Source organism: Brienomyrus brachyistius, chromosome 12, assembly GCF_023856365.1.
Source record: "Brienomyrus brachyistius isolate T26 chromosome 12, BBRACH_0.4, whole genome shotgun sequence".
NCBI classification, from domain to species: Eukaryota; Metazoa; Chordata; class Actinopteri; order Osteoglossiformes; family Mormyridae; genus Brienomyrus; species Brienomyrus brachyistius.
The window spans coordinates 13657767-13801945 of record NC_064544.1 but is presented as its reverse complement, the minus strand read 5'-3'; the positions used below and the strand labels follow the sequence as shown (position 1 = coordinate 13801945).

Below are 144179 nucleotides of genomic sequence, written 5' to 3'. Positions count from 1 at the left end.
AACAGATCTTGAGCTTCAGATCATGGATTGGTGACTGCACATTCTCCTTCAGTACTTTCTGGCTAAATCCATGTGTCCCTCAGTTTGTAGGCAAGTCATCCAGGCCCTGAAGCAGCAAAGGACACCATCACACTGCCACATCTGATGTTCTTTCTTTGGAAAGCAGTGGTAGTTTTACACCAGATGTAGCAGGACCCAGGTCTTCCTAATAGCCACACTTTTAACTCATCAGTCAACACAGAGCATTCTCCCAAAAGTGATGGGGGTAATCAAAGCGTTTTTTTTTTGGCAAATGTTAGATGGCCCTTCATCTTCTTCTTATTTATCTGTGGTGCCAACCCGTGTTTTAAACGTTTGTCTGGGGCTGGGGTTTGCTATTACTTCCCTGATGAGTCTTCCATACACTCTTGGACTAATTCTGCTAGGCTACCCACTCCTGGGCAGGTTTACCACTGTTCCAAGTCTTTTCCAGTTTTGAGATGATGGAAGTCTCAGGGTTGTAGAGAGTGCTTTGTATGCCTTTTATGGGCACAATAACTTTCTTTCTCTGGTCTTCAGGAATTTATTTTGACTGTAGGCCATGTTGTGCTGCGTCACATTGCATGAATGGCTCTATGTAAGTGATGTGTAAATTCAACAGGGCTGGCAGCAATCAAGCTTGGATGTGTCTAGTTTAATTTAACTCATTATCATTTGAATTTGGTTCATCGGTTGCTTGAGTGACTAAGGTGGCAATTACTTTGTCACATGGGGTGATGTTGATACTTAATAATGTACCTTACTAACATCTGTTAATGGGTGTTGGATATTTTTTCTTTCTTCAACGAATGAAATGGTCATTTAATAACTGTGTAGTGTGGTTACTCGGCCTGTCCTTTGTATTATCCTAAATCCGTTTAGAGAACAGAAACAATGGTGAATTATAAATAAGAAAAAAAATACAGGGAATCAGAGCACTGTACAAATGCTGCATCGATTTCATAAATATGTAAGACATACTTTTTTTTAAATTTTAATTGTGTTTAAAATGCCAATTGAAATTGTTTCCATGTCCAAGAATAATAATGCAGAAATAGGTGCAGAAAAACAACAGATGTTCTTCTAAACCATATGCTATCTCTCATTATCCATATTTTGATATGAAACTGTCTCCGCACACAGCAAGTCAGCGAGTTAAGGAGTGAAACTTTTCTTTGTAGTTATTCCTGATGCAGGCACTCTGAAGTATGAAGCTCATGTGGCTATAATCCTGTCACACTTTAATGGCTTGGAATACTAGTGTATTTTGCACTGTACTCCCTATTCTGCAATAAATTTATAGATGGGCTCATAAAATGTGAAAACAATGATAGTGAAACCTGCCTCCAGCTAACATTTTGAAAAATATTTGTCATTAAAGAGATGCTTTCATCAATGGCGCATCGTTTATTGGGCTTTTATTGCTATGTGTAGTATATTATGATCCATCATAAAGTTTATTTTTATCTGTTTCAATATTTTTATTTTAAAATTTCATGCTTCTGTATGAATTCTATGCGCCCCAAAATGCAATTAACAATTAAAACGTCTATTCAAAACCAGCCGCTTTGCCTTTAACATGCAACGCATCTCCATTTGTATTTTTACAGTAATTATTAATTACTAGCAGTAACATTAATGGCATTTCAAAAACCTAATTTTCAGAGATAGCTGCAGCCAGTATCTCCTCTGCCTATATAATAGAGACATTCCCACAGACTGTGTGTCATTCATTCGGCAGATGAAGCAATTCGTTCTGCAAAACCCTTATTAAATTGCATGACCGCATTATTACAATACATTGATGTATTGAGTCAATTAAAGTAATTCTGTAGTGGGGTAAATCAAACCTTTGTCTGGTTTCTGCAGTATAAATCAGCGAATCAGGTACTTCATATGCTGAGAATATACTCAGCCTAGTAACTCACATTCCTCTGCGGTTGGAAGGAAAAACAAGTCAATATATGAAGCGAGAGAAACACAGAACATTACATCGTATACAATGTGCTCATATCTGCACAGTAATTCATTCAATATCTCTACTGAAAGTAATTTACGATTCATTTATTTTTGTAGAAGTACTGTATTTGCTGTCTTGTGATTTAAGGTATCAGGAGGTCAACGGAACCACCAACTAAAAATGCCTTAAACATGCTATTTTTATTAATGATTTAGTTACATTACAATGTGCTCATTTTGTAACGTTAAGTGATTTTCTTTTTTACTTAACGTGTGTGCAGTTGGTTGGAGCATCAACCTGTCAAATACAGTACACATACATTTTCGTTTTGACTTTGTATATGTATAAGTAACGAAATCGCTAAAGGATCCTAATGAAAATGCAACAGTTTAGTTTCGAAATCCAAATATCATCCCAAAACTCATTAGATAAACCACCCACAGAATTTCTCAGGTCAGGCAAGGGTAACAGGAAGAAAAACACCAAATCCAAAATGCCAGGCGAGGAGAAAAACTAGTGACTCAGACAAGAGTCGCGCACGAGAGCAGAATACCATAGTAACACAGGCTCAGAACAATGGAACACACAATACCTCTCGAAGAGGTGATTCAAAACAAAATCCCTAATATTCTCAACTAGCAATGGTGCATAGTTCAAGTCCATAAAGAAAAAATCCAGACCAAGATTTGGTTTCAACCTTTCAACTGAGTGATATATGACTTGGTTGAAATAAAATCTTGGTCTTGATTTTAACCTCCTAGGTAAATGAGCTCACAAGCATGAGTGATCGGAGAACTGGCTGTTTGCAGGTGTAACAATATAACACATTCCGTTAATGTCCACTGAACAAATTGTAATTCTGCATTACTCAGAAAAACCCAAAATGCCCGAGTACAACATGTCACAGATGAAATCCAGCTGGCCTTGCGTTGAACCCTGTTTTTGCCCAGCGCACTGAATTAGTGACATTTTATATCTATGTATAGTATTTATCACAGTAAGGTAATCAGTAGTAAATCAATAACAAAGCCAATGCACCGGAGAAACGCACACACGCAAGAACTGTACCTTTGAATTTGTTCATGTTGCTAGCCGGCTGTTGACTTCAGTCATTATCAAACAGAAGGCTGGCAGTTTTACAGGCCTTTGCTATATATCCCATCCTCTGGGCTGAACATTTTCCCTTAGATTCGAATTCCCTTTGGGTTTTATCCCAGCCAAGGGGACTAAACAAGCTTTCAGACAGTGCTCTGTGCAACACTGACACACTAAATTGCCAGTCCCTTTGCAGCACACATGGAGCTCCCATCACCAAATCGGTGATTGCCAGTAAATTAATTAAAAGACACCAATAAGATAAAGAACATATTTTATCGTCAGAAAGTACAGAAAGGCAGAAAAGTGATTTCAAGCTACGTGACCATTACACCAAGACTATTGTTTTGGATCGTCCACAGTAATACCTCACTTTGTCTTGTGTGCCTCATACAGTATGTTCACTTACTTGGACTTACCTGGGTTTTATCTTTAGCTTTTCAAAAACATAACCGCTGTCCTTCTCACTGAGTATTCACGCATATCCTCGGGCTGGTCCACGGCCCTGTAATCACTGGCAATGAAACATCAGCATAGTAACCTTCTAAATTTATATTAATAAGTATGTAGTTATTATACATATACATAGCTAGTCATTTAACAATGTTCTGAATGTTATCAATCAAGTACATATTTTCAAATAGCTGAAGATGCGTGTTGTCACTCCAATAGGAATCCGACTCGTGGCAGCAGGGAGCAATCAGCAGCACGTGGGCTGACAGTAATCATCCATCCATCCATCCATCCATTTTCCAAGCCGCTTATCCTTCTGGGTCGCGGGGAGTCCGGAGCCTATCCCAGAAGCTACAGGCACAAGGGACAGTAATCATAGTAATCGTTTCCTTACATATGGCCACAAAGAGTGTGAACGAGATGTGACTAGCAGCCAACAATAATTGTCCCAGCCAGGGGGCAGGAGAGTCATCCCCAGCAAGGCTTGAAGTCCACGCTGGGAAGGAGGTGAGAGAGAAAGGGAAGGGCAACCCGACTGTGCATGCTCTCTCTTCCCCATGAGCAGACAGCTTGGAGGATGAGCTCCATGGAGGGACTGTCGCCTCCTGCCTGACCCCATCTGTGCTGAAGGACCCACGGCTGTTTGGGGGATGCAGCGTTTCTCCCCCGAGCTGGTGCCCACGGCCCCTTCACCCCCATCAGCCCCTTCCCTAAATAACTGTCGAGGGATATTTACCTGCACCCTGCCTGCCACAATCTGTAATGTGAATAAATATTAATTTGACAAATACAGAAACATAAAAATCTATTTTCATAACTGCCTTTTATAAACTGTAATTTTAACATCTCAAAGAAAACATCTGAACAAATAACACACATTGTGAGAATCCTTTTATATTCAGCTTTTATCCTTCAAAGAAAGGTTTTGCTTTTTTTTCTGATTATTTTTCGCTTTTTTGCTGGATGCTTTGTTTGAGGCTAATTGAGACTGGTTGTAAAACCAAATGTCTATAACCTTAAACTTTTAACCAAAATATAAAGCATCCATTAACCGTTTTAATAGCAAGCTCAAAATACGGCTTATATCAAACCCACAACTACCAGTTGAACTGCTGTGTAATGCAGTGCGGATGGCAGTTTTTACTGCTAGAAGGGTAGTGGTTCATGGAAACCTTACTATGGTAATCTTAACCTTACCTGTTCCATCCATCCATCCATCCATCACCGTAACTGCTTAATCTCAACTGGGGTCGTAGGGGGGGTCCGGAGCCTATCCCAGGAACAATGGGCGCAGGCGAGAACCAACACTGGGAATGCGCCAACACACCACAGGGCGCACACACTCACACACACACACAATTACAGGGCCAACTTGGAGTCGCCAATTATCCTATCCTGCACACTTTTGGACCGTGGGAGGAAACCGGAGCCCCCGGCAGAAACCCACGCGAACACGGGGAGAGGGTGCGAAGTCCACACAGAAAGGACCCGGGACCGAACCCAGGACCTACTTGCTGTGAGGCAGTTACCTATTCCAATGAAATAATAAATAATTACTTATATATACTTAACATTTACTAGGAAATACAGGATAATGCAGCATTTTACAGTAACTAAATCACCAAGTGGCTCAGAGTGTAAAACAGTTTACAAATGCTATATAGGTTCTAAAATGTTGCATATAAAAACAACAGATTTCATCATTATGCTCCATTCCCCTGTGTAACAGCTCTTCTCCTCTGAAAATACGGAAACTTCTGTATTAGTTTGTGAGCTAGACTCTTCGCAAATGGCTGTGGGTATTTATTGATTTTTGGTTGTGTTCATATTGAGGATCTACTAAATTGTTAATTTTCTTAATTTTTTTTAATTCCTCTGCCCAAATCTTCTTTCCGCAAACAAACCCCTCTGGTAGAAATGCTTAGTTATGTCCACTATCAGTAATCCGTTCAACCGTACTCATATTCTGACCTTAACAAGATGACTGTCAGCTGACCGCGAACCAATACGGCAGATAGAGAATCAATTGGGGCACTTTGTAAAGTAAAGTTTCAGTAAGACTTACGTGTGGATTGCACCTTTCCTGAAATATTGCGATGCATGTTACTCCATTCGAAAAAGCAAATTCCAGGCAGCGGGTTACGGCCAGATCTCAGTACAAGATCACATGTGTGTTTGTCTGTTTGAATTTCTATTCATCTGGATTCGGTTTGACTCTATTCTCTAGTTTCCCTAAACTTACTAGAGCACCCCTGGAGGGTTCCTCTAAAAAAAACGTATTTTTCAGTCTTAGAAAACAATGTCAATTTGCTGTAAAACAATGCGGGCCTTTGCCATCGATGTCAATTTGTTCTGAAACAACAAGAACTTTAGCCTTTGTAAGAAATGTCAGCTTACTCTAATAAAAAAAATCAATTTAAAAAAAAAAATCTGAATCCACATGTCAGGCACAGCGTGGCGCAGGCAGAGAAAAGGTGAAGATCCTCTGAACGGCTGCAAGGCAGCAAGTGTTTATTAAAGAACTGAACAGAAACTCAAACAGAAAATAAGGGGACCGCGAGGGGGTCAGAACTAAACATGAGAAAAAAACATCAGAAAAAGAAAGATAAAGTAACACAGTAATGGAACCAAGCGACGGAAACAGGGAAACAGGCAGCAACAAATGCACAATGATATAAACACGATGACTGACTAAGGAACAGAGGGCAGGCACTTAAATACACAAAGAAAAGCAGAGCAGAGAACAGGTGTAAATCATAATGAAAGTAACCAGTCATTGAGGGAGCAAGACAGCAAGCAACAGGTGGAACAAATAGCAAGCACAGAACTATGGATTTTAAGAAACCCCCACCGCACTCAGGGAATTATTACACTAAGAAAGAATAAGAACCCCCCCACGGGACCTCATGGGCCCCCCTATGAGTGCATATCTCAAATATGCATATACAATATGCATATACAAAACATTCATTATGATTAAACCATTTATGTCATGCATGTTGCATATACACTTGTGACATGATACTTTTATATCTCTTATTTTTCTCTATACAATCTTATTAGAATGGATACCACAAAAAATGGTACCATACTTAAAACTATTTTAAAATGTAATAGTAATTATATTTTACAATCAAACTATGTTGTCGAGGTGTGTATTTAATGAAAAAAACGCATTTGTGGAATTTGCTGATTACTGCAGTGCATGATGGGTATGATATTTGGTGGCTGCTTAAATTTCCTCATCTGCAGCTGCTTTGACTGGCTTGGACAGGCCATTGGTGTAAATTCGGGAAGGGGGGGGGCATGGTCCATTTTTGCCCCAGGGCCCAGTGTATAGTTGTTCGGCTGAACTGAACAGGGCACAAGCGGGGCAAACCAAAGCAGGGAAGCAAAGATATCTAATAACAAATGCAAGGGGAAACAGAAAGCCAGAAAAACAACCACAACAGGTGATGCTGGTCTCAAGCAGAGAGTTTTAGCCTCTGAGCCACTGCTATGCAGCAGTCCAGGGAACAATGAAAACACACTAGGGCTGAAGGGCTACAATACAGAGAAGGGAAAACAGGATGACCAGCAACACCTGCTGGCCAAACGGGGAAGAGACACAAAGACAGGCGCTGACCCTGACAGCACATTACATTTACGTCCATAAAAGGAAAACTAAATAACGATTTCTCATGCTTAAGTGTCAGTTTGAAGTTGTGCACAGTATGTGCGAGAATGCACTGTTTCAAGACAAGAGCAGAAAACCTCAGACGGGCTGCGGCAAAAACAAATATTTTTGAAGACCTACACTCTGTTTCAGCATCTTCAGCAATATCCATTCATAATTATTACCAGGTTACTTTTGCAAATATATGTGTTCACTTCTCTTTTGTTTTCAGTTATCTACATCAGTCATTATTTAATAATCTATGTATTCCATTTGGCAATTGTCCAGTCATTGCCATTGTTATGGCAACTCTCCTGCCACCAGTTACATCGAATTTAAAATGTAAGAAAATTAAGCTAAACAGTATATAAAGACAAGAAGCAAGCAAAAAGCAACAATGGAGTCACAACGAACAAAAGCCACAAACGGTGGCTTAAGAGAAATACTTTGTTTATAAAGGTTCTATATTTTGACAATTGTGTTATGGGTAATACACGCAGTGATAAATTACTCCATTAAATTAAACACAGTTTAAATCAGTTTCTGCTTATCAGCGCATCATTATTCTTTTGCCTTACTTTTCATTACCTTCCAATACGATAGAAAACATAATAATTACATTCGCAATATGACTCCTCTACTTTATCTTTTAACGGACTATAAATGATCGGAGATAAAATTGTATCATCCAACCTTTGATCTTTAACGGCATGTTCGGAACACAAAGCTGTTTTGGTTGATGAGTTTTCTGAAATCTACTTTTAAATCCTCATACTGTTTTCATTTGATGCATCGCTTCTCTTCTAGACTGTGGTCAACAAGGGTATCATCAAATACTACATCGATGTTTGTGACTCCCAGAAGATACCTGAAACCAACAAAGAATGACAATTACACAAAAAAAATGCAAAAAGAGGATTGGATGGAACTTGAGATAGTAACCATGTTAAACATTGGCTGGCATTAGTATTTCCCAAGTGGGAAACCTTATGCTGAAAACGGTTCAATATCCTTATTGCTTTTCATTAATTATCATTTGTGGTCACTTGGATGCATGTTTTATTAGGCCTATTAGGGCGATTTTCCACCGCGCCCTTAGGAAATAATAACTCTTTACCAGTATGAGTATAGGTACATAGACGTTTGTCTCTTTGCTTTCCCCATCCTGCTCGTTGTGGCATGGGGGTCATGATGCAAGGTCAACCAGCATGCAGCAGCCATGGAGCCCATGGACATGCGGCTGTTCTGTCCAGGTCAGGGCCTGAACTACCAAACTCCCCCCCCCCCCATATTGTAAAATTTTGCAACACAGTCTGTTAATAACTTAGCAGTAACTCATTTACTCAAGAACAAATCATGAACAAATATGTGCCCTTGAGAGGTAAAGTGGGCTATCCCACATTTTTGACCCCTACCCCCTTTTTATTGACTATTTTCAATTGGATAAGTTGTTATTATCTAAGTCATGCCTCTGTGCTACCTATGATATATATCAATTGTAGGGTATACTGTAGGCAGACTGATTTTTTTGGAAAAAATTTCAACTTTGGAGCTCATTTTCTTACAACTTTGTTTTTGTGGGATAGCCCACTGTACCTCTCAAGGGCACGTATAGTACCTACAGTACGTGGCACGTATAGTACCTACGTGACATGAAGGATGCATAATGAAAAACATAAGATCAGTATTTCACTTTTGTGTTATTCCTTTCATAGTTCTCAAAGGTTTATAGAACTAACAGATAGTAATTACTTGAAATAGATGATCCATCCCAATTCATTAATGGTGGTGAGTGGCTCAGCATGGTATGTCTGTGCCTGTGACCAGAGAACTCCCTGTTCTGTCCCTGGCTGAACACTGTCATGCCTGGGGGCCCTTGAACAAGGATGTTAACCATCAGCTCCAGGGACCCCACATGTAGACTGACCCTGCACTGCAACCCCCAAGCTGAGGAACGCAAGGTGAGGTCGGTGAAGAAAAGAATTTCCAATTGTGTAAATAAAAGATTTATATTTGAACAACAATTCATCAAACATGGATGTGTTTGGACTGTGGGCTGAAATCTAAGTGGGAGAACAAGCAACCATTCTGTGCTTGTTTTTATATCAGGTTAATCCATCTTTTCGGAACACATGCAATGTTAAATTAACTGGGGGATATCTTTCCATTGGGGTTGATCTTTACAAATTTAATTTAGTTATTATTGTTAATTAACCACTTCCTGTAAGTCCACAGTTGTTCGGGGCGGCATGGTGCTGCTGTGGTTCGCATTGTTGTCTCCCACATGTGAGATTAGGGTTCAAGACTCCACCTTGGTTCCATGTGTGTGAAGTTGGTATGTTCTTCCTGTGTCATTGGCATGTCCCCTGTCTGCCCGAAATTCTGAGGTTAATTGGAGCTGCCGAATTGCCCATAGGTGTGAGTGTGCCTTGTGATGGGTTGGCACCCTACCCTGGGTTGTTCTCTGTCTTGTACCTATAGTATCTAGGATAAGCTCCAGACCCCCCCCCCCACAACCCTGAACAGGACATGCAGTTACAGAAAATAGATGGATGGTCATTAATAATGAGACCTACTACTGCACTAATTGCTATATCTATAAATGAACCGTTTTGATCTACTGAGGGAACAAAAAGCGAAATACTGATCTCACGTTTGTTTATCATTAAGCAATAATAATACATCTTTTACTTTAAGTAACTACTACATTTCTTCATGAAATACTAATTTCTCGTTTGTTAATCATTAATAAATCATACAACATCTTTTATCTCAAATAGCTGCTACATTTGTTCATGATTTTTAAATGACTTACTGCTAAGTTACTAAGGAACCATATCGTACAACCAAAAACTGTTATTTTGAACACGAATAATGCTGTATGATGAGGTTCTCTGGTGTTGCATCAATTGTGGGATGGAGCACAAAACGGAGTATAGTAAAGAATGAAGATATAAAGATTAAACAACAAACGAAACATCTATTAAATGTGAAATATTTCAGTCAGATAGCCAAAGGTTAGCGTTATATAGGCATATCGAGCAGCTAAGCCTGCAAAAGCTAAAACTGTACAACTGAATCTGAATGGATAAAATTGTATGGGTTTGACCCAAACAGGGTAAAGGACGGTGAAAATGTTTAATAAGCATCAGTCTTGTTCTTAGCGCCTCTGCTTATATCTTTGAAATAAGACCGGATCAGATACTAATATTGGCCAGATCCTTGCACGCAGCAAATGATTCCTTCCTGCTGCCACGAGAGCAAGTACACAGCTGCTCTTAGGTGATAATGGGGCTCACCTGCGCCTCCCCAGCCCTCATGCAGCTGCTCCGGGTGATGATGGTGCTGAATTCAGTGTAAGCCCTCCGACTTCATCACACTGCTCGGATGTCTGATGCCTCACTCAGTGCCACCGAACAAAAGAACTGGGTCTTTTCAACAAATGGATTCTCCCTGTTGGGCACTAGAGACATTGTGTTTACAGACCCACACAGGCAGACAGTCTTCCCGGTAGCGCCATTAGATTTAGATATCGCCGAACGGATGTCATATTACTGAAACTCAGCAAAGCTACTTTCCCTATAACTCCCTTATTTTTGTAATTATCGCTACGTTTTATTAAAGGGTGTCACTGGTCTTAAAACACTTCTTCCCTTTTTTCCAGATCACCATCAGCATTTCTCTTGGACCTTTGACCATACATTTCTAAGGTACTTGAGGGTATCTGGACTTATTTTTTTTTAAATAATAAACTAACTAAACATTTTGATAAGTTGTTAGGTACACAACTGTCACAATGACCAACTTCTAATATATTTTAATAGCTTTCATGTTTTCTGAACTTATATACAGCGGAACGTGGAAATCATCTTTCATTAGCCTGTTATTGCATGAGGGGGCAGATTTGAGGGGGCAGACCGTGTATGTGACCTCCATTATGCTTGGCTTTGCTGTAAAAGTCAAATTGCCATCCCTTTATTGTTCTTCCATTACAGCGGGGCCTGTCTCCGGTCATAGTCGATAAGCCATCTGCCAGTGTCATGTTTATGGAACAAGGGTAAGGTCTCCTGTATCACGCCGGTCATGTTCTATTGCGCCCAAAGCACAAGTGCACTGTTACGCTTGATGTTTGGCTCTTGAGCATTTATTTTAAAATAATATGATTTAGATGGGCTTTTGATAACAGCTATCCTCTGTGCAAAGGGCAAACTTATTATGAAAGCGAAGCAGGAGCTGAATTAAAGACGAATGATTCATTACAGTCTGACTGGCAAATTGAATCCAGTCAAACTTCTAATTTTGAGCAATTAGAAAGTGTGTTTTTTTTTTCTTTTATTAATAAGCTTATCGCTGTCTGTTATCTGTTCTGTTATCTGAGCTGTTATCTGAGTTGTTTCATATTTATTTCACTAAATTGGTTGAAAAGTAACTATATATATATAGACTCACACTCCAGCCATCTATACACACGTTATACAACACGTTATATTGATAGAGATTATACTATATACAATATTAAGGACTAAGTTTAATTGTAAAAGACCTCACAGCTACATTACCTGATAATTATGGACAGCACCAGGCCATATCATATTGGGCCCCCCAGTAATCGTCCTAACTTACCCCCCTTACAGCACCCCTGGACTGCACAGTATGCTCTGCCCTGCATGTCTACCTCTCACTCCGTGAATTACTGTTAACAAGCAGCTGACAGTAGAGTATATAAAACGGATTAGAAACAAGAGTCCAGTCACTGGGAAAATTTGAGTCTCAAGCACTCCTGTGGAAATATTTTTTGGAGTCAGATAAACACCGAGTACAGACTGGCAAATCTGAAAGCAAACAGGCATCTTTGCTGATATCCTAACCGGGTAAACCTTTGACTTTATATAATATACAGTACAATTATCGACTCTGTAACAATTCCAACTACTCCATACAAATAACTAATAACTTTTTTTTTTATCATTGAACCACAGTAACAGACGTCCAACCAATTAATAAATAAAAGTAAAGTCAAAGTATTAACTTTAAAGAAAGGGAAATTGATAAATATTTTTTTACTGTCTTTAAAGAGGTGCCATCGCTTATAATAAACATATAAACACATCCCTCAGTTGAATAAGAGTTTTTGTGTTTCACATAACTTTCGAAATACTTTTCAGATGTTTTAATTAAAATCGATCTTGAATTTGAGATACTGATGCACCAATAAATACATTCTTATTATATCTGTCATCACTCGAGTAACCTAGCTTAGGGAGACTAAGGAGTGGGACTCCCCTCCCTTTTAAAAAAAAAACCTTTTAACCACAGAAGAAAATGTACGCAGGTACCCTGTGCTATGTAGAGATTGCCACTTCAGCTGCATATATCGAAGGTTTTCCATAGGAAGTATCTTCCCTGTTTTCTACCATATGTTGGCATACCAGGGGCGGCATGGTGGTGCAGTGGTTAGCACTGTTGCCTCACACCTCTGGGACCCGGGTTCAAGTCTCCACCTGGATTACATGTGTGTGGAGTTTGCATGTTCTCCCCATGTCGTCGTGGGGTTTCCTCCGGGTACTCCGGTTTCCCCCCACAGTCCAAAAACATGCTGAGGCTAATTGGAGTTGCTAAATTGCCCGTAGGTGTGAATGTGTGAGTCAATGGTGTGTGAGTGTGCCTTGCGATGGGCTGGCCCCCCATCCTGGGTTGTTCCCTGCCTCGTGCCCATTGATTCCGGGATAGGCTCCGGACCCCCCGTCACCCAGTAGGATAAGCGGTTTGGAAAATGGATGGATGTTGGCATACCCACCACATTAAGGAGTTCCCTCCACGGCGTGACAGTTACCCAGCACCGGCCGAAGACCCTAGGCAAGCGTCCCTGCCAGGAATCCCTGTCTGGGACGACGTGAATTTGGCTGCCAGTTATGCACCCCCTCAGAAATTCGCTTCCTAGGCACCCGCCTATAGTATGTCGTCTGTAGGATTGACCGCCGTTGCAATTAACCCATAGTCGATCAACGCTTCTGCACTCCCACTGAACAAGACCCCGTTCAAACTGACCCCTTTCTGAAGTCATGAACAGCTTTCATCTAAGAAGAAATTCTTCCCAGGCATGCCCTTCCAGGTGCCACCATTTTCCCCTTCTTGTGCATTGACGTCTCCCTGTAGAACCAAAGAGTCTTTAGGAGCTTCTCCTCCCATCTCTTCACCCGTTTATCCTAAGAAAACCGGGGACTCTATACTGCTGCCCACACACACAAACAACACTTTTCCTCTCTGCAGTTGCGCAGCTCGCAGCCTGGAACTGGCGAGTAGCCCTGTGGCTATCTGAGGCCTTTCACCACGGTGCCGAAGCCCACACTATCTGGCTGACATCTCTTCATCTCCAGCACTACCTCCAGCTCCTTCCCCAACAGAGCGGTGACATTACAGTACATTTCCAGAAAGCCAGTGTTCAGTTTACAATATCTGATCCAACTGGGTCCTTCCTGCTTGGGCTTGCCATCCAAATGGCACTGTATTTCATCCCCCCCCCCCCCCCAAACACACACACACACACACTTTGCGGATGGTGAGGCAAGAAGACGGTGATGATTGAGTCCTTTAGGTAAATCTTCATGGATAAGCGAGATTCAGTAATCATTAAGTAATAGAAATAATGAACAGCGTATTGCTCCAAGCGCGGCACAAATCCAAGTGGGTTAATGGTGCAAGTAGATCAACTGTGCTGCAGGGAATCGCGTTTGATTGACAGTCTGATAAGCATCAACATCATGGCAGCGCTGTTACACTGAGTACTGCTTTCCAAGAGATTGTCCTCATGTCGTGTCATTGGAAGTGAGGTGGACTTACTGGTATTTCACTTAGCAAATCCCTGATCAAATGTCCTTCAGCCCAGTGCTTCCCTAGTAAGCTTCAAACAGAAGCAAATTTTATCATTTCGGGCACTTGTGAGATGACTGTAAATGTTTCACTGTTCCATGCAGTTTCTCTCTGTCGACGGGCCTGTTTTAATCTATGTCACTTAAAAAAAAAATTGCTCATTCAAAGAGAAAAATACTGCTTAGCTACATGCCAATTAAATTCTTTCATCGTGGCTGCCGTTATTTAATCAAGCTAATGCAGCCTTGGCTATCAAAGTACTCAATACATTTTTCCTTCTTTATTATCTAAAACCATGCAATAAAATTTGCTTTGAAATAAAAATTATAGTACTAAATAGCTATAATTCTTTATGTTCTTTCAAAATAACATATTCCATAAATCACTTTGTAATGAGTGAATACTTGTAATTGTATGATAAAAGAGTGATATATACATAGACAGTAGGCAGTACTATCAATGAACGAGAGGAGATGAGCGAATCCGGCTTCTCCCATTGATTTTCCACCTGGCATTGAAAGTAAGAGTAAAATCTTTCTCTTGGCACAATGTAAACTATGAATTACGGCACATAACCTTCCTGTCAACAGCCTCCTCCCCCCAACATGGTGTCGACAGGAAGTGAGTGGTTGGTCCCTGTGTGTGGGCTGTGATTGACAAGATCTTCATTGTTCATTTAATTACTTTCCAACCATGGTGCCAAGAATAATTAATGTCCCAGGTAAATTAAAAATGCAACTTTTGAGGGAGAGGGAGCAGGCTGTGTACTTTTGAGGAATTCAACCTGTTGTTTCTCAAAACACGCTTTCAGGGAACAAACACAAAGTTAGAAAACCAATCAGCTTTCTTAGGGATTTCTGTTCTTAGAAACACCTGTTTTTAAGGATGCTTGAAATGGAAGACTTTCAACGATGACTGTAATACTGTGCTGTCTTTATGCCCAAATTCCAAGACCTAAAGGTATAATGTGTTACAAGAGTTTAAGGCGCTTGGGTAAGTGTATAAAAAGCATATTAATAGTATTTCTTTCAGATACTAGTATATGAAAATATTTTGTGCATAGTGTAGTAATCAGAAAAAAATCTGAAAATACCACACATTATAACTCTATCAGGATTATAATAGTAGTTTTCCTGTGTATCCTTGGAAATTTCATATATATCCTTTGCGAAGGATTTCTAAAATGAATGGATGAAACTAGTCCTTATGATGCTTCTGACAAATGGTACCAAATTCTATAACATGTTCTATTAATATGTTATTCATACATCGTTAAAAATGATGAGTGTGAACGTTGCCTAATTGAAATGATTTTTTGTTAGCCGGCGGCCTTGAAGGATGTAGCTTTCAAATGTTTGCCAGAGATCTGAGTGGATTTGGTGCGAGGGCGTGGCATCATGCAGGCAGGGAATAGAGGCGGACGACCCACTCGTGGCTCACAGGACAGAACAGAAAGAGAAAACACTAGGAACACCACAAAAACAAAAAGGACCATGAGGTGTCAGAAGCAAAAGGGGATATGGGCTAATTACAAATGGGTCAAGGTACACCAGTAAGCAGAACATACATCTAACAATCACAACAAACCACTGGGGAACTAAACAGAGGCAGGGACTTAAATACTGAGGGGTAACTAGATTAACAAGGGGCAGCTGAGATCAGTCAACGAGGGTTGGGAAAACAGGTCACAGGTGAAACTAATAATTAACTCAAAGGAACTAAACAGGGAAACTAAGAACTAACCAAGAAACAGGAATCTAACATTGGGGAATAAGAAAGACAGATAAAACACAAACAAGGCACAAAGCAAGAAACCAAAACAGAAAACAAACCACAAAATCACAGGAACTAGGAGAAACTGATTAAACAAAGAGAGAGGAGGTGTGATTTGAACACACAACAGAGAGGGCATCTCATGGGCATTTCATTTAGCCATGCGGCCAACAGGGAGCTAAGGAAACACTACAGACTAACAATAGAGGAAGAGAGGAAAGACTGGGATAGACAGGTGCTGACCCTGATTATGTTATAGTAAAGGTGCTGTTTGGGAACAACCTGCTGAATTATCAGTCACCCCAGATAAACTACATATCACCTGTATGTATCTGATTGTATTATGTATGTTTAGTTTTAAAAACACATGAAAATGTCTTTTTATAAATCTGTTTTAATTCAGACTGTTACTCACATAGACAAACTCTTTTTGCTTTTCCTTCTTTTTCATTAATCAAGAGGAAATATTTGCTCTAGTGATGAATGACTACAAAATAGCCATAAATATTCTTCACATAAATATTCTTCATGGTGACTTTTTCTTGGAACCAGTCTGTGGCTTTCCGGATGTATTAGATGTGAAGAGAATTGCTCAAACACTGCATGCTTCAGTTTTCTTGACTTCTGAATTCCCATAAACGTAAGTCCATGATTTTTGGCCAAGAATGAAAACTATATAGTCACTTTGCTGTGTACTGCATAATACTTGCTTTAAGTTCTAATTCTTTACTCAATTTCTTGGAAAAAGAAGGAACAGAAAAATTCTCATAGGACATGCATTTATGATGAATGCTTCAAAAATGTTACTCTGAATTCTTAAAACATCTTTACAATTTATTATTCTTTTTTTATTTCCTGATTATTTACAAAATAACATTGAAAAGCAAGGTATGTTTTAGAGTTTTATATTTTCAATCTTTCCATTCATCCTTTGCTTACCCTTCCTATCCCAGGCAGCACAGATCAAAGGGCTACAATGTACAATATTCACACATTAATCTCTGCTAAAGAATTGCAGTTTCATTTGAATTTGGAGGGACTCAAAATCGTGGCAGTTATTTGTTTTCTATGTTTACTGTGTTTTATTATAGTTCGTTTTGGGACTGAGATGATAATGTTTGCCCCAAACAACCCATAATGTAGATAAATGATGTCAATTGAAATGACTGATCCAAAAGGGTTTTAATGACAAGGAAAATGTAAGGATTTAAGCATCACTTTAATTAAATAAGGAGAATGTCAATGATAAGTCAACAAGTGGAATGAATTACTATTCATAAATCTTTCTTTGGGATTGTTTTAATAAGATATTGCTATTGAATGGATTAAAAGAATTAGATACATTCTAATTTTATTAAGATAGTGATCATAGTTTTCTCTTGTATCTTTGGGAATTTCATATGTATTCTTCATATATGAAGATCAAGGTCTATTACTTTATAGTTTATATAATGCAAAAATGGAGTGATCAAACTGTTTACGAGATATTTATGAGAATTTAGGTGGTTTTGTTTACATCTTCCATAAAAATGATACTGTAAAAGATTCACATAACCTAGTAGCCTTACCACTAATAACAAATAGAAAAGAAAATGTTATACTCCATTTAAAAGAATCAGATCATAAAACTGTAAATATTCTGTATGCTATCCTGCTTGAATTCTAAACCATATGTCCAAAGATGTTTTACTTCCGGTTGGAATCGTTTTTATCTCATGTTATTTCACACACAATAAAATTCTTATACCATATGAAACCAATCTACTGAATAAGGAACAACCCTATAAAGTCCTGCACAGCTGTAGTAAAGTACAGGTCAACCATATACAATCCAGTACACCTGGAATAAAGTGCAAGTCAACATTACACAGCCCTGTGTGGCTTCAATAAAGTGCAGGACAACTCTAAACAGCACTGTGCATCTGTGCTAAAGTGCAGGTCAACCATACACAACACTGTGCATCTGTGCTAAAGTGCAGGTGAATCCCACACAACATTGTGCATCTGTGCTAAAGTGCAGGTGAATCCCACACAACATTGTGCATCTGTGCTAAAGTGCAGGTCAACCGTACACAGCACTGTGCATCTATGATAAAGTGCAGGTCAACCATACACAACACTGTGCATCTGTGCTAAAGTGCAGGTGAATCCCACACAACATTGTGCATCTGTGCTATAGTGCAGGTCAACTGTATACAGCACTGTGCATCTGTGCTAAAGTGCAGGTCAACCGTACACAACACTGTGCATCTATGATAAAGTGCAGGTGAATCCCACTCAACATTGTGCATCTCTGCTATAGTACAGGTCAACTGTATACAGCACTGTGCATCTGTGCTAAAGTGCAGGTCAACCGTACACAACACTGTGCATCTATGATAAAGTGCAGGTCAACCATACACAACACTGTGCATCTGTGCTAAAGTGCAGGTGAATCCCACACAACATTGTGCATCTGTGCTAAAGTGCAGGTCAACCGTACACAGCACTGTGCATCTATGATAAAGTGCAGGTGAATCCCACTCAACATTGTGCATCTCTGCTATAGTGCAGGTCAACTGTATACAGCACTGTGCATCTGTGCTAAAGTGCAGGTCAACCGTACACAACACTGTGCATCTATGATAAAGTGCAGGTCAACCGTACACAACACTGTGCATCTGTGCTGAAGTACAGGTCAACCGTACACAACACTATACATCTGTGCTAAAGTGCATGTCAACTGTACACAACACTATACATCTGTGCTAAAGTGCATGTCAACTGTACACAACACTATACATCTGTGCTAAAGTGTATGTCAACTGTACACAACACTGTGCATCTGTGCTAAAGTGCATATCATCTGTACAAAACACTGTGCATCTGTGCTAAAGTGCATGTAAACTGTACACAACACTGTGCATCTGTGCTAAAGTGCATGTCAACTGTACACAACACTGTGCATCTGTGCTAAAGTGCAGCTCAACCGTACACAACACTGTGCATCTGTGCTAAAGTGCAGGTCAACTGTACACAACACTGTGTATCTGTGCTAAAGTGCATGTCAACTGTACACAACACTGTGCATCTGTGCTAAAGTGCAGCTCAACCGTACACAACACTGTGCATCTGTGCTAAAGTGCAGGTCAACTGTACACAACACTGTGTATCTGTGCTAAAGTGCAAGTCAACTGTACACAACACTGTGTATCTGTGCTAAAGTGCAAGTCAACCGTACACAACATTGTGCATCTGTGCTAAAGTGCAGGTCAACCGTACACAACACCGTGAATCTGTGCTAAAGTGCAGGTCAACCGTACACAACACCGTGAATCTGTGCTAAAGTGCAGGTCAACCGTACACAACACCGTGAATCTGTGCTAAAGTGCAGGTCAACCGTACACAACACCGTGAATCTGTGCTAAAGTGCAGGTCAACCGTACACAACACCGTGAATCTGTGCTAAAGTGCAGGTCAACCGTACACAACACCGTGAATCTGTGCTAAAATGCAGGTCAACTGTACACAGCACTGTGCATCTGCATACATTTTCCCAGGAATACATTTTCTTTCACATACATGTCTGGCCACAATCTCTGTCCTGGTGGCCAATTCAATGCTCACACATCATGCTGTTCAGATTATATAAATCACTCAATATAATACAACTTTAAATAGATCAACGTATAGGGATATGAATGACGCAGTAAAATATAGGCTTTCATTTATATAAAGTCATTATAATTGTGTTCTGGCTTCTAAAGTGAATGCATTTGCTAAGAGATTTCCTTCTCATGCGTTTCCCACTGATCAATGATGCAGTCTTACCATGCCTCATGTGTTTCTACTATGTTCGTCATTGTTTTGTCTCAGATGCACAAGTATCACATTTAATACAGAACTGTAGTGATATTGTGCAGTCTATCAGATTCAGCACCAAACGACTGAAGTTATTAGTATGACTATTTGCAAAATGACAGTCTTTGCCACCAGAGGGCAGTATCCTTTACCTTAGAAGTGGGATTTGGCATGTGGCATCTACAGAATGTTCTGACGCAGACCTGTTTAAATGTATTGGCAGTGAATTAACTGAAGATCATTTAAATTCATTAAGTTCACGTATATTTCCTAATGAACTTGTAAATGGATTGAAGCTAAGTGTTTCTGAAAGGATATAGATTTTGTCCTCACTATTATTTTTCATTATTTCACTTTAATTAACCTATTAACTTTACATCAGTATTAACATAATAAGGAAGTCAATTAACATCAGAATTACAAACAGCATGACTCATTTATTTTAATTCACATATTTAATGAAGACCTTAAATCATTACTGTTGATCAAGCATGATGTCACATTGCTTGAAATGCATGAAGCTACTGTAGAAATGCCAAATGTTAAAGAATGCATCATTAAAGTAACAGATTAAAAAGAATTGCTACTTGAAAAGGTTTCTTTTACGTTTACTGCTAATAAAAAGCCAAATCCTGGAGATTAATATGTACTCGTGGATGATTAAGTAAGATGTAGACATATCAGTCTCAGAGACGAGTGGTTGTTGGGTGAATAAAGTACGTTCAGTATACAATAAGTAACCAAACTTCAACAAACAGGAAATATCTTCTGGGAAATGCCTTCAGATGTGTATGCTTATATGTTTGTTGTTATTCAGTGAATAACAAGGATTTTTCTTTGTGTAACATAAAAGAAGATTGGTGCTGTCAAAGGCTTTCAATTATAAAAAGATAAAATGCAAAGGAGAAAGAAAACTTTTACAATGACTTTTCTCTTTCTAATTGGTGTTTCTGTTTAGCCAGTCTCCTAATATGGACCCAAAGGGTTTTTTTTTATCACATTATGCAACTGAACTGATACAATGTCACAGTCTATGATATAACCAACTGATTAACACCCAGCAAAAAGTATCTACTGGAACCAAACCTTTACGTTAAATCAGCTGGAGTAAATAAGCCTCCTTTTTAACTGGTGTCTTGATCATTCGGTTGTGATTTATATGAAAACTGAATCAACAGAGAGATATATGACTTAATGTACCTTGGAATCTTGCACATTAATCACTTTGACTTGAAGTGTGATTAAAATTAAAGGCCTGCTCTTCTCCATAAAACCCTTCCCCCTGCCTGTAGCCCCTCCTTCTCCCCGTCACATGCGTTAGTGGGAGAGACGTCATGTCTGTGTGGTCTGCGCTGGTGGTCATAGTGTTCACAATGAGACCTTCTAGAATCAAGGTAAATAATCAGAATCAGAACTGGCTTTATTGCCAGTATGTGTGAACACACCAGAACTGTTTGTGGTTCAGTGCCAAGCAAGAAGGAGACCCTACAGAACAAAATTAGATAAACAGGGGAGCACAAAAAATACGGAAGACACAGTGCAAGACGTCTTAAGACAATAAATTAAACATAGAACTAGTGCAAGAACCATTTTCGTGCAAGTTAAAAGACCTACATACTGAAAATGGTTCCTGGACAATGGACATGAACAATAGCAGCATGACTATGGAGAACGTGGAGGGTGTGTCACTGTATCAGTCAAGGTCTTTAGAAGTCGAGAGACAGACCTAACGCAGTCGGAGCTGATGGTCATTAGGGGTGTGCGATTTGACGATATTAGGCCATAAATAATTAGAATATCTCCACAATCTGCCTTTAGGGGGAGATTGTTACTATCATTCTACAGGCACATTCTGTCAGTTGCAGTACAACATCCCCTACACTCATCTAAGGTTGTTTGTAAGCCAAATCTCTTTTGCGGTACTGCAAGGGTGTCACTCTGGGTTGAGATCTCCACCCATTTAAGGGGGTCCAAAGGGCTGTATTGGCTGGTTTTGTTTATTGGGGTGGGGGGGGGTGGTGGTTACAAACCACATGCCCCCATAATTTACACCTATGGGGTAGTGCTTTGAATTTCTTTCTCTCTCCCTTTCATTTCCCCCTTCCCAACATGCATTGCGCAACATGCAACATATTCCCAATGCAGTGGCATGGACAGTGTGCAGGAGTTGGTGCCAAAAATGAATTGACATTGGTAATATGGGACTTGCTTGGATTTTCCAAAACCGACGCTGAGCAAATAACAGTTATTTGCATCCTTTGCAAAGATAAGGTTCACGCACTGGATGGCAACATGATGAACCCTTTTCATCACCTCAGAAGAAAGCAGCCGAAAATACCGAATACTGAATTTTTGCAAGGAATTTCTTTTGATACAGGTGGTGTCATGACACATCACTATGTATTCTGAGCATGTTTTGTTTCTTTAGGTTTTATTACTTTCTTTACGGGGCTATTTTTATAGGGAAATTATTTCGACTGAACTGCTAAGATTCTTGCAAAATAGTATTAAAACAAACATGAAAAAGAATTGTGATAAGATCGTGGATGTGATCTTGTCTGAAAAAAATAGTGATATTTTTTACCATATTGCACATCCCTAATGCACATCACCATGTTTGTTCACCAGACATGAAAACTGAGAGCCACTGGAGCCTGAAAATGAAAGGAGGTCCGTGTTTATAGATCACGGAATACTCACTGTATCACAGCTCATGCCTAGAAAGCAGCCTTTGTGTCCTGATTTACAGCAGCCAAAATTGTCTTTAATAAAGTCTACTGTTATAAGCTTGTTGGGTGAAACACAAATCATACTCAAGAGGTTTTTTTTTTTTTTTTACAGCTGTCTTACTTGTAATGAAGCTTTAATATCTGCTTGTCAAAACCTATTAATATGGAAATTATGTTTTGCCTTCAGAATGTACTGGAGAACATGATAAGGGTTTTATTATTGAGCTGAAGCATACCTGACACACTCCATTAAAGCAGCATTTTGTTTTTGTAACAATTGCATTTCGTCGGTTTGTGTAGGCCTACATGAATACACTGGCTACCTGTCGCAAATTCGGTTACACACACACACACACACACACACACACACACAAAATGAATTCAGGCATATTAAGCAAAACATTTTATTTGATAAGAAGGACACACTGGGAACATAAAACACCTCAAACATAACACATCAGACCCCCTCATGTACAGAGTCTGCATGGAGTTGCACAGTTCTTACTTATAATTTTCACCGCAGTGGAAACCCGCACTACTCAATTTATTTATAGAATTGAGCCAGATTCCAGCGTGAGTTAGCCCAGAAGGCTGTCTGACACAACATTCATTAGAAACAGTTTTAACCTCTGACAACATGTTCATTCTGAGCGGGTGGACCCAGCACGGGGCTAAAAGCGACCTCATTCCCCCCGCCTGGGGCCATGAAGTCTTTTCATCACAGAGCTCATCTCATTAGCTGCTAGGCAAGGGGCTTTAATAGCATCAATAACCTAAGACAGCCAATGCACAGCTTTATCGATAATAGACGTTTTAATGCATACCTGCATAATAATAATAATAATAATAATAATAATAATAATAATAATAATGTGTTATGAAGCGCCAGTCGGTTTATCCCATTTTTTTTGTATCGATTCCCTTTTGCAAAATTTGTTCACTAAGCCTGATTCTTAATATTTATTTACATACGTGTCATTTTTCTATGGCCTACTGAACCTGTGCTGGCTCTCATTAGTGTGAGAGCAAAATGTACTATTTCTTCCAGCTTTCAGTATAATTACGTAACTTCAGAAGTCGATATGCTGTTTCTAAATTACTTCATATAATCACTTTGTCTTATGCGCTTTTGTGTAAAACGGCTGGTGATTAAGCGCGACGGATTGAAAGGCAGTTGAATACAACTGATTTTGACCACCTAAAGCTTTCAAATTGCATCTCCCAGAAGGAAGTCAGCTTGGTTTTTATTACATGAAGACGGTGCGGGTTTCCCAGACAATCAAGGTCTTACAGCTCGTAATACGAGGCAATCGGGTTAACGCCACGTCAGTCAGCCGTCAGCTATAGTTCTTTATTATCGTAATGTGTCGCACTGGGTTCGCTTTTGGCTTTAGGACCCCGGGGAATCGCTGGGAGGGGGGAGACAATTTCCAAAATGCGCGATGGAAAAAAAAAAAAAAAACGTACTCGATCTAGGAGAGAGTCCGACCTGAGAGAGCGCAGTCACCTGCTGGTGAAGGACAGTAAGGCAAGGAACAGAGACGTTCTCGCACTGCCTTAAAAATCATCCGCTTTTCTCCTTCAGCTCAACATTTTCTTTATGTCAAGGAGACACTCCTGCCCACTTGAGAGACGCAATAAATTACATTGGAATGAACGGAATGAATGAGCGCAGAGTTAATTGCTTTATCTTGGACTCACTGTGATTTGGATGTTCTGACAGAACTGAGCGGTGTTGTCTGGGGGGCGAGATGGTTTCGTCTTCACTTTTCATACTGGGCACATTTCTCAAATCTGCCGCATAAAGGTGTTCAAAGGAAGAGTGTTTCTGAGGATGCAGCGATTTGCCAGCCGCCAGCTCATCGCGGGGCACAGGGAGCTTCTGCGATTTATGGGATTCCTCTAGTTTTTAATTGGGTTGGCGTGCTGTCTCCATCACTGAGAGATCACCTCCCTGTCCCTTACCGAGTTTCATGACTGGATCGCTCTTTGTTATAATCGTTTTATTTTTGAACCAGCGGAGGCGTGATCTGTGGGAATGAGACTGGAAAAAGAATCGGAAGACAAGTGGACCGGGCTGAGGTTAGGTCTGGAACTACAAGTCTAGGTTTCTCAACTTGATACACTTTAAATCAAGTTCCTACATGGAGCGCTCAAGTTCACTGGGTATCGAGGCACTGAAGGTAAGTAACGATCGGACTTATGTTTTGTTATCGTTTTTAAAGCAGTCCACTAGCTTTTGTCGCCCCGTATCTGTAAATAATGGTTCCCGATTGCTACTTGTTACCAAACACCATAATGAAGAATAACAAATTCTACTGGCAAGCCTTTGCCATGTTTAATAATGTGGGTATCGGAATCATCTGGGACCCTTTGATAGCTATTACTTCCGATTATTTTAACAATTACGGGGGGGTTTGTACAATTTATAACGTCCTTTTTCAAGTTAATTGCAACATTGTTAGATAGCACTGAACGCGAGCGTGACGGAGGGCGCAGATATATTGACGCTGAGACCGATCGCCACGGTTTTATTTTTAAGTTTATTTTCCAGCCGGCGTCTCTTAATTTTCTGTCGTTCAAGAATAATGTGCAAATACGGTTCAAATGAATGGTAAATAAACACCAATATGCAATTCTCTCAGTCCATTGTCTATGATAATTAGTCGGAATTGCTTTGCTGTAAATCAGGCAATGAAAATTTGGGCTTTGCTTTTGCTATTCTGTGCATGTAGACCTTTTGAAAGATCGGCGCTTCGCCGGGTTGTTCACTGGCTTGTAAAGATCTGACAGTCCTTTGATTGCGCTACGAAACACACATTGCATGCAGAATGTACGAAACAGCGGTTTACTGTCGAATAAACGTTGCATTTCTTCAACTTTGTATTAGTGCTTTGGATGTTTTTTTTTTTCAGACGTGACTTCATAAATCATGCATGTAAACGACGTCTTAATTTGTGCATAGTGAATTTCTGCTGCAGTCGAAGAAATGAGAAAATGATCATTTTTTATATAATATAATTTCTTGTCACATTTGTCACGTGTCTCTCTCTTTTCCCTGAAGTTGTTTGTAAGAAGGGGCATCGGATCTAAACCCACAGCACGCCGTTCTTTTCTAATGCATTTTGTTTTGCATGTTGTGAGTAATCGGCATGCAAAGTTGTATTTTTAATTGCCGCCGAACCGTAAAGCATTTATGAAATGTGTGACGGTATTTCAGGACTGAAGCAGCGCCTGAGTTTGGATGTTTCGCCGCTTCAGCGGTTCGGGTTTTATTACGTATTAATTTGTGGTCACGTGGTAATTAGTCGCTTATGAAGTTTAATGATTTTGATTTATGTTTTGTCGTTTCAATCCCCCGGCTCCTCCTTAAACGGACCAAGTTATGGATTCTAGACGTTTGCAGCATTTCAAACAGTGGACCGTTATTGTGGAAGCTGAAAGTGCTTGGTAATCGCTGCCTGGACCACAGGTTTTAACGGATGTGTAAATACAGAAATACTAAATGTGTATGTTAATAAATTAGTTTTATTGGTCCTTCTAGTATTCATCACTGCCTGTTTTGTACATTACTTGCATATGGGAAGAATGCGTACCCTAACTATTCTTAAATTTGATGTTCGTGAACTTAGCAGGTTAAGGATCTTTATTTGTGTCTAGGAGGTTGTACTGTAGGTTGAAATCTGATGACCAGCAGAGCATTTATCATCATTGGGTCCTTGAGGAAAGCCCTTAACCCCAATTATTACAGGGATGCTGGCTGATCCCACTCTATGTTCCTAACGTATGTTGGACGTAACTTTTTGATAAATAAATACATGTAAATGGATTGCAAGTAACTAAGAGTAATTGGAATAAAAAAAACTTGTGTATTTCCCATTAGAAACTGAGTATGACATAAATGATCTTAGCTCCCTGTAGGTATGAACAGCTGTTTCTGTTTAAACGGTCATATTAGATGCTTGTCTCTTTGATTTATTGGTCTATCAAATTATCTCATCTATCATTGTTAAATAAACCCATAATTGACATTGTGAGGTATGAAATACATCAGTCGAGCTTTTTGTTTCCCCGCCCTTTGCGAGTCACATTCACTGCTTTTCATTGTTCTAGTGAGCTTTGATTGTAAGCATTAATGCCGAAGCTGTCAGCCACTCTGTAAAAATCTGAGCTGTCAGTGAAGATCGGCTCCCCCCAAATCCACCTCCCAAACATCTTATTATGCCAAGAGAATGGAACTGATGAGTCATGAGTGGCAGTGGGAGCATAGTGCTTAGAGACACGAACTTTTAACCTGATGCTTGCTAGATGAAGTCTATAAATGTGCCCTGCTCTAGTACCCGTGATAAAAGTACTTCACTAGTAAAACATGCATTTTTTTCCCCTCATCCATCTCCAGATCTGTAAGTTGCTTTGGACAAAAGTGTCAGCTGTGAAACTAAATATAGTTAGGCTTATATAATGAGAACAAAGGAATCCCCATCTAAATTTCCCCCCAGTCAATTCCTGGAAGGTTCTTTTCATAGACTTTAAAGTTTCAGTCTATGCTCTGTCCTGGGGTTCCCTCATTATCTTGCCTTGATTTGCGTCAGTTTTTGCATGTGTTGAATTTATAATCAATGGAGTTAAAAAAAAAAACAAGCTTGCGATGCATGCATTATTTTGACCTTTTGTGGATTGAGCTTAATCTATAAGGTTTATTTTCAAAGTGGTGATGAGCAACTATGCGGGTGTGGTGGGGCAAGGGAAGGCCGTAGACATCCATCCCGGTCCCTGCCTTACTTCTCTGTTTCATTTCACCCTTAATTAACTCACCCAGCCCCTAGGGCACATAGATTAGCATGCTCCAACACTACGCTGATTAATACATGTTTGCGGTAGGACTCTCCTGTACAGCGTTTCTCCAGATCGCCCGGGGCATATCTCTAAAATGAGGAAATGGCAGCGTTGTACTTGTTCTGGGAGACTTAACCTTTCTGCAAAGCTTTGTTTAACTTCCCTTGCAATTCCCATGCCTGACATGAAATCTCTGCCCAGTGGTCTATGAAGGGAATGAAATGAGCATTTGCAACGTGCGGAACCCTGAAGACCTCGGACTCCGTCCTGATAACCATCCAAATGACTGTCAGCTGGGGATTCAGTGTCAGTGTTTAAGGCTGCGTCGCTTTCCGCCGCGCCGTCATCCGAGTGGTGCCAGGTCAAAGCGGAATAAATTTGCCTGAATAATTCAGAATAATGCTTATTTGCCGTGACCTGCACTGCTCAGGTGCGTTTGTGGTGTTTTTGTAGGTACATATGGCATGATTTTCATGCCATATTTCTGTTAACTTTCTAGCACTGCCTGCGACGTTAACACCGTCACTGGGAATCTATTCCACGTCTTGCCTTTTTTATTCCACGTCATCCGTCGCTTCCATCTCTATATCAAGCTACTTAGATCCCAGTGACACTAATTGTGATGCATCCCCACAGATGTCTAGCGAGAGGGTCGTGTCCCAAGTCGCCGCCGTGTGGGTAAAAGTCACCACTCCTGCCTTGATGTTGAGCCATTCGCAGGATTTTGTTCATGCTGACAAGTTAATCCCAGTCAAATATGGCGAAGGAGTGGCGGTGGGGGCCGACGCTCGCACAGGGCCGGGCTGCCGATGCCGTGGAGACGAGGCGCAGTAGTCTGAGCCCATGTGCGGCGTACGTGGGGCTGGGTGATGTGAGGAGGAGAGATAGACAGGAGAGTGAGTGGAGTGAAGCGTACTCCCATTGACAGTAACTGCTGGTTAAGCTCGCATTCCCCCCCACCAATCCAGACCTTAAGACATTTCACACAACAGTCGTGGGACTCTTCCTGACAGCTCAAGTACACAGCCGTCACCAGCAATGAATGAAGTCAAGTTTGGATCCTGTCTCTCATCCTTGATGTCCTAAGTCATTTACATAGATCTGGGTTATTCAAATCACGGTCCTCAAGGTCTGAGAGCTCCAGGTTTTCCAGCCTTCTTTTACCTGCAATTCTGGTGTGAAACCCCTGCCCAATCAGAATCAGTAATTACTAAGCTAACTACTAATTATTAGGCTACCTGGGAGAACTGTAAACAAGGCCCGGATTTGGAATCGAGGTCCAGATTTCAAGAGCGCTGATATAAATTCTACGAGGAAAATATAAAAATGGAGATTAATTCAACTGCAAACCAGTTCAGTGCAAATAAAAAAAAAATGGCAGTTTAGGCAAGGAAGGGGGGGGGCGTATTAACCTTGGGGGGGAGGCATAAAACATCAAAAAACAGAGGCTGTTAGTTTATTGCACTGCACAAACATGCACATGGGCATCCTCATTACGCTGTTCACTCTGAAAATATACTTACACAAAGCCATGCTGCAGTGCAAGAACAGGGAGGGACAGGGATCAGGCACACGAGAGACCATGGTGTCCATCATGACAGGCTCCCTTAATGATGGGCAATGCGGCATCCTGGTAATGGATGGCTCTGTAGGTCCGGCTCTGTATGTCCAGCTCTGAGGTGGCAGAGCATTCTGGGAGGCTTGCAGAAGTGGAACATCAGTACCCTCTGCTTCTTGCCTGAGAGAATTCACCCCTTACAGGAATTATAATTATACATCTTCCGTCTTCAGCACCTATCAGATCCTCTTAGTTTACTAGATGTTTGTCAGGACAAAATGCATTGATTTGAATTCTCTATATTCTTTAAGTGTTGTTTTGTGGGTGTGTTCTGTAATTTGTTTCATATGTATGGTAGGATGCTGATATCGCCTTTACTTGGTTACTGTATCTTGAGCTCAGTGTTAACAACAGAATGCAAAAGTACAATTCAAATATGAACGTGCTAATGTATCCTACTTTACCGTTTTTTTTCTGTTTGACTTATGCCAATCATATTTCGTTTAACGACTCACGACCTCTTCCAAACAACACTTTTATGTCGTATAATTCCAAGTCACCCATGCAATAATCCAGGTTCAGTGGTCAGTGGAATAATACAAATTGGATACAAATAGTGCTACGTCCCAGTGGATTGGAAACATTCAAATAAGCATTAGGATAATGTATAAGTATTTCAGAAGGTTACACAGGTACCGTCTGACAGAGAAGCGATGTAATAGTGCTGAGGTTGTTGCATTGCTCCTGGGGTGTTTGCAACACCGCTGTTTGTGAGCTGTTTGTGCTATTTATAACCGTGGTAGGTTTTCAGATTATATAATTTGGCAGCAGGTGGCATGGTGATTAAGGATGCAGAACTGTTTCCCGAAGGTTGTTTGCTCAAGTACTAAGGGAAAGGCTGTAGTGGTAGCCTTGAGTGTAAAGGGCACAGATAACGTTGCCCCCCCCCCCCCGAGTTTGATAGCGGTGGGCTGTTTATAACTCGAGTCGAGTCGTGGGAGGCAGGATTTCCCGCTTCTTATGTTCTGTCAGGTGTGGGTCGGTGTTCAGTCAGTCATCTTTCAGCAAGGGAGTCCCCCGTCTTATTGACGGCCCCAGAAGCTGAGGTCACTGGCTAACTATCCACACGGAGGAAGGGGCCCGGCGTTATATACACTGTGTGGGCTCTTTTTTTTTTAATGATCAACTTATCATTCAGACACGGAAGGCATGCTCAGCAAGTACATGACCTCTCGGGGTCTGTTTGTCGTTCACAAACCTGCAGAAAATATGCAGCATCCGGAGAAAAAGAGGAAAAAAACCTGGCAAGGCTATCTTGGGATGGAGAACAGCACCCGGATCCGGCCTTTGTCAAAAGCAGGTTCCTGGCCTTCATTTTTAGGAATGTAGCACGACGTTAGGCCTGTATGTTGACATGTAAAATGATGGTGATCTCTGAGTTGGCCAGGTCTGATTGTTGGAAGCGTTTCGAGGTCCAGGTGGATTGTGCCTCTGCACCTCACTGACACTTGAACGGAGATCTTCCTTGTGAAAGTACCACCTGAACTGTCCTGTAAACTCTGCCACACCCGGTAAGCGTTACGCATCCCTCTGTGTCGGTGTACAGTATGTAATAGAGGCCACTGGGAGATTAGGAGGCACTAAGTTCCGCGTGTCTGTAGCCTGATACGTCCGGTTCTGGAGATTCACGATGCTGTGCTCATGTGGCATTTCATGGTGTGCTTCTACGACGAGGGGAGAAAAGCAGAAAAAGTAAGAGAAAAAAATAATTCTACTTGTAAAGGCTGTTTTAATAGAGAGAGCCATAAATAGAAAAATAAACTTTAGGACATTTTGAGACCTAGTTTTTGATGAGGTTTTTAAAATATTCTGGTTAATGTACGGCTCTATAAATTGCACAAGACCGAGATACAATAATAAATGTATATCTATAATTGGTTTATGGTTAAAAATGATGTGCTTTTACTGATTACTTAGTTGGAAAGCGGTATTAAATTAAGGTTTTTTTTTCTTTCTTTTAATTTTGTCGAAGGACTTGAAACGGACACATTTATGTAAGGGCATTAGTATGCACAGTCTCACTTAGCAACGTCTATCACTTAGCAACATCCAACTTTGCCAGTCGTTGGATTAAAAAGATCCAGTAGGACATGCTTAGCTTGTTCATTCTTACAAAAAAAAACAACAAAAAAAACGATGATATAGCGGTTTTGATAGATGGCTAAATCTTATGATTAATGTCTGATGCTGAAAACTTTGTCTTTATTTGGATGGTACAGGTATCGTCCTTGTACTCTACGTCTAGGCTCTATATAACACAGTCTCCGCTAATAGTTTGGATGGCTGGCGGTGTGTGGGGGGGTGGTCCGGTTTCAGTAAAAGCACTAAGACGTCAAAAGAAGGATACGGTCTTGGCTTAAAGCGCTTTGACTACTCGCTGACGATTACTCGCAAGACTATTGATGTGCACTGTATGTGATGCATTGGAATCAGACGCTTTTGGTGTGAGCTAATTTATTATTTATTATCAAAGTTTCATTTTTTAACTTAATAAAGCATTTTCCATAACACGTGCCACTGACCTTCAAATGCTGCTCTTTTTTATCCATTTAAAAGATGTAACTGTAACATGTGCCGGGAAGCATCAGGGTATATCTGATATTGAAGAAACTTTGGTGTTAACTTTAAATTAGCAGAGAATTCAAAGATTTGCCCGAGGCCCTCTTCTACGTTCCAGTGCCACGGTGTCAGTCCCACAAGATGGCTTCTAGCATGTTCGGTGATGTCATTCGCTTTATTGCTGTTCCGGGCTGTAAAGCACACCTGTCCTTTCTTCACCTCCCTTCTTCTGTGACTCCTGCTCCCTTCGTCTGTGTTCTGGATCAAAAGATCCTTCAAGTTTGCCTTTTACCATCGGTGAGGCATGCAGAGCTTGGAGCGGTGCTGGTTTTAGTGCAGCAGCGGTGATGTCACCACACTCACGGCCTCCCTGATTGGTGTTTGGGCAGGAGTGACAGCTGAACTGCTGCTGTTAGTCCCGCCCATCTTCGCTGGATTCCAGAAGGGAAGATTCAACCTTAGTGACACATCTGCCAACAGCTGGTAGCACAGACAATGAAGATGGGTATCTTTATCCAGAATGTAATAGAAGAAAACCGTATTGATCGCCTTTGTGAAACGGTGATGTTTTTTACGTATCCAGCAACAAAGATCCGACACCGAAAGATCTCATGACATATCAGTTGTATGTAGCTGGTGACCAGCGTGGTGTCAAGTCCCACATAATGGATTCAGATGCTATAAAGCTCTCTTAACTGTAAAAAGTGACAGGTTTTTCTGGGTACCGATCAAAGTGCATTAGATTGCTCAACTGATAGTACAGCACATTACACACAGCATTAAAGCAGGAGCAATGAGATCCTGCGCTTGCAGATCCGTCAGTCGCCCAGTCTGCTGACGTTGATCAGGGTATTTTCACGAGCGGCTTTGCCTTTGGAATGCTACAAATATCAGCTATTCACTCCTCAATTTCTCATCAATAAGTTAGCCTCTGATGAAAAGGAAAAATAGATGATTATGTCCTTAAGTATTGGAAAGATCATCTTCTTTATGAATTTCAAACAAAATGGGATGTTGCAGATGTTTGTCAAGCCAGCCCTTTCTTATCTATCAATAACCGAAACGGAGTTCGAACAAAGGCTTGATTTTCTTGCTCCTGTAGAATAATTGCCAGTGAGTTCTGTTGTTTTTTTCTCCCACAATAGACCCAAAGAAGCAGTTTTGGATTATTGACGTAGCATTACTGGTTATTTATATAATTGTCTCTGAAAAACTGAACATGACCAAGGGTATGTCGCTAATAAGAAGTTTTTGTTCGGCATCTTTTATTAACGATGAAGGTCATGACACTTATAGAAGGTTTTAGACTGACGATTAGCAACCTTACTGCTTATAATAGGATCCCACGGGCGGCTCGAGTGGTAGCACTGTGAAATGTTTTGGTGGTTAATCCCAAGACATTTTTCCCCCCTAAATCTGCATGTCTGTCTGATCTTTTTAATAAGAAACTAATGGAACTGCTGCATGTTCATAAAGCGCTTACATGAGGTTCCCTCAGTGTTGCGCTAAAACATAGGTGGTCCTTGTCCTTACGCTAATTGCAGCTGAAAGGGCTGATTCAGTGGAAGACCTGCTTGCATGTGCTGATTTGTCCACTGGAGAAAATGGAAGACTTCAGCTGCACTCTGCACAAGTTTTTTTTTTCTTTTTCTTTTTTTTTTTTTTAAAGATGAAGTTAAAAATAGATTCTAGTGGGTAGGAGCTTTCAAAGAAGCAAAAGCCAGGACTTTGGGGGATTTGGGGCTTCATTTGCATATAGTGTCATAGGCAATATTTCCTCTAGAGTTTTATTAGCCGAGCGCTTATGTGTGTAAATATATACACGTCGAAGCCTTTTGGGATCCGTTAAAGTCAACAGTTAATGTGGGCATGATGGAAATGGGTTATAAAGAGCCGAAGTGGCTTTTAAACGTAAAATGTGCAACACACGGAATGTATAGTAGAGTATCACCTTTAAGCGCTGTACAACTTCAGTTCCTCACGGTCATCATTTTGTTTGTGTGTTTGGGTGTGTGCCTATCGCAGTCAGCATATGCTGAGTTTTTATTCCATTTAATAAAAAAGGGGGGTAATTTGTTACTCTTCAGTGTTTTCGCAAACATTAAGACCTAACCGAGCTGTAAAAGCCAGCTGACTGGAGTTACCCTAATTGGGTGCTTGCAGAAGGGAATGTGCACCTCTTCCCCTGCCCGGATAATTGCACAAACAAACCACGGTGCTAAATCCGTGAGAGTTTGGAAATGTCAGCTCTTCCTTGGTTATGCTATCTAATGACCAAGGGCTCAGCTATTCTGTATAGAGATGCTGATCTGTCATGGGCGGCGTGGATTCCTAGTGGCATGTTTTACTAACCTGTCTTTTCTGGGTACAGTTGTACCCGGATTCTCGGCCAGGTTCTCTTGCTGCCACAGCAGGTTACGTTGTTTATTTCGGGCGTCTGTGTCGCGCCCCTGGTGAGGCTCCTGCCTGTCCACGGTGTGAACGAACCAAAACTGGCGCAATGCCAGGAGGTGAAAGCATCTCTGGACCCTCATTTTCAGCTCTGGACTGGGAGATAATCACTGGAGCTGCCTTACCAGTAATCTGCAGTGGAGCCGTTAGTGGTGACAGCTTCCCGCTCGCCGTCAAGGAGGACCATCCGTCAACGCTGACCCCGCGGATCATTCTGGAAGACGGCGGGACTTTCGTCAACTTAACGCCACAACAGCCTGGATCGCTCTCCTGCCAGCTTAACACCCCGCCAAGCTCCGGAATCGCAGACGGGAGGCATGGCGTGTCTCCGTGACGTTCTTCCGTTTTGGGTCCGCTGCTCTCTTCTCGTGCGAAATCAAAGCACGCCTTGCCAGAAACGCGCACGCCCGCCTCACTGCCATGCACCCGCTCGCAGACATTCCGGAAAATTTAAATCGACGTGAAATATCGTTGGTGAGCAGCGCCGGTCAGGAATGCAGGCGGTTGCTGCTGAGGCAGGAAGCAGGATACAGTGTTGTGTAAATCTGGGATGAACTTTTTAAATGCCGCAGTAGGATACTGATGTGCTTGGGCATCCAGAGCCTCTGGAATATGAGCAGGTGAGCGCTGGCTTGTCCTGCCTGTCGCCGGGCAGAGGGGCGGGCGGAGTTCTAGGCCGGACGGAATCATCTAGGTAACCAGTGGGGTGTCTCCGCTGTGCTGTGGTGAATCCTCTTTTGCTAAAATTGGATTTCATTTGATCATTACTGCTGCATCTTCATTGACTTAATTCATTGCCTACCTCTGTCCAGTTTTTCTCTCCTTATTTGTATTGCTTTTTAATAGGTTTATTAAACAATCCTCAAGTCAGATATTTTTATGCTGCTCTTTGCCAGTATGTTGGGAAACGGAAAATTATTCCTTGACCGCTCATAAGATGGTTCTTGTTTAATCGAAGGCCATAAACATAACTGTAAATGCCTAAACTTCCTCTTGATTAGTATTTTTTTCGTATGATTTTGACAGGAGTACAGTATAGTATACTGAATTACTGACACGTTCGGGTTCTAGTAGGCCAATATGCTCTTACTTTTGCTTTTTGTATCAGATGGAGACTCTTTGTTGATATAGCTAAAGAGATAAATAGCAGTGTTTATAATGTACCCGTGAAGAACAGAGGGCATCGATCAGATTTTCCACACCTTGTTTGAGAACCTTAATACACGTTCCTACGATCTGCTATATGTGGTGGTTTGTAGTTCAATGTAAACAGTGGGTCGCAAAAACAATGACAGACAGACTAGTATAGAATGTCAATTTCCTGACTGTTTGGCAATGGAAGAAACACACTAAAAACATATCAGTAAGATTGTTGTCATTGTACTGTCAGTGTATTTAATTACGCTATTAGCAATAACATGGAAGCCGTCTGGATTCAGCTTAATCTGTGTTAATGACTTTAGTCTTATTAATGCTTTATGTGATTTGCTGCAAATGAAATTCCCTGATTCCCATACTGAAGTGCTTGTTTTCTTTATGAACAGATTTGGAGGGTTCAGAAATCTGTGTGTTCGATAAGGGAAATTGTGTTGCTGGCATAGTACTGCTAATTAACAAATTGCTTCTTTTATATTATCACCAAAGGCGGAGTATAGAGTAAGAGGAGCAGTGCTACCAGCACAGAGCCCTGTGTGACTCCCCAGTGGAGTATTTTGAAACCATTCTAAAGGTACATTGATGCCATCATGATTAGACTTTTTCTGTGAGGATTAATTCCAGGTGACATAAGAATTAGAAGCCTACAGTAAAGATTTAGAACATAGTGTTTAGTAGTAATATTGGTAACACTTTACGTGACGGAGCACAAATAATATACAGTCAGTGACAAAAAAAGTCCAGAAGTAATGGTATGATTTGGATGTAATTTGGTGCATGTGCAGACCAGCGATGGGTATGTAAATGACTCAGTTTGCAAAGAGCTGGCACCTCTGATTACCAGTCACAGAGGACACCTCGTAGATGCATTGGACAGTATTTCCAGCACTTGACGGAGTTTCAAAGGGGTCGCACTGTTGGTTTGCATGAGGCTGGGGGGTCATATAGTGCAGTTGCCCGGCATGTGGGGAATGCAGATGTTACAGTCACCAGTGGGCACGTGAGGGCACCCACACACGTCGTGAAGGTTCCAGTTGCCCAAGAGAGACCACACCATGCGAGGATCGTCATATTATGCACCAAGCATTTCAGAACCCCATGACATCTGCGGACTCTTTACAACACCACGAGTCATCCCGCACTGTGTCTTGACGATTGGCATCAGCCGGACTACTGGTTCACTGTCCCGTATGTAGGCTGCCGTTAACACCAGTGCAGAGATGTCTGCGTTTGTAGTGGTGCCGTAGCCGAGAGGCATGAACTGAGTGGCGTCATTCCATGATCAGCAATGAATTTCGGTCTTGCATTACCACACTGTCGTGTGCACGTATGGCAGCGCCGAGGAGTGAGGACCAATCCTCCCGCTGTCGTGGGGAGACATACAGAAGAAACTCCTGGCATCATGGTGTGGAGAACCATAGGGTATGACATCATGGTGTGGGGAGCCGTAGGGTATGACATCATGATGTGGGGAGCTGTACAGTATGACATCATGGTGTGGGGAGCCATAGGGTATGACGTCATGGTGTGGGGAGCCGTAGGGTATGACTTCAGGTCTGGTAGTGATTCGGGGGACCCTGACGGCACAGCGCTACATCAGTGACATCCTGCATCCGCATGTCTTACCCCTCCTGAGACACCACCCTGGTACAGTCTTTCAACAAGACAACGCCCAAGCACACATGGACTGCCTGCGTCATGTTGAGGTCCTCCAGTGGCCAGCCAGGTCCCCCGATCTTTTCCCAATCAAACATGTGTGCCAATCTGCAGGATCTGTGAGCCGACTTGCCACAGGAGAGGATACAATGGCTGTACGACTCCCTTCCGCACCATATTGCCGCATGTATCCAGGCTTTGGGGAGGGGGGGGGGCGTATTAACACCCTACTGATATGGAACCAGCAGCGTGCCCATACTGCTAGCTCTGCAATTCATTTGATCTGATATTATAATCATTGAAATAATGTCACATGACCTTTCACCACACGCAGATTCATTTAATTTCCACCACTCCATCTGGGTGCTTAACTTTTTTTTGTTACTGAATACTACTTATATACCACAGTCTTGGTTAAATATTGATCTCATGTCAATTCATCATTAATGAATGAAATCAGTTACTATATTGTTACTATATCTGTTAATTCTATAAACTTTTGTGAACAAACTGCTGAAGGAACAGTCATAAATTTACCACAGATTAAATACTGATCTCATGTTTGTTCATGGGGGTGGCGCAGTAGTTAGCACTGTTGCCTCACATGTCTGGGACCCGGGTTTGAGTCTCTGTCTGGGTTACATGTGTGTGGAGTTTGCATGTTCTCCCCATGTCATTGTGGGGTTTCCTCCAGGTACTCCGGTTTCCCCCCACAGTCCAAAGACATGCTGAGGCTAACTGAAGTTGCTAAATTGCCTGTAGGAGTGCGTGTGTGAGTGTTCCCTGTGATGGCCTGGCCCTCCATCCTGGGTTGTTCCCCATCTCGTGCCCATATCATCCGGGATAGGCTCTGGACCCCCCGTGACCCAGAAGGATAAGCAGTTTGGACAATGGATGGATGGATGTTTGTTCATCATTAATGAATCATGATGCATCTTTTACCCCAAGTAGCAAATATATTAGTTCATGCTGTTGTTCCCAATTTGCACTTCAGTAGTAACTGAGTTATTACTAAGCATTTGTGTCCCATCAAGTACAGTGTTACCGTTGCCTTGTTCTTTCTGAGATAAACGCCAGGTTCACTGTAACCCTGTACTAGACAAGTCATTACTGATGATGGATAGATGATGAATTAATAATGATTGCTAAATAATGTAATTCATCGTGTGTTTGATTGTAGCTCTGACCAATGTACGTGTTCTGTATACGCCTCTGAAACCTCCACTTATCAGGCTTTAACCTTGCAGGCTGATTCTGCAAGACAGGGGTGGAACCTGATATGTTTCTTGGCTCCTGCAGTCTGTCAGAGAGCACTCTCCAGTTCCATAAAAAAATAAACACACTCCGCTATCTAAAAATCATCCATCCATTTTCCATAAACACGTTTTTAATGCCGGATTGCGATGAGCCCTGAGCCCATTTGAGGAAGTGCAAGGCAGGGGACATCCAGAATGCAATACTAGTCCATTGCAGATGGCGGTTGTAAGTATATGCATTCTAGTGCTGGGGAAAAATGTTGTCCCTTTTTGGCGCTGTGGATCAGTGTGTGTGTGCTTGCATGCTTTTCAATGAAAGTCTGTCAAACTGCCATAATCCTTGTCTGTCCAGCATGGGGTTATGAGGGATGGTGTAGCCTCTCTGGAGAATATCTAGATCTAGGTAAATATGTCCTTCTGTGATGACAGTTACAGTCAGTCAGGCAGTGGTTCAGTGCCATGCTGGAGCATATGGTGAAAGGGAATCTACATCAGAGTAACTTTGTCTCACTGTCAAAGGAAACCAAGGTTACTAATGAACTGTGATTGGTCTGAACAAGTAATTTCAACACTCTACAAAGTGTCTAATGTTTGATCTCATTTAATAAATGATGATTTAATTAATAAAGTGGCTAACATTTAATAAATAATGATTTAATTAATATAGTGGCTAAGATACTTCTTGCCTTGACTGCTTTTACTTTTAATCTGTTCTCCAGTAATCCTTGACCTGGAAGATGTAAATTCTACCCATTTACAGTATAGTGCTGGAAGCACATTGAAGCAGATTAGCTGGAGTACATTGCTGAAGCAGCGTGCCCTGACCTTTCAAAAACCTGCAGCCCTTTTTAGTTCGTAACCATGCTATCAAAACCTGGATGTACCCAGCATTGTTACTGAGCCCCCCCTGGGGTGGCACAGTGGTGCAGTAGTTAGCACTGTTGCCCCACACCTCTGGGACCAGGGTTCAAGTTCCCACCATGGCTCCATTTGTGTGGAGTTTGCATGTTCTCCCTGAGTGGGGTTTCCTCCAGGTACTCGCATTTCCCCCTGCAGTCCAAAAAACATGCTGAGGTTAATTGTTGTTACCAAACTGCCCATATGTGTGAGTGTGCCCTGCAATGGGTTGGCACCCTACCCTGGGTTCTGTCCTGCCCTAAACCCATTGCTTCTGGATCCCCCCACAACCCTGAATAGGAAAGAAAAATGGATTGCATCCATCCATCACAGAAAATGTTTGGATGGATGACCCCCTGGGGTAATTTGTTAAAGCTAAGGCCCTAATGAGATTTGAACTCGCAACCTCTGCCTTCCAAGCCCAGTACTTTAGCCCACAAGCTGCTTAGCCATGATCTATGTGAAGCTTGAACTAACATTGCAACTTCAAAATATATGTCAAGGTGAACTAAAGTTATGGAATTACTGACATCTCACAAGTCAGAGCCAACACTGCTCTTCTCTACAGGATCGACTTAATGTGTTTGTTCTCCATTTACAGCTAATCCACGAAAATCCTTGTACATAGCACATCCTATCACTGTGCTTAAAAATCAACTGCATTCAAGTTCAGAACAAGACAATATCGGTGTCTTTTGTTGTATAGTCCTTGCATCCAGCCAGCCATGGCCACCCTCCCCTGAATACTCGATATACCCGAAACTCATCAACCTGTGGCCTGTACTACGAAGCGGGGTTACTGGCTTCTCAGGGTAACTTGTCAGATTTAAGGTAGTCTGGGCAAAAATGTAAGTGAGCGAATATGAAGTCCATTTAAACTGTGCTACCTTAAATCCAACAAGTTTCCCCAAAAAGCCAGTAACCCCGCTTCTTAGTACAGGCCCCTGATCAACTGACGCAGAGTAAAAACACCCATTTTCGTTGCAGTCCTAGTGTGGTCCACAATCAGCTTTCTGTGTATGACTCTCGCTTGCTTTTTTTTTTCATCCAGTGTTTTGGATTTGCTTATCTATATTCCCTGTACCGACTTCCGGTTGTGTTTGGACTGTGGATTTTGAGCACGGTTTGAATTCGTTAGCCTTTGTTTCGCTTCTACCTGGTTTTCGACCCTCTGTCTGCCCTTCGATTACGAGGCTGGAAATGAACCTGAAGCTCCTGCACTTGGATTTGCTCCCAGTCCAGTCATTACATATAACTGGTACATTACCATTCCCCCTCCCCCCCAACCCCCCATTTTAGGGTCAACAGTTTTGAAACTACTTTGCCCTTAAAATGGCCAGATGACGGCCACCTTTTTCAATATTTAGATATGAAGTATTTATTAAAAAGTGGCATGCAATGGTAGCCAGGAAAAAACACACCCAAACAAATAAAAAAAAAAGTAGAACCAATAAAAAATGCACTATCCAATATAAAACGGCAAACTAAAGGTGTAGAGGTGTTTTTAAATAAATTCTGCATGCCTGAGACATGTGCCCGTTTTAGCTATAATCTCAGAGGTGTCCATTGTAAACACTTCATCTTCAGCTTTGTCCCTGTGCCAGTTTTGCTTTGGTGGGCTCCCTCCCTGAGCCCAAGGACCATCTCTCACGTCCTGCCACTCTTAACCTTTCCTGTTAACGGGCCTTTAAAGTGCATTTCGCACTGGAAGCAGACAAGACCTTGCCATCTGAGCGTCAGTGGAGCCGTAATCCCCATACTGTGTGTCGATTGAATGCTCCCCTTCTCGTTTTCAATCCGGAGCCAGTTATTGAAACCGAACATCTTGCCATCGAGGTCCAGTTGGCGCCACCCCAGACCTTTTGGTTTCCATTACGTCGCTCGGTTGCCCCCTTTTTTGCAGAGCAAAGTGATAGTTTAAGGAATTGTTTAATTGAGCAGGCGTGCAGTATTGCATTAGTAATTACCTCCAAAATGCCCACGGGTTTAAATTTCCTTTTGCTGGCGTGTTTCCGTTGCCAAATTGAGTTTAAATTCCTGCCATGCTTTGCCGTCCAGAAACGTATAAAGATGGGTTCTCTCACAACAAACCTGTCAGAATTCTCCCTGGAGTGTCCTATTGATATCCTTTGGTCCAGTGGGAGATATAAAGGAATCAGCAAGGCTTTAGAGGACTATAAAAATGTTTTGTTGTAAAGTACATTCTTTGTGTAATGAATAGCCAAATCTGATGACACAAGGAGAATAAGATCCAAGTAGTGGTAAGTGTGTGTTTTGTGTCAACTTCCTACTGTATAAACCGAGCGATAACAACTGCTGTCGTCTTTCAACAGCGAGCCAGTTTGTTTGTAGGTTTATCAGTGGATGGCGCTGGTAGGGATGATGAAGGAGACGGTGCAGATTAGATCGGAGACTGGAGGTAGTGATGGAGACGAGAGAGAAAGGCGTGGCAGCTAAGGATGCACAGGCTGTGATAGTAACAGATGGGCGATACCCTGATTATTGTTGCAGTCTCATAACCCGGGCATGACTAAAATATTGCCGCTAACAACATAAGCAGTATTTTCTGGGTGGCGGAATCCAAAACGGATTTAAGAAATTAATGGCGGAGTTGGGAAAGCGAGGGAATTTGGTGTGTCAGCATTGTGAAGCATGTGACTATTTTTTTTTCCTGTAGCTCGGAGCTTTGAGATCTCAGAAGCACAGCAGCGTCTCTTCTGGCATTCTTATAATTCAGGTGTTTTATTGTCCTTGTGGCATCCAATAAAAAAAAATATTTTCTATCCAGTGCCCTGTGATATTTGGCATGCCCAGAGACTTGTTGATAATATCAACAGCTAATACTATGGCATGGTCTCTGTAAATTGTTTTGGTCTTATAGGTCACTGGGAATTAGGTATGTTTATTTGATTATTTTTTTTTTTAAACTGAGTTCTTTCAGTGCTATTTCTGTGGCGTTTTATTCTATTGATTTGCGCAAATGCTTGTTTTGCAGCATTTCCATGTATGTATATTCTAAATCACTGTGGGATTCCCTTATGAGATGCAAAGTTATTCATAGAATTTTCCATGCTTCCAGTGTTACCTGCAACTGTAGATTAACAGTAAGGAACCTGTGCCTTGCCATACTAATGACTGTAGACTTGTTTCCAAATACATACTCTCAGAACTGCCCGGAGATTGCTGCTGTTCTTTGTAGAAATGGGTGTGGGCAGTCCTCCATCCTTGACTGGTGTTTATTTACATTTATGTTTATCTAGCAGACACTTTTGTCCAAAACAGTGATAATACTGATAATACTCTCCTGAGCGTACAGCTGTCAAGGAGCCAAGAAAAGTGCGGCTAGGTTGAGATTCCAGTGAATGACCAGTAAATGGTGAAAGATAGCAGTGGAGCGAGAGCCATACAAAACCTAACAATACATTGCAAGAACCAAGCGAACAAGACTCAAATCAACGGCATTATGAGGACTACAGGTTCTTACAAGACAAGTACAAAAATACTTAAGCATCTAGTATTGACAAGAATCCAAAGCCAAGAGCCAAGGAATAGCAGATGAAGACAGAGCAGGTCTGTGGTTGGATAAGCTAGTCAAAGCATTGTTCTTGGGGGACTCATTTGGATGGGTAATCGTCAAGGAGCCGCACATAAGAAACATCTAGAATTAGGCTTATTTTTTACATGTTGGAGGAATTTCCAGACTGTGTTTGCAAGCTGATCAAACAGGACGAGGTGGGAAGGGGCTCGTGATGAGCAACTTGATGGAGATGGGTGCAACCGCATTGAAAACTCTGAAAGGCCTTGCCAAGGACCAATGAAAAGCTGGTATCCCTGTCAGCGAATGGCTGTGGTAGCCTTGTCCCAAAAAGACAGTTGTCTAGACTAGGAATTGAATAGCATTTTCTGACAAATGAGGCCAGATTTTCCTAATGTTATGCAGTGTAAATCTATACAACCGGTTGGTGGTTGGAAAAGCATAGCTGGTCTTCTGTTATTATTATTATTACCCCTGGTAGACCTTAATAGAGACCATACCGATGATCCAAGCAATAGAGTTATGTCAGGGTGGATGGCAGGGCTGGCAGAGAAGACATGGAGCCTGGTCTTTCAGAGCTTCAGCTGGAGGTTTATGCCAGATTGCATGCGCCACGCTTATGAAAGACGGGATTAGTCCTGATACATCATCTCTGATCTCACACCAGCCACTCTGAGCTTTCCCTCTCACCACCCTTTCTGCTGCCTCTCTGGGCTTCTACACAATGCCCACTGTGATCCCACACTCTCTCTCTCTCTCTCTGGGCTCATTGTCCCCACTGTACCCAGACCCCTCTTCTGAAACAGAGGGGTCCTTTATTTGATTCTTCTCTCTTTGCATGTGGTTTCATTTTCTGTAAGACAAATGGGCCGTATGTAAATAATTTGGGAAAGTGGGGGGGGGGGAGGGGGGGGAGTGTGGTTATTACAGTCCTGAAATGCATTTTTCTCAATTTAATTTCCTGCATTTCACCAGCGAGAGAATTTAATTTAAACGTTCACTGGCTTGGATTTATGAGTTTGGCTGTGTCCCTCACAAACGTATGAGAACTTCATCTGTAACATGCGTGTTTCAGGTTTTTCTCTCGGTCAGAGTCGCACTGCATTCAAGGAGCGTGATAAAAAAAGTGCAGAATTCATATCATTATGACATTGTACAGTATTATAAATTAATCATGCTATGACTGAAAAATTACTAATGAAATGTGCACCAACATGATATTCTGAATATATATTTATTTGCATTTTGTATTCTTTGTTATGATCCTGTCATTGCTTGGAAGTGCATGATGTTATAGAAAAGTCACAAAGCATGAAATCTAACAAAAACAGTAAAAAAAAGAAAGAAAAAAAACTGATTGTCCTGAAATATGTTGAATTTTACTTTATATTTTCATTCTATCTTGTTGGAACGAAACATGATTCAAAAACAATAATCACAAATGACTCCATTTCTGTAGTAAAACCTAGCATGATTACTGCAAAATTGAGGTAATTATGAAACTGTACAGGATGTGAAACATGTGAAGGCGCTTAAAGCATGACTTCAGAAGATGACAAAAGGTAATTAGGGATTTAAATGTATGTCACCTTTTCATTGGATTCTAAATTAATTGCTATTATCGGTTTTAAGTGACATTTTAAAGCTGGTTGCAAACCAGCTGCAATTATTAATTTGCATTTAGAGAAAATGAATATAATTGGTTGCAGTACATGTTTTTTGGGTTGGTCTATAATAGGAAGGAAAAGAGTCATTATTATGTTAATGTTAAAAGCGAGATCCTTATGTTTGTCATTTGAATTTCATGAAAACAGGAGTGATGGAAAATTACTATTGTACCGAACCTGTTCTCTGTTTTGTCACATTTAATTCTTTATAGTTAAACCTCTACTGTACAATAGTGCTAATTTCGCATTTGTTTGTTTTTTCTTCAAGTCTTCAATTATGAAGAGCTTCTGTCAGAGAGGATGAGTGGGATTTATTTCTGTTTTGGCCAAAAATAATTGTGGGTGCATCAGTTTCTTTTGCACAGGGAATAGGGGTCTCAGGGTCACTATACTACAGGGGATAGGAGGGTCTTAGGGTCACTATACTATGGGGAATAGTGGGGTCTCAGAGTCACTATACTACAGGGAATAGGGGGGTCTCAGGGTCACTATACTACAGGGAATAGGAGGGTCTCAGGGTCACTATACCAAAGGGAATAGGAGCGTCTCGTGGTCACTATACTGTGAAACTGTATCATAATATCTCAGTAAGATGAACAGTAGTAACAGCACAGCACAGTGCTTCAAAGAAGTTCAAACTGAAGCAGGATGCAGAGCACAGAGAGTCCAGGAATTAAAAACTGTCATAGCAGTGCTAAGTGTTGTAATGTATCTATATCCTAAACATGATGGTCTCTTCATGTGGAGGACAGTCCTTTTTAGGACAATGGCCGTGATGGCTTAATGGAGTGCATTACACAATACAGCATGCAGACAGAAGGCTGTACAATTAATGCATGCTTGCCATGTACAACCAGTTCACCTCATGCTAGAGACCGAAGACATTATGTGGCACAGCATGCAACATACACTTATACACACAATGTCTTCAGAGGGTTCGGCGCTGGTGTCTCTTTGGCTTCCTTCTGTCATTATTGGTGCATGACCTTGGTTTGCTGGAAGCACGAGCAATACATCAATGAGGGATTATTTTATCATGGCAGTACACAGTAGACGTCTGTCTTTTTCCCCAAGAGAGCTCTGGGACCACTTTAAGGCAATAACTTAATCACCGATGTTCTTCTCTGGACTTAAAACGATGGTGCGATGTCTTGAAAGGAGAGAGTTGGGGAGGAACTGAATTTCAGATACGGCAGATGACGAAATGCAGTGACAGCTCTCTAGCAGAGAGCCAACATCAGAATAATTTGTGGAACCTTAGACCAATTTATTAAGAAAAGAGGAGCTTTTTAAATGTAAATACATTCCCAGGAAACAATTTCTGCTGTAACCCAATGTAACGGTTTTAACAGTCGATCTAAACCAGCTTCAATCATTTCTGATTTTAAACATTAAAAGCCGCCACTTAGGCAGGGATTTAGGTTAGCAAACTGTCTTCGGGGTGCTACAGAATTTCCTGTTTGCACATTTTGGACGCACTACAGCATGAAATGCTTGACTGTAGAGTTGAAAGACCAACTTAAGCCACGAAACTCCGTGGCACGTGGTTACGTGGCAGTTTGACCATCCCCTCTGATGGAGCCCCTCAGATGGCCGTTTATTTGGGAGGGGGAGTGCCCAGTGATAAAGCACTCTCAAGGCTGGTTCATGGCATGTTCTGAAGCGCTGACTGCAATCTTGCTTCGCCTTCCTGCACAAGAATCCATGCTCTAGTGGGCTGAAGAAAATTGAATAAGACCTCGTCCAGCGTGCTGAAAGGTGGAACTCCGTGCCAGGACGGCTGTAAAGGAGAAGCCCATTTGTCTGCCTTCCCTGCATAAAAGTGCTTGTAAGGAATCTGGTGATGGGTGCAGTAGAGTAAAACGCAAGAGGCTTCCCTCTGCTGTTTTCATATCAGACTGTGGCGATTCCCAGTGGACTCTGCAAACCGCACCCACGGGCTTGAGTGACCCATCCCTCTGACCTCTTTTGGCGTGACGGTCATAAATTATTCATCAGGAAGTACAGGAAATGGACGTAAAATATACAAGGTATATACAGGTAGAGGACAAATTGAAAAATGTGTGTGTATATGTACATATTTATAATTCCTATCTAAAAAAAAATCTTTATAACAAAATACCTTGCTGACCTTGAATAGTGACAAATGTGCAAAAAGTCAGAATGGATACTCTTTTGAAATATCCCTTTTTAAATAAAAACTACTAAAGTACTAATGTTAAATGAAATAGTCATTAGTATTTTACGTATCGGAAAACCTGACACTGCAATTTCAGTAAATGAGCCCAAATGTATATTTTATTGAACTGGTTTTCAGTGGATAAAGAAGAAAATCAGAATCTGCTAGTAATTTAAGTCTTATGCTATTGCAGAAAACCATAAGCACTTTGCTAAAACAGGGACACTGATGTATTTGTCTGGTTCATACATTAAGAAAATACTCTTCCATGCTTGGGCTTTCTATAAAATAACCTTGTGTGACTTAATTCTTACCAAGCAGTGATTGTGATCTCTCACTGCCTGTAATTACTGATGGTGTAGTTAGAGTGACTGTAAATGTGGAGAGATTGGCGGTTTTCTGTTAATAGATTATGTAACCCTGACTGCTCCGTTTGTGGATATTTTATGATTAATAGCATTTTCAGTGCTATTAGCATGGGACCCTGAGGGAAAAAAAACAAAATAAGAAAAGCACCACTTGAAAAGGAACTTAAAAGTGAACATTTAAATACAATATTACGGAACCAGGTGTAATCCCAATCAAAATGACAGTGTCCTCAAACACAAGTTAAACAAATTCCGGGGTGGTTTTCTAAACATGTTTTAGGGTTCCCCCACTCACCAGATCCAACATACTCATACACTGTTCAGGACTTGTGTAACGTTATTCCAGGAAGGACTGAAGCCCTTATGATGTCAGTGGATGGTCCTAATATCTTTGTTATGGTGTTATTTTGTCCATACCCTATATATATAATTTTATATGAAACACAACTAAGGCTGCTGCGATTAATCAACGTAGTTGATCACGATGCGACAACATCAATATTTAAGATCGACGCACTGTTTTTTAAATTGTTTTAATGAAATTAAATTGAGAAAACAGGCACAATTCTGGGTGATTCGCTGCTAGAATAGGCAAACGCACTGTAATTGTTGTCTATTCATGTTTATTAAATTTCCTTTTGTATATTAAGCTTTTTTGTGTCTTTTGTCCTTGTAGTTGCTAAATACACTCATTATTAAAGCCATAAAGTCGTCTGCCTTAGAATCTCCATTGAATAGCCTATAAGTGAAAATGTATAGCCTACTGTATATCTGGCCTTATTCTACGTTGATTGATGGTGCCAGTGTGTGTTTGTGCGTACTGGACTTGTTGGGAGCAGTGTTGTTATCGTAAAATAAAACTAAAAGGAAAACGAACAGTAAATAAATTAAAAAAAAGTTTTAATTTCGTAAACAAATAAAAATGAACACTATATTTACTGCGGCACCACCGTCTTTTTTAATACCTTTTTTTTTAACCTATTTTAACCACAATATCTCCTCTGTTAAAAGATATTGTTGAGCTGTCCCTTCACCGCCACTTCAGTGTTTATCGCTCTCACGATTTACCAAAAACAGACGAATGTGCTGTGCACCGCTAACCGAATTTAAGAAGCAAGTAGGATATGCTGAATTTATACAGATTACTAACTTTTGGGCATCACAATACTCATCTCATTATTTTTTTTAGGCATACTATTAATCTGTTTATCGAACCGATGGCGAAAATAACGTCCGCATAGTGCGTAACGCCTGTGTTCATAATCTAAAGTCCTGCAATGGCAAAGAGTTTGTTGTTGTCAAAATAAAATTAACTTAAACCAATTACTAAAATTAGTCGATAGATTAATTAGTAGAAAAAGTCGTTAGTGGCAGCCCTAAACATAACTGAAAGGACATCCCATCTAGGGTTTCCCCTGCCTGGTTTACTGTATTTCCAATGAGCTGAATGCAATGCTGTATCAGATTCAGGTAGTCCCCGTGATAAGAACGTCTGACTTTATGGACAACTCGTACTTACAAACCGACAGCCATAAAGTCTATTGTATAAAAAATCTTGGTTAAATAATTGTTAATAAATAATAAATGAATGCATGCAGTACTTTGAGAAGCTCCTGAAAACATTGTGTGGCTTTAGCAGTTTGTGGCTCGAGGTATAGTACTGTACAGTACAGTATGTAGTTGCTGTTATTACTGTATTTTCAGTATTATTATGTATTGTTTTATTGTTCTGACTTACAAATTCGACTTAAAGACAGACTTAGGGAACAGTTCTCATTTGTAACACGGGACTGCCTGCAATTAGTTGTGGAAGAAGGATGGCATGTATGCATAACGGAAGAGGTGCTCCACTTCTGAACACATGGTGTGCAAGGGTGGCACTGGTGAGTGGGTGGGCCCCCAGCGTTGGTGGTGCTGAATACCTCCATGCAGCTTTGAATAAACTCGTGAGTTCTGTATTTCTGCCTCTGGTAACCCATAAGTAGGCACAACCCACACACACCTGCACGCCCGTTGTTCTTACCCCAGCTAGCAAAGGCCTTCCCACCTTGTCCCTTTGCTTTTCTTTTCAGTCCCCAATGTTCCCTTGTAGTTCACTTTGCATCCTCTCCATCCTCAGTCCTACTCCCCCAGAAATGACCCTGTTCCTTCAACGATGCTGATTCCTGCCTAGGTCATGTCCCCCCCCCCCCCCCCCCCCCAAAAAAAAAAAAAAAAAAAAAGAAAAGAAAAAAAAAAAAAACTTCTTCATGCTTGGATGTCATTGGTGAAATGTTCTGGGTCCTGTAAGCTTGTGGTGTGTATTCTACTGGCATAATTTTCATGTAATAGGAAGAAGTAGTATTGGTAATCGTTAGACAGTTTAAACCTTCTCGGAATTCCAGCACAGCTTACCTGCTGTGTGTGGTGTCTTTAGAGCATGAGATGTCATGTGTATATGTGTGTGAATAAATATATCTTTCACATGCTATAGATTTTCCCCGAGTTTGTTACCTTTGTTGCACAATGAATGTCCTGCACTCTACAGGGATCTAGTTGCTGGTAGGCATTCTGCTGTGGCTCATACAGACTTTCCGCATTATATCCCTCATAGGTCCTCCTTGTTGTTTAATTTGTTTCTCTAAGTTCCCACTCAAGTGTTAGCACTGTCACTTCAAACCTCTGGGGCTCGGGTTCGAGTCTCCCCCGTGCCTTCATGTGTGGAGTTTTGCATGTTCTCCCAGTGTCATCACAGGCTTCCCTCTGGGTCCTCTGGTTTCCCCTCCACAGTGCAAGAACATGCTGAGGTTAATTGGACTTTCCAAATTGCCTGTAGGTGTCAACACTGTGTGAGTGTATCCTGCAATGGATTTGTTCCCCATGCTGGGTTTATTCTCTGCTTTGCGCCCATAGCCTCCGGGATCGGCTCCGCACCCCCCGTGACCCTGAATAGGACAAGCGGTTACAGAAGATGGATGGATGTGCATGTGTGAGTGAATGGTGTGTGTGTGAATGTGCCCAGCCATGCGTTGATGCCCCATCCCGGGCTGTTCCCTGCCTTGTGCACGTAGCTTCTGGGATTAGCTCTGGATTCCTGAAACAAGTGAAAGTGTATGGATAGATGTTTCCAGTAAGGGGAGCTAATAATAGTTAATAATAATAATATGCTTTTCACAATGTTGTGTGATGGAAAAGAGGCAGGCATGGGCTTGTGAGCAGAAAGTAAAATGCAAACAAATTGCGATGGGCAGCAATGCTGCCTCACACCTCCAGGTTGTGGGTTTGCGTCCCACCGTTCCGAACATGTGGATTTTGCATCAATTTCTTCTCTGCTTGGGCGAATTTCCTCCCCCAGTCCAAAGACACGCAGGTAGGTGCACTGGTCTCTCTGCATCCCTTATAGTATGTATCCACGCTCCGCAATGAACGCTCCAGGCAGGTTTCCAGTTTTCCGAGAGGGATGAGTCGATTGCACCCATTTCCGTCGGAAATATCAGATTTTAGAATTCTATCATTTAAAATATGAAAAGTGTGTGTGTGTATCTAAACATATCTTAAGCATTTTCATCTAAATTACAGCAACATTTTAATCCATCCAATTGTAGTATCAAAGGTACATATTTTGTAATACGTATTATGAATGCACTTAACATTTTAAGGATGGGCACTGACTCTTAATGGTTCTGTGGAAGTCATTGTGCAGCTGTTCAGTGCGCCCCAGGTATAATCTAATACTGTTCTCCCTGCACTTCACCCACCATACCTCAGCAGAAGTTGCTGCATTACTGTTTTCGCATGACTTATGGCCTCAGATGCCATAGAAGGACACCTTAGAAGCCTGGAATTTTTTAGTCGTGAGCAAAGGTGACTGAAGGCGGGCAAGTGTACAAAATCCAGGGGGCGAGGGGGGGGGGGATAGATAAGGTCAGCACTGAGGAGCATAGCAATGGTAGCCCAGATACAAAAACATGAGCTCGGAAGGTTGCCGGGGGGGTGGGGTCGAGGGTGGGGGGGGGTGGTGGGTGGCAGTACTCAAAGTACAGAATAAGCCTGTGGTGAAATCCTTATCAGTAGTAGATAAGAAAAACATAGTAAAGCACGGTAAATACAGTCTGTGAAGGTCTAAAGTCATATGATGCTATGCACCTAATGAGCTAGAGCAGTGTGCGATGGCTCCAGCTCTTCGGTGGTCAAATTGTTCCCATTCTTTTATCATGGCAATATCCCCAGACTCCATATTTAATATTGCTTCTTTGATATGCTTCGCTTCTCACAAACGCGGAGCATTACGGGATCATAGACAGAGACGCACAATTTAGGAGGTTGCATATTCGTGACACCAGTGTATTTCACACCTTAAACCCAGCTGAGTGTCCCCCGGTTGACGGCGTGGGGCGCCCGACGCATGGACAGTTGTAGCCTCACGTGTAAGATGAGGCTGAGAAAAGACATGTAGAAGGCAGGATCTCCAGGAAACAAGCCGTAAAAGATGGGAAACACTGAGAAAAGGGCATCTCAGTATGCTTATGCACTGCTGCATTTGAAGAGATCTGCTTGAGCTCCGACCCAGTGAATAATTTATTGTGCAGAGACCACTCTACAAAACAAACATGAGCGGAGGCTGTAATGTCTGCTATAGCTGGCTTTAATGCTATTTTCTTTCTCAAGTCCCTTTCTTAACTCTTATCAAGGCACAGGGGCTGCTTACCACAGGGCTTCGACGTGTTTGCAAAGATGAACACCAGAGGGAAATCCAGTAGGTGCTTTGTTTGTCGATCACTGAAGTCCTTTATCCTGTATAAACCTCACCAGTATTAAGGAGCTGCATGCATATTAAAAGTACTCCACATCAATATGAGAGATGTAAAGAAGGGCATCTGCATGGTTCATGTGATCTGCAGATCTTTGGAGGACACTCTGGAACTGGTGGGTTGTTTATGCATTGAGCTTTTGACTTGAGTACATTTTCCCACAGCGTACCTGGGAAGTTTCCATTGAGGTCGTTGACATTCAGTGAAATTACATACAGTGCATTTAATCTGTAGCATGATTGCATCACATACATCTGCAAAGCCATACAACTTATGAATGGCCTAATTAATACTTGTATCAGATGTTTCCTACATGCCGGCGTCCTCCTGCACACACAAGATGACAAAATTTGCAGGCAGGAGTACAAGGATTATCTTGGTAGAAGCCCAAGACTGCTCTCCTGTGAATCTGAGCTTGGTAGTAAATATTTATACTCCAGATAAAGGAAATAAGGATTAATCCTGTTGAAGGACGATTTTAGAAATGAAGGGAATATTGGATTATAACCATTTTTGATTGCTAAGATCTTCTCTTTTATATTTAAAAAAATGTAGATATTTCATCACAGATTTGGTATTTTTGGTACCGAAAAAATTATCATTGACCTGGTGGCCTGTTTGATCAGTTGCATTTCGGGATGCTGGTATTGGCAGTCAAATGTTCTTATTTACTCAGCGGCCCAGAAGAAAGATGGGTAGTATTTCTTTACAGGCCAATCAAAGTGAAGTAAACAGATGATATTAGCTTCACACGAGGTCTAGTAAATCTAATGGCAGTGAACAACTTTTGAGTGCCTCTGAAATGCAGTTCACAGTGGATCGGTCCGGTGCCCAAATAGCTGACATTAGGACCACAATCAGATGTAAGGGTAGATTTGGAGCTCAAAAAATCTATGTCCAAGTGGGGCGTGCAATGGTCATTTTTGCCTTTAGCTGCATCCTCGTATCATAAAGATACTTGAGGCCCCTCCGGTTGCTATGGTAACCCCGAGATTCTTATTTTCCGCTGTAAGGGATGTGCCTGTAAAATTTCACAGCTGTCTGCTTTCACCCTAACCTGCCATAACCTGCAGTTTTATTCCTAATCGTTACAGGTGTCGAAACGAACCCAAAGGCACTCTCTTCATACTAACAGTGGAATGTGTCCTGAAGTATCCTTTCTGTGTCAAGCTCCCCGTTTTACAGAAGTTTGTAAAACCAGCTAAGGTTGTGAGGGCTGATTTATGATTATGATGATCCAGGTGGATACACCGTACATATTTGCTTTGGAAAGAGCTGTGTGTGGTTTCAGTCATTATAGATGATTATTTGAAAATTATGGAAATCTAAAATTATGGAGTTTTGCAACACTGGCTTGATGATTTCTGTATGGTTTTGTTAAGTAGATTCATGCTAATGTTTTGTTATAAACTCCCTAAAACATGTCTACGGCAAAAACTTGGGTGAGGCACCTTGCTCCAGCAGAAGGTGGGAGGGTCTCGTTTGCCGTCCTCACCCCAGGCTCTGCTCTAGACATAAATATTCACATTTCTGCGAGAGTAATTGCTAAGCATGAAGACGAGTCATTAAGATCCCCCCTCCCCCCATGTGATACACATCAGAGAACACTGGGTCTCAATACATCATTTTGGATAAACTCTTTGCAAATTTACGCGCGCCTGCCATTGATGAGATGAATTATGCAACACAGCACATTGCATCATGATTGCATTCTGTGGTCAAACTTGGCTGTCTTTCCAGGATAGCTGAACATGAGTCATACTACATTAGCGTGACTCCGGTCATCATCCCTACGAACAGCCCAAAGGTGTATTAGTTTTAGTTTGTTTTAGTCTGTCTAGATGTTTCTTCTGATAGACTGGATTTTTTGTGGGATTTTTCTGTGGAGTGCGTGGTGGTTCTAAGGTGGAAATGGGATTTGTTCTCATGTTGAACTCCTAAGTGTGGGGAGTTTGTACATTCTTCTTGCGTTTCCTCTAGGTACCTACAGTCCAAAACATGTTTAGTACTAGAAGTTATATAACTGTGGTGGTTTGCAGCAATGTTTCCCTATCTGCTCCTCAGGGACTAGCAGACGTTTTTGCTCTGTGGAGTTGGGAGGGAGCAAAAATGTGGACTGTCTGGCAGGGAGTTGGGAGGGAGCAAAAACGTGTGTACCGTCTGTGGCTCCCTGAGGGGGAAACACTAGTTTGGAGGAAGAGGGCCACGCTCTCCTGCTGAATATTGATTATGGGTTTATGAGCTGTGCAAAGTTAGGTTTTTATGGCCTCTAGCCCTGGGGCATCGTGTTAGTTGCTGCTGATTGGCTGAGCGAGTTGCCATATTGCATGTGCCTTCCAGAAAAACAGAATCCTTTGGAAACAGTGCTGTTTCTTCCTCAATTACTCAAATATAACTCCATGCATTACTGATGCGTATCTTTTTATGAAAATAAACTTTGATCAGTTAAAAAATATGGAATTTTTAAATATATACCTGTTAAGGCTGATCATGCAGACATCCATTTTTCATCTGCATACCCAGGTGATGGTCACAGGGGCCTAGGGCCGCCTACACGGAGCGTAAAAGCATGGAGGTAGCCCCAGACCCCCCACCTCTCCTGGAAGTTCCAGGAGACTCCCCCAAATTGAGAGCAGCTCCCTGACATACGCCAATGATGCACAATGTCCTGAAAATCTGTCGTCCTGTCATATTTAATACTGTCATATCATCCAGACATTATGCTGCAGTATATGGCATTTTGATGGTATTTTAAACAAGCATGCTATTTCAGTATTAACCTGATAAAATTTGCCAAGCAGGGGTAGGGGGGTCATTTCGAACACGGTATACAGTATTACCGTAATTCCACCCAAGCCTATCCAGCACCTCCTCATCCCTGCTGTCCCTCATTCGCCTCCCTGAAATCAATAAGCCTACGGCAGAGTGTCTTCACCCTACATGGGAAGTCCGTGTGCTACTATGAACCATTTAGAGATGAAGTTTGTTTAACTGCCTGTCTGTGGACTGCGGGAGAAAACCCACAACACAGGGAGCTGGGATTTAAACCCACATGCCAGGAGCTAAGAGGCTATAGTGCTGCCCAAAGAGGCACCATGTAAATGGCTGGTGTTGCTACAATTTGTACAAAATAGTTAACAGATTGTATATGCTTTTTTTGGAACTATACTTTTGTGCAAGCATGTCGACAGTAGGGGATGTTCCACAGCACTTGACATATATTGTCACATTTAATTTTGTTCTCCTAATAAGTTATATAACCATATTACAGTATTAATCTACAATATGCAGAGGAAAGGTGAATTATTAATGAGCTGGCGCACTCCTTTCGGAATAGCCAGGACTGAGTATACGTTAATGGCTGTCGCAGCCAGCTGTTCTGTCAAGAACTTCAAACTTTTATTCTGCTGCAGTCCGCTGTTTCGCAAACTGACAAGCAGCGTTGAGACTGTTAAACCTGAGGTTGATCCTTGTACAAAATACTGAGGGATTAATACCTTTTTTTTGTCTGTTGCCTGCAGACAAAAGTCCAGGGTGATGGGTGACGGGTAACTGCAGAATTCTCGTTTGAAATCGCTAGGACCTGGCGCAGGGTTTTCCCTCGTTTTGCCTTGGGCCGTTAATACCGATGGGGAGAGGAGCGAGCGCGTGGACAGGACCTGCCCCAGAACGACTGCTTCCTTTATACCTTCAGCTATTAACTCTGTTGGAACATGACTTGAATTGACCCAATGGAAGCTGCCAGTCTTATCTTTAGCTTCTCTGTGCCCAGTCCACGGCTGAATCGGGTCTTTTTTATATGCTCTGAATGTTTTTAGATGAAAGAGCATAAAATTCAGTTTTTTTCAGGCTCCCTCACTCACAGTATGGAGATGCTCATTCCCCGTCATTTAACCCTTTAGTTGCTTCAAAGGGTTGCTTGAGATTTAGCATTTACTAAATAAAGGTCCTTGCTCTGTCTTAATAATTTGTATGGTGCTGGCTTTGGACAAATTATAAATCCATAATTATTTATTTTAGTTTTATGAGTTTCAAACTAAAGCCTAAATCGCCTTCCTAAAATTGGGATAAGGAGAGGTGTCCCATGAGTGTAGAAGAGGGACATGCCTGGTATTTGTTTGTTCTACCCCAGTTATAATTGGTTGCTAAGGTCGCTTCTCTAAATAAAATAAACTTTCCTCGGGTGCTTCTAAGACTGACATGACTTGATCAGAGAAAACCATCAGAGTGTATTATTCCAAGAGGGTGCAATTTGCAGCTGCTGGCTGAATCGTCAGAGTACTGTAGTATGTCGCACCTGTTCATTTCCAGTCTTCTCTCTTTTGTTTTGGGCCACAGATTGTAGTCCATTAGTTTAGCACAGATGTTTTTAGCGATCTGGGAGATGCCCCAGTGAACGACTGCATACGGACTGCTGACACCACTGCGGAGTAGGAAGCGAGAGCTAATGTTTCTGATTAGCTTCATCAGACATTAATAACAACTCATTTTCTTTCATTAGACTCTACTCTATTGTGCTTCCCTTCTTTTGACAGAGAGACGGCATACACACCATCATTTTCCAGAATAATTGGTGTAGATGAGGACTCTATCCAGAAGGAGAGAAGTTGCTGGGTAATTGCTAGGTTTGATGTTTTGATCTGAAATGTTCTTAAGCTGCAGAAATGGGCTGAAGTTAGGAACATACCCCCACCCCCAATCCCCCAGCAAGCCCCAAAAAAAGTACATTTTATTCTAGACAACTATGCTGAGTTGTGTTTGTGAGGAAGAAAACCTTTAATAATCCACCACAGAATCCAACACAGGTAAAAAAACAGATACCTTGATATGCACATATGAATACTTAATCTGCTAATTACTTTCCCGGAGTAACTTCGGTCATTAGTGGATGATGAATGTTGAGTTGGGAGGGGGTATCATACACAGCTTGAGGCAGGCTGGCACGCACCCATAACACCCATTAAACACACGCTAAACGGATATTACACCACATACATGTAGATGAGGGGATCCACGTCCTTGCTGAAGGCAAAGCCGCTTGTCAAGCGGCCTTCCAGCTTTAAGTATAATGCGACATAGGCACATGTAGCTCTGTCTACCAATGGATGATTCCTGTTAATCCCCTAGTCATTCCGGCTTTGCATAGGGGTAGACAACAGTGCACCTAATAATGCATTTTGTACATGTCTGCATTATATTTATTCTTCCGGAAACATCCATATCTCCAAATCGATATTTATATTTACATTTCACATTTGTACTGATATTTTTCATAAGTGTCTGTTTCTTAAGTTTTTCCCTAAGTCCTGTTACCGTTTACTCTGTCTTGCTACCCTGTCTTGAATTACCAACATGCAAGTAAGCATGTCATCGTACGCAGTACTTCTACAGAACGAATGACAATAAACCTTTTTGATCCCTGCATCCTTGATTGTTTCCCTTCTGAGTGACTGTATCTGACCCATAATGGCGTCAGAGTGGTGGTTCCGGCTTATGATGTATTTTCTGTTAGTGCCGTCCCAGACCCCCCCCCCCCCCCCCCCCCCCCCCCCCGCCTGATTTGATGCAGTCACCTTATCTCTGCTGTAGGCCGCCTCAGGCTGGGGGGGTGGTGGTTTTAATATGCCGTTATTAAAGTTTCAGCGCCACAAAGGCCCGCTCCGTTTCACCCTGGCCGGCTTGTAATTCCCATCCTCTCTCCGCCGCGGCATGCCGGCCAACTGCGTCGCCACGTGCCATAATGCACCTGACATCGCCGTATAGATTCATGGATCGCAGCCGGAGATGCTGATGTGATCTATAATAGGCCGCGTGGGCGGCGGCGGCGCTGAAGGCCGGGGCTGAGGAATGAGGTCAGTGCCGAGCATTGTATATCACGCCGCGCTCACCCTCGGGGGGCCCCTGCGTGCCCATCGCCATGGCGAGGAGCCTACCTGCTCTGTAAATCACCCTGCTGCGTGGCCTTCATTAAAACTATGACGAAGTGCCTTGGTATTCCAGGCCTCATCTCCGTATCAACAACAAGTGGCCCGCTCTCTTACTTTTCATTGCTTTGTTACTAGCTGAAGCCTTTGTCCCAACATTTCAAATATTTATAGATGTTTAAGCCCAGTAATTAGGTATGGTATCTAGTTCAGTAGCACTGCTCATGTGCAATCTGGGTTTAAAATGGCTGTGAACTTAACTGCTATTACCAGCCTCCTGGTAAAGTGGATCAAGACTCCTTTCTCATATATCTAGTTGAAAACTGGGTATGAATGATACTTTAATAACACCTTTGCTGATGCTGAGAAGTTCCTTCCAATATCCCAGCATCCCCTTTCCTCTGATCGTCACGGTGACGTGCGTCACACGTGTCCCTGCTAAGCTATACTGTAATGCACACCTTGCTTTACCACTTAACTGCCACGAGTATCAAGTGAAGGTCACAACTGCCGGCAAAGATCTAATTTCGGCTGCCCCTCTTTCTCGTTCCTGCCACTCCTCTTCCTCTGTTACACATACAGTACATAAAATTACCTTTATATAAACATGTTCTCCCGTCACGTGGCGCTAAAAGAAAGAAGGCCACCTGCCAAGTGTCTGTGGTTTGGGGGCACGGTCGACATCCCGCTCGTACCATGTGCGGCAGATCCGCGATCATTACTGACAAGCCTTCCAAAATGCCCAGAGCTATAAATATCCGTTTGTGTGGAACATTCTCCCGTTCTCCGTATGGCTGGATGGGGGGATTCGACAGGTAGGAAGGGACAGTTTGGCAATCCTCTTCTGAGGGGCATCTGTGCTGCCTGGAAAAGAGACGACGGAAAAAAGCGAGAGAAATGGCTCAGCAGATGTCGAAATAAGATTAGAGGTGTCTTTCTCATGCTGATATGTCTCCCAAGAACAGAGCGGAAAAATCAGCATGCTAAGGGTCTGCTTGACATTCGAAAGAATTTCGACATTACATGTACCGTATGCGGCCTTCCTTGGGCGCCCACTTTGCGTGTCATGCTCTTGTGTAGGTGAAATGTGATCTCAAAGTTTGGGGGGGGGGGGGGGCAAGACTGCCAGATATAAAAGGCTCTCCGTGGGCCATTTGACTGCATACACATTAATTCCAACTAATGTTCTCAGCTAGAACAGTCTATTCTTCTTAGATGGATAATCTCGGACTGCTATGGAGACACTCGGATTGTACTTGCTTGGGCGACAGATTTGCGTTTATATTTAACATTTTTAGCAGACGCTTTTATCCAAAGTGACGTACAAGTGAGCCTAAAATTACAGGACAAACATATATGCTGTTGGAGAGTCGAGTAGAAATAAGTGCAGCTCAGCTGAACTTCCATGGAATACATGGGCACAGGTGTAAGCAATACTGCAGCAGGAGCTACACAAAAACGTCTAACAAAGAAAGAATATAATAAAACTATTCAAGGATTTTTTATTTTTGGTGTGTTTCTTGATTTGTCCACATGTCAGCCTTCCTTCGTCTGGAATCAGCATAAAGTCTTATCATTAACTACACATGTTCCATAAGTATGGCATTAATCGTGGATATTAATTTGGTGAAACCTTTAGTTAATGTCACACGTGTGATGGGTGTGGTGCAGGAGCTCAGTAGGTAGCACTGTTTCCTCACCTCCAGTAGGTGTTTGAATATCACCCTCTGTCTCCCTTTCTGTGGTGCAGGTTCTGCGCTCCACGTCCTCCAGTTTCCTTGCAGTCTGCGTGTGCATGTGCGCCTTGTGATAAAATGATATCCTGTCCAGGGTGGTCTCCTGCCTCGAGCCTTTCTCTTCCTAGAATAGGCTCATGTCCTGGATAAGTGGCTTGAAAGTAGATGGATGCTTTCTTCTCCAAATTACAAATGTATTGGCTGGCTGAAGAGAACAACCAGTGTGATTCATTTTTATTATCAGTACTTGCATCGATGTGTATCAGTAGATGGTCCCTTAAACTTAGGTAGAGGTGTTCATGATGATTCTGAAACATTTTGACAGGTAGGTAATTTTGTGTTGAGGAGTTCTCCGTAAATCTGTCGTACATCAAGTTGTATGTGTTAAATATTCCCATCTTTGCAACATGTGACATTTTAATCAATATTAAGTCTGTTATGATTGATATGTTTACTGTATGTATGGGGGGGGGAGTTTTTAAGAATTAATTTGCCACTTATTGTGTTCAATATAAATACAGATTCACAAGAATTCAGTTTTCATTTTCAATGTCCCTGCCAGTGTCACGTTATTGTACATTATACCATAATTCTGAGTGGCTATTCAATATCCACGTTCGCTGTAACATTTTCGCTGTTATTGCAGGAAGTACTCAGCCAGTAAAAATGCCGCACTTGTATATGTTTTCTTAATAATTAATTATCATTATCAATAACAGGAACTACAATAACAAAGAGAAAATGGAATATGCATCATAACAAAGGAATGCAATTTTTTGGGGGGGCGTGTGTGGTTATTTCTGGTGCTTTTTTAAAGTTTGCTCACTGTGATACTGTCGTATCATTCTGTCATGTGACTCTCCTCTAACCAGCACGACAGAGCATCATGTGGATGGTGACAGTGAGTCTTGCATGATGAGTGTGGTTTGAAGCAGCTTGTGTCTCTGACACCAATGGGCGTGTTCCGCAGATGAAAGGATGGTTCTCCTGCAGAATTAAACTCTATTCCCTGCAGGTGTTCCTCTATTCATGGAAGGTATTTGAATTACAGAGGTGTGAATAGGGTGGTGTGGATCAATTAAAAAAACATTATCTCAGCAACTCTCCCCCCTGATTGATTGTCAGCTGGTAGCATCAATCCACTTCGTCTCATCAACTAGACCCGTGTTTCTCAAACTGGTCCTCTGGGACACCCAGTCAGTCCACGTTTTCGCTCCCCCCCGGGAGCTGGGAGGGAGCAAAAAAAGAAATAGACTGACTGGCATGGAGCTGGGAGGCAACAAAAATGTGGACTATCTAGGGGTCCCCGGGGACTGGGTTAGGAAACACTGCACTGAACCACTTCACATGTTTTCTCTTCCCTATGATGTTATTCTTTCATTCCAGTTGATCTTCTTCTATGGGTTACTGTCATTAGTTTGTATGAAGTCTTGACTACTTTACTACAACCATAAAGAAGAATATCATAAAATGCTGCAACCACTAAAGGTGCCTTCTGTCACTACCGCCTTAAGGAGCGGAGGCCCTGTCTTCTGAATTTGGAGATTTTTCCTGTTATGTGCAAAGAAGTTTCGCTATCAGATCCGCTAAACTGCGCTCAGCCAGCAAGGCTTAATTGGCCAAAATGAGGAAACATGGCAGATTACTTAATTTAGGTCACTCGGCTGCTGTGAGTCTTCTGAAACTCCTGAAGGTGATTTATATTTTGGAGAGGAACAGCCTCTGCAGTGAGCAAATCGGGCTCATTGAAGGAGTGACCAGGTATTCAAGGCTCAAAATGCTCTTTGAACCTGAACTAGGTTTCAGACCCAAGATACCACCTGTGATCGGTTATTTATTTGAGATATGCTTGTAACTACCTTATTCTTATAAAGTACCGAATTATTCCATTCCATGTTCTTTATTAATATTATTATTATTAATTTTTTTTTTGGTGTATGTAATACCTGCAGAAGGATATTATCTGTTATTCACTGAGCCGTTGTACACAGGCTACACTATACATTTTATACAATATATTATATATTTAGTGTTTACGTTGTCATGCGGCAAATAGTCTCGGCAGGATGAAATCTGGATCCTTCAGCAGAGTTGGCAGGTGTCTGTAAAGTCTGCTGTCTGTCCTTGTCTCTGACTCACTGGTGAGGATTTTTAAATGATTTTTTTAGGTTCTTTAGACTGTTGAAAAGTATCGTGTCAATGCATTGGACCCTCTGCGTAACAAACAGGCTTTCCCCAGATCGTTTGCCAGTGTTCTGTGACAATTATTTTATTAAAAAGAAAATCTGATCTTTTGAACTTCTAAAATAAATGGGAAGCTTGGTCTAAGGTATGCATGGGTTTTTTTGAATGGAATTAAATGAATTTCCCTGTTTATCTCCACTAGAGAGGAACCTTCAGTTTGACCACTGCTCTTCCAAAGAAAGGTTCCATGCATTGTTTTCCTTGGTGTAATGTGGGAGTTTTTGAAAAGTATATGTGACTTGAGCAAAAGAATAGCCTCGTGTTAAATTCAGCAGAATAATGACGAGATGTTAATAGAAGTTTTACTTCCAGGAAAGAGATCTTGAGATGTATGCATTCATTTAAAAGCATTGATATTTGGGTGTTTTTTTTGTTTTTGAGGAACTAAGAGCTAATATGATTTTATTTAAAAATAACACTTACTAATCCCAGCCTGACATTCTGTTTATTTGTACAAAGAAACAAAGCAAGAAAACCGGTAAACAGCACTAATGTCAACAGCAAAGTATTAAAAAATGTGATTCCTATGCAGTAAAATACTAGATCATATATTCGAAGGAGGACTATAATGATATTTATGTATACATAATATTTGCCCTTTATTTCATGCTCTGCCTCTATTTCCTGTGGATTTTCAAGTCCTTTGTCTCCCCATTTTTGCCTGCTGGAAAATTAACACGCCAGATCTTTCGATTTTGGACAAAGCGTTCCATCTGCATGGTGCCAGAATGGAATTGGGTTGTTATCTGGCTATGTAAAACTGTCTGCTATTCCCTCAGCACTTGGCAGGAATTGTAGTTATTGGCTCTGGGTTGGGGGTAAGTACTAGGATGTTCACCTTGACGTAGCCAGTCATCTGTAATCCCACTAAATTGCCTAAAAGACGTATGACACACAAGACATTACAAATGGCAATTTGAATGAATAGCAATATGGAGTCTCTCTCTCTCGCTCTCTCTGTCTATGTGTGTGTGTGTGTGGTGTGTGCATTATGATTATATTACATTGAGGGGACCAAATGACACCTCCAATGTGATAAAACCCTGTTATTTGACGTTGTGGGGACCATTTTTCAGCTCCTCACAAAGATCTGTGCATTTAATTAAAAGAAATAAAGGTTTCATTTTTTGTTTGGTTACTTATGGGTACGGTAAGGGCTGGGTAGGGGTTAAGGTTGTCATGTTGGGATTAGAGTTTTTCCCATAGAAATGAACGGAGAGTCCCCACAAAGATATAATTACAAACCTGTGTGTGTGTGTGTGTGTGTGTGTGTGTGTGTATAGAAGCGCAAATTAGCAGTGATTTCCATAATATTACCCAGATTGAAAGGGAAACCATTCTAATCAATAAGTGATTTAAATGGGTTTTCATCAGCTGTAACGCTACATAGCGCATAACCAAGAAGTCATTAAAATTGCATATTGCAGGTGCCAGGCCTCCATTTTCCTCTTAATTACTCCCCTTTCTTTTCACATCGTCGTGTGTGAGCTGTAAGTGTGCGAGCTGTAAGTGTGCAAGCATTGCTGCGCTTCAGGGCAACGTCTCATTGACAGTGTCTGTTTTATAATGCTCTTTTTATTTTTTGTCCTGCACGATATAAAAGCCCCAGTAACCAGTGTTGAGGAAAGGCTTCTTTATGTAGTACTGGCAGGAGAACGGCTGCACCGCAAAACGGCATCTGAAAGGCAAGATTGTTTGACTTAAAATTGCTTTGGAGATGCTAAACGCTCACCAATACCTGCCATGACAAACAATATCCCCCATTATGGACAATCACAAACAATGGGAACCCAGATATTATAAACACATTATGAGTACTCCCTTGTATAAGTGACTACATTTACAGAATTAGTATGCTCTGCTTACCCTTGCAGTCTCTCATCACTTGTTGGCACGCAGACCAGGGCACAAGGCTGGGGTACAGCCTGAATGGGCCATCAGTCCATTGCACATACACTCCAGGCAATTTAGAGACAACAATTAGTCTAACTGCATGTCTTTGGAGTGGGGGAGGACACCTACTTGACATGAGAATATGCAAACTCCACATGCACAGAGCAGAGGTCGGATTTGAACCTTAAAACCCTAAAGGCACAGGCCAACCACACTACCCACAATCCACCCCTATTTGCATTTGTGTTTTATAAAATCTTGCATTACGTAAACTGCAGACAAACTGAAATGTGGACAAGTGCCACTGTTTCGTGGCATCAAAAATAACTGGTGCACCTCTGATAATTAATATATGTCGTATAATTATGTATGCAATAAACTCAATGTCAAGAGAATTGGCTAGCGGTGGAAACAGTGGGTTGCCATAGAAATGAGAAGGTCAGGAGAGTGAAGTTACCCATAGCAACCAGGGGGTCCAATAGAAGTGCAAACTGTCCTGTCCTCATAAGTGCAAAAAAGTATAAAATCATGGGAGACCAGTTGCTATTAAGTTAAAGTTCCTAGTATTTGTTATGCTGGTAGAACTGTCTAGCACTGATGACATGAACTACAGTAACTCCCAACCAAGTACAAGCCTTGCATTTGTTACTTTATCTAGCATTAATGAATAATTAAGGAATTATTCATATCTTTCCTTCTCCAGGGCTTGTGTAACAGTCCCTGAAAAGACATTCACAAGGAAGAAGGAATTAGACATGAATGCTGTATTGATGAGATCTGGATTTGACCAAAGTATCATTCTCGGTCTTCATTTCATCTTAATTTGTTAACAGCTTTGATTTGTTATTTATTTAATTCCCCTGTGCTCTCTGTAATAAATGCTAAGTGATTTGCTACCAACTGCTACAGTATGTTATAGACATTACATATTTTCGGTCTCTGTGACGTAAGAAAGACAAATCTAGCATTATTTAAGATCACAGGATTTGGAAATGGATCCCAACTGCACACAGGTTGTCAGGACCGCCCCAGTCTGACCTTTGCATGATTGCTTCCCACAGATCTGTCAGGTGCCTGCAGATAGGTGGAAGCCATCTGTGAATGATGTCACTCCTTCAATCACTAGCTGTCGAGGTGTGCGCTCCGATTAACGGTATAGCATATGGTCTGACTCACCAGTCTTGACCTGGTAAATGGAAGAGTGAAATGTTGTGAAAAATAATGACAAAAACATGCTTTTAAATGAACAAGAAACCTTTCACTGCCGGCGGTTTAATCCTGTTTTTTAAAGAGTGACATAAATGCTCGGATAAAGGAACTGGTAGCCCTGCTTCATTTAATTCAAATAAATTCACGTTTATTATGTTTTGTAGAAAAATGACAAGGTAGTTTCTGTCAGTTTATGAAAAATATAAAGCTGTTCTTTAGTGCAGTGCGTGTTTGAGCCGATGCTCTCCGTTTGAGATATGCCAGGTGGTCAAAATAGGGACGCGTGCAGCCAAAGCGAAAGCAGGGATTTGGAAGGCTTTGCTCCGGGTTCCTAAGACATCCTTCACGGTCATGGAAGCTGTTCTCTTTTCAAAATGCAGTACCTGCAAAGCAGAGATGGTCGTGGTAGGAGATCTTTCATTGTAGTCCAGATGTTATCCCAACCAGTAATGGCATGTAGATTTCACCGTGAAGAGTAAATTCATATACATACTCAACGCTACGAGAAATGCTGCACCCTTTACTAAGGAACCTGAGTCATGGGGCTGTGGTGTATTCTAGGTCATTCTTTGTGCTGCTACGATCAGGTATAGTGTGACCCTGTTTATCTGCTTGCCAGACCTAGCTAGCTGAACCAGGCCACAACTATGACCTCCCTGTAGCGTAGAGTACTGCAAAAACATTTTGCGACATGTCTTTCATGAAAGATTCTACAGGATGTGTATCTCAAGATGTGTGTCTGTCTCCATACTACTACAGATAACTTACACCTGTCAGACGACAGGACAACAGTGGGTCTTTGTAAACTGCAGTCCAAAAGCCGTTAGGCCCCATCTGCGATGGAGGTATGTCTGCTGACGCAAATCTGTGGCCTGAAGTTTTCTGTGCTCCAAGAATCCGCATCCTGAGCCATTTAAACACCATGTGGCGTATCAAACAAGATCATCTAGGGCTTTTAAATTGGTTTTAGCGGTTTGAGCCAGGGAGTTGGCTAAACAAGAATTTAGCTGATCTCCAAATGCCACAATTGATTTGAAATGCATGACTTCTGTCCATCGCGTTTTTAATTCTAAAAAAATCCAAGTATCTTTTAGTAACATGCTGCGATGAATGAATTTTCCCGAGGCAAGTATTTCAGGTGAACATTAAAATGCATCCCTTATCGGTAATGAAGCCTCATAAAACCGTTTCCATTTGAATGTGATTATACTCTATGAGATTTGTAGTCTATTGTCAGTTTGGATTTGTGTGTAAAAAGTGCAAGGAATAACTTGTAAAGATAAGATGTGTTGCAAGGTGTTAACTTAAATGGGGAAACGAAAATTGAAGTTTTTTTTTTTTCTTACCACTAGATGAATGTTGGACAACAGCGTCATCCAGACAGAGTGTGTGTGGAAGCGGGGGGGGGGGGGTAAAATGGCCTGTATGATGAGTGAGCTGGCATGTCTGTCTGATTTGCCTTCACAGTGCCATTCTGGTGCCGCTACAGGTAAAGTGAAGCACGGGGTACATTAAGAACTTTTTTTTTTAATGGGAGCTGCAGTCAGGTAGATAAGCCAAAATGGTTTATTTCCACAGTGTGACATCCTGTACTGTGGTCTCTATCTTCAGGGCCTCCAAGCTCTGTTTTCCAAAAGTGCATCCCAATGGACACAAGAGGCTATCCTCTTGGCGGCAGGAGAACCGTATATGTGCGGATTCTGTGTCCGGGCCCGTGGCTGTGCACCCTACGCCCACTGGTGTTTCCTGATAACCCAGCTAGTTCCCTCTATCCCACCATGAAGCTGCTCCTGGATTCCTGACTCGTGACGTCTTCCCACATTTGTCTTGAGTTTACCCACCAATACCAGCAGACAGGTCAACTGGCTTCTGCGGTGCAATTGTCTGCCTGTGACCTCAAACGATGAAGATAAATAAATAAATAAATTGATGTGATGCATATATTTCTCCCGCTAACTGGACTTGCTCGAGAGTAACAGACTCGTGGTGATTTTAGATGAGCTTGCGGTAACTGTATTGCTCATCGACTCATTTTAAAGTCATAGTTTTAATGTGAAAGCCTTTGTTTCCTGGTAATGTATTCCACTAAGAAAAAGCCATTTGAACTTCTGCTTAACTGGTGCACGGTTTGAGATTTCACTGCATTGTAGAAGCACTCAGGCCCCAGTAGAATTAGCCTTTTTTAAATTTATTTTATGAATTGTGGGCAATGGTGGTATGTGTGAGATGCCATACATAAACATGTAGGAATTAGCCCATGGCTAGGGTACTTAAAGGGCCTTTTAACATATTCTTTCATAATTATTATTATTATTATTGTTATTATTTCTACTTGAAATACAGCCCTTTATTTTAATATCTCTCTGCAGTTGTATCGGTGCTCCTGCTTCCACTATGGACATTGGTTGCACTGGTGATTCCAGTCAAAAATAGTTTATTCAAAGCTCTTTTTTTTTTTTTTTTTAAAGCATCTTAACCTTCAGACTCCACATTTTATTTTGCTTTTCATCTTCGCTCCCTAATCCACCATGCAAAGCAAATATTCTCCCAGCATTCTCTGCAAAAAAATAAAATAAAAAAATGTGGCGCATGTGAGCGAAATCCTTCCCTTGTACGCTGAAGTTCCTTCAAGGTCTTTGTATTCTTGACAATGAAGCAAAACAGGGATGGTCTTTTTTTTCCAGATTGAAATGTACCAGACTGCTATTCTTTCTCTTGACAAAAACATAATAAAAGGATGGATTCAAAGAAGAGAAGACGAAAACAAGCCAGTCCATGTCTACACTAGACATCTATTGTATAGGTACGGCCTAATTAACTTCAGTCTCTTGACCTGAAATATCAGGGTGCTTAACTGGAGCCAATGTTGAGACCCAGAGAGGAGCTTAATATGTCACAGTAAATGCTCTTTTGTGTGGCGTTCGCTCTGTCGGATCCAGCGCTGTGACACCATCAAGCCAGTGGCAGTCATCCAGTAGGATAGATCCCAGGTGCATCAAAGACAACCTTTTAACACCTCCCATAAAGCCTCTGGGCTCTCGACAGAAGTTAAGGTTTTGGGGGCTGCTCATTTCTTAGAATGTAATACATACCAGGACATTCATGAACAGTCCAGGACCCTGACAGTGTTGAAGGTGTTGGGGGGGGCAATGTGTGACTTTGTGGGTTAGGAGACTGTGCCTGTGGTCGGAAAATCACCGGTTCCAATCCACTGCCTGGCAGGGTGAGGTCACCATCGCAGACATCCCGCCTTAGGCAAATTGATTTCAGGGCTGTGGAATTTGTCGACGGCGGGGGGGGGGGGGGGGGGTTGTTTACAGTGAATAGCAGAATGGCATTACATCTGCTGAATAGTGGAATGGCGTTAGATCGTTTTTACTTCTTGGTGGACAGGTTTCCGGGACCTTGCACATCGTTGACTGGTGTCAGGGAGCTGCTGTAAATTTGAGGGAGACTTCCAGAACTTCTGGGAGGGGTGGTCTGTCTGCCATTTGGCCCTTGAGCGAGGCCCTTACCCCCCCCAGTCTCTGCAGAGACTGTCTGACCCTGACGTCTGATTCAAAGTCATTTTAACAAAAGTGTCTACTTAATAAATAAAGCATACTGGCCAAGATCTCTATTGGAGCACCTCCGCTCTGGGCCTTTCTTCAGCAGCAAACCTGCATTTCCCTGCATTTCCCTGCTGAGGCTGAGTGCCATTTCCCTTCCTTTGGTCTCATGCTGGTTGTTCTTGATAGCTGACAGTGGAAATGAATCGGGGCCAGCCAAGGAAGCCATTCTTCACATTAGCTTTATAACGTAACTCCTGCATGCTTATCAATGTCTTGTGTTTTTTTCTGTTATTTTTTTTCCCCTGCAAAAACTCAATTTGATATTATCTGCTGGGTGGTTGAGAAAACCCCATCTCTTAAGTTCTTTTTTTTTATATAATTTTTTGTTGTTGTTGTTTGTTTATTTGTTTGTTTGTTTCCCAGATGTAGCAGGTAATTGTGTGCAGCCTTATGGGAAAATATACGGGATTCTATACGAAATATCATTCCAGGGAAAAGAAAAGGCATTTTAAAAATATGGAGGGGAAGATTGCCAACATTGAGAGATCAGCACACTTTTAAGATTGTTTTCCGAGAGATGCAGAGAAGGAGTATAAAAAAAAAATTCTCCGCGTGTTGCCGTTATATTCATGGTGGCAGTTGGAGATCAGCTGACTGAATTGCAGGCCCGGTCACAGTCTGTAGCTCCTGCTTTGACTCATGAGCTATTAATTGTCTCATGGAGCTCCTGGTCTCCGCTGCTGCCACACTCGCTGTAGATCTGTCACTTTGATGCACAAGGTAATCAAGTTCCGTAATAGAGTCTTCGTGCATGTTAATGGCTTGCTAAATTTGAACAAGCTGATATAAACGCAGGTTTACCAAGATACACACCATGTGGCAGAAGTCAGGGTTATACTTGGGGTTTAATTATGCTGTACTTTGTTTCCAGTGAGATCTTGGCTAAGACAAAGCTGTCTATGAAAAATATTGATATATTGCACTATCCAGCTCAGTAGGACCTGTCAGTTATCCATCTCAGAATCTGCTCCGTTCTCCGGCTTAGTACATGCTGGTAGTTATTCAGCTCAGTGCATCCTGTCAGTTATCCAGTTCAGTATATCCTGGCAGCTATTCAGCTCAGTGATACTGACTGCCAGTTGTTCAGCTCAGTGCATCACGTCAGTTACCCAGGTCAGCTTATCCTCTCAGTTCTCCAGCTCAGTACATCATGTCAGTTACTCTGTTGAGTGCATCCTGTCAGTTATCCAGCTCAACGCACCCCATCAGTTTTCAAGCTCAGTGCAGCCTGTCACTTATTCAGCTTAGTGCACCCTGTCAGTTATTTAGTTCAGTGCATCTTGTCAGTTATGCAGCTCAGCACATCCTATCAGTTATCCAGTGTGATATATCCTGTCAGTTATCCAGCTCAGTGCATCCTCTCCGTTACCCAGCTCACTGCATCCTCTCAGTTATCCAGCCGAGCATATTCTGTCTGTTATTCAGATATAAAAACCAGCTTGCAGTTACTTGTTCGCTTATGCCATTTTGATGTCAGCTGCAATGGTGATTTACAGTGGCATTGTGGTACACCATATGCAGTACACCATATGGTTTATAATGGAATAATAAAAGAATAATATCTTTTCCAGTAACATTACATATTTATGTTGTGTTACAATGTGGAGCTTATACTGTAAATCCTCAGTGTATAAGTCCTGGTGTATCCTATGGCATATTTTTATTTGTGCTTAGACACATTGCTTGGCGCTGATTTTTCTGATGGACGTCCAAGTCATCTATTTTGGATTGGTGTCAGATCTTTGCTGATATCGTTACACAATATTTGTCATGGAATTAAATATGTTGTCACGGCCTGGTCCCATCCTACCCCATCATACTTCAGGCCTCAGATCCGGGCGAGTTCATCCAAGCATTTAGATAATGCAGCGTCAGAATGAAAACGAAACCCGATTTTATATTTGGAGCTGAAGCTGTATGTTTAGTTAACAAGCTAAATTTTGGCTCTGGATAGTCGTGCTTTGGAAGCGATCGGTAGGCAGCGTTTTCTCTTCCTTTTCAGTGATGTCTTCTATGCATGCAGGTTTTTTCTGTGTGCTTCAGGGGCTATCAGACCCTCGTGTCACTCTGACTCCCCCATTGGGCCCCCATGTTTCACTCTCCTCTACCTGCCCACTGTGTCACATTGTCCTCTATCAAGGATCCATGTCGTCTTTTGTCTCGCTGTTCTCTGTTGGACCCAGTTGTACTCCCTCCTCTATCTGGGTTAACGCTTAAACTTCCAGAATGCATCTCCTACAACCTCAGCTTATTGATACAATATTTGTCACCTTCCTTAAAAGAATCCTAAAAGCCCGGGCTACAGTTCAATCACAGCTTTTCAAGTCGGCGAAGTGGTGATTTAATACATAGCTGTGCTTCTGGATAATCATCAAAAGGATAAATGAACAATGCATGCACTGAGAAGCATTTTCAGGCCAGTGTTTTGTAATCGGCGCTGGTGATGTTAATCGGCCCGCACTTCTACCTGGGGCAGTGGATTAAATCGGCCCGGCTGCGGAGATCGTGGAGCTTTGCTAACCGCGAAGGCAAAATCAACATGCTGCCTCTGCGGCCACAGGCGCAGCCTGACCTGGATGTTTGCGGTCGTCCGGTGATCCGTGACCGCTTGATAAACGATGACCGGTGGTTGGGCTCGCCACGGCGATGTTCACGGACGTCACGCTGTCTTTCCGGAAACGGCGGGGAGAGTAGAGTGTGACCTGCATGCCAAACGTCTAGGGCAGGGGGGCTGTCACACCGACTGCATTTATTTAGCGGAAGCCAAAGGCGCCGGGCGATTCTCTACCGAAGATCAGGCCTCGCTGTGGGGAGCCTTCCATTATCATTGAAGTTAGTCATTACCACAGCACTTTCACTTTCACTTTGGTGTTAAGTAATTGGGCCTTATTTCACAGGATGTCCTTGCTCAGAGTGTAGGCCTGCATCAAAATAGCCAGTGATAATGTGATGGTCACTGCTACTTATTCTAGAACCAAATCATGGTGATCAATGAGGGGAAAAAATAGGAAAGTCACCAGTTTTTCTCAGGGTGCAGTTTAGGGCTGAATTTTTCAGTTCCACCCAGAACTTATGAAGGGCAACTTTTATTATATTAATAGAAAATTGATCGCAAGTTCTACGGTGGCCTGTGCTGTACAGCGCTGACATTGACTTGGCTACGTCTTTGAGTTGGTTAAATTTAAAAAAATCCCCAAAAAGAAATACTTAAATGGAAAACTGGGTAGGAAAAATAAGAATATTCCGGCCTCTGCATGTGTATTGTTTTAATTGCAGGGGTTTGGCCTCTTTTTTTGAAGGATTTCTGTTCTGCCTCCGGCATTTTAAATTCCAACTTGTTTTTTGTTGCCTCATGTCATGCCTTTGTATTAAGTATTTGAATAATACAGTTTTATTTATTTATTTATTTTCAAAAGCTAAAACTTTGGAAGAAAAATACAATGCTGAAGAAGCTCTACGGGGTGTCCTGCCCTGTGTGTTCTGCACACGCGCAACCTGTCTGCTGATCACGTTTACTTATTAGCCATTATAATTTTGATTCATGCTGTTGGAATTCCAATGCTAATTATGTCAATAGCGCCACTATTGCAACCAGCACCTCCGTCATTACCATAGAAATTACCAAAGCCAACACTGCATTGTTATTACCATTGCAGGCAGTAACACTTATATTTTTATGATTGCAGTGGCTAATATTACTGCCATTCCTCTCAGCTCTGTGAGAGAACGTCTCGGGCCGAGAGCAGACCCATGTAACACAAACGTAATCAGTGTGCGGCTAGATGCACTCAAGGATGGAGCAAACCAAAGAGGTTGAATAGAAATATAAAAAAAACATCTCAGTGCTGACATTTTGATTCAGAGCAGATACAGTGGGTGTCATCCTGCAGTTCGGAGTTACCTGGGGTGGCAAGAAAACGTTTTGTAGAAAACGAAGAGCAGGAAAAGTAATCAATAGAAATAGACCCTACCACCTGATTTTAGCTCTGAAGGCTGCTATACCCGCTTTGAACAGTATTACTATTGCTGCGTTTATGGCTTTTATTTGCTTTATTACTGCTTTAGAAAACCATGTGACGGGTAATTTTCTCATACCTCAATGTACCTTATTTCATAGGTCATTCACTGGTTACTTTGCCTGGCCACTCACCCCTAGTGACCGATAGATTTTTTTTTTTTCTGCATACATCAATTTGAGGTTGACCTTGCTTGCTGAAGAAAAGGATGCATAAAATATCGAAACGGGTGCTTCGTGAAGCAAAGTTTTGATTAAAAAAATAAAGTATAACCGGTAATGAATATAGATTATATCCATCCCTTCCATTTCTAATCATACAAATACAGAAGAAAGAGAAAACACAAGACTGGCAGAAACGTCTTCATTATAAATTCCATAAAACAAATGCCATCAATCTCTGGCAAAGGGGAGATGATGCACTTTTATCTTGCTTGTGTTCTGCTCTGCAGGGCACCATTTGATTAGCCCAAAATATGCCTCTGATTCTCTGCTTTTGATTTATTAGGGATTCATAAGACATGCAGCACAGTGATAGAATTTCCTGTCCAAGGGGAACCATGAATAGAAAGGGGTGTGCATCTTCCCAGAGAAACACCATACATTCTCTACATCCTTTACACATCCTATTTTCCTAGGAGTCTTTTCTAGAAGCAGTCAAGGAAACATTTCCCCCCCCCCCCACCCTGGCAAACTGGATTTTCTCTCTTTGATTCCTCTAGAAAATCTACTGTGCAGTAGTTTGTGGCAGCTTGCTTGTAAAAATGTGCTATAAAATTTGATTTACCGAATGACTGATCCATAAATAGAGCTGGAGGTTTTCCTGTCCAGGAGGTAACATGAGAGAAAGGACTGACTGGATTTGGCTCAGACGTTCTCCAGACTTCTGGTTTGTATTCTGCTGAAATGATCAGCCACTATACTGATGACACATTATTTGGAAATTTATGTTGGAAATTACGCAGTACAGTATAATGTGCTACTCGTTGTCTGTTTGTATTCTGACCCCTACATTTTGTGATATTCATACAGTAGTTTGACTAGAGGAAATGTTCAGAATGCGTAACATGGATCGTACTACAAATTCAGCAGATTAAATAAAACTATTTACAATTCAGGGAATGAAATGAGTTCTTGTCGATAGATGAGACCTATTATTAAATTCAGCGAATGAGAAACTGGGTCATATTCAGTTTGTCTTTAATTTATTAATGCAAAACAAATTCCACATGTCCAGGAATAAGCTTTAGATGAGCACATGTTTTGTTCAGCTTTGATGTTTCGTTGCGAAGCAAACCGGCCGCACGTCTGACACATTGGAGCTCCGGGTAGGATATTTTCACTGGAATCAGTCTGTTGTGAGTGGCGTGTTGGTATCTGTCTCACTGCTGAAAGACAGTGAAAGACAGTGTTGAATCCAAAGCGGCAAACATGTTACTGAAAGTGCGAGAACTTCCCTGTGGCCACTGTTGTGTACTGTGAGGTGAGAACATGCATTAACGTTGTGGTGCTTTAACAGCCCTTTGTCCTTTCATGCTTCTCCAGCTCAGCTCCAGCATTTTACTCGGGCGCTGTGCCTCAATAGTCCTGCCTAATGCAGCCATTTCCAGTTATGGTACAAATAAAAGCATCACCTTGAAGGAAACAGTCTCGATGTGCATGTAGCCGTGCTCAATTCATGAAGTATTATTCTAAATTCCTGCACAGAAAGTCGCAACCTTCTCAGGTATAACTGTCTGTTATGAAACGTTAATGTGATTAAAGCTCCAGCAAACATACAGACCTTTATAAATGTGCCCTCTTCTCAACTTTGGGGAAAAGGACTCAGATTTGTATCTGTGTGTTGATGAACCTAGCCATAATAATAATATTTTTAGTCAAAATGTATAGCATTTATAAAATATATAACCCATTCCTGTATGTTTAACTTGAATGCACAGCAGCGGGAAGCACTGATGACCTTATTATCAAGGAATGTTGACTTTTAAGGAGAAAATTGGCCGGTAACGGAAAGAGGGCCCTCAGGCAGGTCTTCTTACAAGGGTTCTTGTTCAATAACTGTCCTCAGTCTCAGAGGGCATAGTGAGATTCTGCTGCCTTTTATATCTGAAGATACAAGGGTTGTTTTTAGGTTTTCTTGGAAAAAAAATGGGCACCCTCAAGCTTCTTCCATTCAGCAGCCACACATGCAGGGTCAAAGTGGCCCTGCAGCCTCTGTCAGGCAGCACAGGACACAAGACTAATTCAAGATTCAAGAGGTTTTTTCGTCACATACACAGTTGTACATATATAGTACAGCAAGTAGTGGAATGTAAGCCTGGTCACAGCTGTGCATGATAACAAAATATAGAGAAAAATAATAAGACAAAATATATATGAAATATTCAGCTGTACACAATCTTTACATAAGTGATAGGTAAGAGGTATTGCTGTGCAATATGCAAGAGGCCTGAGGAATGTGCCAGCAATTTGGATGGGGTACCAGGACCCCAGGCCATTGGTGGGCACACATTCACGGACAGTGGGAAATTTTGAAGTGACATTAAGTGTCACTGCTAGTTTTTTAGGGAAACAGGGAGAACATGTGGGCTCCAGAAGATCCCACAGAAGAAGAATAGGGTCTCGAACCAACAACCCTGAGTCACCTGCGAAGCTTTCATTACCTGGAAATTACAAACACTCTCAACTGTGTTTTCTTGTCTGGCATGTGGATAGTCAAGTTCTGTGCTGACTCTAATAATACACGGTTACCCCGCAGTCATGATCTAGAAAATTATTGTCATGCAGCCATTCGCATTCAAATTCCAGGAAATATATTTATGCTGGTTTCAATTGTAACGTGTCTTCAAAGGGCTCATTATTGTTTAAAGGAGTCAGTCAAGGTTCTGCTTCAATGGCTGAGAAACACCAGAGCATAAGGAAGATTCATTTGTGTTATTATTCAATAATCTGGATTTTTATGCATTGTGCATATATGATGTAGTTTATTAAAAAAAAAAAAAAAGTAAATACTGAATCGTCGCTTGAGGCTGTGTGGATGTTACGGCCTACTAACTGCAGGGGGGGGGGGGGGTCAATATGTGTTTTCAGGATTTCAGTTTACAGAGAACTGAAGTGCCCAACCACTGCAAGTATTGTGTTCATGAAAAACATATGAACTCACTGTCTGGTACTGTGTAAATATCAGGCCAAACATGGTCGTCTTTATTGTGTTCAGGGCTGCCAGAATTGCACTTCTGTTCCTTGGGAATTCTTAATGATTTCATAGCCAGGGAGTGTATAGCTGGCACTATCTGCCCCCCCCCCCCCCCCTCGCCCCCCCCATCCCTTGTATTGGTCCGTTATCAGGTAGGCTGCTTTTCCTGCGGCTGAGGAAAAGATTTTTTTTTTCCCCAGCAACAGATGGACTTTCTCTTTAATTACACCCCCCACCCCACCACCCCCCACCCCCCCCCCCTTCGTTTTAATGGTCATTGGCAGGCCCTGTCGAGAGTGTGTGTGATGCAAGCTGAGCAGGAGCACCATCAAGGAGTGGTTTCACGTTTATTATTCCCAACGGGGCTGATGGTGCAACCGAGTTGTGGGTCCACCATGAAGACACAGGGAAAGCCTGTCCTCTGAGCAAATCAAAGTAATCCTCAGCAGTACAGCAGCTAGGGCATTGGCTCCACCAACATCTTGTATTACTGCAAGTCATGGTCTGTTAGGCTCCAGCAGAGCCGAGCTCCAGATCTACCTTCTGTACACATTATGATTTATCTGCCCGTGGCAAGGCCAGGCGCTTGCAGTGCCATTTGCCGAATGCCGTCCAACTGCTCTGAGCGGTACGGTCAACGAGCGGGAGAGCGTCTGCTGCCGTCGGCCCGCTCTTCCCGCTGGATAACACGCGGTGCTTATCGCTTCTCCAGGAACTGTAAATTAGCAAACAGAAAATGGCACACCAGCTCACGCAGTTTCAGTACGGTAAAATGTCTCCAGTCGTATTCAGGAAAATTTGCTACAGTAGGAATATATAAATAACAGGCTAGCATTGCTGGTCCATCAAGAACAGGGTTAGGGTTGTGAGCTGATGTTTCTTCCTGGTTATTAGGGACAAATCAGAGTAAGTTATATCGATCATTACGGACAGGTTACAGATTCATCAGCCAGGTCACCAGACTTTGCTTCCCAAGCCTGCCACACCCCCTTGCACTTTGAGAGATGTTAGTAGACCAAATTAAATTCATTTGCACTTAGTGTGTATTGGCGTAGAGTAGCATATGCAGTACCTCCGCAGAATGCAAGCTGGTGCCTGCAACGATGCCAGCGTTAATGCAGGCACGGGGTGACTCATAATACAAGTCTGAGAGCTTAATGGTTATGAGCATTGCATGCATGTATTCAAAAGTCAGTATAACCCTAGATATTTCAAGACCCTTTGGCAAGGTAAGCATCAAAGACATATGCCCGGCGCTTGGTTTTTTTTTTCTCTTTCCACCCCCAAGAGTGTAGGAAAGGCAGGATAGATTTTTTTTTGAGCCCCAGTTTGAGGAGTTGCGCTCTCTGGCATATTCCCTTATTGATCCGGCAGATGTGGCTTGTTTTCCTGATGAATGTTCCCCTTCGGAGCCTTTTCCGGAATACCGCGCGGTCGGCGTAGTGGACGGGGCCTGTGCCCTTTCGTTGGTACTGGCGGTGGAGTTGGGCCAGTTCTGTTTTCTTTCCTGATGGAAAGTGTTTTTCCAGTGTTGAGTTTAAGGGAGTTTCAGGTTACCTGTGGTTGTTAAAGCTTCCAGGATTAAACTGCTCCATAGCTGGGATGTTTAGCCATCTTTCCATTCTCTGCTTGGCTCTGTGATGTTTGGGGTGTTGTGCAAAGCCTTCCTTATCTCTCTGTGATGATCATGCAATCATTGCTCATTCCTGAACTCTCTCTGATGTTCCCTCTTCAGTCATGATGGATTTAAGCTCACCTCATAAGAGTAAACTAGTACGCATGCATTTCAATTGCGTGGGAAGCATTTGGAACGTCCTTCCTTGTTGGCTGACCAATCAGCACACAGCAAGAATTCAGTGCATAAATGAAATCCAGGTCATTTTAATTGGAGATGGTAGTTTATAATCACATTGCCCCCCCTGACATTGATTAGGCGGTCACTCTGGGTAGGATGTGTACTTGACAATATGGGTGCCTATATTTGTCACCATGAACAAGGTGAGTTGTAACCCCGCGATTTTGGTCATTTAATGAGCTTAAACCCCCAGTGTAATGCAACAGATGTTGCAGCTGCTGAATTTAACTGTTGTGCTGTGACGCACTGCATTATACTGACTGCCACTGGATCTGACTCTGCAGTGTCGTCTCAGTGGGGCAGGCCAGAGAAAGAGAGCCGCTCTCTGTCATCTGTCTCCGTTTTCCAGGAGCTGCGACTCGGCGTGTAGCCGCCTTCTCGCATTAGGGGATAATTTCCAGCGCGTTGCCTTTCTGACAAACGTCGTTCCTGCAGACAGATCTGCGAGTATCGCATTAAGATTAACGACGGAACGGGTGTTTGGGCACTCGGAATTTTGAAGCACTGGAGTGCATGTGTCTGTCACATTCATTTAAATGCACAGTTGAGCATGTAATGCGATGGTGGTGCTCTGGTCAGCCCCCTACCCAACCTCCCCTGCTCAAGCTAGACTCTACAGATTGAGATCAATATGCCTGTCTTGCTATTCCCCCCCCTCCCCCGTTTTGTGGTATTACGACCTGCCAGGTCTGGAGCTCATGCTTACCAGTTTGCAGGTAATTGAAAATGGCTGTCGGCCTCTCAAATGCATGGACACAGAGCAGCAAGATTGCCTTAATGTTACTGATACGAAACACAACAATCCTGTTTGTGTGTCAGATTGATTAAACTAAGAGACATCAAGTAGTTATTCAAGACTGCATGCTTCACAACGTGGAAAAAATTCCTTTTTAATGAAACACTGTCAGCATTGACACAATGGGAGAATTAAACACAATGGGGAAGCGGATCCTTGTCTGAATTAAATGAAAAACTACCAAATAACCATGTGTCTTTAAAAGAAAACTACATCTAGCTAAATACTTAATTCTTCATGAGATGTCCTCAAACCTTTTAAGCAAAGGGCCAGTTCACAGCCATTTAGACTTTCGGGGGGGGTTGGACTGCGGACGAAAAAATAAAATAAATTACTGCAACCATTTTGTATTCTTTGTACTCTCCACATTTTACTGTTAACTGTAAGACAAAATTATACAAAGCATTATTTGAAATAAAGATTTAAAAAATTAGATACCACCCAAGCCTAGTGCTGGCTGTGGGGGGGGTTGTGGTGGTAAAATTTTGCCTAGCAGGGTAACAGATTTCTGGCACGTTACATGTCATCTGTGGGTGTCAGGGGGACCTGCTGTCAATTTGCGGGGGACTCCCATAACTTCAGGGAAGGGTGGGATTCGCATGTGTGATGCACTTAGGTGATTATGTAGTGGTTGTTTTTTTAATTATTATTATTATTACTATTATTATTAATGTTTCTATGGATACTAGCCACATTTGCTTTGCTACGTTTTTTCATCGCACACCTATGGATGTTATTTCAAAAGATGTTCAGCGGGCTGGACTGTACACACTGCTGATGCGTGCCCAGTTTGAGCAACCTAGCTCTAGAATTTAGCCATTAATTTCATTATGCCTAATGAACAGAATCGACTTCAGCCATTGTATTTTAATAACCAATATATTTAAATATCATAATTTAATTTTGATTTATGGGATCTTAAAGAAAACCACTGAAGTGTGTACAGCAAGTTATGGCAAAGATGTGTTGCAAACTGTGGAGTGACGCTAATTTTGGATTCTTTCAGTCATTCACAGAACGAATGTTAATTTGATGACTTTGTATGTTTTGCAAGAGTGTATCTTAGACTGACAACATCAGTTAGACCTCTTATAGTATCTCTGTGGGAGATTGTGCATCCAATGTGTATCCAGTGTGTCTGTTATCTGTTGGGGAACTATACTGAAAAGTAAACAATGGCTGAATTACTCTTTAAGCTATATGTATTATAAAATGGACTCTCTCTGCATATTTCATCTCCCCTCGACACTCAAAATGCATCAGTGTCCCTTGCCTGAAGAAGGAGACAGGGAGTGTAAGAATACCCAGCCCTCAGCTGTGATGCCGCTGTCAGTGGGGCTGTTTTCTCTCACTGTACTCTCACATAGCTCTCTTATCCTCCTCCACCAGACTTCCACTCCAATCCATTGTCACACCTGGTTAGGGTGGCACCCATTTTCCCACTGCTGCCGCTTTATTATATGTCATCAGGGCCGGAAAGATCTTGGTCATAAAAATGGATGCATGTAAAAGCTGTTGGGATACTGTCAGGAAGATGTGTTTTATTGGGTGCAACTTTTTCTTTGAAAGTCCTCTTGGATAACTAGCTCTCTTCTTCTGTATTTTGACTGGTCGATTAGCCAGGGTTGGGGTAGCAGGGTGGCGCAGTGGTTAGGACGGCTACTTCTGGCCTCTGGGACGTGGGTTCGAGGCTCCGCCCAGGTTCCATGTGCATGGGGTTTGCATGTCCTCCCCGTGTTGTTGTGGGGTTTCCTCTGGGCACTCTGGTTTCCCTCCCACAGTCCAAAAACATGCTGAGCCTAGTTGGAGATACCAGACTTTCCTTAGTGTGTTTATGTGAGTAACTGGGGTGTGAGCGTGCCCTGCAGTGGGTTGGTGCCCCATCCTGGTTGTTCCCCACCTTGTGCCCGTAGCCTCTGGACCCCCCCACAACCCTGAATCGGACAAGCAGGCACAGAAAATGAATGGATGGATTAGCCAGAGCTGCTAGAAATGTTAGTGATGCTTGTCAGCGGGGGATTTTCTGGCCATCAGATAATGAAAGAGATGTGAGATCAAGGGAGACTGACCAGCTGTAAGGTGTGAACAAGACCTACCTTGAGAGTGATTGTTAAACATGGGTCTACTATAATACCACCTGGTAATTTTTATTATTGTGAGAAGAACGAATATTGGGAATGGTGTCCTGGTATAATTAATCTAACGATTTCTTCAATTTCATTAGCTCCATAGGAAAGTGCATGCTGCTAGGATCAGTGGCTTCTGGTTATTAAATCAACCATGCATACATGACAGTAAATGTGTCACTTTGCAGACAAAGACAGGGAAACTGGCAAATTGCTTCACTTATAGATATAAAATTGGTGCAGTTGTATGGAAACCCGATTACGTTTTAGATACATGGGAAGCATTGAACTAGATGATTTTTCCCCTTCATTTTTTTCCCCTTAAGTGCTGATATGGACAGCACTGTCAGACGGCTAAACGTTCAGAGAATCCCTGGCTTCAATTAAGGCGTATTCGCTTGCCAAGTAAATCTGCTCAGTTACAGTTTGGTTGATTGCACAGAGGTTCTCTGGCCGGTCACATCGTTGTTCCAGCAGAGGGATGTCAAGTTGTGTCCTTTTAGCTACATCACATATAATAAGAGGTGTCGGAAAAGGACAGTCTGTGCCCTAGATTGACTGAGTTTGTATTTACTAAATGAGCAGCACCTGACTGCAGCCGTTTTATTGTTGTCGTTCTCAGGTTGTTTTGTAGTGAGATCATTATAAACTGACAGAGATTCCTGGTCTCTCTTTATAAATCACCATGGCAAGAAAAATGTGAAGATCCGAATCACTTCTCAAGGGCCTGTCACATCTGTTTCAGTCCTACAAAGAAAGGCTGTGACTTCAACTGTGAAATAAAATACCACAGCCTCACCCATCTTGTGTTCATGCTTCAAGAAGCACTCTCCAATATGGCTCTATTCGGGAAACAGGGTTATGCTGATGTGGATTCAGTTGATATGTATTTAGTCATGAAACTTCTAAAGCTGGTGAGGACCTCAAAATGCCACTGTTAGCTTAGGCTTCCGGGTACCAGCTGCTCTGAAATTAGGCTTGGAGAGTAAAACAGGTTGTAGGCAGAAGGAACTCTGGGTATTATCAGCGTGTGTGTGAGAGAGATCATCTTACAACATGGAGAACCCACTTCAATAATGTCAACGTTTAATTAGTTCTGAAAATAGGACTGAAAATTCTGTGTGTCTGTTACAGTATTAGGTGATATTAGCTACCAAGATGACCTTTATCATGGATGAGTTTGCTGATATGTTTGACGTCCTGAAATGGCATATTAAGGAATGAATTCAATATGTCAGGTTAATGTCAGAATCAATACTACTTCAGCCTATTGCTGATTCCTACCTATGTTTTACACATCCTGTATTCCAAACCAGAGTAGCAGGAGTACTGAAAGTCGCCACGATTCTGTGTGTTTATGTAGGATAACTGTCGTAGTGTTTGTTACTGCAGATGGATAAGTTACTCCTTAGCCATTTAGGTATAGTGTACCCTAGTAACGAATGAATGAATGAATGAATGAATGAATGAATGAATGAATGTTACATTTATATAGTGCTTTTCAAGACCCCCAGAACCAATGGGGTCCACTTCATCCACCACCACTGTGTAACACCCGCCTGGATGATGCGACAGCAGCCATTCTGTACCAGTACACTCACCACACAGCAGCTAAGGTGGTGAAGGGAAAGGAGAGAATGCACCAATTAGAATAGGGGATGATTAGGGGGCCAGATTTGATAGTGGCCAATTTTAACTAAGACATCGGGCTACCACTCCTACTCTTTTTTAAAAGATGGCCAGGGATATTTTATTACCTGAGAAAGTCGGGAGCTCGGTTTTATGTCTCATCTAAAGAACGGCAACATTTTTACCGAAGTGTCCCTGTCACTGCACTGGGACACTGGGATCTACACAGACCGTGGGATGGGCTAACCTGTTGGTCACAGTGTCCCCATCACTGCACTGGGACACTGGGATCCGCACAGATAGTGGTATGGGCTAACCTGTTGGTCACAGTGTCCCCGTCACTGCACTGGGACACTGGGATCTACACAGACCGTAGGATGGGCTAACCTGTTGGTCACAGTGTCCCCGTCACTGCACTGGGACATTGGGATCTACACAGACCGTGGGATGGGCTAACCTGTTGGTCACAGTGTCTCCGTCACTGCACTGGGACACTGGGATCTACACAGACCGTGGGATGGGCTAACCTGTTGGTCACAGTGTCCCCGTCACTGCACTGGGACACTGGGATCCGCACAGATGGTGGTATGGGCTAACCTGTTGGTCACAGTTTCCCTGTCACTGCACTGGGGCATTGGGATCCACACAGACCCCAGGAAGGACTCCCTTGTTGGCCACACCAGCACCTTTTCCATTAAACATGCTAGTTTAAGGTATTCAGGACTGAACACCACACATTCTCTTTCTGTATGGTGTAGGCACCCCCTGGGATCTCTTAACCTCTGTGTAGCTCAGTTGTTTAGGATACTCTGACTATGATCAGAAGGTCCAAGTCTCAAATCCCATGGCCTTGGCAGTGATTCCACCACTGGGCTCCTGTTAACCCTAATTGCTCCAGGGAGCAGCTAACCCTGTTTTCTCGACTGTATGTTGCTTTGGATAAAAACGACTGCTAGATAAATAAATGTAATTCTGACTGCTGTCGACTGCTTTGTTTGATCATGAGTGCCCCAGTTCAGTGTCTCTGCGTGTTTCCTACATACTACCCAAAATATACACAAGGTTCTGTATTAGCTAATATTAGCAGTTACTCTTTGATCAAGTGTCATTTTCGTAGATCCTGTCTGAATTGCTTTGCCATCCAGTAGGAATCCGTGAAAATTTGTTCACAGGCCTGTAATGTTGGTAGGTAGTAGTTTAAATGGAACCTGCAATTGAAATTTAATTTGGTATGAAAACTGCCATTTGTTTACTATCTACTAGCAGGTCATACTGGTTTACATACAGGAGCGCAGTGCGTTGTTTGTACTGAGGAAGCTCTATAAAGCCACATTGAAATAGCTTTTCTGAGAGAGCTGCTCTTTCTTCAGCCATGCCGACAGTGTCAGTCACAGCTTCCACGCCAAACACCCAACAGCTCCCCGTCCTCGTCAAATATAATTGTAGCTGTTCTCATGTAAAGCACATAATCTGCATGTATAACGCCGACACATATCAGTTATCGGTTGACCTTTATCCTTCCGGTAAAATCATGCAAATAATCAAAGATTTAATATGTAATATATGTTTTTGATCCTTTTCTGCTGATGGTTTTACCTGGGTAAATGAACGGACACTATGAAAAAATTTGTCTTACCCCTGTCTTAGTGTCAGTGTATCCCTCTCATTCTGTAAATGGAATTTGCCGTAGGACAGTCTCTGGTGCAGTGGTTCTGCGTTATATTAAGGATCTCAGTTAAAAAACACCAAAGAAGGAAGCTGAAAGTGAATGAATGTGTGTTATGTTACGTAGCTCTGACACACTGTCCCTTTCTGTCCGCAGATGACACAGGAGCAGTACATCCTGGCAGCACAGCCAAACAGCCTCTCCAGGCCCGAGTGCCCCCCCGTCTACCCCGTGGGGATCTACGGCTGGAGGAAGAGGTGTTTGTACTTCTTTGTGCTGCTGCTGTTGGTCATAATGATTGTAAACCTGGCACTCACCATATGGATCTTGAAGGTCATGAACTTCACTGTGGTACGTACCTCATATTTATGTGACCAGGTCTAGCAGAACATTAACTTTCGAATTTAGGTCATCTGATGAAAGTGTTTGTTAATATTTTTTCTGTTTTAAATATTTAAATTTAGTATTTAATTCATGTTTAATTATTTTAGTTAATTGCTTACAGTAGCTGTTTATTTAGCTATTTATTTGTTTGCGTGTTTCCCATTTCCACGTCTCAATGTGCGTATCTTAGCTGATTTCAGAGCTTCCAATTAAAACAAAGATTCTCATTAATGGTTTAATTAACAGAGAGCGTAGATCCTGGCTAACATGCAATAATATATACCGTCACCTTCCATTTTCAATATATGTAGGCCAGTGCTGATACTCCATGGAGTGACAATGCACGTGTTTGGCTAAAGCTACAACAGCTCTATAATTATTCCGCCTGATTTGCTGTTTGAGGTAATCATAGGTTTTACCTGTTTTTGTCATGGTTTGCCAGCCCACGGAGGGGCATCACTGCATGAGTCACCAGGGCTGTGGGATTCTGGGTCGATGCCCACTGATCTGAAGCATCTGTTGCAGGGAGCTCGGTGGTCACCTTCACATGCTTCAGCAGAGCGTCTCTCTGATAGCAGGGCGTGTGAAGCTGTAGCTTGGCGACACCGGGTGACCTGCGCTGTGATGCCGAGTCGGGGGGGGCGTGTCTGCGAGCCCAGTGCACGCGCGTGTATCTTCAGGGTGTCTGACTGCTGTGGGCTGGGCTTTGTTTATGGAACTACAAGCTGTTTAAAATTTGCCTCTATAAAAACTCACCAGTCAGTAGTTAGAATTAAGCTGGGAGTCAGTTAAGATAATCATATTAATTTTCTATAAAATCAAAGTAACTAAAGCATAGTTAAATCAGACGAACACGTGTGGATATATATTTAAATTCACAGTCGCAGCTGTAATGTATATAAGATTTGCCTTTTGTACATTTATACTATTACTACTGTTGAAAGTTACCTCATAAGGAGTTTATTCATTCTTAACTGGTCTCCGTGGCACTCAAATTTTAATTGGCCGTCATTGGTCAGCCGCAACCTGGTGCAAAAACAAAAACACACAGCATGCAAATAAAGGAAATATGAACAATAGATGTGAAGTAGTGCATCGAAACTCCATTAGTAATATTGCAGTGGTACAGATTCAGCCGTGGATGATACGGGTGGCTTGTGGGAAGAAACTCTTCTTTAATTCGGTAATCGGTGTTATGATGCTGTGAAAGCCCCCTGGTAGACTTCAGGGGTGAGAACGGTTCACGGCTGGGGTGTTTTGAGTAAAATACTGCATAATATGTGTATTATTCTAAACCAGAACAGGGTATATGAGTAATGATGGAATCGTTTCTGCTGAACTGAACGCAATTTAGTATGTCGTGTACTTCAGTTATAAATTCATAGAATTCTCATTGTATGCATTAATTGCCATTGTCACCATTGTTTATTATTGTAGTCAGAGATCTTTATAATGATTGCATTATACCCTTCAATCAACTGACCTATCTGCAGGATTGTATGGAGCTGTTGGAAAAGGTTATTCTTGTTATGCAGAATTTTTAGTACCTAACGTTTTGCAGAACGTACATATCACATAAGATGTATGAGTGGTGCAGTTTATAATATCCATTTGTTTGCATTTATTATACTTTATTAAAATGTATCAAAGGAAACTGATTACCCGCGACCCAGTAAGGATAAGCGGTTTGGAAAATGGATGGATGGATGGAATAATAATAAATAATAAATTCTTTTCTTTTAATGATTATAGATTTGTGAAATTATAGTTATTGCACTTTTTGGAGATGATTATAATTGTTACATGAGAGGAAATGTTTTTCTGAGTAGAGTGATCAGGCACCTAAAAAGAGACTGATGCCCATCCATCCATCCATCCATCCATCCATCTTCCCTCCTAAATGTTTGTGCTGGTCACAGTATCAGGGTCTGTTTTAAGCCCTGGTTAATAATTAATTTGCCGCAGTCATCTTATTGCTTATCCCTTGCTCCAAAAACAAAGACCATTAATACTGTTTTTCCCATAAGTAGGTAATCTAATTAAATGTCCCTATCAGCCCACAAATTAGTCTCGTAGACTAAGTGTTTTGGAGTGCTATTCATTTAAGAAATATACACTGATGCCCCGTGATGTGTTTTTGCCCCTTTCTTGGTTATTCACTGTCCGTAGCTTCCAGGATAGGCTCCAGTTCAGTGGGAACCCATATAGGACAAGTGGGTATAGAAAATGGATGGATGGATGGATGGATGATATACTAACGAAATAAGTTGTTAGTGGCATGTATGAATTACTAGAAAGTTGACAGTGAGATCAGGAAGGAAATTAAAGGAAAATTTAAAACTCTAACGTTTGTAGTGGCAGTGAATGAAATGCGTAATCTTGATCATTAGACACACAAATGAATGTCTAGTGATGTAATTGAATATTTTTTATAAGACATTAGACATATAATGCTCAGTGAAATACCCTTTCATTAGCCATATGTCTCACATCAGTGTTTCTTTGAGGGGAAACCTCAGCTGGACAGCTTTTGATGGTCAGATGCTGCAGAAGGTAAGCCGCTCTGTAATATTTGGGGGAAATTTATTTCTGAGAAGAGAGCTCATTAAAATATGTTTAACTTCTACTTTACGTAAACTGGCTTTCGTGAAAGGTTCTCTAGCATCTGCAGAAATAATCGGATAGATGACTTATGAATGACGGAAAAGTGATGTGTGATGTATTGAGTCATAATTGATGCTATTTGGTTCTTTCGACTTCATCTGCAGTAGAGATTGCAAAATAAAACAGCACACGTACTGTAACCCAAGGGAGTAACACTGCCCCCCACCGCCCACGTCGATATACCAATCCAAGTTTGGCAAAATTTTGATGTGAAGAAGTACTGTATACAACCTTTTCAATGTTCTCCGCATTTTTATTCATTTTCTGCTGATATTAGCGTAATAGTTTTCCATTCAAATGTCCAGTAAATTTCCTTAGAGGAAGCAAAATTATAGCTAAAAGCAACCTTTTATCAGAGGCATAATATCTAAATGACAGCATCTCTGGCAAATAGATGTTTTCTGCTGACAGCTTTCTGCAGGGAAGTGTGTAATTTAGGATTTGGTTGGATGTTAAGAGAGTAGCTGCTCGCAGAGGCAGTCTTGTGTTTTCCTAAGCAGAGCTCCATGGTGCAGTAAAGCTGTAATAATCCTTTGACTTCCACTTTCTCCCAATCAGTGACTGTGGAGCCTTCAGCAGACCAGCTGCCTGTCCCTTAGCTTAAGGCACCAGCCGAGGATTAAACATCACTCATTTTCTCAGCACATGCAAAAAGAAATGCAGGACTTTATTCACTACCCCCATCTCATGGTCAGTTCTCCAGCTGGAATGGCTGCAATGATGGTGGCCAGTTTTGGAGTTTCCCTATAATTTTGCAAGACTTTGAAACTTGTAAGAAAGCCAGACTTACACAATGTGAACAGGACTCCTACTGTCTAAGATAATGGCAAGAACAGACCTGAGGGATCGGTATGAATGTCTTAGCACACTGTGTCGCTTAGTAATTTGAAAATGAGAACATTTCAGTGAATTCAATGCTTAATATGCAAGAGGAGTGGATGGGAAAAATGGGAATTAAAAAAAATGTATAACAGAAGAAGTAAGTGCAGCACACATATAATTACATTTTATTAAAGTTTTCATTGATAAAGACACCTATAATGAAAATGAAATTATGCTTGTTCAACTGACATTCAGTTTTTATTATTTTTAACGGTAGTATACAGTATGTGTTTTGGCATAACAACACTGGAAGGACTTACCCAAGAGGGAGAGTAGCACAATCACTGGCAGCACCAGGGAAGGAAAATGGAAGATGACACCTACACTGGAGTGAGAGAGCTTCCTCTGTGAAGTATACCACCTACACTGGAGTGAGAGAGCTTCCTCTGTGAAGTATACCACCTACACTGGAGTGAGAGAGCTTCCTCTATGAAGTATACCACCTACACTGGAGTGAGAGAGCTTCCTCTGTGAAGTATACCACCTACACTGGAGTGAGAGAGCTTCCTCTATGAAGTATACCACCTACATTGGAGTGAGAGAGCTTCCTCTATAAAGTATACCACCTACACTGGAGTGAGAGAGCTTCCTCTATAAAGTATACTACCTACATTGGAGTGAGAGAGCTTCCTCTATGAAGTATACCACCTACACTAGAGTGAGAGAGCTTCCTCTGTGAAGTATACCACCTACACTGGAGTGAGAGAGCTTCCTCTATAAAGTATACCACCTACACTGGAGTGAGAGAGCTTCCTCTGAAGTATACCACCTACACTGGAGTGAGAGAGCTTCCTCTGTGAAGTATACCACCTACACTGGAGTGAGAGAGCTTCCTCTGTGAAGTATACCACCTACACTGGAGTGAGAGAGCTTCCTCTGTGAAGTATACCACCTACACTGGAGTGAGAGAGCTTCCTCTGTGAAGTATACCACCTACACTGGAGTGAGAGAGCTTCCTCTGTGAAGTATACCACCTACACTGGAGTGAGAGAGCTTCCTCTGTGAAGTATACCACCTACACTGGAGTGAGAGAGCTTCCTCTATGAAGTATACCACCTACACTGGAGTGAGAGAGCTTCCTCTGTGAAGTATACCACCTACACTGGAGTGAGAGAGCTTCCTCTGTGAAGTATACCACCTACACTGGAGTGAGAGAGCTTCCTCTATGAAGTATACCACCTACACTGGAGTGAGAGAGCTTCCTCTATGAAGTATACCACCTACACTGGAGTGAGAGAGCTTCCTCTATGAAGTATACCACCTACACTGTAGTGAGAGAGCTTCCTCTGTTAAGTATACCTCCTACTGTATACTATAGTATACTATGAAGTATGCCACCTATACTGTAGTGAGAGAGCTTCCTCTGTTAGGTATACCTCCTATACTATAGTATACTATGAAGTATGCCACCTATACTGGAGTGAGAGAGCTTCCTCTGTTAGGTATACCACCTATTCTGTAGTGAGAGAGCTTCCTCTGTGTAATATTCAAACATTAGCATGTATGTAGATGCATAATTTGAATATCGTCTATGCTGTAGAAATGAACGGATGGAAGGATGGATGGACAAATTTTGCATTCTTTCTCGCCTGAAGTAGGCTAAATCCTCTGAACTGGCTTAGACCAGGCAGGACATGCTTAAAGATAGCGCTGGCCTCTGGCCAGCTCGGTCCCACAGCGCTTGAGCATCAGCGGATCTGCATCGAGGTTTGTGAACAGGGACCCTGTCTCAAGGAAGCTACACGTGTCCTAAGAGATGACAGACAGTGAAAACATTTGCACATAAACATAACTAGCTGAGAAAAACCAGCTCAGAGGTTTCAATAAATATACAAACAAATAAATTGATCCAAATTAATTAAACGTGGTATAATAAAAAAATTCAAATCCCATAAAATATACCCTAAGCTTGTCCACAGATAATAATTGTATCCTATAAACTGTCCCAAGGAGAAGTGTTTTATTTCTTCCACTCTTAATGATTGATTTAAATGTATACTCTTTTCCGTAATGCGTTTTCTATTGCTTTTCTCCGTGACTCGGTGAAAATTGAATTTACAAGGTGAATGACTACAGCCAAGCATGTGTTTGCTACTAAGAGTCCCCGTTAGGTACATCCCTCCCTTTTTCTGTGAGCCCTTTTAAAAAGCTAATTATTTGCTGAAAGTAAACTACAAAGAGCCCGGGGAAAGCTTGGCAAGTGGATGGCTGTTTGAGGCAGGAGAGGAGCCCATGGTGACAGGAGATTGACACTGCTAATCACTGTAGTTGGAGGGGGTTTAGATACAGCATGACTGGGGGGGGGGGGGGGGGGTTGATCAAAGACCTCATGGTCCGTGAGAGAGAGACAACCCAGAGAGACCCACCGTGGGCGCAGAAAAACAAGCTTCTTCTCTCCCCAGAGCGACAGCAGCTGTTTCACGGGCTTCTCCTTCGTTTGTAATTAATTTATAGCCAATCAGTGTACATTGCATACTGTGGATGGTGAGCATCTGTGTTAATTGTATATCTTCAGGACCATTAGCTGAGAACTTGTACTTGTACTTAGCCTCATTAGTTCTAATAACCGTCATGCGGTGGGAAAGATGAATGCTGGTCAGCTCACGTGGTTAACATTCATCCGATACCTTCTCTGCCGTCTCCAGCCGTCCCATCTTGCTTATTTTAATCAAAAAAGCATCAAAAAAAAGCATATGTATGCGATGCCTTTTGCAACACATACCATGCGTAGTTTATTCCGGTAACTGAAGAAATGAATAAGTAATTAAAAATTATTTTTAAAAGGACGCTTCCAAAAATTTAAGTTACCAAACAATGTGAGGTTTGGCTTCAGTAACTGAACCATAAGTGGTTACAAGTTGGATGGGTGGGTGGGTGGGTAGATGGAGGGGACGGACAGTATCATAGTGATTTTTCCCACTGATTTGATCTACTTTGCTCCAACTTCATACATACACCGATTATGTTGTATTGTGCTTTTTTACCCCCGCGACCCAGTACGATAAGCGGTTTAGAAAATGGGTGGATGAATAAATACTTGACAACAGATTATCTATTTACCTATTTAGAACGTTTGGAACTTTCTTTTGTTTTTATACCAGTGTTTGCCCATTTTTTGGAACATGTTTAATAAATCTTGTGTGCTGAACGGTATAATTAAATCGTCCAACTTTCTCAAATAGGAAAATCATTTTCTTTCCAAATAAAAATGCTAAAAAGTATTTAACTGAATTTTATGAGTCTTTTAAGAATGGGCTTAAAAAACTCAACATCAATAATTCAATGTTGCAGTCTTCTGACGTGGGAGACCAGTGAAGTGGTTATTTTAGTCTCATATCTACTTTCAGCCTAGTATTTGTTATTCTGCAAAATTGTTTTGGTTTCGCCGAAAGTATGTATTGACATTCAGAACCGTTCTGGTCTTGTGAAATCTGTGAATGCCTCATTTGTGATGAACAACAGCGTGCTCCTACTACTGAGCTCCAGAGCAAGCAGTACTAACTCCTCTGCGTCACTTAGCTCCCTGTGACATCGTTTAGCGATGCCATGGTACCATTTAGTATGTTCTTATATTGTTCAAAAGGATTCCCATGGTTATGACTCAGCCACTATCCTCCTAAATATGATGAGAATGTCATTAAGGCCTGCAGTGCTGTGGGAGATGATGCCGTCCAGAGTTGGGGCCTGTTTCAGGAAGCAGGATTTCTTGCTTAGCTGGATATCTTGTTCAGGCTTAATGTATCCTAGTTTAAATGGACTGAATCTTTATTCGCTTACATTTAGTCCAGACTACCTAAATCTGATAAGGTATCTGGCTAAGTAAGAAATCCTGCTTTGTGAAACAGGCCCCAGGTCTTAGTAAGTGGATGCTGATCTGACAGCTACTGTGTTTCTGGTAATTACAAAATTGACTAACTCTAGATTAACTGTGTTTTGTCTATATGCATGGTGTATTATATTGAGGTGACCCTTACGCTCTCAACTGCATGATTTTCTGTATTGATGGAGGCCCCCCGCTGTCCCAATGTAATGTTAATCGGTTTTGAGTTATAGCTGGATTCATTAGGTGAATCTTCCCTGATTAATGACATCCTATGTGACTGGGCTTCTCTTCATTAACCTTGCAGTATATAACCAGCATCCACGATCTACACTTTTTACTGTACCTGAAACGTCATTCACAACAAAATCTACACCCTTCCCAAGGCCTCAAAGAATGATGCTTTTCAAAAAAAAATTTTCCCCGTTGTTGAATCAGCTACCAAATGTACTCAACCATTCAGTATGTCCTCCCCCCTTCTCAAATCCCCAAGGCAACCTTTCCATGGCATTGGGGGGGGGGGATGGTGAAGGGGACAGCACAAACATTCTAGGATTTGTACTGACACTGTTCCGGAAGCTCTGCTCAGTCTCTGTCGTCGTTTCTCGGCCGTCGTTCAGGGCTCTGGGTCAGTCGTTCAGAGACGTGATGCTTACGGAAGCGGAAACATGGAAAGCGGCATCCTGATATGGCACTTTAAGGCTACCTTCAGCGCTTTCCACAGTTCTGAACAGCAAACACCCCGTCCAAACACATGGATAAGCTCATAGCACAATAATTGCTCTTAATCGGTTTGTTCTTTTGGCCATTAAATGACCCTTCTTGCCATGCTCTACCAACTCGGATGATGGATTCCATCGGTTCGTAGACAATGCAATGAAAATGTCAGGAATCAGTTCCAAACTAAAATAGACCTGATCTGTATTATTTTTCCTAAATAGTCCCTAAAACCACTCGCTATTGTCACATTATGGAGCTAACTCTTTTTGGATTCTTAGCGCATTTAACGGTGCTGCTGGATTCTATCTAAAGGCATCCCCTTTAACCCGGAATGAGACTGTGAGCAGAGCTTCCACTGGCTGCCTGGCATGTGCAGCTGGGCGCAGCGTTCCTCACCGCGGCCCCGCGGCCCCGCGGCTGCCATTTCCACAGCTTCAGCATTAGTTTGCTAACCTACTTCAGGGCTTCGCGAGCTTTTTTTAGGGCTACGCGAGCAGCAGCTTTTATATCTCCACATGCAAGTAATGCTTGTTTTATTTACCATTTTTAGACCCTTTTTTTTTATCCCCGAAGCCAAGTCACTAATGAAGTAAACATTATTATTTGACGAGAACTGATTAAATAAGAAAGTCCAAGAATAGGTTCTGCATGCAGCCTGTTCTTTCCTTTCTAGTAGCGTATATTCAGTCTCGTAAAGGCATCGTCTAGTAGTATGGGAGTTAAGTGTGTGGACTCGTTTGAAGTAATAAGTAACTTAATATCAGCAGACGACCAAAGGCTCAATATCAATGCCAGTGGATTCAATATCAGCTATTTTCTGCACATTATTTCCCAGATGAATTTATCAAGCTTCTGTGCTGGAGCCTACAGCAACCAGAAATGAGAGACATTCACGTTTAAGCTGTTATATGTATTATATAAGCTGAGGCACAGAGTTCTGTAATTATTTCCACGCTGGATGTGTAATTATTATCATTTTGTCTTGGTAGAGCAGGTTACAGCTTGTGTTTGTTGGATTTTTTTTTAAGCCTGTGCGTACACAAAACATTTAAAATATAATTCATGTTTATATTCATAGTTTAGGAATTTCCTGAATTGCAAGATGCCTGAGGTAAATGGTATTTACACAGAAGAGACACATGCCTTTTTGTGAATATAGATTTACCTCTCAATAAATACCTGTATGCATAACTTTACTTTAAATGCATGTACCTTACAACACGTGCACTGGAAGTTCCAAGGAACAGTATCTAAGATGGCAAACTTTTTTATTTTATGCTAAAAATGTTACAAGCCAAACCATCCATCCATCCATCCAGTTTCCAAACCGCTTATCCCACTGGGTCGCGGGGGGTCCGGAGCCTAACCCGGAATCAATGGGCACGAGGCAGGGAACAACCCAGGATGGGGGACCAGCCCATCGCAGGGAGCCAAACCATTATGTTTGTAAAATAAATATGTGTGTTATGCACTCGAAGCACTGACTGGTAATTCTGTGTTCTTGGCAGGATGGAATGGGCACTCTGAGGGTGAATAAGCAGGGCATACGACTGGAAGGCATATCAGAATTCCTTCTTCCACTCTACGTTAAAGAGATCCAGTCCAGGAAGGTAAGTGAGATGTTCCCTGACCTTCGCTGTGGCGGTATAGGTGGTGGGTCCAAGCAAGTAGAGGAGGCGGGACTAAGAAATGTGATTGGTTGGCCCCACCTCCTTAGTGACTTCGACCCACCTCCTCTATAGTCCGATTGGTTAACTCTCTGAACCAATTCTTTTTCATTCTGCCCTCATAACATTTTTGTGTAAGTAAAACTCCCACGAGCTTTGCTGTGTGCCAGGCACACATCTTTATATGTCTGCTGTACTATTACTGCAGTAAACACAAAAGATCACATGCAGGTCCACTGTATACCTCTGAAGGCATGAATGAATGTGCAGTGTCATCAGTGTGAAAATGTGAAGCCCGAATTTTACAGTTTCTCGGTTTGGTTTTGGTAGAGACACAGGCAGGTGGAACAAGAGCAAGTATTTGAACATCCAATGAATTCTTAAGGGGAAATGGTGCACATGTGTTAATTATTCCGATACAAATCAGTAGCAAGCTTTGATCATGGTCATGAAGGAGCAGATCCAGGGCCTATGCCACCTAGGACACCAAGCAGAGGTGCACTCTGTCCATCATAGGTTTTCAGTTTATTTCTCAGCAGATGTGCTTTATATAATATAAGCATATAACACATTAGCAGTATATACCAAGTTAATATAATGCAAAGACAGGGATACAAACCCTTTCCGTGTTGCACCTCATATGCTATATTTAGTTCTCAGTCTCATAGTCCTCAGGGCAAACAGGTTGCTGACCCTCTTCATTAGGACATCAGCTGAGAATTGAGGGTGGAGTGGAAGGGCACTGCACATCTGATAAGACACCCCGGTCTTGTGGGGATGTTTATGGGTCATTCCCCTTGAGTTAAGTAAGGCTCCAGTAATCCACATTGGCTCTGAAGGTGTTCTGTTTGAGCTCCGGAGAATGTGCTGACCTATTATACGTATAAGTAACAATGGGCAAGATGCTTAAACTAATTTTTTTCCCAGTAGAATATGCTACTATATGTTTTAGTTTTGAATGTTATTAGTATAAGGAAATTTGAAGTCATAATTGTGTAATATTTCATTATTAATAGAAATTCATTTCTTGTTTTCATTTATTTCATATAGATAATGATTTTGTTCAAAGCATTCTGTTTGTATAAGTGATTAAAATGTATTCCGCTGTTTGTATCTTCAGGGTGGATTGAAATATTGATCTCGAATGTTGTCTTGAGAAATTGCAGAATGGCTGATGCCGCTTTAACTGAATCATTCAGATACCAGCCGAAGGGAGATGCATGTCTGTGCTCCTGAAGAACCCAGCAATGGCCAGATCCCTCCGGAAGTGTCGAGCGCAGCAGCAAATGAGAAAATGTCACTGATGAGTTCAGCTGAAATCGTAATTACTTGGGAATACAGCACCTTGTAAACCCGGATGCGGGGCTGTGTCTGCCATCAGATTTTCTGCTGACAATCCACTGCCGTACAAATAACAGTGTCCAATGATAAGATGCATCAAAAATACTAAGCAGAAAATTACAGGTTGCAAAAACCAAGCTATAAAATGTAACAAAAAAAAAAACTATTTTCACAGTGTGACTTATTTCCCACTCTTCAATGGGCGAGGAGCGCAAGTATTTCTGGTAATATCTCTCCAGGATGCCAGACTTATTGAACAGTCTCTTTGAAGGAGTACACGTATTTGGTGTCCAGCTTGGCCGGCAATCTGAATGGCGCCTGCTTGCACCGACAAAATCAGAGGATCCGATATGCAATGCGCCCAGTACTTCATCCTCATTTAGGTGTCAGGTTTCAGTCTTACCTGCTGCCAACCTGGTTATTGGGATTAATTTTGGGAACGTACACTAAGCCTAACAGATCCTTCTGCATGTCAAATAGCTGGATGCTTCCCACGAATGCTAATTCTGCATTGTGTGGAACAGCACATTTCCACACCTAAATAGCACCTACCACGATTTGTTCTGGTCATACTTTGATGCTAGGACAGAACTTGATCCTCCTCCCGGCTGCCCTCATGGACTTGATGTGGATGAGGATATAGGCCCATTAGCACTGACTTTGATAGCTTGCATGGGAACTGTGGCGATTGCAGCTATTTGCCTCTTTAGCTGATACTTTTTAAAATGATTTGTGATAAACTGCTTTATTTAAACAATTAAGTTCAGCGTGTGTTAATATGAGTTAAAATGTGTTAGGACTTCTAACAAAAAGCAAATGAAGAGTTAAACATCTAATGTGTGTATGCATACAGTACTGTACAAGGCTTTCAGCTTTCACCAAAGGTTTGGAGTGAAATGATGACATTAAGGGTAAGACGTGTGTCTCATGGTCAATGCGAGCGACTTGAGATCCCCACCTACCGCATTCATCAGGTCTTGCTCAGCCACTCCCACCTCATCTGCCTTCCGCGCACGCACATCCATGCAATAACATGCTTGCAGTGGGATCGCATGTAACTTATTTTGGAATTTCACCCGGACACAACAAATTCTATTTTCTGATTGGCTGGTACTGTTGGTGGCTTTAACTCTGTAAAACTCAGGACAACTATGAACCTGTCAGGGAAACTCCACTCATTATGCCTGCCTATCGGACCCCTTGGTGATCGTTATTGTAGGTAGCAGGCTGAATTATCGAAACACCTCAAGGACTGATGATTCATAAAAATGGGGCCTTCATTTTCATGAATTCACCATAAGAGCTGCCAAAAGCAAATATTGATAAAAGGAAATTATTATTTTAATAAAAATTAAAATAAATACGGTCCCACAAATTTCATGTACAGATGTGTATAAACATAAATAAAAATCTCCTAGTAGATTCTGCTGCTGCATAAGAAAAAAAATACATTTACTTTGTTCACCCTATCATAAAGGCAGTGAAATCCTTTGTCGTTTAAACCGTCATTATTCATCTGCGCTTTTCCCCTTTCTCCTTCCCATCAGCAGTAGCGCGCCGTATACCATAATCACGCTAAACCGAAAAAAAAGACATGCATCGCCAAAATATAAGTCTTGACAGCATTCACATAAAATCAGAACATAAAGGAAAATACATGAGTTAGTGCGGTTAATAACGCTCGATAAAGAATGCCTTTATTCACGGCTATTTGAAGTCCTCCCTTACTTCTCAGCGTGAGAAGCTCAAAGGGTGGCGTGGGAACTGGTTGAAAAGTATGACTCTCATGGACAATGTGTGCGACTTTAGAGCCCTGTACATATGACGCCAAAAGGTGTAGGTGGCAGGACAAAATTAGTGGCTATAATTGGCATCTAGAATTAGAGTCTTCATCAAACAACAGGAGGGCAGAAGCAACGTCGCGATAAAACGCCGGTGCTGGTTTTTTTGGTTTCACAATAGAGGATTCTGACATGTAATATTCAAAACCAGCAGGCTAACCTTCTATGGGACCAGCAGGCTAACCTTCTATGGGACCAGCAGGCTAACCTTCTATGGGACCAGCAGGCACACCTCGCCTACCTGAACGATATGCTCCTCTGCGGTGACCTGCCTAGACACACTCAATCAAGACGACCACAGTGTACGGCACAGCTACATATACCGCAAATATAAACAACAAATAGAATTTATTAATTACCTGAACACACTTCAATAAAAATAACCATAAATGTACAAACAGAACAGCCACTGAATGGGAGTCCAAAACACAACCAATGACTTTCCAGAATTTTCAGAGGAAGTCAGGCCACTATTATGTATAAAAACACTTCACATTTGATGCATTGCTGTGATAAGGTCCAAAAATCTGCTGAAGTTTCCTTTGCACATTTATAAAACTCCTTAGATACAGCGATGCTTGGCCACAATCAGCAGGTATGTCGACTTCCTGCGACTTGCAGGAAGGTGTGGTTGGACGTCGAACCCAGCCAAACCTATGCCACCTCAAACGACTCTCAATCATACCCTTAAGATCTAGAAGCAATGTACTGAGCTTGATTTACACACAACATGGGTTACTGTTAACTCTCAGGGTGCACGTTCATTCTAACGACATGAGATGCCAGCTGTGATATAACAATATATGGACGGTGCCAGAGTTGAGTTGCTAGCTAAGAACTTTCCTTTGTAAAGTTGGTAGCCCCTATGAAGACAGCTAAGCAGGTTTGAGTAGGGTGCAATAATATTTGATAATGCATAAAGCCTTTAAGTTATCAAGTTTTAAGTGTTATTAACTTCCCAGAGGCTATGTTATCAGTTCTTTACCTAGTTATAGTTTGGTAGTGAGTTGGCTAGGTAACCCTAACCCCAATCCTAACACTAACTGATGGAAATGTATAACTAGCAGCAAAACAACAACATACAGCCACACCGTAGAATATTTGTGTATTTATTGAAGGACGTTAGTGTATATAGCAGAAACATTCTATCCATTTTTTGAAACTGCTTATACTATTCACAATCGCGGGGGGGCGGGGTACGGAACCTATGCATGCAAGGGAACAACCCAGGATGGGGCACCAACACTTGACAGGACACATTCACACACCATTCACTCCCACACACACACACACACCCAAACCTACAGGCAATTTGGTAACTCCAATCAGCCTCAGCATATTTTGGACTGTGGGGGGGAAACTGGAGTACCTGGAGGAAACCCCACGACGACCCGGAGAGAACATGCAAACTCCGCACACATGGAATGACTCAAAGCATGGTCCCAGGTGTGAGGCGACAGTGCGAACCACTGCACTACCACACCGCCTGCTCAAGGAGAAACACTGACAATAAAATAACAAATAGCACTGGAATTATACCAGGAAACAAACTACAGATTTTTTACTTGCTGACATAAGTGGGCCAGATTGGATGTATGCCGGGTTAGATATACAATCCTGCCTTCCCACAGGTTGCAACGAGAGGCATCAGTGGGAAAGTGGTCTGCATGTTTTGCTGGGAGTTAAGACACATTTGAATAGGTTCCGGAATGAGTATGAAAAATGAAAACACAACCGAATTAATGATCATGGTATTAATCGCCCTGTGTCTTTGTCATCGATTATGCAGCTGTGCAGACTGAGCAATATTTAGCTCGATACCACGTCTTCAAGAGTACAATCAGGATAGGAGCCCACTAGCGGTGGCTAAACTCCTCCATTAATGACCCTTTTATCCAAATCAGCTTACAGTTTCACCCTTTTACATAGCTGAATACTAAGCAGCCCTCTTCAGAATACAAAAGTAAATCCGTGGCTTGATTCAGCAACCTTCAGGTTACAGCACTTGTCATTAATAGTGTTGCTGCCCATTTGATGTGGATCTTCTTTTTCCTTGCTTATTAAATGTCTGGTTTTGCTCCTCCACTGCCGAGACACCAGTGGAGGATCACTGGGTGGCATCACTCTCCCGGGGAGGGCAGCGCGAGGATCTGGCGGCGCATATCAGGCGGCGCATATCAGGCGGCGCATATCAGGCGGCGCATATCTGCTGGCCACAGCTACGCCGATACGCTTCGTATGATCGTGTCGTTAATGTGTTACACAGTGCTTGGAGATGCATCAGAGGGTGGCAACCTCCCATTGGCTGATAAAATTGCATATACGGCCAATTTACTGGTGTGGTGCTATATGTATTGGATTTGTATTATGGCGTCTATTAGGACTCTGTTCATTGCCAGTTTATAAAGGGAAGCACAAGACAAAACAAGTAACAAGGGAAGTTTTAAAAATTACTATAGTGGGGTGAAATTGGTTAGACAACCAATCTTCCTGGTCTTTAAATGATGTCCCAAGCCTTCCTGCCTGACACCAGTGCTCATAATTGCCTCTTTTGGGATACTGTACGAATGAGTCGAGCCCCTTGCTCTGATGAGCGAAGAATGAGTACAGAAGGGACTGTCTCCGCCATGCTGTCCGTCTTAATGATGAAATTCGTCTTCCCTCCCTTTTTTAGTCTCCTCTATGAATGACGGATGTCTCGCAGCGTCGGTCTCATTTCTTTATGAATTTAAGTTTCTTGTGTGTGTGTAAATAGCTAGCAACCAAGAGACCACACACGCAGATTAGCGGAATCGCCCGCCGCCTCCGCTTGGGAAAAACCAGCTCGGCCCGCGGCTGCCGATCGGCATTTGCTGTGTAAGAGAAAAGCCTGACAAAAACAGAATCCACTCTGATTGTGGGTCAATGAGCTCTTAGGACAATTTGATACTAATTCAAGCATAACCATGTCTTCTTTATTTCATTGTCATTTTACTAAGCTGGGTTAACTATCAATGATAAACTATTAGCAAAAAAAATAGGTAGTACATTTATATGCCTGGCAGAGTTGCTTAGTGGGTAATTCGGTGGCCTCTCATATAATGGACTGGGTCTTCCTCCCTCCTCTGCTCTTTATGTGAAGTTTGCATATTCTCCATTTGTTTATACGGGTTTCCTACTTGTACTTTAATTTCGTCCTGCAGCCCAAAGACACGAGATGAATCAGGGCCTGTAATTTATCCATGCTATGTAACTGTGCGTGTGTGTGTGTCCTGCAATGACCTAGTATTCCCTCCAGGGTGCTTGCTACCCTATGCCCTGTACTGAGTAAGCTGTTATAGACAGATTGTGTTCATATCATCGGTTATTTACCGCTTTGAAGGGCCCCGCGGCGAATAAGTGAAGTGAGGAGCCAGCATTCTGGAAAGTTGTGCTGAAGTGGGATTAAGTGAGAAGCTATTGAAAGGAAATTGACATAACAAATATCGCAACCCTGCTTTTGTGACATTGTGTATTAAGTCACTCAAGTCTGAATGCCAACCGAGGACACTTAACGTGAAAAACATAATCAGCCGTTTCAGAATTTCACGCTTTACTCTCTTACAAGTGACTTCCAAGGTGACCTCTGTCTGATGTTTAGGATTAAAGCTAATGCTGCACCTTGTAACTAATTAATTCAGCACCATTTATTCATTAATTATAAATGCTCAGATTACTTTTTGCTAGCCTTTAATGGCATCTGTTTTGAGCTTGTTCTCAGCTCCTTGATGACATTAACATTTCACATGCATGTCCTTGGCTGAGGCCGTAGCGTGTGCGTATTATAAGGGGATAAGATCAGTTTTCTTTTATCCAAGGTGAGATGTTGACTGTAGACGACCTGTAGGGCTACGGGTTGATTATAGGAGTTATAGTACCTTCTGCCAAAGGCGCATTTAGCATCTAGACATTCTGGGAGCCCCTCTGAAGTGTGGGGGGCCCTGAATCTGCCAGGGCATCCGTTCCTCTGCCGTGCACCTGCCTTTTGCCCTGTCCTGGCCCTGCTTGGCCCTCATCTGGACCTCCTCTCCTGCCTCTCCATATAATTTCGGCTGAAAATGTGACGTAGGACACGAGAAGGGACCAGTTGACCTAAAAAAAATGACACCGGCAGGAAGAAGATGTACAGATATGACTCAAGTGGCTTTTTTAGTAATGGATGAACCTTGAAGCTGAGGTTCAGAGCCACGGTGTGGGTTTAAGGTTGTACCTTGACTCCTACTGCTTGCCAGGGCAAGTTTATGCTCTATTTGATAAAAATAAAAAGGAATAATAATAATAATAATTCAGTTCAAGCACTTTATTTTCATTATGTAACACAGTGCAATTACTTTTATGATAACCCCACGGTACATTAAAATAAAATACAAATAAAATAATCATACAAAAATATGTATAAAGTATTTGAAAAGGTGCTATATACAATGTAAAACTTTCAAACAGATTATTTCTAACCAGAACAGAATAACAATAACAGATTATTATTGCATAAAAAGGTCATAGAAACGGCTAATGTTAGTTAGGTATAGATATCACATCAAACTAGTCACGAGTTTCCATTTTTCTGTGCATTGGTGTATGGCTTCACTTATCGAGCCAGACTGGTAATGTAATGGGGAACAAATGCGTCTCCTCTGAACACCATGCTAATGCTCTCTGCTGGGTGGGGGGAGGGGGCTGTTGTCCGTGGCCGCTGGTCCCCAGGCGATGATGGTGCTGAATGGGAAGCAGTGTTCCTTGCTCTGGCACTCACTTCTCGTAGTACCACAGAAGAAGAATGAACCCTCACTGTTGGGGACCAGAGACGCATGCAGACACTGGCCCAGCGACGCAAACACATCCTCACGCGCAGGTGCGTGCTTTCTGGGTCATATTAGCTTTCTCTCGGCTGTGACCCCCTTCGGATTCCATTGTGGGTTTCCGTTTGTGCTTTGGTCAGCAGATTACACCGACGACGCTTCTGCGCGAGTTCAGGACGTGGGGCAGCTCGGCTGCAGGCGTATAAAGTGTAGCACGCAAGCAAGATAAAACTGTTGTACCTTTTCGGTCTGGAATGTGGAGGGGAATGCGCTATGAAGTAATGCTGAGTGGAGCTTCCACAAAGACATTACAGGCATCTTTTGTGTGGGTAGATGCATGTGCAGAAATACTTTTATTATCACTGCAGTAATAAAAGCACTGCGAGATTTTTACATCAGAAAGTAATTCCGATGATCAAAAAAGAATAATTGGGCCCTTTAGTAGTCAACCGCCTACAAAGAGAGGCCAGCGATGACACACAAGTCTAAATCTCATTTTACCAGGTAAATGGAAAAGTGGGTCTTTTTAAAATCTGTTTTTGTGTGGTTGTTTCACATCATTGAGTTTGAATTCATTGTTTCGGTGTAATGACTCATACTCAGTGTCTCACTCAATGTAAGGGCATAATACGTAACGATACCTTGTAGCTATTAGGATGTAATATTAAATACAATGGGTCTATTAGTAGAATATGTTTAAATGTGGCATTTCATCAATCCCATTCATGTTTTTTTCATATTCCCATACAAATAAGCCACCCACTCTGGAATCGCATGAAAATCAAACGGAATCCAGTTAGGTGTGGGAATTCTGCATTCGTGTAAACCAATTTGTATGTGTTGATGTTCAGCTTGTATTCCTTTGTTAGTGTGTGTATGAACACGACTGCCTATATACAGCTTAAATGTGTTAAATATGCATACGATGTATGTACAAGTGTGGGGTGCCGTGCCTGTAAATTCACTGAATAATGAGCTGAATTGTGTAAAGAGAGGGAGTATGTCAGTATGGGCGCAGCACGCGTCTGAGTGCATGGCTGTATGTATATTTAGTTTTGCGTTTTTATGCTTAGATTTTGCGTATGTGGTTTCTGTATTGCTTATTTCAGGAAAATAATGAGGCAGATCAGACAAAGATCGAGAGTGCATTTGGTATACAGCACAAGACAAACATGCACACACACGCGTGTATATATGGGAGGGAGAGCGAGAGCACGCTCATAAGCAAAGCACTGCTCGTATTACTGAGTGCCTGCCATGGTTTTTAGATAAATATTCAGGCCGAGATGTTGACTTATCAAAGATGATTAATGTTCCCCTCCATGACAGCCTTTTTATGATGGAGCAGCTAGGGAATGCACCCATCTGCTCCCTAAAGGGGAACATACTGCGAGGAACACGGGAGACGAAGACACAAGCCGGCAAGGCATTGCCTGTCAGGGCGTCTTTACCGACTGGCACAATGAGGAGCAAAGCGGAAAACTGAACCTTTCTTTTGGAGGGAGGTAAATGAGGAGGGAATCTATGTTAGAGGACCCTGTGTGGAAGATCTAGAGCTGGAGAAGGTTGGATGGTCATTGTATTGCAGAACTGCGAACCAGTGGAAAGGAAAACAAGATGGCTGTCTAGTAACATAAGAGTGTCTCTTTCTGCGACACTATTGCATGCTTTGTATTCATTATTTTACTTCGCTAAGACCTCATACTGTTGTAGATGTCAAATACCAGGAGATGGAAAAATTTGCAATTTCAAATATACAGTAAACACATTGATATGTATTTATTTGCAGCTTTGTCAGACCGAGAAAATATCAGTCATATACAGTACTGCGCAAAAGTCTTAGTCTGCCAACGAAACTTATAATTAAATTATCTTTATGTTGGTGTGAATCTATGATTTTATGTTTGTGAAAGTGTGCTAGCTTTGTTATTTCAAAACTTCTCCAGTATTTGTAGGAACAATCCGGTATATCCACATATTTGTTGACTAAACCACCAGCATAGCATGTTTGGCTAATCAATAGCTCATTGAGTTATTTATCTAACTAAGTTAATTAATTAAGTGAGCTGGTGGTGGGAGTTAATGAATCATGGAATGACTGGGGTGCCCCTGAAGAGTGGTTTGGGCAGAGTTGTGGCATTCAAGTCTGGTCTGGAGTCCACATACCTGTATGAATGGAGTCACGTACTCAGGTGAATTCTAACTTGCTTCCAAGTCCATAGCTTACGTCTGCAGTCTGTATGCACCTGTTGTCTACCCCTCCCCCCCCCCCCCAAAATCCTAATATTAGCTTCAATGTAGAAAACATATACTACTGTACATTCATGCAGTTAACTGAACATCCTCATCGTGTCTGCAAGTCCATAATTATCTGTTTAACATTTATGAACCGTAAGGAGTTTCTGTGCATGACATCCAGAAAGAAGAAGCATGTGGCAGAGTGCAAATATCGCAAATCAGTGATTAATGAGAAGCTGGCGCACATTCCATTTTCTACCTACATCTGGAAAGGAAACGTAACGACAAATATGCACTACTAGTGAACTCAGTTTGGCGAGAGGCAATGACTAGATAAGTGTCCAGCCAAAATTTTTCTTACATAGTAATTTAGCGATAGCTACCTAGCTAGCTCGCCGACATCTTATAATAATATTTTTTTTGTTGTACTTTATTAATAGTGTCAGAAATGTTGTTTTTCACATCGCTCACCTTGATCTGCAGGCAGACACGGGGGCGAGTGATGTTTGGGATCTGATCACAGGGTCAGTCAGTATTCAGGACCTATGGAGTTATTATGTTTGAAGGTCTTACTCAAGGGGCCAGTGGTAGTCTGATTGATCTGCTGGAAGCAGGAATCAAACCAACAATTTTTCTGACAGGAGTCTTAACCTCCATCATGCATGTTTAAACCATAAAATGCTCACAGCACTTGTGTTTCTCAAAAACAATATGTCATAGTTTGGAGACTCCCAGTAATCATAGATATCAAACGCAGATTGTTATGTAGTAAATCTGCCACTGAACATTGTGTGTGGAGTTTAACTGTATGTTCATTGTGCATGTTTAAAAAAATACAGAATGTTACATAAAATGTTTGCCAAACAAAAGCAACTTTGCAAGAAGTTTTGTATTGTTTTATCCATATTCTTTAGATCAGGATACAGTCCTGTTACAATGAAATTAATCATTACTACAGGAAGTGGAGGTGCGTTTCGTTATGTTGGTGTTTAGCAAATTATTTATTTCTTAGTTGGTGGTCATTTTAAATATTTTACTTCACTAACAAATTGAGGTACTTGTTTAGTGTTCAATTTATAGTTTTTGAAATCAGATTCATGGTCAAGAATCCAACTTTGTTTTTCCGAACTTGGATTCAGCTACCGAGGAAGATCTCGTCTCAGACTTGATTTGTTAAAGTTGAGGTCATGACTTGGACTCCAACACAATGCTAGGTTTGGATATCAAACGCAGAATTCTTCTGACCATCCAAGAAGATATTAGTAACTTATTGGAGAACAGAGAAATTCTTGTCACTGATCATTTGCATACCTTTTTGCATATATTTTAATTATATATTACATTTTATATTTTCTAAAGAAATACACACTTACATCCCAGATAAATAGTTTACTTTAACGGCCTAAGACTTTTTCACAGTACTTTATTTCGCTGAGACTTGGGCTTTTTGAAAAATATGAAAAAATAAATCCGGCTATTTGACTTCTCGGCTATTTTTTTTCCCATTCAGTAAGTATTATATATAAATATATATAATTCTTCATGATATATAGTCTGATGACCTTGCATATTCATGAGCTATGGAACTTCAGTGTACTGTGACTAACCATGTTTCAAAATAAATCTCTGCCTACTGATAGGAATTTATTCTTTTTTTTTTCCTCTTCCAAAAGACTATAAGCTCTGCTGAGAAAACAAGGCAAAGTAACAAGAAAAGGAAATATACTTATATAGACGTTTTAAAGATTCTTTGTCGCTGTCGGTTTGCATAAGTGAGTCAATCCCCACAGCAAGACCAACTTAGGCTCTAAGAAGCTTTAAATTCTTTGAAAATGGCCAGTTGAGCTGAAGAGTTCTGAGCGGGGGGGTGGACTGGGTGGCATCCCATACTGAGGTGTGGAAGTCTCCATGCTTCACTGAAGGATCTACAGGCAAAGTGTGATCTTTCACCATACTTTAGTCCCCTTAGTACATTAGCATTTCTCTCTCCACAAATGCATTTATGTCTCTCTCTCTCACCACCTTATGCTTTTGTGCAGGCTTGTATGCAAAAAATCATCTGTGTGTTTGTTTGAACTGTGTGATGTATAGCATTGTGATTTGTTGAAGGACAATTACACATAAACCAGGGGCTATTTTGAGGTGGACAAATCAATGAAAATGCAGAGTATATTAGTATCAAGGATGAGAGGAGGGGTGGCATGGTGGTGCAGTGGTTAGCACTGTTGCCTCACACCTCTGGGACCCGGGTTCAAGTATCTGCCTGGGTTATATGTGTGCGGAGTTTGCATGTTCTCTCCATGTCGTCGTGGGGTTTCCTCCGGGTACTCCGGTTTCCCCCCACAGTCCAAAAATATGCTGAGGCTAATTGGACTTAGCCCGTAGGAGTGCATGTGTGAGTGAATGGTGTGTGAGTGTGCCCTGCGATGGGCTGCCCCCCCATCCTGGGTTGTTCCCTGCCTCGTGCCCATTGCTTCCGGGATAGGCTCCGGACCCCCCGCGACCCAGTAGGATGAGCGGTTTTGAAAATGGATGGATGGATGAGATGAATATACAGGTAGCCGACCTTATGTTTCAGAACCACTTCAGTCCTTCTTGGAATGCTGTCATACATGTCTGGAATTGTATGTGATGGAACAATGCAGTATTCTTTAAGAAGAAACATCTTCACTGATTTGAATAAATGAAATTGGAAATTTATTTCCGTTATTCAGAACTTCCCGTAAATCTTAATGATATTTAAATCTGATGATTGCTGGGTTTTTCGAGACACTTGACTTCCTCTGGGTGTCATTCATTTTTGAGTTTTTGTGGGTACAGGGGGTATTATCTTCTTGGAATATAGCATCATAAGCTGCACCCGGTCTTTCAAAATGGCCTAATATTCCACGCTGTTATACGACCAGGGAGACCAATCATGAGATCTAATGAATCCCATAGATTCTCTATAGTTTCACAGATTCCCCAGCATGTTTAGAAGCTGGCAGCAGACTTCATGACCTGAAAACATCCTTCAGCCAACAATCATCACCAGGCTTTCTTTTCCTCCTATGCTCAGCGGTCCAGGCTTTGTGCTTTTATCCACAAAATTAAATGTCTTTGTGCCCTGATCGGGGGCGGCATGGTGGTGCAGTGGTTAGCACTGTTGCCTCACGCCTCTGGGACCCGGGTTCGAGTCTCCGCCTGGGTTACATGTGTATGGAGTTTGCATGTTCTCCTCATGTCGTCGTGGGGTTTCCTCCGGGTACTCCGGTTTCCCCCCACAGTCCAAAGACATGCTGAGGCTAATTGGACTTGCTAAAGTGCCCGTAGGATTGCATGTGTGTGTGTGAATGGTGTGTGAGTGTGCCCTGCGATGGGCTAGCCCCGCATCCTGGATTGTTCCCTGCCTTGTGCCCATTGCTTCTGGGATAGGCTCCGGACCCCCCACGACCTAGTAGGATGAGCAGTTTGAACAATGGATGGATGTGCCCTGGCCTTGGATGCAAGTGGTTTACAAAGGCAGCCCTGATAAATTCCAGCTTTGTGAAGTTCATCACACATATTTCTTGCTGAGAATGGGTCACTGATTCAAATCTGTGGTTATTTTTGACCATTTGCTCTTTTGGTGGTTGGTCATATTTGATACCATAAGTGCACATCCCCATGCCTCGCCCAATCGTGACAATTTACCGATCCCCTCCCAGTCAGATTGCAGCATAAAGTACCAGTCATCCCTCCCCCGCTTGAGAACCTGCCCCTCGCTGCTATACTGTTACGATTTTATTTTGAGGAACATTTAAGCTAAAATATAATAATTTTGCAGTTGTTCTGACCAATACGCCTGCAATTTAGACATTGATTCGTTGGTGTCTTAATAACTCTATTTGTTTGATGTTGCTTTGAAAGCTCACATATTGCTTCCAATTTTTATACCTCATCCTAATTGTCAGACCTCTTCTATAGTTGACACTCAGTGCTAATTGTCATTCAACCAAATATGACCTTTTGTAGCCATTTTGTCCAGCCCTTGCAGTTGGGTAATGAGACATTATTTGTTTTACTCTAACAACCTGAGGATACAGGAAAAAAAAACTGTCAACTGTATTTATCTGGTAGTGTTGTCCGCATGGGAATTTACAAGGGATGAAGTTCTGTATATCATTATATCATTTACAAGTAGCAAAAATGGCACTCATCATTCTAAAACCAGTCATTTTTTTTAGAAATTGCTATTTTGAGTGACATAAATTAATGTAATCTGCCTCCTCTCGAGTGTCCATGGTAACCATTTAGTGTTTTATTGTTATTCACACTTTTTAGCATTTGGCTAAAAAAAATGGCTATTAGTTTGTGAATGTTTGAGAGTTAAAAGGGTTCCGTTTCAAAACATAAGTTCAAGTGAAGGGCTAGATTTTTGTCTAGCATTTCTCTTTTAATTACAGTTGGAAATAAAATGTGGGGATTGGGGGAAACGATAATGAAGAGAGTTTCCGCCATTTGCAATTGCGAGCGATGCATATTTTAAATGTCATCTGAGAAATCAGGTTGCAAAAATAGAACGAATTAGGTGTGATTTATTGAACTAATAGAACCTCATAAAAATTTTACTTGGTTTAATAAACACTGGCATGGTAACTATGGATAATGAAGAGCGTCTTTGTGTCAGTGGGGCTAGATTAGGTGTCCTCCTGTCGAACATTGAAACTCAGTGAATGGAGCTCTATTAATGGAGAAATTATCTCACATGATGCTGTTATTAACATATTTCCCTCAAAATTACCACACAAGCACTTGAGACGATCTGGGCCGAATACCTGCTGATGCATCAGATCTGTGGGGCTGAGGCGATGAACACAAGCTCTTCTCCTTTAGCAGCTCCACGGACATGCTTAGTATACGCAACATCGAGGCTCATGGGAGTTTTACTTACACAAAAATGTGTTGAGGGCAGAATGAAAAATGATTGATTCAGAGAGATAAACAATGAGATAACAGAGGAGGTGAGAACAACCAATCAAGTGTATTGGTCCCGGCCCCTCTAGTTTCTTGGACCCACCTCCTCCACAATCTGATTGATTATCTCTCTAAACCAATCATTTTTCAATGTACCCTCAGAACATTTTCGTGTAAGTAAAACTCGCATGAGCAGCAACAAGCACCTCGGCTTTCTACCGACCATCCAGCTGGGAAACGTGGTGGGCGGTGATGTCCCGGGGGGGCTGTATTCTGGACATAAGCCCATTCTTCACCTATAAGCAGTTTATTATGAACAGATAACTGGTTATTAGTTTATTAGCATTCTGTGGTGATTGTTTAGGATGTGTACATGTAACTCATATAAAATAATCACGCTTTTTGTTTCTTAGGGAGAGAGTTTTGATGTGTGTTTTGTATTGCTTCCCTATTGGTGAATTCCCCGTTGGTGAATTCCTTATTGGTGAATTCCTTATTGGTGAAGCTAAGCTTTTGACAGAATCCCCACGCATCCATCCTCTTTATCCCCATGTCATGTTGATCTGTTCCCCTTCCTTTTGGCGGGGGGGGGACTCTTTTTTTCGCAACCCACACATACTGTCTTTACTTTTCCTGAATATTTTACATTTAAATATGTTTCGCACTGGGATCCCAGGGGTGAACAGAGATCTTAAAAAAACCCATAACACCTTCAAGGCTTGATTTAACTTGCCAGCAGAGAAGTGTGCAGTGTTCCCATGTTTAACAGATGGACCCTCACCATGTTGGTGTCCTACAGCAGGCGACGCAGCACACAGCCTGTGGTTGCCTCTTTCTTCTGTCTGCACCACTGTCATGGAAAAATATACTTTCTATAAGAAGTTTTCCCAAAATTTTCAAAGAGATATTTGATGTTAAGGCTGTTCTCGGTGATTACAGTCCTGCTACATGATGTGTTTCTTTTTTGCACATTTTACCAGAACCTAAGTGTGAGTTCTAGCAAGTTTTACATGTTGGAATATTCATCACTGTAGAAATGCTGAGTCCTTTGGTTATTGTTATTTATTGGGTATAACCAGAAGTGGGTAATTCAGGCCTAGAGAGTAAAAGTCCAGACTAAGATTTTGTTTCAGCCGCCCAGTTGAGCGTAACGAGTCACAAAGTACTCAGCTGGTTGGTTGAAAGAAAACCTTTGTCTGAACTTTTACTCTCTGGGCCTGAACTGTCCATCTCTTGATATAAGTCAGTAAAAGTATATCGAAAAGGGGGATCTAAAAACTAAGATTTATTAATTCTGAGATTTTCCTTCCTTGTTTGTCCTCCTGCTCAGTTTGTTGAATACGTATATGGTAGGTTTCTTTTGTGGACTGTGACTGACATTATAAAGAGAGGTACAACCATGTCATCCATCTTCAGTCTTTCTATGCTGGTCAGAGACAGAGCCTATACCAGGCAGTACAGCACAAAAGGACAGGATGCAAGAGGATACATATATGCAGGAATACAGGCATTTAGAGTGTTTGCCTAACTGTTGGACTGGAGAAGAGAGGACCTTGAGGAAACCCACGCAACACAGGAATGTCATTCAAAGTCCACACACAGAAAGCAGAGGCTGGATTCAAACACCAAACCCCTTGTGCTACCTACCGATCCACTATGCTGCCCTTTTGAAAGAGCATATTTAAGTTAATCCCCACTCATGTATTTAAAATCAAGTCCCAGACTATTACGAATGTTCCTATTTTATTTTCCATCAAAAAAAAAAGGTTCATGGCAATTTCTTGATTAAATGTGGGATGTGGGAGAGCGTTACAGGCATGTACTGTGAGAAGAATCATTCCAGAGGCAGCAATAAATTCAAATGTTTTCAGTGACAACCTGGCATGATAAGGATCTGACATCTCAAAAGCTACCATTTGACAATAACAGCATGGATATGCTTTTCAAGACAGGGTTTAATTAAAGGAAGCCTTTTCATAGGCTTCACGCAGAAAGCATGGTGGTTATCTAAACTGCATCGCAATGACGCTTCAGGACCTTATGATCTGATCTGATTATACTTCAGTGACATTCGTCATATGCTGGAAAAAATTGTGTGTTAAATGAGGTGGATATTTTCTGCTCTGTAGCTGTTACACATCATATTGTGGCGCCGTTATAAACAGTGATGGAAGAAGCAGTGCTTGTTCATACCCTCCTTTTGGCTTTCCGTTTTCCGCCCCCTACCAGACAGCTAAAGTTGAGTTGACAGTTGGCTTTCCAGCAAAATCGTCCATCGATTATCTCACACTTAACCCAGTACCGGATCATTAGGAACTGGAGCCAGAAGGCAGTGAAACATGCTGAACAGGGTTTCAGTCCATCACAGGGCAATAACAACAAACCAAAGTAGGAAAATACTTAGCCAAGTCAGGATGCCGCATTAACACCATCAAGATCTCATCAGACAGTTGCACTTTGACTTGAAGAAAGTTGTTCATGAACAATAACTTATGAGGGTCGCTTTGGCATCATGCCCAAAAGGTCACCAAAGCCACGGGCTCCACTTTGTCCTTGGGATTCCCCAGATGTCACCAAGCTAGTCCCTCCAGCGCTTCCCAGGTCTACCCCGGGGCGTCCACCTGATGGGACCTGCCTGGGACAGCTCCCTTATGACCCCCCCGGGGGCATCTTTATTAGATGCCAAAATCACCTCAGGTGGCTCCTCTGGATCTGAAGGAATAGCCGCTCTCTTTTGAGGTCCAAATCTCCTTGGAGATATATGTAGGTGTGTATATATATACTGAATATGTATGTGTGTGTAGAGCTGTACATGTTTTGTCAAATATATGTATTTGACAAAGCATATATTTTGTCAGTGGGAAGTAGCCTGCTTACCAGAAAGAAGATTATATGAAATATATTTGAAGTTAGGCGCTTCAGAAGCATTTCATTTGTCCTTTCATCATTATCCATCTCTAAAGTCAATCATTTTCATATTGAAAGTAACATATACTACACATGTAGGGAGAAGGCTTTCACTGGAAGTTAGAGGGGTACTGACCAAAATGCATCCGAAATACACTGAGTTGTTCAAAGCTTGGAGATCAGGAATCCTCAAAATATGAAGCATTTTAAATGTCGTGTTTATCCAGACTGAAAATATGTTATTTGACTTGGGATTTTACTGTCTGTTTGTGCATAGTGTGGGCTGATTTGATGAACAGCTGTGTTCATAATCCAGCTGAGAACAGTTTTGTACAGGCAACCCATCAACCCTTGAAGTGGTTCTGCAGATAAAAGTGAGTCCTATTCAGTTTGCAGTTTAGGTGTTGAGAGTATTGCGTGAATTATACATTACTATAGTATACGATACTATACTTTGCTTTGCTGGTGTATCTCCCCCCAGAAAAACAATGTTGACAGGAATACAGCATTGATTTTAGAGTCTGGACACAGTGTTGGGTGTATATGGACTGGATTCATACTGAATGCAGATTAAATTCAGAATCGGACTTGGTGAAATATGAGCTTCTAATTTATGTTCAAAAGCATGTTCCCAGAATACCAGTGACATCTTCTCCCTCTTCTGATACCAGTCTGACACTGTTGGTTATGGAGCACAGAACAGTCATATAATTCTTAGAATGCAAGGCAGGAAGTTAATGTGTGTTTTCCTTGCGATGGACTGGCCTCTTATCTGTGTTCCCCTGCCTTGTGCCTACTGCTGCCTGATATAAACTCGGGGCTCTTTGCAGTCCTGAAGTGGATGGATGGATGATGGATGGATGGATTTACTGTTTTCTCTTCCTCCTTTCCTTCTTCAGGACAGCCCACTACTCCTGCAGTCAGACAGAAATGTGACTCTGAATGCAAGGAATCACCTTGGTCTCCTCACAGGACAACTCACAGTGGGTGAGTTCCCTGTTTCAAAGAACAGTCCACTTGCAGGGTATCAGACATGCCCCTCCCACCCCACACACACACACACACACACACAAACACACACACATACATATACCGGACACACCCCACACAGAATTGCAGATGTAACACCCATGTAATTATGGAGGTAATAAATCCTTGTGTTTGTTTGTGATGGTGTGTGTGTGTGAATTGCTTGTAGATGTGGCTTGCTTTGTTATCTCTGTTTGGCAGACATTTATTCCTCCGGAAAAAAAAATACAGCACACTTATGGCCAGTTACATCACTCTTGTTTTTTCAGTAAACAAAGAAAAGTAGTAGTTTATTCCTCCCCCGAAAGACTAGAAGGAAGCTGGTTGAGCCCGTGCAGCTCTGTACCCCTTTAAGTGGCACAGCAGCGATGTGCCTGCTGCATTTTGAACCAAACACCATTGCAAGACAGTTTCTTAATTGTTCTCTGGCTGCTTTCCCAGACTCACTGTATCACATCCTTTAGCATTTCTGCCCTTCCTGACACTCTGCTCCACAGTTAAGTGATCAGGTAACATAGAGCGCCCTCAGTTAAGTCACATGACGAGATGCCCAAGTCCCATTTCATTTTATATTAATTGCAAAACACAGCACTTGGTATTAGGCTACGACAATGATGCTCGACTATGAGTGGCTTTTAAAATTGTTACATAAACGTTATTAATTCGGAGTGACATCCAGAAATGTCCATTGTTTCTGTTTTAGCTGTTGTTCTTTCAGAGGGACGTGCTATCTGGCTGCTGCCTTCTTTGTTCACCTTTGCCTGGCTTCTCTTGCTGTACTAAGAGGCGTCACATGACCCCTGGGAGCTGGTTCTATATTCAGTGCCTGCGAGACAATTTTATTGTTGGCTCCTTTTCCTACCTGACGTCTCGTTAATTTGAGAAAGAACCTGTCAGCGTCTATTTGAATTAGGAACATAAAAATGAAAAGTGAACTTGTTCCTCCGTAGTACACTAGCTTCGATAAGGTGATGAAGTGTGCACTGTAAACCGGCGATGGGGCAGGAGAAACACCACAGGGGGTCCATTGTTATAGTGGCCGTGCTCATCTTACGTTCATATTGTGTTATTTTTATCATTAGCCCTATAAAAAGAGAAAAAAAATTGAGTTTTTATTGTTGTATAACTATCAGTGGCACACCATTGAAGGCATGCCCTTCTCGGGTTAAAGCAACACCTAGACTGTTGAATGACTTATGATAGAGCTATAAATCTATTCAATCATACCGTTTCAAGACCATTAATGCCAAAGGTACTGCTCATAATACTGCTGGTCTTGACCTAATGAAAATGTTAACATCTCTAACATTTATAGTGACATCATTTCTCTCTGCAGATTTTATATGTTCAACCAGTTCAGAAATCAGTGTATATAAACAAATACTATTTGTGTGTGATATGCGAATAAATTTTGAGAGATTGCAATGTTAATGAGTTAATCTTTATTATATCCATTAGCCCTCCTGAGTACAAGTATGCCTACTGCAGCAACTGGGCAGATTGTGTCATATTACTGTACCAATGGGCAGCTTTCATTGGCTGTGTTAGAGATCATTTTATCATATTACATTGTCTCACAATAACAAATGTTCTTGCAGTGTAATGCAGACGTTTTGAAAGCCAGGGTTAACTTAGGCAGACTCAGTCTTTGATGTACATGTATGTGTTTGCGTTATCTGTGAATGTGGCTTGGTTTTCCTGTTTATGGGTCTTGGATAAAGGGAGCCCCAGTGACGCCCTGATTAATGTTAGTGCCAAGAGTTCTCTGATCTCTCTTATTCTATTAATGACTGTAAGTTGAGATGAATGATTTATCTTTCAGTGTTCTAAATGAGGGGGTTTTCAGCTGAAGGCTACTGCAAGCTGTCCAGAGCAGTCTTCATGACTTTCGTAGTTAAAGACACAAAGCCCATAAAGACCTTGCCTGGTTCAAAAGACATGGAGAACTTGAGAAAAAAAATATGATTAAGAAAATATATAATTCACATCATATGCTTGGAAAATGAATACTTCAAATAGTTGTTTTTTTTTCCTACTGAAAATCTTTGAAAGTTTCTTAATATTTAGAAACTGTTATGTCAATGATTTTCCCACGTATGTCAATTGTAGTTTTGCACTCTTGTTAATCTTAGAAAATACACATGTAAATTGGTTGACATTAATTTTAGACGCAGTTGGATTTCATCTCACTAAAGCTTAGACAGGTATAATATAGACTCCATCTATGCCTGCATGCCCATTGTAGGCACTTTCGAAGGTGGACAGGGCTCAGCAGGGGCGCTCGGAATGTTCTGTGGCTGTACAGCCCCAAACGCCACAGTCTTCCACGCACCGTGTGTCCTGGCATATTTTTCCATCGGCCATCTTCAAAATTATCTGTGATCCGTGCTGCAGTAGCCAATAAAGGATTCACATCTTGCATCGACGATTCTTGGCTGCGCAGCATTCTGTTGGCGACTCCTGGTTTTCCCGTCCTCAGACCGCTCTCAGTAGATACTCACCACAGGTGACAAGCCGTGCCATTTTTGAGATGCTGTTACCGAATCTTCTGGCCATAATGATTTGGCCTTTATCAAAGTTACTCGGACCGTTACCCCTCGCCATTTCTGCTGCATTTAACAGAGTATGAATACCGACTGTTAGCTTACTGTCTTGTATATCCCAGACCTTGACACTCACCATTTTTACTAGTTAGTCAACATTATTCATTTCATGAGGAGGTGTTCACAATATTTTGGCTCGTCGGTATATATTACTTAGCAGAAAATAGAGAAGTTGTGAAAATATGTGTTTCCTTGCTATGTACTTAAGGAATTGCTTGCGGTGGCAGGATGGAGATAGCGCCGTGCTGTGACTTGTTCTGACATGTAATCACAGTTTGACTGGAATATCAGTGATAATGGGCTGAGTTGGATAATCAGATCAGGATGCCGTCAATGGTTTGACTCTGGAGAAGGAAATAACAGCTGGAAATAGTCCGGAGCTGAGCGAGACACAGATCAGCAGAATACGGATTAAGCACTATTGTTTCTCACCCCTGTCCACTGTCTCGTCAAGTTTGCATCTTCTCCCGTCAAAAAAAGGGGAAAATTCTAATTGATAAAAGAAGTTTTGGGACAGTAAGGGTTCTTAGGTCTTTATTTCTGCTTGTCAGCCGTTAATCTTCCAAAGTGTCATAGCTGAAACCATAAAAGGACATCAGTGTGGCTGCCAGCACTCTCGAAGTTATCCCTGAGAGCGTCGCTGTTTTCAGATCCTACCGTATTCTTGCACTGGTCTAATATTTGACAATATTTCCTAATACTTGTCATCATTGCAAGATCCTTCAATATCCATCTGGGCGGTTAAGCTAACAGGCAGGCAGTGTCATGTACTGTAGGTCTAATATATTTAAGATGCGGATGGTATGGATGACATGCATGCCTGTTATTTGATGATTATCCTAAGTCGGTCATTCGTTTATTTTATTAAATTTTTACTGCGGTGGTTCTTCTCCATACCTTGTGTCTTAGGCTCAGAGATGGTGGAAGCACAGTGCCAGAAGTTCGAGGTGCGGAGCAACGACGGTGAGAGGCTGCTGTTCTCGGCTGCGGAGGAGGAGATCAGCATCGGCACCGATAAGCTGAGAGTGACAGGTAAAGATGAGTCTCCGTGACGAGCCATGAACCGGAACTTGGCCACACGTACCAACAGCAGAAGCGGCATTACTGTGAATTGCATTCGGTACAATCAGTCAGTCTGTCTGACATCAGCCGTTTCGTATTCCAGCCAAGCACTATAGGCTGGAGGCATTATGACCCGCCATGCCACCTAATTAACTTTGGTTCCGCCTCTCTCATGTTTATAGCGCCCCCTACTGTCGACTCACTGTACTCCTGGTTGTGTATGAAGTGAGTCAGGATGTGGGGTTACTAAATCAGTCTTGACATGAAAATAAAGGTAAAATTCCAAGCAAAGCATCGGGCCACTCAACCCGTCCCATCAGTCTTCATCTACTCTTCCAGTTGCAGCCCCATGTCAGTGTTTTGCCTCTAGCAAGCGGATCAATAGGCTAAAGTCCCATTGATCTTGTGCAGGTATAGGGGGTCTGAATTTCGAAATGAAAGAATCTGTGTAAAACCCACATTTCACCTCTGCCCAAGTCATATACGTGATGCACTGTTTTAGGAACTTCACTCATTACAAGAGCGGGCAGTTTTGCATATTACCGAATTTATGTTGTGTTTTGAAGGTGGAGGATGCAGTGTATTTTGCTTAGTAACAAAAATTTTTTAAAAATGCATTCAATAAAATTGAAATGCAACTTCTAAATATTAATTTACTATAATTACGCCTACTTATTTATACTTGAAGTATCTAAAGAAAGATCGTTATTATACTGCTCCCATGTCTGTCACTTAATCTCCCTAGATGCACCGTTATCTCGGTTCGCATGATTAGCTTGTTTAGCACTGTTCACCCAGTGAGCATGTTTAGCTTCCATCGACAGCCGCTCGCAGACGACCCTAAGTGTTTGCGCCCCTCCCCTCTGCAGCAAACACTGCAGCGTGAATTTAGAGCTCGCCAGCCTCTGTCCCTCCTCGCTGGGCTCGGTGGCTGAGCGCGAAGACACTGCGGTACCCCTGCGATGCAAACTGACAGTTTAATCAGGTTTTTAGCCTCCCGGCGGAGCTGCTGTGCTTGTGGCTGCAGCAAATTAAACACGCTCCTCGTCGTCCGCTTCTTGGCCAGATTATGAAAAGCACAGGCTGTCAATGTGTCCAGGCCTGGGGAGCAGGTCGGCCTGGACATCTCATTCTCCCGCACGCGGACACAGAAACTCTCCATCACCTACACGCCAGCAATATTGTGTGCAGAAACTCTGCATATGTACAGTCATTGCTGCTCACACTCCGCTACCACGCATTCCCTTCCCACAAACATGATCTCACACGCGATCGTCTGACAGAGGGTAGGATCATCTCACAGTATCAATCACTTCCCGCTGATCGTTCTATTGCTTGGTAGCGTTTGGCCTATGGATGCATAGCTTTTGGTAGGGTTTACTCCGGGGGTCTCCAACTCTAGTCCTGGAGAGCTACCTTCCAGTAGGTTTTCTGTCCTACCTGGCTTCTGATGAGCCACACCTGCTCTCAGGTAAATACCAGGAACAGGTGTGGCTCATCGGAAGCCAGATAGGATAGAAAACCTACTGGATAGTATCTCTCCATGACCGGAGTTGGAGACATAGCTGTCCACCAAAAGGTATTTCCTGACGGACTTTGTTTTCTTGGCTTCCCAACTCACTTTGAAAAATTGCCTTTGGTGTTAAAACGAGCTACTTTTCATAGCTCTGTGCTATCCTTTTCCCTGGCTGAAAACTCCGCATTAGTGATTGTTGCATGACTTGGCCTTGCCATATTACTTTCCTGTCATCTTCGAAACTAGAGGCTGAAATAAAGCCCGGCTAACGGGCTCGCTATCGTTTGTTTGCACTGCCGGAGGTTAGCGGAGATAAATTGGCCACGCACCATTTGCTGCCTCACTCCACTGTCCCTCCCATTAAGCAAACTGGCTCTGGGATCAAGTGGGAGAAGCTCGGGTCAGGAAACGTACAACCGCTCGGGACGGTATTGGGGGGGACGGAGGGTTCGGAAGGTTCCGGAGGTTAAGTCAGAGACGGGGTCATCCTCCGCCAGCGGTTTCATGATGTAGTGACTTGAAAGAGCTGAAGTTAGCGGGTTTCCTTATAGAGATCATGATGCAGAGAAAACAGGTAGAGACTGAGGTAATTAACACTGTGGGAGTTTATAAATGAGGTGGCCTATGGCCCTTCTTCACTGTCAGAAGGAACTAAATTAAATGTGTTAAGGTTCCGCTATATGCTTATCATTACTTTTGGAAGAATTACTACCTCAATATAGCAGTGCAGAGGAGGAGAAGACACAGAGAATATTAGAAAATATTAATTATACAAACTTTAACTGCGGTGCCTCTGGAAGGACACCCCCACCGTCTTCTCTCTGGAATTGCTCAAATGAGAAATGCCTTCCCTGTCTCGAATGTAATATCATCAGGTATGAATGAGACATAACAACACGGTGTACAGGATTTCCTACACTCTAGGCACTACCTAGATGCCTACACGCATAGAGTTTCATGTTCCACAAATATCCCAGTACAGTATAACGTCAACAGTAATTTTAAGATTCACTACTGCGATGCCTCAGACGCTGAAACTTTTGGTAAATAATCTTTACCATAACACACTTTTTTTTTTCAATATGCAAATAATACGGTGCAGTATAAAATGTGGAAAACTTTGTGGTTTTGGAGTATTTTTTCTGTATAAGAATTTATCTCCAAAGTCACTGTATGAATCAAAATGTGGCTCTTTAACAGAGACGTTCTTTACCTCTCCAGGTACCGAGGGAGCGGTCTTCGAGCACTCCGTGGAAACGCCCTATGTCCGAGCAGAGCCTTTTCAGGATCTCAGGTGTGAAAAGTGCATGTGCAGATCCCTCTCTCTTGTGCCTTTTCCAGTGCTTTCCAGTGCTTTCACCACCTGCGAGCTCCATTTCCTACTGAAAATAGGACCTTGACCACCTTAAGCTGGTTCACCAATATATGAGACTTGACCAGCTTCCTGTATGTTTACACATGATGGTTTGATGCTTTACATTTACAGCATTTAGCAGACAGTCTTTTCCAGAGCGACTTAAAACCAGTGCTTAGTAGTCTATGACTGTTCTTCAGTTTATAAGCTAGACATAAAATCAACAGCTGTCAAGATCAAATTACCTCTAAGAACATTGTATAGAAAAGTTGGTAGGGAAAAATTGTTAGTGGATTTTTTTTTTTTTAAATGGAGAGAGTGGTCAGTAAAGATGGTATTAGTCTCCAAGGTACTCCTTGAGGAGGTGTGTCTTCAGGCGACGCTTGAAGACAGGAAGGGTGGTATTAGTCTCCAAGGTACTCCTTGAGGAGGTGTGTCTTCAGACGGCCCTTGAAGACAGGAAGGGTGGTATTAGTCTCCAAGGTACTCCTTGAGGAGGTGTGTCTTCAGACGGCCCTTGAAGACAGGAAGGGTGGTATTAGTCTCCAAGGTACTCCTTGAGGAGGTGTGTCTTCAGACGGCCCTTGAAGACAGGAAGGGTGGTATTAGTCTCCAAGGTACTCCTTGAGGAGGTGTGTCTTCAGACGGCCCTTGAAGACAGGAAGGGTGGTATTAGTCTCCAAGGTACTCCTTGAGGAGGTGTGTCTTCAGACGGCCCTTGAAGACAGGAAGGGTGGTATTAGTCTCCAAGGTACTCCTTGAGGAGGTGTGTCTTCAGATGGCCCTTGAAGACAGGAAAGGACGAGGCTGTTCGTTACGGCAAGAGGAAGTTTGTTTCACCACTGAGGCACCAACATTGCAGAAGGTCTTGATGCACGTCCTCCTCTTTTAAGTGTTGGCAGTTCAGGACAAGCAGCACTTGATAATCTGAGAGGACGAGAAGTAGCACGATTTTTGATCAGTGTTGCCAGGTAAGGAGGAGCTGTTTCAGTCTTGGCCTTAAAGGCAAGTGTTAGGGATGTGAACCTGATGCGGGCAGCCATAGGGGGCCAGTGCAGGTTCCGTAGAAGAGGTGTGATGTGCGAGAATCTAGAAACATTAAAGAGGAGTCTCACAGCTGCATTCTGGATCTTCTTTAGCTGCTCATACCAGTTTATCATGGTTATTCTAGCTGGTTCCACTGATAGGCTGGCCACACCATCATGACCAACTGGTGACCCACCCAGTTAAACCATCAAAGAGCAGCAATAGCTAGGACATGAACATCTCAGACCATCTTAGATCATCCTAGACCAGCTAGGAGCGGTAAGCTGGCCTTCAGCTGTTTTTCTCAGCAGGGTTGTCTCTATGCGAGGTGAGCATGTGACCTCTGCTCCTTGCGTCAGTCACATGGTACCATGCAGGAGCGCTGAGGAGCAGTGCGACATGATAGGTCAGCAAAGTCCCATTTAATCAGTAGGCCTAGATACCCAGGCATCCACAGTAGAATGACACCAATAGAAAGCTATTGCCACAGTTCACTGGTCATTATTGACAAATGACACAACTCAGACAAAATTCCTGACTCAAGCTGTGTGGTACTCAGGAAGAGCATAACTCATCAAAATAATTAAACAGAAGTATATCTCTATTGCTTTTCAATTAAAAAAGCAAATCAGTTTTGTTTTAGTACTGGCAAGACCAAAATCCTTATCGCTTAACCGGCTTTATTAAAACTACACTCAATCATTGTGATGTTTGTCTCCTGTCTGATTTTTTGTTTCAGCTTACCAACACAAATCATATATATACATATACATATATATACATACTTATAAAACTAAAGTAAAAATTGAAATCCTATCTATCTGTCTGTCTGTCTGTCTGTCTATCTATCTATCTATCTATTCACACACAGACATATATTATGCACACACACAGGGCTTCGGAAAAAATTAAGAGATTACAGCAAAATTTTCAATTTCACTTTCAATGTTTCAATTTCTGGGTATATGCCAGTGTAAAGTACATATTCTTTGCAAACTGCAGCCTGGCTCTTCCCTGCTTCTCATTGATGAAGGGCTTCTTCCTTGCTTTATGGGACTACAGTCCTGCTTCTAGGAGCCTGTTATGAACTGTCCTAGCAGTGCACTTCACACCTGCACTTAATGCTTCCCATTCTTTTTGAAGGTCATTGAGGTCATCCTTAGATTTATGAGGTACTGTTAGATAAGTTAACGGTCATCTCTGCCATTAGAAAGTCACTTCTGCCCTCTACCTGGCTGATTTCTGGTCATTCCCAGTGTCTCCTGCTTCACCTTGTTCTGGTGTACTGCTGCCTTAGAAACTTTGAGCCTGGAAGCAATATGTCTCACAGTTTAGCCTTCTTCCAAGAGAATCAGGATTAAACCGGGATTTTAAAATGCAAAAATATATCAAGTGGTCTCCTCAATTTTTCCAGAGCCGTGTCTATAGGGTACTTTTATGCAGGAGTTGCCGATGATTTTTTTGGTAGATGACTTCCTGTGAATGACGTAACAATGCAGATCTTTCTTTCCGATTCTTTGTCTGTTAGCTCTAACTTATTCAACCAAAATCATAATTAAAATGATCTGCATGAGGCTTGCATCATGAATAACAAGTTATATTACTCGCACGTTCAGGCCGATAGCACTTCCTTCACCCCTTTCAGATTCATTTCCTGCCCTGACGCTTCTCATTTTCTTCACTGCGCTCGTCGGAAGCTCACTGTTAATGGGAGGTTTGCTTGTTATATTGCACCGTCCATTTTCTTCAGCGTGATGCTCGCTGTCTGTAGCTTTAGCACTACAGCCGTGCTGAGGACAGCCTGCCGGTGCTCGATTTCTGGGGATTAATGCTCTTACACGTGTGCTGCTTTGTTTGGATGGCTCTTTGAACATCCCACGTTCTTTTATAAGCCAAAAGCTTTATTCTTAGTTATTAGCAAAAATAGCATTTTCAGCTAATAGCCTTAGCCTTGCCAACTAACCAGAAGCTCTGACACTGCTGTGGCCCTGGTCACCCCCAGCTTGTTACAGTGCCGGCGCTGTCCAACTGTAATAGCATCTATTCTCAGAGCTGAAAATCAGCAGAAGCAGCCGGCCTAATGCTGGTCATAATGAGATAAATATCGATTGGCTCCCACTTGCAGCCGACAAAGGTTTTGAAGAGATCCATATTCATCCAGACTTGCAGAGCGATCGTCTGCAGTGGAGTCAATAAAATACAAATTCTGGTTAGTAAAACTTGTAAAACATTACATAAATGAAAATATGTGCCAGTTTCACTATCAAATGTGCTAAAGATGGCTAAAAAGTTTCAGTTTTTTAGAGGGTACTAAATTTTGATGAAATAATAATGAAATAATAAAGTTTAGTGGAATTCCTAGGACTGTAATTAAAGGAGAATATGTCTTAATTGACAATGCATTACATATTTCTTTGTACTCGTTTTGTTATGCCATTCATACTGCCGAAAGTCATGAACCGCCGAGCGTCACCTCCGTTAGAGAGAACGGAGGCTTCGTTGTGGCTTCAGGGATCCGGCAACAAATGAAAATCTGCGTTTTGTTGGATCAGCGCCCCGTGTTTTAGGGGCCGCCTCTGTGCTGAAGTACAGGCCGTGCTGGGATTTCCAGCACCAGGAATTCCCCCGTAATAAAAGTGATTTATAGATGAGGAGCGCTTTTCCACCGGGCCAGGTGAACTGCATCAGAGAAATCTTTTTCTAGCCCCTGCATCCCCTTGTTCTGTGTGGATTTTTGTAGCTTTTAGCAGGACCGTCTGCAGCGCGAGGCATCAGTCCAATAATACAACTAAAGTACAGTAGATCATCTATAATCCAATTCATAGGGAAGAATAGTCCATGGGTTGCATTTGGTTTTCAAAAGCACCATATTATTCACACATGCCTCCATTTTTTGTTATGAATTTGTATTGTGTTGTCTTGTATTTTATACTCAATAATGGAGCACTTATAATTCATTGAATGCACTTCATTTCTGTTCTAAATATAGTACCAAGCAGTGTGATAAGAACTTGAATGGGATTTAATGTCACATGTGCAGGTTTTTGCTGAAGGATGTGAGACTGGGTCATAGTAAAATATCAAACAGTAAGCCGTAGAATCGTTTGCACTACAAATAGCCTGGCAAGTGACTAGCGGTGTTGTTTTGTCACTCAAAGCCACAATCTGTTAGCTATTCATCGCCCATTTAGCTAATGTCTAATGATAGCAAGACTGGAAGATACAGCTGAGTAGGTCCTGCGTTCTTCCTTTATTGTGTTTTATTATGCTACACACTTTATGTGCTTGGCTGACTTTCATAGCCCATGATTATATCTGGCTCATGCAGGAATCTGTTTATTGTGTTCTTTAATTAACATGCTGAAGGGTGCAATAGTGACCAGTTTATGATTTGAAGTGACCCTTAGGTCACATTCCCAGCTCCTGCTTTACTCTTCCTTTCATTCCACTTCGTCCATTTATTCGCAACATAAATTCCAAGGGAATCGCAGTCCGCTCCTCTCCCCCCAAACCCATGCAATGCCTGAGGAGCCCGTTACCAGTCTGTCCAATGGACGCGGAGAGCTGTCTTTTGACAATCGAACGCAAAGCGTAACACGAACGAACACATATGGGCGTGTCCAAATCCATCTCGCTATTTTTACGGCGAAAAAGACAGACATTGCGCCAGCGGAAGGCAGAATTCCGGATTCCCTAACTCTCTTAGTTATTTAGGTGCGTGTCTGGGGCACGATAAGCAATAAATCAGTAGGAATGGCGCATCACCTCACCTTTAAAAGTATGCATAATCTACTGCAGATTGCTATTACAATGGCGCGTTTGCCAGGCAAGCCAGTCTGTACTACGAAGCAGAGTTACTGGTTTATTGGGGTAACTTGTCGGATTTAAGATAGTCTGGGCAAAACACAACAAATCCCAGGTGAGATTGTTGAGTGTGCCAGACTTATTATTATTTCCTTTTCAATTGAGTGTGCCAAAATGTGTAGCGGAACCTAAGTTTAATTTGCGTACTTAAAGGGGAAGCTTTGTTTCTTTCAGACAGCAAAACAAGTAAAGCACTGGCAGATTTTTTTGTAAAACCAATGACAATTTTGATAAAAACAAAATCTAGTTTTTTTTGTTTCTAGGGTCTGTTATATATTTATATTTATGTATGTATTTTTGCTGTTACGACATTAAATTACCATGCATTTTAACCACTAAACTGCAAAAGAAGTACAAATTAATCACATATATGTTAAAATACATGGTAATTTCTTGTCACAGCATCGCAAATACACGTAATATAAATACAGATTTGCGCCGCTACTACAATTGCCGCGCGTACCGCTTTGTACGGCGAATGCGTACTTGCGTACCAGACGTGTACCCATGCTGGGGAGGGGTATGAAAGGTCAGCTGCTTCCGAAGAGGGGACACAACAGAACTTTGATTACCACTGACCTAAGCCTTACGGGGTGAAGCAGGTGTGGGATGAGGTAGCGGCGAGTGTGTCCTCGTTTGTTGGCATCACATATTCCGCACGGCGCCGAAAGCCGTATAATGATGTAAGAAGGCGCAGAAAACAGAAGCTCGCTGCTGCACGAGATCAGCAGCTGCCAATGGGCACTTAATTATTCTCTAGTGTGTTTTTTATTTTTATATTAACATGCAAGTAAATGAAAGTGCAAGCTTTGTTCAAACAAAACACAGCCTACAGTTTTAAGGTGTTTTACCAGGCTGCAGACGATTCAGCTCTTCTGCCAGCTGATGCCTCCTTGTCCATGCTGCTGCCGGCATGCACTCCATACAGTTCAGCATCACTTCTTAAGTCCTGTAATGTGTCCTCATTTATGTCCACCAGACATCCATCACGCATGGCAATGTTATGCAACATACAACATGCCACAAAGAATCCTGCGATCACGAGAGCTGCATTGTAGTCGTCCACCTGATTTATCTAAACACCTGAAACGCATTTTCAGAAATCCAGATGTCCCTTCAATTACAGCACGTGCATCATTCTGATAATGAACTGGAAAGGTTTTTTTTAAGATACTTTTTTTTCTTTACCTAATACATATCGATTTTGGTGTTTTATTGAACAGTATTGTAGCGCCGGGTGGAACGAGACTTTGCAACTGCAGCGAAGGACAAGGTGACTTGTTTGCCTTGGTGCTCCTGAACAGAGTAACAGGCACCCAACCCACACCGAAACTTCTCACACCATACCAGAAACACAAGGAAGTCAGATGCAAAACTGTAAGGGGCACACATGGTGGGATATTTATACACAGCTAAGGACACGCGAGGATCGTACAAGGTGCACATAACACATGGGCGAACAGAAATACGCAAAAATAGGGAATGCAACTATAACAGTACCGGAAGGACTATTTACAATTGCTCACAAGCATGCTGGGATATGCTAACCCCATATGAGCTATAGTACAATGACATGAAAGGACCAGTTGTACTCTGTAATAAAACATACATAAATGAAATTTAAATAAAATACCATTAGTTGACTTCTAGCTCATATCTGTGTCAATAACGAGCATCATGCAACCGCATGTTTCTAAAACGTGCCGCGTAAATAAAGTTTAACAATGCGGCATTGACGTTTGATGTGGTGTTTCTTGGACAAAAGCGCAATAGCATTTCACTGCCTTAAAATAGAAACACGCCGACAATTCACCTGGCCTCGCCTCATTTAAAAAAAACGCCACTCCTACCAGCGAATAGCCCGCGCAAAATCATTTGCTGTTTTTGCGAGGTGTGCATATTACGCAAAAATGAGCAATGCGCTGGTACAAAACTAGCAGAACCACTTTGCGTCGCACTTTGCACAGGCGGAAACTTAGGGTTACTATATTTGGTGAGACGAAAAATAGGACGTGTCTGGACTTCAGAATATTAATGAGATTTCACGGTCATCTGCCAATCAGGTAGTGCTTCTCTTATGAATATTAATGAGCTTTTCCTAATCACGCTTTAAGCGAAAATTGAAGCCCGGGTAAACCCAGACGTATGGTAACCCTATGTAAGCTTTCATTCAATGCAGAAGCCCATCTACTCAGCTAATATGTAAATAGATCCCGGAGAGACAGCCTTGTGGCCCTCAGTTCTTCTGTGCTTTGATGTCTTCACCGACAAGGGAAATATGACTCTAGAACATTATAGGCCATTGTCACCATTTGTTTGTGTCCTGCTCCCATTTATATCTGATTAAGTCTTAGCGATGTGCGATCTGCAGGCCAGTCGTATTAATCTTAATCAAACAGAGGGCTAATTTGCCCAATGGGTAGCAGAGGCACGAACCACCTTTTTATTTTCTGTTATTTTTATTCATTATTTGTTTGTTCTTTATTTCTGAAGGTTCAGGTTAACACGGGTAGGTGGTTCTTATCCCAGAAACATGTTTGCAGTGTGAAAGCCTGTGGGTCTTGCTCTCCTTCCTTATACAAACACAAGCAGTTGGTTGAGCCAGACGGCAATAGTGCTATTTGCAAACAAGGGGGCACACCTTCTGTTTGTTACACATTAAAAACATCTGTTAGATTTTCCCACATAAACACCAGGCGACGGGCAGTGTAGCAGCACCAAGGAATCACAGCAGATTGGTGCATCGCTGTTATTCCGTTTGATAAGGCTGAGTTGAATCTTGCCGAATCGCAGCGTCTCCATATGATTTCGATTAATTAAACTCGTGGTGCCAAGTGTCTCTCATCGGTTCCTGGTGATTTTGGCACGAGTCAGGCCTTCAGGGATCACAGTGCTTATTAGTGCAAAGCTGAATCAGCATCGCTTCAGAGGAGAAATGATGGAAAGTACTAAGCAGGACCATGTTAGCACTGAAGTGGATCATATTTGCTAAGCAAACACATATAATGCTGACGTAAATTCTTCTTTAGAGTGCATGGCACTTATCATTCAAACAATCCCCATGGCAGAGGCTTATGATAATTCAGTGTGTGTGTGTGTGTGTGTGTGTGTTGTAGGTATTACATCATAAGGACCAAATATTCCCGCAATGTGATTTTTACATTTTTTTCAGTCCCCAGATGGGGAAAATCAATTTTCCAAAACTCTGTGACTGCAATCAAAAAACTAAAAATGCCAAAAGTCTTGTCTTTTGTTTGGTTACTCATGGTTAAGGTTAGGGCTGGGTAGGGGTGAAGGTCACCATTGCTGGGATTACTGTTTCACAAATAGGAATGAATGGTGAGCCCACAAAGGGATATGAATACAAACGAGTGTGTGCCTGTGTGTCCATGCAGTTTACGTGTCTACAGCTACTCATGTGGTATCCTTGCCGGTATTCAAGTTTCCCCCCCACAGTCCAAAATCAAATTGTTACACAAATTGGTGTCTCTGAATTATGTGTGTGTTCCCTTCTGTGGCATCCTGTCCAGGGTGTCCCCTGTCCAGGGTGTCCCCTGCCCTGTGCCCTGTGTTTCCTTGGATATGCTCCAGGCTTCCTGAAACTGCGCTGGATGAAAAGTGGATGGATAGAACCAGCCTTGTTTCTAGCGATGATGATATTAATATTAATGCTTTATGTGCCATTTGTACAAGCGCAGGTACATAGAAATGTTTTTGTTTCCATATATCCCATCTTACACTCTGAGTCGACACAGGTGGAAGCCAAGCTTGGTGTTAGACCCCAGGGTCACCCATTTTTCCAGCACCCTTGGACCAATTCTTGGGGTTAAAAGCCTTGCTCAAGAGCCCAGTGGTGATTTGATTACTCTGCCGGACACACAATTTCAACCTGCAGACTTCCTAACAAAGACTCGTAACCCTGTGAGCCACTTACCGACCAAAAAACCTTAAGCGTGTGTTCTTTTTTTATGATGACCTTTGGTGGCTTGCTGTTTTCCTAGAAAACCATGGAGGCCTGGTCTATGGAGAGGATGCAATGGTAATAATTATAATCACAATAGTAGCATCTTGGATATTTTGCTGCTGTACAAGAACTTCCAGTCTTCTAGCCTTAGTCGATGCTTAAAACCTCATGCCATCTCCTGCTCTCTAAATCTCAATATCTGTTGTCTGCAATGTGCTGGTATATTTTTCTCCAGTGAGTCCAATACTGCTGGGGTGGCAGTTTGTGAAAACAGTTAACATGTTGGACATGTCAGTCAGGGAATTAAAAAACATTCCTTGCTTCAGCTACAGAAGAGGTCTAAATCTAATTGACTGAAGAGAGCCGAGATCCAAGCGATTGATTTCTTGTACATCAGCTCTAATTTAGAGAGTACAGGCATATGGCATTCTGTTAGCTAGTGACCTTGACACGATCTTTCTAGGGACTCTTTTAGTTGTCAAAAAGAACTCCTGGGAAGAAGTATTTTCATTGAATTTCCTGGGAAACACCCTGAAAACACTAAAGAGGAGGGTATTTTACTGTGAAATATTTATATGTTTGTCGTAGAGCTCTTCTGGGTCTGCTGCTCAATACTACAAATGAGTCACGTTCATGTTTGTTTGAAAACTACTGCTTAACCATCTGGGTTCTAACTTGGCTCAGGACTGCCGTCCTGCGGTCGACCTTCGCCGTAAAACTCCGTGACCATCACACAGGAAGGAGAACGAGTCTCAAACAGCTGTGAGGCTGAGTGATGAACGTGCCTCGAACGTTTAAAATTCCCGCTTTCACAAAAATGGGATGCAGAGGCCAACTATATATCTTTGACTTCGTTGAGGTAATAAACCTAGTTTCCCCCTCAAGTCACGTGTAATTTTAGGTGTTGCGGTCTTTTGGCAGAATCCTGGCACCTTGGGACATGCCGTTCCTCTGAAATATTTCTCTGTGTTTAGATGTGAATCAAGCCGTTATCATTTACTTAATTCATTTGCTGTTACGAGCTGTTCTGAAATATAGTCATGCTCCCCCCCCCCCCCCCATGGTTGGGTATAGCACTCACATGCAAAATTTATAATTTTTTCAATTTATATGAATACTTATTATACGACCTTCCTTCTTCATAAATGGCAACAAAGCCTAAAAAAGTTTATAGTGCTGTATTCACTAATGTAATGTTGCATTGAATATGAAGCTGACTGTTGACTCAGCATGTTTCGTTTAATGTATTTTTGTTATGCATACTAAATTGTAACACCTATACATCAGAGTTAATGCTAATGACCTTCACAACATCTTCACAGCCCCTCCCCCCAAAGGCTTTTGTTTCACAGTCTGTTTTTTTTCCACTTATCAAATCACTGAACTGCCAAGTCAGCATATTCACAGTCGTGTCTAGAGATGTTTGGAGCCACATCAAGCAATTATCCCTCCAATTTCACTGCTATAGAGTTGACCCGGCAGGCATTGTACTGTTAGCTGAGTCAATACAGTTGAGACACAAACACTGATGGTGGTCTGGTGTACTCAATGCTAATAATCAGTCCTAATCAGTGCTCAGCGTTATTAAATAGTGCTAACTGGTGTGCTACAATTCTCACTACTTAGTAGGGCTGTCCCTGACTCGTAATTGTGTCAGTCGAATCAAATTTGGCTATTCGATATAGACATTCATGTGTTTTTCTGTATAGACTGACAATTAGAACATCCATCGGCATGAGTGTTTGTAATGATTTCCAGACCACTGTGACTGTGAGTTTGGTTACACAATAGAACAAAGCAACACACAACCAACAGTTAATTACTTTGAAATTACATTTGCTATTTTGACATGTTGATTTACTTCCATTTTAGATGTGTCTCATTCTGTACATGCCATGCACAGTACAGTATGTGCATCTTTGGGAGTGAAACACACTCCTTCATTTAAATTGAACCAGAGTGATTCTATAGCTGTGAATATCCTGCCCGCCTGGTGTTCAATTCACAGGGTGAATAAGAGGTAGATGAGATATAATAATAGATTTCTGTTCACAGCGACCCGTTATCTCATCTTATCTCCTAAATTAAGGATTAATTCTTTGAGGCTATTTGGTTTTCACAGTGCACTTCAACGCTAAAAGCCGTCGTCAGCGTGGTAAGACGAAATGCCCGTTATTCGATATGCTTTCAATAAATCAACGAGAGAATTTGCTTTGAGAGCGCCTCTTTCTTTATTATTTTATTCTTTATTTAACTCGCCCCCAAAGTTCCAGCCGAATTGAAGTTGAGTGTGCCTGCTCACCTGTAGGTAGACTAGTAATCGCAGCCTTGCCTATTACACACATTCCAGAGAGCCTATAACGCGAAGCCTACTGCACGCAACATTTCTGAAAGTTATTTATAGATCTGTTGGAACGCTGCAATGTCACTGACCTGACCCGTGAAATTTTCCGGTAAGCTGACACCACGTCACAGGTCGACCTACACAACACTACTGCCCAGATAATTGCTAATGTGCTTCCTTTTTTTAGCAAGGGCCCTACTGTAATATATTATGATTGCCCATAGTTGTTGTTAGCTTCTGTCTGTTTCATCATTGCATTCTGTTGCACGCTGACTGCTTCACTTTAAGGATCATTGTCAACTCAGTCTCTGACTGAATACAGTGGTCCAGTGGAACACAAACTTAATTCATTTCATACGGCTGGTCAAGTTACAATTTGGTTGAGGTCCAAGTTGCTTTTCCCCATAAGAAATAATGTAAATGAATTTAATCCTTTCCAGACCCAAAATGATTGCTTATGTAAGCTTATCGACCTGCCTGACTAATGATAGAAAGCATTGACAATCGATATAAAACTAATGCACGCATGAAAAATGTACTTTCCTCTTTGGTTTGCTGTTCACTTTCATAGGGGCATGATTACTGTATCACTAAATGCACTGTAGATAAAGCATAAAAATTCTCACCGAACACAGGAACACAGCTTTCACACGTCGACCTCGGTCGAGAGAGACTGCGAGACTGAGATTCATAGGCATAAGCATCCCAGTAGGTCCGTTTGCCTTTGTAGATGTGTTTCGATCCTATCAGTTTAACAGGTTTGTTTTGTTCTGTCTTGTTCTGAGTTTTCAGTCGTGTTGAGGCTAGATGTTTCTCGGCCAAACTGTTCAAGGTCCAAATTAGTAGAGCTGCACGTGTCTTGACCCATACAGGTTTTACCAGGAATGGTTGAACTCCAAGATTTCAATCGAGGTATGTGTCGAGAAAAATTCCCTTTCGATTTCCGAGTTGACCGAGTTAAGAGGCATTTGAGTTCCAAGGTGCCAATGTTTTCATATCGGCGACTTTCAGGGGGCAGAAGTACTACTTAGTACAGAGTGCTTAATAGTGCCTGCCAGTGCTAACCAGCACTTCTGAGAACTCCTCAGTCCTATCTAGTATCATCACTAATGTTGAGTATGTTCATTTTTCCAGGCTGGAGTCTCCAACACGGACACTTACCATGGAGGCACCCAGAGGGGTGGAGATCAGAGCAGAAGCCGGTGGCCTCAAGGCAAGCTGTAGGAAAGACCTGCAGTTGGAGTCAACAGATGGAGAGGTGAGACTCAGCTGAGAGTAAGACTTCCAGAGCCAGGGCTAGCCATCATACTGCACCCAACCCTAAGGCTGACATTTTTGCCCACGACACGAAGGATTGTTTATTAAGATGTTGTATTTCTTCGGTTTCGTGGCTTGGGTCTTTAGTCTCAAGAAGCGAATGAGAAGTCCAGCATTTTGTAGTGTCTTTTTTATTTCGAAGTAAAAATACTTTTTACTCTGTCTACAGCACTGGCCAGAAAATTCCCATTTATTTACGGCACAGAGATATCGAAGTGGACATGCGATTTATACCGCTTAAGTTAATCAGTAAATGAACTGTAAAGAGTACAGGTAATTTCTACTGGGTGGGTACTAAAACTGTACTGTTTAGTACTTGGTGTAATCAGTTTCTAAATGTAGCTTAGATGGTTGATTTGTAACTTATCCTGGGAAACATGAAATTATGTGAAATGATGGATTAAAATGTGGTTGTGAGGTTTTGCTTTTAATTATAAAGCCACCATGGGTTTTGAAACTATTCTCACACTTTTGTTTTCTCATATGATCCTCCTCCAAAAGGCCTTATACAGCCAACATACTGTAGGTCTCTGTACAGCCCCGTTACAGCTCATACAGCCAACATGGGTCTCTGTACAGCCCTGTTACAGCTCATACAGCCAACACAGGTCTCTGTACAGCCCTGTTACTGTTATTACAGCCAACACTGGTGTCTGTACAGCCCCGTTACAGCTCATACAGCCAACACTGGTGTCTGTACAGCCCTGTTACAGCTCATACAGCCAACACTGGTGTCTGTACAGCCCTGTTACAGCTCATACAGCCAACACAGGTCTCTGTACAGCCCTGTTACAGCTCATACAGCCAACACTGGTGTCTGTACAGCCCTGTTACAGCTCATACAGCCAACACTGGTGTCTGTACAGCCCTGTTACAGCTCATACAGCCAACACAGTTGTCTGTACAGCCCTGTTACAGCTCATACAGCCAACATAGTTGTCTGTACAGCCCTGTTACAGCTCATACAGCCAACACAGGTCTCTGTACAGCCCTGTTACAGCTCATACAGCCAACACTGGTGTCTGTACAGCCCTGTTACAGCTCATACAGCCAACACTGGTGTCTGTACAGCCCTGTTACAGCTCATACAACCAACACAGGTCTCTGTACAGCCCTGTTACAGCTCATACAGCCAACACAGGTGTCTGTACAGCCCTGTTACAGCTTATACAGCCAACACTGGTGTCTGTACAGCCCTGTTACAGCTCATACAGCCAACACAGGTCTCTGTACAGCCCTGTTACAGCTCATACAGCCAACACTTGTGTCTGTACAGCCCTGTTACAGCTCATACAGCCAACACAGGTCTGTGTACTGCCCTGTTACTGCTATTACAACCGACTCAGGTCTCTATACAGCCTGTTACTGCTATTACAGCTGAGACAGGTCTCTGTATAGCCTGTTACTGCTCATACAGCCATTGTAGCTCTATGTATGTGCCTCCCTCCCCTCATAAAGCTACAGTAATACAGGTATCTGCACAGCCCTGCTACTGCTCATACAGCCATCTCAGCTCTACATATACCCCTCCTACTTCTCAAGCCAGCAGAGGTCCCCGGATACTCTCCCAGTACAGGTGGTGCACATCTTTGCATGCTCCTCATCTTAGAGCCAACACGGCTCCCTGTGTGTGTCCCCCCCCCCCCCCCCACCCCATGCAAAGATTACTGGTTGGGAATGTAAAGCGCACAAAAAAAGCACCAGCGTATCTGACAGACACTGAATGATATTCTCTGACAGATATCGCTGTCACACTCGGTTGGGGCAGCACTGGGGAACCATGGCACACTCTCAGTAAATGGAGTCTCATTCTCCCCTCCACAGTCAGCAGGGAACCGCCCAAGTTAAGACAATAATAACATTAATAATAATTTTAAAAATAGCCTTTTGTTGGGTTGGCACCCCATCCTGAGTTATTCCCTTCCTTGTGCCTGTAGCCTCAGTGATAGGGTCCAGCCCCCCACGACCCTGAATAGGACAAGTGGGTACAGAGAATGAATGAATGGATGAATGAGCGAGTGAATTTTAACGATAATGGCTTTCTGCTTGTTCACTGCATAAGCAGACTGCAAGTCTGAAGCTACTGCCATTCATCCATGTGACTGGCAAAAATACTTTTGAATTCCATGTAGATTGTGTATTACCCTTAACAGCTTGAAAGTCTAGCACATCAAGACATTTTACAGTGAAATGTTTTTGTTCAATGATTGAATTGACTGCACAGTTTAAAGGTGAGTCTTCCTTTTAACTCAGCACAACAGTAACTGTTAATTGTGATGGCCGAGGAATTGTGACAAGATTGTCACCGTGGCAACCATTGTGACCTTTGTTACCGCGGAAAAGCTGCTGTGACCGGGGCCGAATGCTATGATGCTGTGATTATATTGACACTATGGCCATGGGGACTGGATCCCCTCTAGTAGTCCATAAATTTCTTGGACGTTTAATGTTTATCACCTTATTGTTTCATGTCTGGCCAAGAGGGAACAGCTATCGGCACTTGAATATCCACATAAGCCGTTACACTGTAGGTAGGCTGCAGGTTGAGGTGTTAAATCAGTAAGTACAAACTGATCCATTTCTCTTTAAAGAGATGTATTACAAGATGAGTCAGCTGGAGTTTGCCGGTCCCCATTAAGTCTCACTTAGCGAGAGGTGAGTCAACAGTCACACATTACAATGTACCCACCTGTGTAGGCATCCGTCATGTAATGAATCATTTTGTAGGTGCTTGTTATGTATTTGTTTAGTAGATTGTATTTGAATTCCCTTGTGAGAGTTCAGAAAAGCATTAAACAGGAAAGGATTGAGAAAACAACTTATTTTTATTATATTTAATGGCGTCACGCAGTGACTTGTAGGTGAGCTACTGACAGGCTTTCTAAAAATTTTTTATTTCGCCTCCAGATGAGTAAGATTCTTGTTTGTGTTTATTTCTGTGACGAGACACCTGGCTGAGCAGCCATTCTGCCATCCGACGGGCTTTCTGCTACACGCTGATACACAAAAGACGCCCCTCCCTCCGGTTTCAGAACCTTGTCTGCTTTGTTTTCCTTGTTTCCATCCCCGAAGTGAAATGTGATAGAGGGATTCCTCATTAATGAGATTAATGTCCGACGTGCGAGCCAGCAGGAAATGGCGTTCACAAATTTCAGCTTATCTTGTGTGTCCACACTAATTCTGGGGCTCCTATTTCCTTCTGAGTGATATTTCTAATAAAGCTCTAGATGGATGAGCCACATGTTTACACCCCAAGTGACGAGTAACAGAAACACTAAAGAGACCCCCGAAAGTAGTTTGGAAGTTTTACTTAGGGGGTAGCTACAGCTGTAAAAGAGATTGAACACCGTAAGCACCTTCTGACCCATTACCCGTGTCACTGCCAGTACCCTATATCCACAGTATCTGCATGAACTTCTGCAGAGGACCCATGAAACCCACTGTGGTTATGTGCAGAAGACCTTTCACATTTTTGGCTCGGAACCATTAATCCAAATGAAGATGACACAAATTAAATTCTATCACATAAAGCCACGCACTGATACCTGCTAATTCATTTTGTTTTGCACATCACTCTGTGCCAAGAATATAAACAGATGGGCCTTTTGTTCAAGAATGCGGGGTAACGATGAACGCTAACTCTGCACTCACGCTAATCCTCAGGGCAACTCCTGTCTTTTTTTATTTTTTTCCGGTACAGATATTCCTGAACGCAGAGACCATCCGACTGGGCGGTCTGCCCCTGGGTACGACAGCGGCGTCTCGGGGTGCCCCGGTTCCCAAGCAGACTGTGTACGAGCTGTGCGCGTGTCCCAGCGGCAGGCTCTACCTGTCCCCGGCGGCTCTGGAGTCCACTTGCCAGACCACCAGCAACGTCTGCCTGTGGAGCTGAGAGCGGCCCACCACCCCCACACCAGAGAAGCCTTGGGTGCCACACGGCCCCGCCCACCCTGGCGCTAGCCTCGGCCGACGGACACTGAGAAGCAGCCTCCTCTTCCAGATGGTGCGGGAGCCCACTCCACGCCATTTCTCCATCCTCCTTTTAATACGAGCCAGACGGGGCGGAAGACGAGCACGAGATGAACCTGGGATCAAGTAGGTTTTCTTAGTGACCCACACAAAAAGCACAGGTGCCTTTGCTACTGTCAGTAAAGCACATTATACCCAAAATCCTCTCCATCTTCAGCGTGCCGTCTGCAGCTCGAGGAATCTGTCCTCCTCTCGAACGAAATCGAAAGACTTCCTATTCAGTATGCAGTTCTCTACTGTTTTAGTAAAAGCACAATTCATAACATGTATGAAAATTCCAAATAAATAATAATAATGAAATAATACAGGTTTTTAAATACTGTATCTGAGAATGCTCAGTAGTACTTTATTTAGGTACAACAGTCATGTATATTTTTATTGGTTTGGTCTGAAGTTTCATAATATTAAAAGAAAAATAATAAATCTTTTTTTATGCGTCATACCATGTAATATAAATGTTGTCTGTGAAAGGACTGCTAAATCAGTCCGAGAGTCTATGTGCAGCATCATTGTCTTATCCTACGTCTCTCAGTCGCAGACGATCTTTTTGTCTGTGCGATTTTGAAGTTTAAAGTCATGCTGCTTTACGTGATTTTACATCTTTGACATTGTATATGGAGACAAACCAAAGAATGAGGTGATTTTTTTTTTTCTTTTACCAGAGGTACTCTCATCTATTTGGTCAAAGAGGATGCCTGCGTCATCGTGATTTTAGGAAACCCGCTCCTCTGCTGTTTTTTCTTCGCCGTCTTTCTTTCCCACCCTGGTGTCACGTGTGTTAAAAAGAAACGGGTCTGTCAGACCATTTAAAATTCTGGTCGGGAGTTAAACGCTGTGATGTTGTGACAGACCTTGGACTAAGACCATCGATAGTCTGTTTAAAAATTTGCCAGCATGTTTGTTTGCCAGTTTCAGAAGTTCCTTTTAGCTTATTTTTATTATGCTTTCATTTTATTTATACTTTGATGACATGATAATTGAAGACTTTTCCTTATATAATATCAATTCAGCATAGCTAATCTTTTCCATTGACTAACTGGAAAAGATTTATTCTTCTTCCCCTCAACAAATTGTATTAGAGCAAGATATTTAGAACAAAACATCACATTCCACCTTTCAACCTACATTGTATAGAAGCATTAACACTAAACAGGAGACTGAAGTAAGTAAGATATATGATCACCAAATTAACACGAAGTACATTATTTCAGCTAAGATACAATGACGCAACTCTCCAGACCATCACTATTGTAATCAACTGAATTGAAAGTTAATCAGACCTACAAATGTCATTAAGATGGTAATCTCTTTACTGTTTTTACAAAGTAGCATTATTCCAAATGCAAGGTACACATAAACATCTGTGCAAAGACTATATCGAACATATCTGCTTCAAACTAATTAAACTGTATAAGAAAGGAAAATGCTCTTTTACTTAATGTCTTTATTTCTGATCGTAAACTAATAGTGTTTATTATTATTATTATTTAGAAACACAAAAAATCTGAAATGTTACACAATTTGTAATGTTACACAAGATTGTTGCATCAATTTATATTTTAATACGATTACGCAGAAGCCTAATTATGGTGTATAGGGCCTGGACAAAAATAACGGAAACACGTACGGATATATTAATACCAAGGGCATAAGGGGAAAAGGCCAAAGCTTGCTGTCACAGCAGTTTCAATGCTGATTGGAGTGCTGTCATACTTGTCTGTTGTGTATGGTATACTAGACCATTCATTAAGAAGAACAGCCTCCAGTTCTTTGATGAGTAAAGGACGTGGAAATCTGCTTTTCTGTCTGTGCTCCAGAACTTCCCACGAAGGTGCAATTGTGTTTGAAATCTGGTGAATAGGGATGTAATAGAAGGCATCCTGGAGCTCATGAAAGCACTTAATGCCACGGAAAACTCCAGAGGACTGACTGACCCTGTTCCCCAATTGTACATCCTTTTGAATAGAAGTATCTGCTAAATCAATAAATGTTCAGGAAACCGTCATCTTGGAATACTGGAACATCAAAGGCTGCACATAATTCTCTAAAATGGCCTTATTCTCCTTGGAAATCTCTTCCACTATGGACCCCTCCACCACGTTTAACGCCTGGCACTAGACATTATGGCTGCATAGTATTCCTTTGACTTTCTCCACACATTAACATTTCTAGATTTTGGAAGAAAGGTAAAATACTAATCAGAAAACTCATCAGAGCCTATTGCCTTTTTCCATTGCTCAGGGTTCTGGTTTTATGCTTCCTGCACCAAGTTCTGCATCTTTGTACACTGGTCCTGGACAATGGCAAGTCTGCTACAAATTGCAGCTTTGTGATGCTCACAAAGTGCCATTCTGTTGTTCAGACTGGGTCACAGAGGTGCTGATTCAGTTCTGCGGTCGTTTTTTAAGGCTGTGCTTCTCTGCTGTTCTGCAGCCATCCGCTAAGTGTCCGTCTGTCCCTGCTGGTGAGCTGTGATTTGTAACCACTGTTCCTCTTTGCGGATGCAGTTTGTCTGTGCTTGGCATATACTGTCATGATTTCTCAGACTGTTCCCCGTTGCGCAAGTCATTTTTCAGGTTGCGTTTCCATTATATCGTCCGCTCCCTGTTAAACGTATTAAAATATACATGATAAAAGTGTGGACGTAAAAGTAAGTATACTGTAGCTAATACTATATTTACCCACGGATACCCTTGTTATTCTTCCTAAGGTACAGTCAAAAGACTGCCATTTCTTAGAACTGCAGGAATAGCCATTTTTAATCCTTTTTCTCTCTGCCTACATTTTCATTATCTCAGTTCACCAAGAAAACCTTTATTTCAAACAAGATGCACTTTTAATACTTCCTGGTGGTATTAAGGCTGTCTTTAAGCCTTTGAAACACTTGTTCTGTGGTTATTTATATGACACACAGCAATACCTGAAACTATTTTGTGTCGAATCAAGTTCACTCAGCTTGGTTAAATTTATTCAGTTTTGTTTGCTGGTAATGTGTGCAAGCTAGTCTTTAATACCGTAAATAATTTTAAGCACGAAACCAGGTTGCATACAAAACTATATTTAATTGTGAGGTAATGGCGTTGTGGCAAGCATTAAATTGGGTTTTAAGTGGGGAAAATTAAGTAGCATAAGAAGGCCAATAAAAATCTAATTACTAGTCGATCTACCCATTGAATAATATGTTTAACTCTTCTTTGGACATGTTGCTTTGCCTGTTATTCCCAAAATGATGCATATATACAGCACCACTCAAAAGTTTGGAGACACCTACCCATAAAAAGGTTTGCTTGTACTATTCTATCCGCTTAAGAATAATTATAATGATCCATGAAAACTATGAAATAAGATATAGAATTATGCACTGGCCAAAAAAAGTATTAAACAAAAAAATATATTCTTGGGGGGGCAGCTCTGTGGGTTGGGACTGAGAAGGCTGTGATCCCACCATTGGTCTCTTGAGCTTGGTCGTTCACCACCATGCAGTGTTCCAGGAACTGGCTGACTCTACGGACTCTTCTACACCAGTTTAATGTTGAGCTCCTACTGTGTCCTCTGTGCTGAGCACTTAGCTGCTTCACTCTCTGGTCAAACATCTACAAAGCCATTTCTATTGAGTTTATGTTAGGTGGCCATGTCATGTGATGTGACACTCTCCTTTGGAGGTTGCTTGGCGTATTGAAACTTTTTAGTAGTACTGTGTGTGTGTTTCTCTCTCTCTCTCTCTCTCTCTATATATATATATATATATATATATATATATATATATATATATATATATATACACACACATACACACATACATATAAAACCAAAGTCAACAAGTGGTATTATTCATTGTTTATTTAGCTTGAAAGTCAAAATTAATTTGCTACCTTTCCGCTTATCTGTTTATTTATTATTATTTGTGTCAAAGCTGTATTGCAATAATTGAAGACTGGTTTCACTTTTTCTGAGAAGTACCTAAATATAGTTTTTTATTTCAAAAAATGAAAGTTTATCTAGACTTACGACATGTTCATGACAAGGGTGAGGTCCTTATCTCACAGGAGATGCTTCATTGTTATACAGAGTCACCTAATTTTAAAAATATTCAAGAATTTCAGTTGTCAGTTATTTTTGTGCCGGCGATGAAGGATATTTAGAAATCATCCTCAATAAGACATTCATCTGTGAAACGTTTTGTGCAGAATATTAGTTTTGTATGACTGACAACCGATGCGACATGAGAGGTAAAGTAATGTATGTGGCCTTGTTTTCTTTAGTTTGTGCCATTTCAACAGCATTGTCTGCTAAATTTTTCTCCTTGTTGATATTTCCATACCTGCTTCATATATAATTAGCTTCTTTTATAATCAAAGAGAAAGAAAGAATTATCATCGAATTTACATAGCATACCTGTAAGATTTGCCCAGTGTGTATTTAAATTTTAACTAGAATAATAATGATAATGAATTTATCACATATTGCTGTAATACAACATAAAGCATTGATTTCATACTGCCACCTGTATGCCACTGTAAATTGTGAAATAACTGAAACAGGAACAGAGATATTTTCTTTCAGATTCTATGCAATGTATTTGCAGAGATTAGGTAATTAAGTTTTTTTTTTTTCTTTGTTTTGTTGACAATAGGTTTTTTTATACTGAAATTATTTAGTGAAATTATTTAATGTAGAATGCTTTTGAATGGTTTGGGTAATCCGGTGTATATTTTGCACTTCTTTTAGACTTCTACACGCCTTCATGTAGGTTCACTCGGTCGTTGCAAGGTGAGCTGGCTCTCGGTTTGACACTCATCTTGGTGCAGATCAATGCAGTCGTTAAGTGATGAAGTGCTCCACTGATGACCACACATCTTCATGTAAACTAATTCAGTCAATGAACAATGACCTGGTGTGGGCCGGTGCAGTAAGAGAAGAGCAAAGCAGCCCTCTGTTCACCGCATATCTTGATGTGGACCAATGCAGTCAGTTCACCTCATATCTTGGCATAAACTAATTCAGTAAAAGGCTGATGTCATTGTCTGCAGTTGTCATTGTTTTTATATTTTATATCACATTAGTTAACAGTTAGTTACCAACATCTATGCATTTCATAGAATGCATCAGTTTTCTTCCCGGATAATTTCCATCATAGTCTACTGTACTGTTTTTTGTCCTAGCTGAGTTCTTAAATAATTATTCCAGATTAAGTTTTTTTATATTAAACTCAACCATATGGTTTAGTTTGCTGCGTTTTTCCCTTTTGAATTAAACCAGATTTAAATCACCGAGAAGTGTCTGCGGTGGAAAAAGTATTCCCTCTATATTGTCAATTTAAATTGTGTAAATAAACTGATTACTTGATAGTTTCCATTGAATAATTAGGTAACTGATGGATTGTTTGGTACAAATTTGTTTTGTTAGATTCACAAATCGTCAAATAAAGGCAGCTCTTTTTTGCATATAATGACTAACAGTTATCTGATCTTTATAACCATTGCAGGTATTCCTGGCTAATATGAAACGTATTCGGCTCGACTGTGTGAAAATATTTGCAGGCTTAAATGTTGGTTGTATCATTATGTTTAGTTGTGCAATTCGTACCATCAACAGAGCAGTAAAGGGTAGTTAGTACTTCAGGAGCTCAACAATGGAAAAAGCAGCAAACCTAGTGTATTGCCTGGGGCAATATTGGTTGGCAATAACGGTTCAAAACCGTTGCAGTAGAATACAGAACCGAGGGACTCAAGGGAAAGAAGAGTGAAAGAAATAAGTGAAAATGAGAATAGTAATAGAAAAGTGGAAGATTAATTGAAAGGTAGAACAGTGCATCTCTCATGCAATAAAGATACAGCGATTGCAGCTACCAAACCCCAGAATTAAATTAGACCTGTTTTTCCGTTTCTATCTTTGCAGTTGACACTGCAGTCGGTGGTTAGCCAAAATAGCCAGCTCTCACATTGTCTGCATCTGGCTTTTAAAAGTCATAAACAGTGTGGTGAATTCACCTCCGACAGAGAACCTGTCTGGGAAATGCCCTGCTGGTGCCAGCCGGTGGAGCAGCACGGCGATGGTATAGCAGAATCAGGGTGTATCCATGTGACATCTTAGAGCGCCGATTAACCATTTGTACATCTGCAGGATTAAACGTCCTGTCGTCATGAAAACTATGGAGTCATCGTAGATTAACTGGCGGCAGTAAATCTGCAGTGCCATTTCTCTCTGATTATTTTAAGCGAGCTGGTTACCTAGGGAATGAGTCACTTGTCTTCTATAAATCTTACTGTATGGTCCTAAAAATCCTAAAAAGCAAGAGAGAAGGAGACAGCACAGGAAATAAATATCGCAGGTACGGCTATGCAAGTTCTCGTCATGCAGGGCGACTATGACTGTGACCGTGTTTGTAAACACCGTGTGCTTACATAATATAAAATTTGTTATTCACATTCATTTGACTTTGTCATTAAACTAGAAGTTGTTATGACTGCAACTGCTGGCCATATTGTTTTATTTATTTTTTTATTAGTTATATATCTTCTTTCCCTTTTTGTTTTTCCAAAAGATGGATTCTTAAGTGTCACATAAACTCACAGTTATGGCTATTAATACTTTATTTGACTGAGAGCTGCCACCCCCCACAATAAACGGTTACCGTATACTGAAGCACATTTGTATTGATGCTTTATCAGCTTTAATTAGGTGAGTGATGTATTAACATATGATGCTAAATGCCAATAAACCTCCCAAAGAGGGTAATTAAGAATTATTGGATAGTAAGACACACGTACTTCTGCTCATCGGGCAAGTCTTAGTGATGGGTGATGAAGAGAGATCAGTACAGCTGGTTTACAAGTAATAATCTAATCATCTGTTATCAATAATGGTCTATATTGAACCTGGCTTGACCTAACCAAAGAGTTAAGTAAATATGGACATACTGCTAATATTTCACATACCATGGTATACATGGGTTGGTAATACCTAAATCTGATTTTAACTCTTAACTAAGCTCCAAATAACTTGCTACTTGATGAAAAGACTTTATAAGAACCCATGTACTACAAGCAAATGGCTCACTAAAATAGTGGGATAAATATCTACTGCCAGACAGATGCTAATGGTTACAGTAAATTGTGCATAGAAAATGGACACGAGTTGTGCATTGCCAGCTGCCTTTCTGTGCACCATTGTTGAATTGTGCTTTTACTGCTGTACTTATGGCTTTTATTGGGGCTTCCTGTTAGCTTTTCGCAGTCTCTCCCTCTCTTATGACCTCTTCTATTAATAAGGTGTTTCCTGCAACAGAACTGGCACTGACGGGATGTTTGACGCCACAATACATGAAAATGATAGGAAGTGTGGCTGTTTCTGAGATTGTAGAATAATTCAGATCAGGCACCTTAGCCGTTCAGAAACCTGGAGGAACAGTACGTGAGCCTATCGACCTCTACAGGCTATATCCATCCATCCATTTTCCAAACCGCTTATCCTACTGGGTCGCAGGGGGTCCGGAGCCTATCCCGGAAGCAATGGGCACGAGGCAGGGAACAACCCAGGATGGGGGGCCAGCCCATTGCAGGGCACACTCACACACCATTCACTCACACATGCACACCTACAGGCAATTTAGCAACTCCAATTAGCCTCAGCATGTTTTTGGAATATATAAAAACTGAATATATATATATATATTCAGTTTGCAGCCACGTTTGATTTGTGTTTTGTACAGACTGGTTGTTTGCACTAATAAGCACGTACAGCTATGGGGCATTGACTGTTTAAAGTGGAGGCACAAATCATGATTAAGAAGTGGTCTTACATCACTGTAGAATAAGGTAAAATTAATTACAAAAAATGGTTTTCTACTGGTCATCTGGGGATAATGTCAACTGGGGCTATAACCTGGTATGAGAGAGTGGGGTGTGATATTGATTCACTCATGCAAATAATCATGGCAATACATGGCACATCAATCAGTTCCATTGTTGGTGTTTTTGAAGGGCTTTCTGACTAGATTACATTCAAAGGCACAGTCTCCCACCTTCTCTGCAAATTGCCCAAAAGCATTGTGCGATAACCCAGAGTCACAATTTGCTGCATTTCAAAGATTTACTACTTGCTGCGGTTTAGCTAAATAAACACCTGACAGGAAACACACTAAGTCTCGTATTCCATCATCTGTAAACATCAAATGACATGCAAGATATCTTTTGCTGAAATTTTGCAGTGCGGTTCATTATTCAGTTGGCTGCAGTAGGCATGTCTAGCAGAAGCCTCATTTGTGTATGAATTTAATATTTGTTTTCTTAATATATTCAATGAAAAGCAAGGATGCCAAAGTAGAATGCCGTTAATCCAGCACTGAGGATTCCCTCTGTCCTTCAACAAACTACATTTGGACATTCTTGTTTGGCTTCCCAAAGTGTGAAAGGCTGTAGACATCACCATTTATTAGGCTGAGGCTGACGTTTGCCTTGTCTGCTCTCTGTGTAAGTGGTGTGTGTGTGTGTGTGTGTGTGTGTGTGTGTGTGTGTGTGTGTGTGTGTGTGTGTGTGTGCCTTTACCCTCTGTGTGTGTGGTGGTGTTTTAATCAGGATGCCAGCAATTATGTTG

At 41.8% G+C, this 144179-nt stretch overlaps 1 protein-coding gene across 1 annotated transcript; it reads left to right on the top strand.

The window, feature by feature from the left end:
• The first annotated feature begins 23879 nt into the window (after positions 1 to 23879).
• On the top strand, positions 23880 to 135842 carry LOC125705313 (zeta-sarcoglycan-like). Its single transcript, XM_048971810.1, has 8 exons — positions 23880 to 24576; positions 83417 to 83611; positions 93239 to 93340; positions 112376 to 112463; positions 116018 to 116140; positions 118908 to 118980; positions 131373 to 131496; positions 135256 to 135842. The coding sequence occupies exons 1-8, from the start codon at positions 24538 to 24540 to the stop codon at positions 135445 to 135447; spliced, it is 936 nt and encodes a 311-aa protein (XP_048827767.1). The 5' UTR covers positions 23880 to 24537; the 3' UTR covers positions 135448 to 135842.
• The last annotated feature ends 8337 nt before the right edge of the window (positions 135843 to 144179 follow it).

Bases quoted from the DNA above. Each gene is read 5' to 3' on its own strand.
- LOC125705313 (XM_048971810.1), top strand. From the start codon at position 24,538: ATGGAGCGCTCAAGTTCACTGGGTATCGAGGCACTGAAG. The intron at 24,577-83,416 runs GTAAGTAACGAT...TTCTGTCCGCAG, and splicing joins TGGGTATCGAGGCACTGAAG to ATGACACAGGAGCAGTACAT. The intron at 116,141-118,907 runs GTAAAGATGAGT...TTACCTCTCCAG, and splicing joins CGATAAGCTGAGAGTGACAG to GTACCGAGGGAGCGGTCTTC.